This window comes from Elaeis guineensis, chromosome 3 (genome assembly GCF_000442705.2).
Source record: "Elaeis guineensis isolate ETL-2024a chromosome 3, EG11, whole genome shotgun sequence".
NCBI classification, from domain to species: Eukaryota; Viridiplantae; Streptophyta; class Magnoliopsida; order Arecales; family Arecaceae; genus Elaeis; species Elaeis guineensis.
Window position 1 is genome coordinate 108,688,350 of NC_025995.2, and position 143,158 is coordinate 108,831,507.

The window sequence follows — 143,158 nt, forward strand, 5'->3', positions numbered from 1 at the left end:
GTACATGGCGGGGCTGTCTTGTAATATCGATCCCATGATGGCGTTGAAGTTTTCATTTGGCACCCTCAAGACAACTTTTTTCTTTTCTTTTTTCCATTATATTTGCTTGAACTAAATGGTGTAGCGTGCCGACAGTACAGGTTGTTTCTGAAGGTCACTACCTAATTTGATTGTCCAATACACATGGATTTGCACCAATATTTGAACAAGAGTAGCTTTTGAAATTGCGCAGAACAAATTAAACCTATCAACTTTTGCATCAATATACAAACATATACATGTTTGTATGTACAAATAATCTATGTAATGAAAGATAATCTATTTTAAATTAAATTTAATTTTATCTCGAGAAAAAAATAGTTCTTCTCTCTTTCTCTCTCTCTCTCTTCTATTTTTTTTCTCCGTGATGATTTTCATAAATAGATTAGTTGCTACTGCAAATTGTCTTGCTTGTCTCTATGGTTCCATCCCCTATTACCTTCCAAAGAAATTCTGCTATGAGAGTGGGCCAAAATCAAAGATAGTTAGGAGATTTAGAAGTCTACACAAATATCTCGCGACTTTGGATAAATCAGCAGCGGAGACTGCTCCAGCATCCGGTTCGGTTCAGAATTCCGTATGGATATTTAAGAATGAAGTAGTTCTACAATTTTTTTCAAAATTTTTTAGTAAACTTTGAGATTTTCTTTAGTATATATAATACATTTTGTTGAATTGACATGGTATCATATATATGACACCGAACTCAATTATTAGACCACTTCAATCCAAACCGCTATCTATTCAGAATTAGCTCGACCACAGTTTGAGAAAAGAATATCAGATTAGGCAGCCTGAAAACTGAAGTTGAGATGTCAACTCTACAATTACCAGACCAGGCCATCAAGTGATGACTCGGTTAAGAATTCAGGCTTTGCAATTGGATTTGAACGATGAAGATTTGCGGCAGCCTTGTTTGTTTCCAGTATTGGCTTAAATACGTTAGCATGTTCTGCTGAGATTTGTAAAAAATTCAAATTCTCAAGTAAAAGTTCACTCGGTGGTAATTCATATGTGAACTTATACAACTAAAATATAATAATAGTAGATAGATCGCATCCACTAGACCACTTCACTTAAGTTTCCTAAATTGAACTACGTGGCCAACCAGAGCCAAATCTGCTGATCTGCACCCTGGTGTTCACTGCTTGCGGTGGGAAGAGGTTCCTCCCCCCGAACCGAACCAAGCAAGCACAGCAGTCAACTTAGCTTTTTAAGTTAATCAAGTTTCACTTGTCCTGAGTCAAAGAGCTAACACTAAACCCGCCTGACAAACTGTTGATAAATCAATGATTTTGCGACATTGCCCAAGAGCGTTTCTTAAGAAAAATTTAGAAAAGGAGAAGAAAGGAAAGCTTTATATAAGGCCACAAGGGCTACATAACAAAGTGAGAAAGGTTTCTACACCATTAGACTGGTTAATATTGAAAGATGATCATAGCATAAGGTCTGTAGTTCATCCATTACATAAAAAGTTGAACTTGTATCTTGCATAAGCTAGTCAAGGTCATCTCACGAGCAGCGCAGTTCAGTACCATCTGAGAGGTGAAGGGTACAGCCCTTGGGAGCAAGGCAGCAGTTGCACTTCGAAGGCAGCTTCTTGTTGCCAGAAGATGTGCAGGTCATATAGTCAACAGCAAGGCAATATTGAGGGCAGAGCACAGCTCCAATGCTGATTTGCAACTCCCCAAACAAGACTTGTGCCTTTTAGCATCAAATACCAACAATGAAAAGAAATAAACTGTTATAATTTCATGGCTCAGAGGCGGTTCACGTACATTAGAATATAAGTAGCCTATATATGGGAGGAGGGTTCAGTACCAGTGAGTAGGAGAAGCACGACCACAGAGAGTCTAGTGAAGGCCATCTCTTCCGAACTTGTTTGTGGGACTTGAGAGATGGAGGTTTAACTTGTATCTATATAGCCAGCCTTCACAAATCCCCAGACTTTCTAACACAAGTGAATCCAAGCCGTCATGTTCCAATGTGAAACATTTGACAATTCATATCTCAAGTTGGTAATGATAAAGATGAAGTATAGCATCATGTGCAAGAAGAAACTTTGCATCAAAGAAATAGACTTTGATCATTTGACTGCATTATTATTTTATAGAAAATTACTATATCATCATAGATTGTCTTTGAAAACCAAGGCTCAAACTTTTCTTTGTTCTTTGACTGAAGCACTTCTAGTGGACTATGGTGGAGGATTTCCATGGTCTGAAGATTGAATCAGTAGCCTGGCCCTTCATACAGATAAGGATATTTGACTTTGGAAGCAACAGTTTGACTACCATTGTTCTTAGGAAAAAAAAAAAGAGCCCAAAAACCATCCACTTCAGAGTTTTATTGGAAGAATTACATAGATCTGTGTGTGTGTGTGTGTGTGTGTGTGTGTGTGTAAAAGATGGGATAAGTATCAAACATTTCATAGATATATCTCTTGCCAAAAGCTTTCTATATCTAAAACATCACATTTGCAAAAGTAAAAAAATGCTTTGTGAAACATGCAACTCTAAGTTGTTCTAAGTCAGAAAACTCATTGAATCAAGTATGTACATAGAACAGTTCATAGTTCTCTACAAATTTCAGAGAAATAGTAGATTTCGCTTTCAGACTGTGACATGTTCTCCTTGACAGTAATCTCCTAAAATGTCTCTCTTTTCTTTAGATTCCATAAATAAACCACAAACCATTGATTAAACCCCCTGTCACAGGAATGACTTAAGATTCTTTTTTATTTTTTTGACCTTTTATTTTGTTTGCGTGTGTAAAATAACACAACAAGTTTATCTTCAATGATGTAGACAAATATAAGGACGGAACAACTGTAAGCATGTCCATAGCTATGAAACAAGAAACTTTTTATTTAAAATCTTCAGTACTTTTGGTAATGGAACAATATGGAGCAAAATCAAGTGCGATCATTTCATACCTGTCAATCAATCATATTGACAACACAGCCACAATTTGTATCAAAGCAAAATCACCATGGTATTTGCATGTCATGTACTCAAGATATGCAGTGGCACATGACAGAAGAGCACACATTGGATCCACTGCCTTGGATCAAACAATGCTCGGCCTCATGTCAATTTGAGAAGACAAATAAAAATCAACAGTCAGTCCAAATAGCCATCTGAGATAAACGAGATTATCTAGATGAACAAGTCTACCTCGAATTCAGGAAAAGGTGAAAAAAGAAAGTCAGAAAACAGAGAAGGAAATATGAGTACCAAAAAGTAGAACTTGTGGGGAAGACTTGATGCAAGACATGCTTGCTGGCTTAAAATTTGAGACCTTGAAGTGGTCCTGAAACTTGTCACATATTTCTTTATTTTGTTTTCGGCAATTTTATGATGCAGAAGCTTGCACTTCAACTTCTAGTCAAATGACCATTATGAGCAATGACTTAAGAAATCTTGTAAACACTTTTCTTCTTGTGAAAGAAAACAATCCACAGGATGTAATGGTTCATAATCAAATCATGATGCTTCAAGATCTCTAATTGCTCGTCTTTGCCTCTTGATGAAGTTTGGTTTATAATATTAGAAAGAGGAGAATTTTAGAGCGAGGTGCTCATATAAATAAATCAATTGTGTAGACAATCTATACATTCAGCTATTTAACTCAATCCTACTCCATCCAGGTTCCTTGATCAATCCTCTCCTGTTAATTGAATTTCTAAGCCCTATAACCTCCTTCCATTTCCCTAAAGAAGCATAAACATTAGACATTAATACATAATTGCCAGTGTTCTGAGGCTTCAGTCTAATCAATTGTTCCGATACCAACTCTCCAAACTGATTATCATGATGAGTTCTGCAGGCACTAAGTAAGGGAGACAACATCTGATTCCTTGCTTGAATAGGCATATTATTAATAAATCTTAAAGCAGAACCGAAATGACCTGCTCTAGCAAGAAGATCCACTATGCACAAATAATGCTCTATGCTAGGATCGACACCATAATCCTTCTGCATGTTAATGAAACATTGCAATCCTTCCTCTACTAACCCAGAATGGGTACATGCCAATAAGACTTCAGTAAAAAGAATGGCATCTGGCTTAACAGTCTCTTCCCTTTGCATCTCCTCAAAGAGGGCAAGAGCTTCTTTGCCTTTCCCATGGCAAGCATAACCTTTTATCATGGTGCTCCACATAGTTATATCCTTTGCAGAAACCCCATCGAAAATATCTTTTGCTCTTTCTATATTCCCACACTTGCAATACATGTATATCAATGCAGTCTGAACTCGCAAATCTGATTGAAGCTCATTCTCCATTACATACTCTCCAATCTTTTCCCCAAAATTAAGTGATCCAGAATCAGCACAAGCAGAAAGTACTGTGAGAATGGTAACTTTGTTTGGTTTAACATTTGAACTTAACAACTCCTCAGATAGAACCAATGCTTCACTTGAAAGCCCACCTTGAACATACCCACTGATCATGGAAGTCCACAAAATGACATCCTTATCCAGCATAGAATCAAAAACTTCTCGAGCTGATGTTAATTCTCCACATTTTGAATATAAGGTAAGTAATAAAGGGGCAATGTCTACTTTCTGATCAAATCCACTACTAATCAATACAGAATGGATTGCACAGGCTATCGACGATTTCCCTGTAAGGATGCCAGCATAGATAAGATTAATGAATGCAGCAGAGTCTGGATTGATATTTGCACCACGCATTTGGTTAAAGAGATCAAACACGTTCATACTATCTCCAACCCTCAAAAAGCCACCGGCCATTGCGGTCCAAGTGATTATGGATTTTTCCTCCATAGAATCAAACAACGAACATGCATCATCAACATGGCCAAACCAGGCATACATGCTCAAAATTGAATTAGAAAACCGTAAATCTGAATGGAACCCAACTTTAATCCCATAACAGTGGACAGAAAGACCATGCATTAAGGCTGCAACAGAGCCTGCACAACCTGATACAAGGCTTACACAAGTACTAGAGGTGGGCCTGAGACCAAGCGCACGCAGCTCGTTCAAGAGTTTAAACGACTTGTTAATTTGGAAGTCTTGACTGTAGGCAGAGATCATGGAATTCCAGGCAACCAGGCCTCTGCTGGGCATTTCATCAAACAATTGGCGTGCGTCCGATAGATTATAGCATTTCGAGTACATATCCATTAGCGAGGTTTGCACGAAGGGGTTCCCCTGAAAGCCCATCAAGAGAGCATGGCCGTGGAGCTTCCTGCCGTCTCTTACGGATCGCAGCTTCGCGCAGGCTTTTGCGACGAAAGGGAAGGTGAAGCCATCGCCATGAACGCCGGATCTCAGCATGGAGGAGTAGAGATGAAGAGTTTCCAGGTATGATCCATTTCGCGTGGAGGCCCAAATCATTCGGTTCCAGGTTTGTAAAGGAAGGGGTTTGGTAAGGTACTGGAGATGGGATTGCATCACTCTTAGGTTCTTCAAAGCTTTTCTCGCGTTTTACTCTGTCTTGGCGGGAAAAGCTCGAGTAGAGCATTTTAGGGTATTTTCCCATGTTGCTAAAAACCCTCTCATATAAAAACTAATAACAGTACAAATCTGGTCAGAAAAGGCTCCGGACTCAGGACAACCGTCCAACCATAAATACATATAATATATTAATCCACGAAGAGTAATGCAAGGAGTGCCAATTTCATACGCCAACGTAGTTTGTTGGGCTCAGAAAACGAGATTGAGAGGGGGCGACCCGGCACAATTATCTTCTTTGGACGTGATCGCGGGGGAGCATCTCCCCTCCGCCGTATGGACTGGCCTATGGTCATCCAGCACCACCGCAAATCAGAGAAACAAAAATCTCTTCCCAACAACATTCAATTCGAAGAGCAATTTTTAGATGAGACTTCTCCTCCTCCTCCAATTGTATGGACTGATCTATGATCATCTCTGTACCATTATAGAATAAAAAATTAAAAAAAATTTTCAGACTCCATGTTCGAATTGTCAGAATTAGCTCTCTCACAGTCACATGCATTCTAACATTTAATTGAAACCGTAATACCTGCTACGACTCGAATCCGAACCATTTGGTTGGAAGCAAACTGTCCATTTTATTGAGTTAAGTTGCCACTGCGTGCAATAACGTACATCAATGTAGTTAATGAGATTTATGAAAATTAGTGCAAAATATAGGGTGCATGAAGATAAATTCAGATCCTCCGTTACGGTTAAAAGTGTTACTTTATCCGATATTATGCATGATTTGGTCTGTAAATAGGATAGCACATTTTTTACCAAAAAAAAAAAAAAAAAAAAAGGATAGCAGCATAGCGCATCGCAACGAGAAGATCATGAAAAATTTATTATTTTATGGATCATGAAAAAGAAAAAATTATGGATCATCTGTTATAATTCATTCTTAATTCACCGGGAGACGTAGAAATTGGTGATTAGCTGGGCATAAGAAAGATTCGGCCAACATCATCAATTCACCGTATATAACACCAATTTCACATTCTTGATGAACTAAGTGGTCATTATCACTGAGCAGTACTCACATGAAAATAACAGGCAAGGGCTTATGCATAAACCTTTTTTTTTTTTTTGAGAAAATGAAAAAAATAAGATACTTTCATCAAAGATTAGTGTATTAATTAAAAGAGTAATAATAAGTGGTGTGGATGGAGATACACACACTAGGATGTAGTCTCATCAGATGGTGGGGTGAACCAATGTCCCATTACATAAACCAACTTGGTGTGCGCTAAGCCACTCGACATCCCGCAGCGGCAAAGAAACCATACTGTTTCAAATATCAGTTTGTTATGCCAACTTTACATCAGTTTGATACTTCTTATGATCTAATTGATGCCTTGAAGTGTTTTATGTAATTAGAGTATCCTTTTATGCTAGTGCTTAGGATTGAATGTCCAGCGTTGCAAATGAATTAGACAATTCATAGATTGGCTGGACTTGGATTCGAGAAGAAACCTTGAGCTTGAAAATTTTTGAAAATAAGTTCACATGGAGGCTTCTCTATGTATTGGGCTCATTTAAGTTTCAATCAATATTGAAAGTTTATGGTGAAGCTTTTCTTAAGCTTGGAGCAACCCAAAGCTCTAATCGGCTCGTCTTGTGTGCAGCCCAAGTAGAAGTAATTGCAAAAACGAGTGTGAACAGCGATCTCCAGGTGAAATAACAGTATAGTTTATAATCCTTAAGCATTGTATTGTAATATATAAAAACTTCTATCATTGAGTTATTCTTTTCGAGAGAAAGAGAGAGAGAGAGAGAGAGAGAGAGAGAGAGAGGGAGACCCGCCATTATGCACGAATTATGCAGATTTCAATACTTGGGATACACCATCTGAAGGCCTCTTCTACTCAATATTTTCAGAATCGGATAGAACCGGCCAGATCGACCGGTCGGATTGGAGACCATTTTTAATCCTGATCCGGAGCTTAGACATGATCAATAGATTATCAACCCGTAAAAAATCATGAAGACCCGATGAACCAATCGATCCGTGATGAACCAGCTGGATTATAGATCGGATAGTGCGGCTACTAGGATAAAGGTATTCTGTCTGTATCTGATTTTGGCAGCGAGGCCGATGGACATGGTGCTGGTGCTGCAGCCCATGCCAGGGAGGCCAAAGGTCTTGATGGAGAGGGACAGTCGGAAGTGGAGGACGATGAGGGAGGAGAGAGGGGGGAGGAGGCGAATATGCTGCAGGCGACGATGAGGACGATGATGCTGGAGGGGTGGACGGCGGTCTTGACGAAGAGGGAGGCCACAGCAGAGAACATGCCCTGCTTAGCCTCGAGGATGGCATGGTGGAACTTGGCATCGTAGTCGGTCTAAAAGAAGAAGGGAAAGGAGGAGGTCTCATCACTGAGGCCAAACTTGCGGTAGATGGCGCACATGAAGATGGCTGCACCGATGGTCATGGGATTTTTTTAGAGACTCTAGATGTGTCGATGAACACAGTTCATTATATTTATTAAATATATAATGGCGAATAGAATTCATCCGCTAAAGAAAATGATAGGAAACATCTAGAGTATGTTTAATATTTTTATATTTTTAAAGAATAAAATATATTTATTATATCATAATGATGTTATGCTGATGTCATGGGTCAATTGATCGGGCTAATTGGTTGATCCGATTGCCCCCTGATTTTTTTTTCATTTCGGTCCGATATCCGGTCCAGTTCTGAAAGTATTGCTTCTACTTGGAAAAAGGGTGACTGCTATACTAATGCCCAATTCAAAATGGGATCTCGTGCTGTGAATAATTTAATGCAATATTGCAAAGCCTTTCGGCATTGTTGCCTGGTCCCTGCCGTTGTTAGCTAGAACGAACAATCAAAGTGCATTGCTTGTGCCGTGATTCCATTTTCACAACAAGAACTAAAGAAGCTTCCACCTTGATCCATAAGAAATATTCTATTTTAATAGAAGAGACGAAACCTGGCTGAACTTCCAATTCCTTTTCTACTAGATTGGGATTGCCATCCACCAGAGCTGTTTCTGCGTGGCTAATCTTTCTCAGACCAATTAAACAAATTGGCAAAATAATTCCAGCGCAGTATTTCTTGACTACATAGAATAAGTTTGCTGTGCGAGCCAAATAGGTGGCGATATCAGTAGGGACATTTGCGGGCCATCGGCCAATGAGGGAACAATGGGCGAGGATGATAGGCCAAAGGTAAGATAAGATGGTATTTCGTCAACATAACTCTACAAGATGTCATTCATGCAAATGCCCAAGCGAAGCCCAGGCATAAAGTAAAGGCTAAACAAATTTCAAATCTAGACTCGAGCCGACAAGAAGAAGGCCATAAAGATCATGCATCCCACAGTCTACTTCCCGTGATTGCAAATTTAGGACTTTCAATAAACAAAACATGAACTAATCTTATACACAACATAAAACGAAAGCTTAAGAGAATTTGAAATTTGAAAATAATTGTAAATAATTTAGAGAATACATCGATCATGATTCAGAATAAAGAAGCAACGAACTGAATAGCTTCTAGAGTACCACTCACATCCCCAACACTAGTCTGGTCAGCTGCACACATGTAAACATTTATTTTTATAAATTGCAGCTTTTTTCCTTACACAACAGAACATTTTGCGCGTTGCTGAACTTTACACTATGGAGGTACAAACTCAAGGAGCATGTAGCTAATGTCTTGAAGCCAACCAGCAAGAATTATATACATTTAAACGTAGACGTCAGGCAACATCATCTCAACCTCTTAATAAAAAAATATCATCTCAGTCTCGGTCATGATGAGAAGACATGGTATGCATTCAACGCAGAGGCCAGGCGCCCTCATCCCAATCTCGGTGATAATAAGGAGGCATCTTAGTCTGGATGGTCGAGTGTCGTCGAGTCCAAGTCGCCTAAAGTCTCTTTGAGCCTGTCCAACGCGGCCTTCGCGGCACGATTTTGAGCAATTTCCTTTTTCTGGCCGTTACCACTCCCCACCAATTTGCCATCAACCAAGACGTCAATCTTTGGGTTTTCAGGCCACACGCCCTTCAAGAACGTGACATCCATCTTTAGCTTTTGACAGAGTTCATACAGCTCGCTCATTGGGTGTTTTCCCAAAGTCTCTGGATTGATCAGTGGCGCAGCTAGCCTCCTAAATATCTGTTCAAGTCATACATTCTTTCTGTGTTGGTACATAGAGAGAAACAAGAGAACGAGGAAGGGAGACAAGAGAGAGACCTCACAAACAGTTTCCAAAGAGCTGTTGGTGTCTAAAAATACGGCTCCAAGGAGGGATTCAACAATGTCCGCCAGGACTTTGGGTGGGTCGACAAGGCCGTTGGAATGGATTGGATATTCCATCATGGCTTGCATAAAATCTTGGATCTAGAAGAGTGGAGAACCAAAGAAAGACTTAGTGATACATGCCGCATTCCGGAACCTACCAGAAAAGCATGGCAGCCGCAATAGCTACAGTCTTTCTGAAAAATATGATATTCTATGGTAGAATGAATAACGTATGTTAGCAAGCCATCAGATCAATAGGGGCCTTCAGAAAGCACGCACAAACCATATTCGGTATCCTTTTTGCTGCAAATTGCAGCGATGTACATCTTCCATTCCATAAAGATTGGTAACATTTCCTCATCAAAGTTCAGAACCCTTCTACTCTAATTTCGTACAATAAGAAAGATAATGGACTCATGAAAATTAAGCCTCTAGAAAAAAGTGCTCTTTTTTTTGGAGTCTCTGCCATCCTAAGCACCTCCAAAAAAAGAAATCGATTTATTATGAAAGAACTCTCCCAAAGAGGAAAAAAAAAATATAGAAGAATTTTAATAAGATACATCTTTTCTGTATGGAAAATCTAGAATCTAAAAAATCATCAAAATCATATAAACAAAATAAATAACAGAACTTTTGGAGAATCGAACCTCGGCGATAAAGAATATCCCAATTCTCAAGCGCCTCTCTCTTTTGTAAGAGGTCTCAGATCTGGGAAAGTGGTGTATCTTTCGCGCGAAAGAATGCTTAATCTTCCTTCGCGCGAAACTACCGTCGGATCACCCACCGAACAGCTCGCAAAGCGCTCCGCAGTCCATCTCAAAGCGAGCAGCTGATGATCTAACGGTGGTTTCGCGCGAAGGAAGGTTTATCGTTCTTCAGCGCGAAAAGTGTCCCTTCATATCCGTCCATTCTTAAAAAAAGCATGCGTCGGTATGAAATAAAGAAACTAGCCTGAAGCCTCAACTAAGCTCAAACTCAATGAAACCCGACCCAATTTATAAAGCTGGTCATCAGTTTGTCCCGACTCGCCTCAATCGCGATATTATACTCTATAACATATTTCCATGTGCATTATGAGTTCCAAATCGTAATTTTATAACTTTGATCGATGTAAATGGATTGACCAGGAGTATGCAAGAAGCCCGCACGTTAACGTAACGGGTAAATTGGTTGGCCCAACTGCGGTGAATCTCACCGATTCCCCCAGCCACATATTACCCACATAAAATACGGGTCAGGCCTAGGACTTTCTCGTCCCAATCCGGTGAATCCACCTGGTCCCGCGTCAGTACCAGCTGACGGGACCACGTCGGGCCGGGTCATAGAACCCAATCCAATGGGGTTTCCGTGATCCAAGTTCCCATCCCGAGGAATATCAGCAGAGAGCAATTCTCGGTATAGCAGTAGACAAGTGCTCCAAGAAACTAATTAAAAAAAAAAAAAAAATCACCGAAAAGTGGAGAGTTTTGGCGGAGACGGAATCGCTCCTCTCAATTGCCCAGAACCGCCATCCCATTCCCATTCCCCAGATTCAGCTACCGATTTGCTCCAACGGAAGCCCACCGTTTTTATGGTCGTGATCAAAATCTAGGGGCCAAAAAAAGGAACCATCGAGGCCTTCACAAAATTTAATTCAAAAAATAAACAAGTAAATTGATGATTAAAGATATTTACTTGGGCCTCGAGCTGGGGGGCCTTGTGGCGGAGATAGCGGTGGAGGCCATGCTCCACGGCGACGCGGGCGAGCTTTTCGGTGTCGACGTTGGCGGCGCGGAGACGCGTGAGGGGGCCGGGGGAGAGATCTGGGTATGAGGAGAACACCTCCCTCGCCACGATGCAGGTGAGCACAGCGTCCCCCATAAACTCCAGCCTCTCATACGACTTCGCCGGTTTGTACGGCAAGTAGAACGAGCCGTGAGTCAGAGCCTCCTCCACCAGATCTTTGTTACCAAATCTATAACCCAGTATCTCCTCCACCATACGAACCTCCTCCTCTCCCATCTTCGGTGCTGTACCTATGACGTTGAATTCCTCTCGCTTCTCTCGCTTCCCCATCGCCTCCTCGTCTCCTGCTCCCATCCGCTCGCTTTCTTTGAGGGAAAAACGAGAAGCCGGGAAGAACCTGGGGTTGGATTTAGGGGCAATACGAGGGCGGGGAAGACAAAATAGAGGGAGGAAGGTCAAGAAGAGAGGAAATTTTTATCGAGGACAAATGGGGAAACTTCTATTTTACAATTAGGGAGTCAAAACCAACGGGAGCATGGAACTGCCTTCCCTTCGTTTCCTCCGAACGCTTTCTACGGTGGTCTGGCCGCTGCGGCACGGAAGAAAGCAAGCCTGGTCCGACGGCTAAAACCTAGTTTGGGGCCGCCTTGTATTCGTGAAGCCACCATCTTAGCCATCTGCCTACAGATTAGCCATCTCCCTCGAAAGGTGTTTTCTGACTTTCTCGTTGTTGCTTGATGCGTTGTTTATTGGGTGGGGCCCAGGGGACGATTTGGTGGAAAGATTGGGTGGCACGAAACGTTACGGACTGGACGGTTGAGCTCATTAAAATGAGGGCCACGTAAAGGCTGGACCAAGTCGGAAGGTGGGTGCGAGTGGCGTTGCGATGCAACTGCTCCATATAGTGATTACGATACAAGGAGATTGTGCCTCGGTCACGCCGACTTCATGCAGAACCGGTGAAGGCAGAGCGCCTGAGTTACGCACACGAGTCACGACCCCCACCCCCGCTACCTTTTGAGAAAGAGAAGTGCTCATTGCACTGCGATGTTTTCAGAAAATATACAGCAAATTAGAGACTGCTCCTCTTTGAGGAAATACTTTGGAACAGATCTGGGCATGTGGTTCACTACGGCATGAATCAAGTTGTATCGTTTGGGTTTACTTTTGTTAGTTTTTTGCCTTCACTAGAAACAATACATATCTAAGTCTTGCGCATCCTAATCTCTGGGTAATTCCTTTGCCTTCACTGGGAATGATGCATTTCCAAGTCTTGCTCGCGTTAATGCAAGCACAAGACTATCATGACCCCATCTCTCTCCCTCTATATGTAGAAACTGAGAGACAAAGATATCTTTAATGAACTTAGTAAACTTTTTGGTGGACATATCTCCTAGACCTTGCATACGGTCATGTAAATACATCGATTACCGCAACAAATATGCAAATGCAACATTTGGAGGGCGTCACGCCTCCTTCTGTCTTTTTATTTAAAGCGCTGTCTCTCATTATTGACTACTGCAAATGTTGCACACACTAATAGAGCGTACTAATTACCTTGGGGCCCTATTTAGCAACAATTCGGCTTTTCAATTTTTATTTTGAAAAAAAAGCACAAAAATCAGGTACGGCGTCGTTAACCTAGTTTCCATATTCGTTCTTTTGAAATTATTTTTTCAATTTCTATGAAGCGTGGAAACTTTAAAAGCTCTGGTGATCACTTAAAAAAAAAAAAAAAAAAAAAATAATTAAAAAAAACTATGCGTGATCACCATCATATCCTTGGTTGCCACCGCCTCGCGCTGCGCTTGGCGCTTCTCTACCGTCTGCTGATCATCACCGGCATCACTGCTAGTAAGTGTCGTCAATTAACCATCGCCGTCACTATTGCCAAATGCAATTCAATTGATTACATCGTCGCCGCCAAATACAATCTAAGTAACCAAGAAATTTTATATTTCGATTTTAATGAAAAAAATTAAAAACTGAAAATTGGAGATCATGCCAAATGCAATCTGAGTTGATAAAGTTGTTCACCTCTATCGAATTACAACCTGACTTCCCCTATCCTGGTTCTAGAAAAGAAAAAGTTGCATATCTTCGCCAAATATTAAGAAGCCCTAATTCGAAAACAACTGTATTTGTGAACTTTGCCAGGAAGGATACCAATTTAGAACTTTTCAGACCATGATGAGCATATCGAAATCATCCATATATTGAAGAGAAGTTAAATCCTTATAATGATCATTAACCTATACCAATAGAAAAGATATTTAATGAAAAGAACGATGTTTCAGATCTGTCATTCACCAATTTGGTCACGCAGGCCATTGCCAGATATATCCAGATGTATCGTTAATTGCATGTTTATATGCATGCGTCAACAGAGGGAAGTGGATCGATGGTAAAAAAAAAAAAAGGAAAAATATGAGACTATATTTGGTTAGGACTGAACAGAAGTTTCTAAACCGATTTATTACACCTTATTTGCTCAAACATTCACTTCAATGCTTGTGTTAACCATTTCGAGTAGATAAAATAAACACTTTTAAAAAGACGCCAATTGGTACAAAGTAAATACTTTACCTTTTCTTCTCGTAATTCATTTACGCCATTTGACCTGGAAACATAATTTACTCCCGAGAAAAGATTGAATGGTTTACCACTGCTGATTCTGCTCCAACTTATATTATGTAATCAAGCCAATTAGGATTTATTTTTTATTCTTGAAACAAATATATCCTATGAGAGATAAATATTAAATGGAAAATATCTATAAAAACTTTCCTTGAGAATAAATCTATAAAAACCAACATTTATAGGCTTAGAATGGATGCTGATTCGATTCTAAGCAGACCAATATAAGCACGTGAACCACTGCATCATCCATTTAAACGAATGAATAGCCTTATTATATCACCTTTTTTTTTTTTTTTCCTTTAGCAATTGTCAACAATTAAATCGAATGCGATGCTCCATTCTTGTGACTCTTGTGGCTAAACAGTACCAACAAGACATCTATTACTTTGCATTTTGGAAGACAAAATGATCTTTGTGGCTACCCTTGATGAGAATCACCAAAACTCTCTAGACAAGACACACTACTTGATACGATGGAAACTGCTACCCAATAAATTCTTAACCTCGTAATCAGATACATCTTCTGAGAGGAATCGGGACGCTTTACAAAATTTATGCTCATACGGTAGAATAAAAACATCCTAGTAAAAGTTTTCTATAAGCTTCAAATCAAATTCGGTGGAACTCTGTATCCATATCCATATTCTGATTAACGCAAAAATAAAGAAGCAAGAGCCAACAAAAACAGCAAATAGTAATAATGATGCCACTACCACCAACAGCAACAGGCAACATCAGTAATCCATAGTTCATGTGTATCTGAGAAATAATTCAAATAACACAAGAACCATACATAAAATTTGTGAAAGTGTATATATATATATATATATATATATATATATATATATATATATATATATATATATATATATATATGTATGGATGTATGTATACATATATATGCATGTATACATACATCTATGCATGTATGTATACATATATACATATACATACATACATACATACATATACATACATATATATATATATATATATATATATATATATGCATGTGTGTGTGTGTATATATATATGTATGTATGTATGTATGTATGTATGTATCTGTATGTATGTATGTATATGTATGTATGTATGTATCTGTATGTATGTATGTATATGTGTGTGTGTGTGTGTGTGTGTATAAAAACTAGGAGTAACTCGGCAGTCCAAGCAGAAATCGGAGAAATTTTGCCCAGACAAATTTCATGAACAATTCCGGAATGTTTCAAGAATCTGGGAATATCGTCATCATAATACCCAGCAAAGTGGCTAAAGGCCATTGCAACATTAACAGAGCTATACTTTTAAGGACACATTTGATGCTAACTGAAGATCATCACAACTGAAACACAAAGTAACCACAGTTGAACAATAAATAGCAAGACATAAAGCATATATCCACCAACTTGTCGAAGCTTGATACACGAACATCATTACTGCTAGCAATCAAGGAGATCTTGTTTTTGTAGGAAGTATCCCTATCTGCCCTTCACATGATCCTCAGCAGCTTCCACTGGCAAGGAATTCCAAGATATCTCCCTTCATCTCTTCGAACCGCTCCTCGGATAGAGACACCATTTCCAAGAAACTATATAAATTCCCTTCTGATGCTTCCTCATAGTCCTGTCTCCGCTTCAATGCAAAATGTCCACTGAGCTCCCATATTGCTGGATTCACTTGCTTTTCAAGGATCTCTTGGCTAACTTCACCTTTGGCCTTTTTCTCAGCATACCACTGCTCATTCATTTTGGACATCAAAAAATATATACATTTGACTTGATTTGTATTTAAGAAAATATGTGCATAGTGTAAGCATTGAAGGGATTTGCACCTAACTGGAATTACCTGTGGTAAGAGAAAAATCTTCTTGCCAGAATCAGATATAAGGGCATTGTAGGGGCAGTTGTTATCTTGAAGGAAAATGCAGGCACTGGAGACAACAGTTGATAGATCCTGCAAGCTACTCCCACCTTCTAAAACAAGACCTCTTACAGGATAATGTAACAGTTGAGAAATCTTCACCCCACTCCCTAAAGTTGCAATCCTCTGAAAGGGAGCCTTTTCCACAGGGAATGGTTCTGTCAAGTAGTAAGCCTGCCACCATGAGGTGAGCAAGAAAACAAGAAATTTCAACTGAGCTTATATCATCCAATGAAGAAACTACGAAAAGCTGTAAAGGGGTTGCAACCTGGAAGTGGAGGTGATTAATGGTGGCAAAGGCACCAAGACTGTTATAACCCACTCTGAAATAGGAATTTTTGGCTTCCCTTGCCATGTGCATGGCAAGCAAGAAGCTCTCTCGATCAATCCGCTGCGGCATGCAGTCTAGCACATGAGGGATCAAAAGCACATGGCCATATGCTATAGGGCTAACCTGCAACAAAACAGAAGAGTCCAACAATTTCTTGTATCATCAAAGAAGATAAACAGAAGTGGTTCCAAAAGATATATGGCCACATTGATGGCAATCACATTTGGGGAGGCTGATGGCATAACAGGAGCATGTTGGACATACTGGACCACATCATTCTCACTTTCTTCAAATCTAAAGAGCACCTCCTCTTGCCCTATTTTTGTAAAGTTGAACTTTCTTCCATCAAAGGGTTGGAGGACCTTGTCGAGTCCGAACTCAGTTGGCCGTTTCTTGAGGTCACGACCTTCAACCAGTACTACCATAAACCCATATTCTCCTGGAAGTATCTATACATAAACACATTCAAAGAATAATTATGTAAAGAAGCCCACCCATATACATGCAGTGTCAATGGATGGGAACGCAGGTGAGAACTAGAATACTAAAAGATGGTGCAGACCTTAGTTTCACAGGCAGTGATATCATGGTGGAACAGTCCTCTAAGCCTGCGGTCCTCCCACTGTAATAAAAAACGACTTTAAGCTCACATGGACTAAGCAAATGGAGAAATCCAATCATAAATAAAGCTTCTAACTACCTCCTTGAGAAGCCTATCAAGGAATAATGACTGAGGCTCTTTCTTATCTGAGGGAGAAGTATACTCCTGGGCAGCCTTGCTGAAACAATAGAGAGGAAGCTCCCCCCCTATCCATTGAATTTTCCGGCACATTTTGAGGGTGACCAAATACACCAGATAAATTAACAGAAGACCTATCTTGTAATAAATGATGACAGCATATAATAATAAGCCAATATATAATAATTCCTAAGGTTTCTGGCCTTTAAATTATTAATTCTTGATTTACATAACAAGCTTCTTGCGGCTTTTTAACGAATACATATTGCGCATTTCTCTTTTCTCAAACTGCTGGGGATTATGCACTGAGACTGTCAACACCCACATTAGTTTCTTACCAAAATCCATTCATGGATTGTGTTTTGTTTTTTTTTTTTTTTGCTTCTTTTCATTTTTTGCCAACCAATTCTTCACAACATGATCTGATACATGAGTTCTTTTGTGAGGTTGGTTCTCGGTGTCGTCTACGTGTCTTTGGGAAAACTGTCTGGGTACAGATTCAGAGCAACTAGATGGATCATGTTAGAAATGCCATGGATCAAAAAAAAAGAAAAAAAAGGAAAAAAGAAAAAGAAAGAAACAAAAGAAGCAGGATTTATGGCATCATTGATTAAATCATAAAAGTTTTTTTAATGGAATAACAAATTATGACATTTGTGCCAACTTTCTTACAAGAAATAAGGTTTATTTAGGTTGTCACACTAATCACAGATGTGCTTGGAGCCGTGGGTTAAAAGACTGAAACGAGCTTTTGATGGTAGGAGTACCTCGAAGAAGACGGCACTTGGAGAGGCAATCGCGGACGAACTCCTCCCCTCCGCGCTCCCCGTTGTTACCATCTTGGCCCTCTTGGTTGCCAGACATCACCGTCGGAAATTCTTGATGCTTCGTTCCTAGCTCTCTTGGTACCGCTCGGCCTATCTGACCCCTTCCGCAATCCCGATCCATCGTTTTATTTGCATTTGGGAGTCTCCTATCAGTCCTGCCATTACCCGAAAATAAGAGCCGGCACATGCAGCCGGCTTGCAAACAGTTTGCGACCGTTCATACAAAGATGGTATGGTTTGGTTGTTTGTTCGTAGCCTTGGACTGTATTAATATAGGTTCGATGTTGGTGATTTCACCGTCCGATCTTTGATTGATCTGATTTAAGATGCGTTCGAAAACTTAATCAATACCAGACGTGTTAAAAGTGGCTTCATACCAAAATTTTGTTTGTGCTGATTGTGGTGATATGATCTTTTGACTGATTCACAGTAAATTGCTGCTCAAACTGCAAGTTTATTGATTTTCAAATATTTAAGCCTGTTGACGCTTGAAGTCAAGTGCCGCATTTTTATCGTTTCTTTAACTGGACTAGGGATGGATTTGAGGTCGTCCCGAAGCTTTGTAATAATGAAGGGTGCATCCTTCTGTTTTGTTTTAGTATAACTTTTAGTACATCTGTCTATCTTTTGCTTCTTTGATCATTCATCAATCCATCGAGGTTATTTATTCTGACATTCGAGACTTTAGTCTTGTAATAGTTAGTTTCCAGCTTGCGTCATGTCGCTATCTACATTTTGCCATTTTGGAGCCAATATGAATTATGGATAGCATACAATTTAACTATACTTCGAAGTAAAATTTATATACCTAAAAGTTGATAAGACTGTCTTTGAATATATCTTTCAAGTGCCGAGCATCATGTCTTGCTTCCTAGCACAACCCATAATTATGAACTCTCATGTCAGAAGATCTAATAAAAAAAGTATGGATGTAACATAGGGAGAAAGGACATAAGCAGGCATGGAGAATTTGGGTTCTATGATAGAGCTTATAAATAATAGAACCACACTTACTTTTCATTCTAAATAATGCTAGATTTTAATAAATGAATGAATGAGATTTAATGGAGGGTTTGGAGCATGTTTTCTTCTATTTTTGGAATAATATATGCACCCATAACCCTCTTTCTCTTAGAACATTGTCAAGAGAGTCGCATAGGATCCTGTTTTGGAAAAGAGATGGACGTGTTAACATGTCCTTGATGCGGAGATGGTTGCTTGAATTGTAGCAATGATGATTAGAGCATTGTTATAATTTCTTGTAATAATGGAGGCTAGTCGGAACAAAAGCTATAGGGCCAGGCACTATAGAATATGATATGGGACGGGCTTTCTATTTTGCTTTTTTTTTTTAATATTAATTTTTAAAAATATATAAAAATCAAAAATCCTTTCTATCAATGGAGTTATTAGTCTCGTAATTTAAAATAATATGATATTATTTTTTTAATAATATATTTTTATTGATATATACTATATGATTAAATGATATACACTAAATAAATTAATTATCAAACAAATTAATATATATCTCCAAATAAATCAATATACAATTTTTGAAATATGGAGTTTAGTAATACATGATATACGATCAAATAATACATATTAATAAATTAGTCATCTAGCAATCTAATATACATCTCCAACTAAATTAATATATAATTTTTAAAATATTATATTATCAGTACACACTACATAGTATTGTGATACACACTCATCAATTTTTTGATATATACTATAAATTTTTTTGATATATGTTGGATATAAAATACCTCCCAGCCGAAGTTCGTGATAGGGGCGACCCTCCGGGGATTTTACTGACGTCAGACCTCCGACGACATCTCGCCGAACCTCTCTGGCGGCCGAGCCTCCGCAACATTCCCAAATTCTGTCGACGGATGAACCCCCACCAACGTCGACCGGACTCACCATGACAGGCGGATTCCACCCAAGTTCGGCGGTGGTCGACCACCTGCTGGAAGACTTCGTCCGGACTCCTACGGGAGCCGGACTTCATCCCCGACTTCAACTGCTGGAAGGCTTCGTCCGGACTCCTACGGGAGCCGGGCTCCGTCTCCGACCTCAACTGCTGGTAAACTTCGTCCGGACTCCTAAGGGAGCCAGACTTCGCCCGGACTCCTACGGGAGCCAGATCTCGTCTCCGACTCCGGCCGCAGGAAGACTTCGTCCGGACTCCTACGGGAGTCGGACTTCGTCCCCGACCTCAACTGCTGGAAGACTTCGCCCGGACTCCTACAGGAGCCGGGCTCCGTCCCCGACCTCAATTGCTGGTAAACTTCGTCCGGACTCCTAAAGGAGCCGGACTTCGCCCCTGACTTTAATTGCAGGTAGACTTCACCCGGACTCCTACGAGAGCTAGATCTCGTCTCCGACTCCGACCGCAGGAAGACTTCGTCCGGATTCCTACGGGAGCCGGACTTCATCCCCGACCTCAACTGCTGGAAGACTTCGCCCGGACTCCTACGGGAGCCGGGCTCCGTCCCCGACCTCAATTGCTGGTAAACTTCATCCGGACTCCTAAGGGAGCCGGACTTCATCCCTGACTTTAATTGCAGGTAGACTTCGCCCGGACTCCCACGGGAGCCAGATCTCGTCTCCGACTCCGGCTGCAGGAAGACTTCGTCCGGACTCCTACGGAAGCCAGACTTCGTCTCCGACCTCAACTGCCGGAAGGCTTCGCCCGGACTCCTACGGGAGCCGGGCTTCGTCCCCGACCTCAATTGTTGGTAAACTTCGTCCGGACTCCTAAGGGAGCCGGACTTCGCCCCTGACTTTAATTGCAGGTAGACTTCACCCGGACTCCTACGGGAGCCAGATCTCGTCTCCGACTCCGGCCGCAGGAAGACTTCGTCCGGATTCCTACGGGAGCCGGACTTCATCTCTGACCTCAATTGCTAGAAGGCTTCGTCCGGACTCCTACGGGAGCCGGGCTCCATCCCCGACCTCAACTGCTGGTAAACTTCGTCCGGACTCCTAAGGGAGCCGGACTTTGCCCCTGACTTTAATTGCAGGTAGACTTTGCCCGGACTCCTACGGGAGCCAGATCTCGTCTCTGACTCCGGCTGCGGGAAGACTCCGTCCGAACTACCACGGAAGCCAGACCTCGTCCCCGACTTCGACTGAAGGAAGACTTCGTCCGGACTCCTACGGGAGCCGGACTCCAAGCTCCTCTCAGACGGGTAGCTAGCCACCTCTCTCCGTCAGACACTCCAGTCGAACTTCGACCGACAGGCTTGGACCTCCTGGCAGGCCGTAGTAACGGCTACGACTCTGCCCCACTTCCTGCAATAAATTCCACGCGGCTCCATCACTCCCTGGCAGGCCGCAGTAATGGCCACGACTCTGCTCCACTTCTTGCGACAGATTCTGCGCGGCTCCATCACTCCCTGGCAAACCACAATAATGGCCACGATTCTATTCCACTTCCTACGACGGATACCACGCAGTTCCTCCACCCTCTGGCAAGTCGCGACAACGGACGTCGCTCCACTCCCCGCAACAGACTCCACGTGGCATGTCTTGGTGACGGCCACGATCCCACTCCACTACTCTTCGCAACAAACTCCTCCTGACCCTGGGCAGCCCACTGCCAGACGGTTGTGGACATCGCTATCAGTCTGTTGTCCCCTCCGCCTGTAAAAGGGGGACCCAGATACGTTATTCTCTAAGCTCTAATTTTCTATCCCAAAACTCTGCTAAAATTTTCGTTCGAGCACTCCATTCTTGTTGAGACAGAGAACTGACTTGAGCGTCGGAGAGTCTTGCCGGAGCAATCCCACCTCCGGTTTAGACTTCTTTTGCAGATCCCGACGGCGACCGCGGCTCCCTCGACTCCAGCTTCTCCGTCGCAGGCGGATTTTTGCACCAACAATATATATTTGGTAGTGATGCAATATATACCTCTAGATAAATCAATACTTAACCTTTAGAACATGAATTCATCAATATATAATATAGGACTAGATGATACATAATGAATTAGTTATCTAGCAACTTAGTAGATATCTCTAAATAAATTGATATATAGTTTCAGAATATTATGTTCACTAGTACGCATTATATCATATAGTAATATATATTCATTGACTTTTTGATACATACTGTAAGTTTTTTTGATACAAACTTAGCAATGAGCTAATATACATCTTCAAATAAATTAATACATATTTTTTAGGATATGCTTTTTATTTGGAGATAGGGATTGGATGACTATTGGGTGTGTCTTAAAAAAGCCTGCAGTATGTATCAGAAATATGATGAGGATATATTATCAAACTATATAGTATGTACTAATGAATATAATATTTCTAAATTATGCATCAATTTGCTTGAAGGTATGTATTCGATCACTAGATAACTAATTTGTTAAATATATATCATTTGATTGTATATTATATGTCAGTGAACTCTATATTCTGAAAAATGTATGTTGATTTATTTATCATTGTGTATTGATTTGTTGATGATTAATTTATTTAGTATATATCGTATGGTCTTACAGTACGAATTTGTCACGCCCCGAACCGAACATCCGGGTCGGATACGTGATGGCCGCACACTCCTTAGAGCAAGCCCTAAAGAATATGCAAGGCCAAAAATTTAACACTTCACCATCTTTAACAATCACAAGAAAAATTAAAAAAAATCTAATCCAAAGATAATAATATGAATTATTAAAGATTTCATCATAACATGAATATCATACTCTGACAAAATAAATTTTTTTCTTTAATTTAACTATATCAAAATACTTTTGATCCACTTAGAAAAGTAAGTTTTTGACTTGAAATTCAATACAACTTGAAAGATCAAGGAATCATATTCAGAATATGATATTTTGAGTAACCAAAAATTTCATCAAGATGTGTATCTCATATTCTCATAATAAAATTTAAGTATATATATATATATATATTTTTTTTTTCATCTAAGATTGAGTTTCATATATGACCTTTTATAGGTTTAGTGCTCAAAAATATTTCTCTCTCATATGATGAAATTTCTTCTTAGACCATATCCTAACTTCCTTCTGATAAATTTAAAATTTGTAATGCTCAGATAATTAACATCAAAATCAGAAAAGTTATCATGATCTTCAATCATATAAGTTTTCCATTCCAAAATCCTCTAGTATACTTAACATAACTTATCAATAATTCCCACTTTATTCCAAGGTCAACTCTTTTCATACTTAGGTCAACCTTACTAATTGAAATCTAAGATATAACTCATCAATTCTATTATAGATATCATATGCCACTTATACATAAATTTCATCTTAACATCTATTGATTCGAAATCTAAATATTGAATTTTCTCTTTTATATCTATCATGTTCCTCATGATCATAAACTAAGTTCAGATATCACTAGAATTACAATTCTGAATAATTATAACCTTAAACTCAAATACCACTTAAATCATATTTCCTAGTGATCATAACCTAAACTCTAATATCATACTATCATACCTTTAATGATCAAAATCTTAAACTCCGATATTATCAATCATACTCTAGTGATTATAATCCCAAAGTTTTGATATCACTTATATGACAATCCCTAGTGACCTTAAACTTGGGCTCTAGTACTATTCTGTCATATCCTAATCACTTGTATCATTGTCTCCAAATGAACATAACCTAAGGTCTAAGCTCAGATGCCACTCTGTCACATCCTACTGATCTTACATAAAATTTTAATATCTCTTCATAATCTCTAGTGATCTTAAACCTAAGCTTTGATATTATTCTATCACATCCTAATTATTTATATCATAATCTCCAATGATCATAACCTAAGCTCTATTATTACTCTGTAATATTTAAATCACTTATATTATAATCCTTAATGATCATAACCTGAGCTCTGATACCATTCTGTCACGCCCCGAACCCAACATCCGGGTCGGATACGTGATGGCCGCACACTCCTTAGAGCAAGCCCTAAAAAATATGCAAGGCCAAAAATTTAACACTTCACCATCTTCAACAATCACAAAAAAAATTTAAAAAAAATCTAATCCAAAGATAATAATATGAATTATTAAAGATTTCATCATAACCTGTATATCATACTCTGATAAAATAAATTTTCTTCTTTAATTTAACTATATCAAAATACTTTTTCTCTCCCCTCTCTCTACCTTCTCTCTCTAGTTTCTCTCTCTATTTTCTCTCTCTAGATCTTTCTCTCTTTTTATGGATTTTATCTCTCTAGAATCTTTCTACTCTCTCTCTGATTACATCACCGACCCTAAGATAAATTTGAAATAAAAATATGATGATTTGAGATTGCTTCGAAATTCGTGCGGTAGATCTGATCCCAGTCCGATTCTATTTGAAATTTGTAACACTTGATTCATATTGAGTCACCCTGATAGGACCTTTGATGATCTCGATCATGATTGCCTCATCGAAAGAATACGAAGATTCTCTCTCCACTTTCTCTCTCTACTTTCTCTCTCTAGAATTTCCTCTCTCTAAAAGTCTTATGGATCAGTGGAGGATCTAGATACTTAGATAAATCCTAATTTTGATTAATCCTAAGAGAGGTCCTCGATCTGTGTTATTAGGATCGATTATCGATAATTTTCTCCATATATGATCTTTATATTTGATCAGGGTTATGAAGAGATGATTATCTGCAAATGATATCGAGTGGAATATTTTGTTAAAGAATTCATAAATTAAAGAAGAACATTGATTTTTGTGCTTGGATCAGTCACCGGTAAAGATAAGAATCCCTATACATGATCATCATTATATATGTTATTTTACCGTTGGTTTTATCTCATTGATTTTGCATCGTTGGATTTGAGATCGATGAATTTGTTATATCTGAGACATTGTTATTTATTTATGTGATTTTGAGCATGAGTATGCTATATCAATACAAATGTATCAGCGATTGATGGCATGATTATGTGTATGACATATTTATTACACTGCAAAAGATGAATGATTAATAAAGTTAAATATCATAATTTTATGAAAATGAAAAAAAAGAGAAATATGGTTTGGACTGACCTTGTCATGTGGAATAGCCTGCCAGGAGCTTATGCTTGGGACAGCCCCCACAGGCTTATATGTGGAAGAATATGATCCGAGAAAGATCATGAAGAATCTGATCCGAAAAAGATCATGAATGATTTGATCCGAGAAAGATCATGACCACTTTGATCCGAGAAAGATCATGAATATTTCGATCCGAGGAAGATCACAGAAATCGATCCGAATAAAAGATCGTCGCATGATCCTGGTAGTCCAAAGCCAAAGCCAAAGCTAAAGCTAAAGCGAAAAAGAAAGGAATTAAAGATGATGTGATAATAGAAGAAAATAGAAAGATAAGACATGAAACAATCGTTGAATAAAATTGTTTCACTTATTTAACATATGATTATGCATCTCTTTTGATAAAATAGATAATCTATAAATATTTGCAGTATTTTGGACAGTGAACATCGACTTTTATGTGTTATTATTTATTTTTATTTTCAGATTATATTATTATATTGGTGTGATATGGAAATTCTTACTGGGCTGTAAAGCTCACACCTCTTCATTTTCTTTTTCTTCTCAGAGTTACAAGATGTCCATGGTTGGCTATGGTATGGATTTGTGAGTGAGCGGATGCATAGATAGAGTACCGTTGATACCTGATCAGAGGATTGAAGGAATGTTAATTGTAATTATGCAAGATTTTATGAATTATTATTGAAATTAATTGTTATGGATGTTAAGGTTGTAGTGATTTAATTTGGCCTTGCATATTCTTTAGGGCTTGCTCTAAGGAGTGTGCGGCCATCACGTATCCGACCCGGGTGTTGGGTTCGGGGCGTGACAGAATTAGTAAAAAGTATATATTGAAGATGAGAAAGAAAGAGAATGTTATTTTTTTTTGAATCACAAGAATAATAATAATATTGTCAGTTAAAATTTTTTTTAATTTTTAAACTTATTTTTTAAGATTGGTATTAAAAAAAAATATGATAAATTATGAAGCCCGCACGATATGATATTTTATAATGCCCGTACTATATGATTTTTATTTGCTTACATGCTGGAAGTGTCCAACTCAAAAAAAAAAAAAAAGAATACCAAATAATAATTATACTAATTAATGCAGTGTATCGGATCCAATTTCTGCCACCAGAGGCCTTCATTCTAACTCTCCTTTTGATCTTCATTTTACATGCATCCTAATTGTAAAAGCATGGAAAGAAAATATTGTGATCACCTTCAGGTAGTAAGCGGAAATTGGATGTAATACCATCAACAACTTATGATATATGCCAATCTTTCATTTCTTTGATTTTTTACCAAAATAAAGCATTCTTTTAAAGCAACCCTCATTATCATCGGAAAGAACAAATCTGACTCTTTGAATTTGGCTCCAAGTATTACCCTCACATTATTCTTAATGGTTCCTCTCACACTCCTCTCATTAGGCTTGATAAACTTCAGTTACCTTGATACATTATAATGGGGAGGTGTTATCTAAGGTTTTTGGTCCTATATGTATATTCAATATATGATTAATATGGGACTAAATATTTCTTTTGTCTTCACAACTTCACTCTCCATTAATCATGTTATCATAATTATTTCACATGATCTAAGAGTTCCAACTTAAATTTAATAACCTTAGAGAATTTACTATTTTATTATATTTACAATATTTAATATTGATGTATCCACTGCATTACATAACCAAAATGGGATATAGTAGGGTTGTTATACCTTTTTGCTCTATATAGTAGTTTTTATCTTAAAACCCCACTAGGAGTAGCAGATTAAAGAATTGCCTTCTTATTTTAATGTTTAATAAAATTTTCACATACAATTTTAAGTTCAAATTATATAGTGGGGGTTGTGTGCTGGTATTTGTGGACCCTGCCAGTGGGGGTTGTGCGCTGGTATTTCTGGACCCTGCCAGTGGGGGTTGTGCGCTAGTATTCTGTGGACCCCGTCAATGGGGGTTAAACGTTGGTCATAGTCAAGGTTGTTGAGTTACGAGTGTTTTTGAATCGAATCGGATTTATGAATATATTATATGTGAATATTTGGAAATATTGGATCTGCATTAAATCAGCATGAAATATATTTTTATGTTTATTTGCAGCATTATTTTTGAAAATTTTATAATATCTGAAATATCTGGTAGAGATACTTGTTACTTACTGGGCTGTCTAGCTCATTACATTTCTTTCTATTTTTCAGATTCAGATAATTAATTTCGAGCGTGGGAAGAAATATTGGGACAGAGCTTTTAGAGGCGAGATTTAGCATTGTTAACTTCATTGAACCTAGATCTATTGTCTTTATTGTTTTAGTAAAAATTTTATTGGATGTAAGATATTTGATTTAATTACTTGAATTAAAGTTGAATAATAATTATTTGAATTTATTCCGCTGCGATGCATTGATATCGTGATGAGATGCCTTGCATGCTTATGGAGAGAGTTCTTCATGAATGTGCGGCGGTTGCCGCGATCCTCGATTCACAATCTCGGATCGGGGGCGTGACAGGTAAGCTTGTTGTTGTCTTGGTACACGGATTTTGGGGAGGGGCCTGCACAGTTGTGGCTTTTGATCGGCCTGGTTGGAGATTAACATCTCGCCCACGCAGGAAGGGTTGGGAAGGCAAGCAATTGCCAAACCCGTACATGCTACAGTGCCAGGTGATTTTTCTACACTTCATATCCAATCTACACATTGCCCTTCTTTTCAACATAGACCACTACCAGATATTATTTTAAGTATTGATTTGGTTTCTTCGTTATGTTGTATTTAATTTAATTTAATTGGTTGCTCCAACCATTGTTTACAGGTTGGGATATCAGAAAAACAATGTCATCGCTAAGAAAGTTTGTGGGACATACAAGAGGTCATACAATCCTATCCTTCTCATTTTTGTAGACCCTGCTTTTGTAATTTGATCTATTTATAATTATTTCAACTGGGATCTGGTGCTAAATGAAATGATAAAAATGCTGCCCTTGCATTGTCTCTTTTCTTCTTTGGTTTGAAACCATATCCTTGATTCTGCAAAAATCTTTCTGCTGTACATTCTTAATGATGATATTATTTTTTTTCAATTTTTTTAATTTTGTACCTAATCTATATTAAGTGTCGTAAAGTATACATTTGAAATTGAAGACAATGGTTGATTGTCAATTTGCAAGATTGCAAAAGCATTTGATTTTATGTCAGAAATATTTGTTAAAAAAATATGGAGATTATCATTATGAAAATAGGATGGTAAAATAAGGGGGCATTTGGTTCGTAACCAGAACCAAAATGGGAATGGGAATAGTTTGGAATCGGAATCAGAATGATTAAATCTTCCGAAGTGTTTGGTTCGTAACTGGAATCGGAATCGAAATCAGAATTGGAATGAAAAATTGAATCCATAGAGGAGAGTAGTGATTGAATTCTATATAGATTGACTAATTCCCATTCCAATCTGGAATCGAAATCGGAATGGGACTCCTCCCAACCAAACGGTTGGAATGGGAGTCACCCATTCCGATTCCGATTCTAGACCCCCATTCCCCCCAACCAAACACCCCCTAAATTGATTTTATGAGATGTGGTGATGAAATAAATTAATTTTAGTTGGAATGCTATAAGAAGGACGTCTCATCTTTGATCCAAAAAATTACTGTAACTAATAAGAATATTTTGTCACTATAACTTACACGGTCGGTTCTATGTCTTATCTTTCTGCCGAAGATGAAAATATCCTGATGAAAGTTACAACAGATGACTTAGGAAACATAATTTTTTTTATGTCTCAAAATTGACATGAATTTAAAATATATATAAAATAAATAGAATAGAATAGTTAAATAAAATAAAATATTTTTTAAATATTATATTTTTTTAAATATTTTTAAATATTTTTATTTAGAATATTTGATATCATCAATGATATATTTTATATTATATTAAAATTTTAATTTATAAAAATATTATTTAAAAAAAATAAATATATATTATGTATTGCACGGATTCTGAGCTAATTATTAATTAAAATTAAACTCCATATGTAAACCGTCAAACTTTAGCTCAAGTCCATCAAATCACCGGTCCACTGAGAAAGATTGCATCGGTTTGATTCCAATCCAATAGCATTCTTACGTGGCATGATCCAAATATACCTCACAACTTTTATGACGAGTATACATGTAAGACTGCAAATGGGTCGAATTAATCCATGATCCGATCTTATCTATTTGGATCTGACCTAATCCATTTTAATAGACCCATGGTGCCGAGTCGGATTCTAAAATTAGACATGTTCAATTTTTCAGGTTGGATCTGAGTTTACTGAATTCGGATTCAATCCGACCCATTTGTGCATGCTATCAAGATGAAGGTCATCAATCTATTTATTGGTTATGTTTATTTTCTTAGATTATAGAATAAATACTATATCAAAAGTGAAAAAAATATTTTAGTTGTCAAAAAAAGATAGAAATATTGTAAAAAGCTGAATATGATTTTCGAGTTGGTTTCTTTATTTATTTTTTTCTTATGGATTATAGCTATATTTTTATTAGTTTTTGATAGCAATATATCAAAATCATTATAACATTTGATGGCATCCATTCATCCGTAGAATTTTGTGTTAAATTTTTTTTAAATAATATTTGAGTTTTGATAGTTAAAAATTATGAATTATTTATAAATTAATAATTAAAATAAAATAATATTTATTTTTTTAATTATAATTTTTATATAAATTTATTATGTGAACCGGATTTGATTTAGATTTGAATCCGAATTGGATCCGAATTTTTTAGATTGGGATCGAGTTATACATAAATTCGATCTTATCTAAATAATTTAATGAGATAAAATTTTTAATCATAGATTCGATCTAATTTGATTAAATTTTTTATTAAATTAAATTTAAATATAATATTTAAAATTTAAATAAAAAATTAGATTGGATGGCCACTGATGATCCGATCCAACCCGAAGCACCACTGCATGCAAGGACTCAGGCAAGCTATCTTTGTCGGTTGCGTGTTGTTCAAGCGGCCAACTAATGGAGGGAAAGTACTCTCTCTTAAAGCACCAGGGCGGCCAATCCGTCGTATACCTCTCGTGGTGGTTCCAGCAACGGAAATGGGTGACGAGACGGAAGTGGCGGACTTATATCGCTCGCCGGCGGCATCGATGCCACCGCAGCGTGGGGCTCCTCCGATGGCTTCTCGGCTTCAGTCCCCCACGCTTCAGCCCAATTTCTTTCTCGGATCCAACGACGACCAGCTCGAGCGCGCTCAGTCCCGTGCCGCACGCGCCGCCGCCATCCGCCGGAAATCCTCCGCCCTCCACCCACCTCCGCCATCCTCCTCCTCCGACCGCCCCCGCTTCTTCAGCAGGGAGCAGATCATGGAACTCTACCACAACTGCCTCCGGCTCGCCAGCGAGAACGTGGGTCTTGCCTGGCCACAAGCCCTCGAACTTCTTTTCCTTTCTTGATTCGTCGCCGTTGTTCAAACCCTAGTTTTTCTCTCGATTCTTTGCAGAAGATAAACCAGAAGAACACATGGGAGCTAGGCCTCATAGATCATCTCAGTGAGATCATCCGAGTCGAGGCCCAAGATGATAACGAGACAAATTTTCTAAAGGTTTCCTTATCTTTTCCTATCTTTCTTTTTTTTATGTTCCAGTGATTGCTTAAAACTGATCATAATCCTTCCAATCTTCTGATGAAGGCTAGCTGCACTTTGGAGGCTGGGGTGAAGATATACTCGCTGAGGGTTGATTCAGTGCATTCCGAGGCTTATAAGGTGCTCGGAGGGATCAATCGGGCCAGTCAAGAAGATGACAACGGTCGGTGGGTTTTTTCTTCTGTGGTGGATTTCCAGAAGCAAAGATGACCTTTTGTTTATATTCTTGATATGGGTTTCTTTCTGAGGCGTTTCTTTAGTAGTTCTATTCATGTCTTGTCAAGCTTCTAAATACTGATAGTATTTCTTTAGTAGTTTGATTGAATCACCATCAACTTTCAAGTTAAATTTAATATTGGTGCTTCACATGGATTTTATCAAGCTTCCTGACATGAAAGGTAATTAAAAATCAGTTCCCCGGTGTGAATGGTAAGTCATTAAGATCGACATTCTTAAGTTTCGCATCGATGGTTATAAGCTACGGTGAGATTTGATGCTACTACTGCTCAACTAGAATCTTGATAAACCACAACATATCTACTGCATTTTGGTTTATCCTCTGCGCTGTGGCAACTGAGGCCCCAATGCTTCTCCATTTTACTAGAGGAATTAGAAAAGTTTGGTGTTTTGAAGTTTAATCTGATTTAGGGCAACATATTTAGATGTGTCCCAAGACCTTTTGTTTTGTGAGGAAGTAAATTAAAGAGATTGAGGATTCAGAGTTTACTCAGATATGGATGGTAGTTTTAGATGTATCCCTTTCAGTGATCATACAGGGGCTCATATAAAATGCAAATCGGGTTCTTATTAATTGCATTATGCTGTGCCTTGGGGTGGCTTCCTTTCCTGGCCTACTTGAAGTTATTGAATATGACACTCAGGGAATCGTATAGATAAAAATCCTGAATGAAGGCGGACTGCAAATAATAAAGATTTCAGTGGTACACGTTCTACTTAATGCAGTTCCACATTTTGTACCTTTCATTTGATTTGTGGAAAGCTAGCTGGTTACCCATACCCAAGCTATCACCAATTAGGAAATTGAGTACTCGAACTAATGCAGAATAATGGGGGAGGAGAGTCGAACTATTCCCTCTCCTTTTTCTTTGCACAATTTGTTTAAAAGCATGGCTAGATTCAGATGCCTACATTGTGAAGTGCTTCCTGAGTGAGTCCATATTCACTTCTTTTCATGCCTGAAAGAATGGAAGAAAGAAGCTGCTTTTTTTTCTTCACACACACACACACACAAAAAAAAAAAAAAAATCCAGTTTCCATCGGGCATTTCCACAGCTCAAGATTCAACCAGGTTATTCATCTAGCCCCATGGCTACAAATTTATCTAGCCACATAATAATGGGTAAGATTGTTTATGCCGAGAAAGCTCTCAATACTTTGTCAGATCACCATAGACTATTAGAGATAGAATAAAAATACAGCAGCCGGGGTCCCTGAATTCAGTCCGAAGGATGACACTGTACCTGAGACACCACCTGTCTCTGGTTCGACAGGTATGATTTGGTTATTCTTCCTTCACTTTCAAAGGTTCCTGGTTGAAAAGTACCCAAGTGAAACATCTTGGTAATTGCTCAATTGCTTCCTTGTTACCATACTTTGGCTTGCTTATGTACTTTTCATTACCATCCTGCCTTTCTACCTTGCTCTTAGGATTCTTTCATGGGTATTATTGGAGTTTTTTTTTTTTTTTTTGTTTTGGGGGGGGGGGGGGTGGGGTGGGGGAGCATTCCAGCAACTATCGTTGACATTTTATGTGATAATTATTACATTCCAAACAAGGTTTGAGAAACTCAGTTTTTCAGTATTTCAATAGTCTCAGACTTATTTTTCAAGTTTCTGTGAAAATAATAACAAAATCTAAAAAATAAAATGAAGGAGAATTATATAAAATAAAAAGATCGGCCAATAATTCAAATCAGACATATGATTTTGAGTATATTGTTTTAGTGCTTTCATGCTGAGATAACATTGTTATGGGTTGACTGGATTTTCTCTTCCTTTCTTTTCTTCTTGTTATGGAGTGATGCAGGAAAACCTGACTTGAACCTTTTGCAAAGACTTTAAGATCTGCCTTTTATTTCAGATATGTTTTTTGGAGTCTCTTGTTGAAAATTCGAACAAGAAGTAAACAAAGTGATGTTTTGGAGGTTGTTCAGCAAAATGATTATAAAATCGAGGACAACAATGCCCGAGACGGCCTCCTCTCATTTCCAGATTTCAAAGAGCCAGGTCTTCAAAATGGATTGGTCATGGAACCATGATTTTAGGGGAGGCTGCCTGTGAGTATGCAACAAAATTTTAGAACACGAAGGGATTGTGCATCGGTTGTCATGAGATTATGCGGGGGGCTACTTTTATCAGAAATGAAGGGGTCTCAAAAATGTGGGAAAATAGTAAACAGGAAGTAGTAAATTTTATTTTTTAGTCAATTCGTCAGTACCATGATATTGATTAACTGTAGAATTATTATCTAAACACTTGCATTGGGAAAACTTTATAGTTTAAGTTTGTTTTGGAAAATTAATTTTATATAATATTCCATGGGATTTTGATGTATCTTTTATGTCAAAGTTATCTCTGCATCTACCATGTTGGCCATCGAATAGGCTGCATTTTCTTTTTGATCCTTAAAGACTTGATAATATTATTTTTGCATGACTCTGGAACTGTGTTTATAGGAATGTAATTCTTTCAGCTTAAGTTATGCTGTCTACCATTGAATTTTTGATGTTAGTATCTTGCTTAACAAGGTGCATGTTGTGTTATATCATGACAGACAATTTTACTGGGTGCGACGTTATCAGGACTGAAAAAGAGGGGCATATTTCTAAGGACTTAGATAAGAAGGTCAGTCAATATTATATATTTTTTGATTCTTGTATATCCATGTTGTATCTTTGTCTAACAGTATTTTAGTTTTTGCAGGTGTCACCTTTATCAACATTGGAATCTTCATATGACGCTCTTAATATAAAGAAGTTTGATGGTAATATCACATGCCATGCCAACTTTTCCCGAAATTCATTTATCAGCTTTTTATAATAAATTCTTCATTATGCCACATGTATATTCCAGTGGCATTTATTGTGGATCCTCTATATCATCAAACATCTGCTCAGTTTGATGAAGGTGGGGCCAAAGGTCTTCTACTGAACAACCTTGGAGTGTATGGTGGTTGTTGTATACATTTTGATTCATCTGAAGCACCGGAAATGAGTATAACATTTGCAGCACAGACTGAAAATTGTGAACTGGTTGACCTTTCATTTGCTAAAGGTATATACAACACCCTTAGAATTTGATTATGGTATTATAATGCAAACTTTTATTGCCAAATTTGCTGTTGATTTTTTTCTGTATTCATGTTATTTGTCCAGACTTTATTGCACAAATGATGATCCACATGCCTGCAAAACATGACATCTCACCAACTCTGAGAGATATTGTGAATCAGTTTGATCAGCATAATGGCAGGCCATCAGATGTATGTTCTGTAGGACAAAGGGTAGTATTGGAAGATGTAGTGGACAATTTCCATATAGATTTGGAAAGCAATGCATTTGAGAATAATGGTCCATGGAGCTTTGAGAATGATGATCATACAAGTGTTATTGATGACACCTGCATCAGTACAGATCGGAATTTTATTAGTCATCAAGAGGTATAACTTATGCATCATATATTGAAATTGCAGCCCTATGATCAATGACATGTATGATTATGGCAGGATGATAGTGATCATACATTCCAGGAATGCGATATTGATGAAAAACTTGGGAATCTAGCTGATTTTGTGCCTCTAGGCTTGGGATCTTCAAAACATAATGCCTGGGCAGGTCCTGATCATTGGAAGTATCAGAAAACCAAAGGTAAATTTATATGTTGATCATTCATTCTCGCTGGTTTTGATACTATACGCATAGTTTGGTTATATGATGTTGAAATTATTTTAGGTCTGGAACAGAAGGTTTCAGCTAATAATTTGGAACTGGCAACAAAGAGGACGAAAAACTGCAAGCAGTGTGATTCGGATATTAATTTTGCAAATTCTGTGGAGGATGAGATGCCAGATATCTTTCACCCTCCCAAAAATCCAAGGTTGATTTCTCTGCCAGTGAGTAGGGTTGCCTGCAAAATCATGCTTCCAGAAGACTGCCACTACAAACCTGACAATCTTGTTAGATTATTTATTTGTCCCAATCTTTTGGTAAGACTCATTAGTTCACAATCTTGTAATTATTTATTACTGATACTTCATTAGGGCAATTATGACGCTGAGATGTTTTCTTTTTCTTTTTAGTGTCTTGGAAAGAAAAAGAGAAAACCCTTTGGTAAGATATGGTTTTCTTTTTAATATCCTTTTTTGCATCTCTTCCCTCTGGTTTTGATTGTAGAGTTGTAGAGACTCTGAATGCAAGAAGTTTCCACAAAGGGAGTTTATCTTGGTTTACTGTAGGACCCTAGGTATTTATCATGCAAGTCATGTTGGTTGGTATACAATGTTTTAGTGTCATCAGTTTCTTCCCCTGCTATTAAATTTTTAACCACGTACTATCATTCTCATTGATTTACATGTGGTTGGAAATGTTTATCAACTAATGTACAAGAATAGCTTAATATGCAGCAGTGAATTCTGCAGTAACTTTGTTTCTTTTCTATCTCATTCTTTTTTCTGCTAATTGTTACTTGCATATTATTCATTAAAAAAAAAGGGAATGAATTTTGAAGCAAATGGTTGTAAATTATAACTAGACAAAGGTTGATGGAGATGTAGCATTGCCATCATCTCTTGGTTTTCATATCAGGGATGCAATACAGTGACAATGGTGTACAATGTAAACATGGATGATTATAAGTTTAGGAATAGGTGTCCAAACTTTGCGAACTGCACATAGCAATAACCAAGTGCACTCACAGGCCAAAATCCTGTAAACATCATGCTTGAATAAGACACGGAACTGGTGTATGTGCCTCCAGTAAAATGCTATGTTTAATGAATTTACCCTTAGGAGAACCTTAGTGGCACACAGAGATGATGGGGCAAAAGTTGCATAAGTGCAAGAGCTCTTGGTGGAAGCAACCTCTAAGATGAGGTGATGATGATACTCAACTAACCATAAGTTTGCACCAGCAAATAAAACCATGGAAGCAAAAGCTGTCATGGGTATGCTAGGGTCCTAGGAGATCTCATGTTGACTGCTGGACATAGCTTGCCTTGAAGAAAAGCATTCTTCTGAGTCCTCTAATGCAGATGCCAATGAGTACAACTTATTGCCGGCCAAATGCTGTAACTAAAACTAATCTTGATTTTAACGGATTAAGTACGAAACATTGAGTGTTTGGAATTCACTATATCATGGCAAAATAATACTGAACCAGATGGTGACAGAGGACATTTAGTCAAGTTGGACATCATGTAAGAGTGGATTTAGATAAGTGACAATGCTATACTCTAAAGAATTGACAGAACTATTGCTATGTCCATCAACCTTCTCAAAACAATATGGAGTCCGCTTTGGGAGTACTAGATGTATCTTAGTATTAATCATATGCTCCTAGATTGCAACGTAATGGTACTAACAGCTGACACTGAGTCTGAAGTAGTCAGATAGGTCTCGACTTTTGCCTTCTTGAATGCCTTGCAAAAGTGGAATAGCATTGTCATTTGTGGGCCAAGGTTGGCTTGGGAATACCATCTATTTCTTAAATAGCATGTCTCCATATCCTTTATGGGATAGCCTAGTTATTGATTGCTGAAAAATGCCTGGTTAATGCATACTAAAGAGAGGTTAATTCTCTAGTTGACTTGTTAGCAAATGGTCGTTACCTAGGAATTTTTCATAATTTTGAGGCTAGATTGAGTTGTAATAGATTGGCACTGCCTGTTCTTTGCTGCTGCTACTGCCATGCCAAGTTTTCAGTGAAACTGATCTGAAAGAATATTCATAAAGTGTGATCAAGAATATTAGCTCCAATATCAAATTTTATGTAGCATAATTGAAAATGTGCAAGGTTTATATGGCTTTCTGCTATAACTTATTGTCGACTGATAGTCCATTGTCACTGTATTGGTTTACTTTTTTGGTGGGTATGTTTGTCCTTGTTTGCAACAAATATTTTGTGGACTATATGTATCAGAATTCATAAGTTGCTGAGATTTTTATTTATTTATTTATTTATTCATTTCAAGACCATTTTGTTGTTTTACTTCATAAATATATGTTGTAATTTAAGGACTATTTCTTTTACACTTTCAGCGGAATTAATTACGGATCATCCTTTCTCATGTTCACCTCATATTCATGAGTATAATATATTTATTGTCACAATCTGCTCATTTTCAGATGTTTCTAGACAAGAAGACCACTCTTTCAATCCAATACCATCTTGGGACTGTGAAAGTATGACAAATGACCGGTCCAATGACAACAGGCATGCCTATAGTGATGAAGATGATCCTGATACTCTTGTTTGCCAACCTCGTCAGGTTTGTTTGCTTACTTGCATGTTTGTTGATGAAATTTTAGCTACTTCCATCTTCTATCGGAGATGGCATATTTTGCATCAAACAAATGAAATGGTGAATATCATTGCTAACCTTGAAAAGGTAATTCATGGGAAAAAAATTCCTAGACATGAATGGGAAACATTCATCTTTATAACTTGCACAATGCACATGAATTTTCTTAATTTCTTATTTGATGAGTTGCTTGGGACTAAAATACACTCACATGTTTTTAAATTTGGTTTTGTTGGTTTGTTTGTTGCATGTGAAACAACCATTGTTCTGTGTACATATTAAATTGTTGGTCTGGTTTACTAAAATGTTGAGTTTAAATAGAAAAAAAGGAATTTACATATGTGAAAAGATGACTTATCGGGAAAAATATAAATGAGTACTGGACATGCCACTTTTGGACCCTACTGTTCTGCTCTCCATAATTTGGTAGATAGTTGCCACTGCGGTTGATATTTAGATCTCTGCTCTTGATTTGACTGATAAGTAAATCCCATGATTGCCAAATGCCTTTCTTGATGCCCTTTGAAATATTGATACCATGTAGGTTCTATGTTATCGGATTAGGGCATGTACTCTCCAACCATCCTTCGTTTGATATAACCTAAAAGGGCAGAGTAAAAAAATAGAAACAAACCCAAGGGATTAAATAGATAACTAGTAAACTTTTGTAAGATAAAACATGATGCTTATTTAAAAGCATACTATGGATGAGCATGCATTTATAGAAAAAAGATTCAAGGCCCTAAAAGTGAAGAAAGAAATGAGAACAGAGGACACTTGATGAAACAAAGCTATGGTCAACTGATGCTACCATGTATACCTTTGCTCCATTAGGAACTTGAAATAAGTCTTAGAGTTTGGCTTTTCATCAGAACATGCTAGCCTTAGGTCAGAATACTGAGCCTTTGTCTCTCTTTTTTTTTTCTTTTTTTTGTGTGTGGGGGGGGAGGTGTATGGTGGGCAGGGCTTGCTATTTTGTAGGTGCTGGCAGGTTGTCAGACTGCTCACTCCAGATGTGGGACTTAGAAATATGGTACAATATGTAAAGGTAGTATCTTTGATTTATCAGAAAGCTTAGAGAGGTCCGGGAACCCTGTGTAAACCAATCTAAATCTCTTTGGAGCATTCCTTATTTTATAATTGCTTCCAAAATACCCCTGCTTCCTATCTTAATTAGGGATTCTATGTTGTTTTCAGGAAATCAGCAAGTAAGTTCTTATGCAAACTTGAAACTAAGATTTGTAAAGCTTGAACTCCTGACATCTGAAAGCATATACTGGTGATTGATAAGAAATGAAAAGGATTAATTGATGTATTGGAATGATGGAGAAAATAAAAGAGAATTGGAGTGCAAAATATAGTATAGTTTTATGGTGTAAGCCTAAGTAATATAGTTTCAGTGGAAATGCAAATGAAACCAAGGTCTTAATAAAATTGATGGCTGAGTGGTACCAATATGTGATTGGTCTTGTTATCTTGAATTTTTTTATACAATAAAATGAACTGATAGATGTATAATATTTTGTGTTCATCTTACTGAATGAAATCTGTAGGGATATGCTGGAGTGGGCTTTTGAGGTGTTTATGTGACTGAGACATGCCTTGGAAACTGACATGAAAAATTCATAAAATGATGGGTATCCATGTAATATAGGTTCCTTGAAATTTTGTTGCTATGAAAAAAAATAGGAGGAAAAAATAATGATACTTGAATAGGAGAGAAGAAAGGACGATAATAATGTGGAAATTGTATTCTGAAAGAAAATTTTAAACTAAAAGAAAAGGCTGAACTTCAAACCTTTAAATCTTCTGGTCCAAATCAAACCAATCAAAGTACTTGGTTGGCTTTTTAATGAAGTCTTTGATTTTAGGTCTTTAAGGAACTCCAAAATCTAAGCGATTGGTCTAGAGCCAATCCATAATCTGTAATAATTGACGCCCCCAAATAAGCAAAATGAAAATGGACTCAAAACTGATTGTTCGTGTAAATCCTGCATCAGTGGAGGAACCATGATCTGCAGTCAATATGACAACTTTAGAGCGAGGGCCATATCTTTCTCATGCAAACTCTCTTTTCTTGGATAGAAGGGCCCGTATACAATGAGCTACACTACCCCCAAACAACCCCAATCCCCCAGGCCCTAGTGAAGACAGGATTTGATCCCAGGTTAGTTCGTCCAATTGCCTAGAACTTTTACCAACTTGATAGGCTGGTGCTTTGTGAAGCGATCTTTTCTTGAAGCTTCTCAGTAAGAACATTGCAACTCCCTCACCTGGACTGCAATTTCAACAACTTTTCATCTCCTGGAAATTTTATCAGACATATTTTCCAATAGTACACAGTTATTCTTAAAATTTTTGAAACAATCTTTATAACTGTAGTCAGCTCCTACATTTTTCCTTTCCCTTCTCTGCACTTTGGTAATTCTCTAAGCCAATTTGCATCTTGAATGTGGCCAACAAAGAGTGCCCAAGCAAATGAGAATGGTAAGATGATTGCATGGTAATTTTAGAAAGGACAACATAAAGCATCATTATAATATACAAGCTGTAGGAGTTGTACTACTTATAGACAATGTGACTTATAATTTTCAGAGATAGTATGCAAACATGCAATGAAGATTTTAGAAAGACCTAGAACGGACAGGAGCAAAAGGTGGACAGGACCTATGTGAACCTCAGAGTAGCCATTCATAGGGATTACTATTTACTAGCAATGAGCAATAGATAAACTAACTCTGTTTAACTAGAACAAGGTGGATGGCTATGGATGGATATTGGCATTATTTTTCATCCCTAAGCTTAATAGATCTAACCATCATTTGAGTTCATGCATTTTCTAAAATTGTAAACATATGTATGATGTAACATAATGAGCAAAAGAATATTTATTTTGTATCAATTGTTATTTTCAATATAAGTTATATTATCATGTGACATATGTGCACCTTTGCTAAGATTTTTAAAAATGCCTTTTTGCTGTTTGTCATGGCTCTACTTGATTTTCATTTCTAAGGTCTTTTTTTTAATGGAATCATCCAACATCTTGATTATGAGCAAATTATACTCATCAAACTTGTGACTTGTTTAATTAGATAGTAGCCTACTTAAGCTAACAATATAGTGAAAATAACAAATACAGCATAGGAGTTGTTTCGATATATCATGTGTGATAATGTATTTGGCTCTTTAATTATTCATATATTTTACAATTTTCTTGTTCTACTAGAATATTAGAACACAAAATTTACCATGCTGAGTGTAAAATTAAAGCAATTATGAAGCCTTGTGTTATGCTTATTCATGCAATACTGTTATCTTCTGCCTTATATATTGAACCATGAGGCCATCAGCTTTAGTGCTTGAAATTCTTAAGTAGCAATACAATGAGACATGATCATTTTGTTGGTCTGCAATATGAAGCTAATAGTAATCAGTAAAAGTATCATATTTGTTTTGACTTTTTTTTTTTTTTTTTAAATCTCTCTTTGAATAAATATTAGGTAAATAAAGTTGACATTCAATATGACAAGGTTGCAAAACAAGTTGATGTACATTTACTAAAGGAAGAAGTATGGAATCAGATACAAGACTCAATGGAGAAGTCTGAAACAGTGAGCCCATTATATATATATTTTTTTCCAATTACATGGTCATGCCAATTTCTTTATTATATATTTTTCCATCCATTTGAATGAGTGGAAAATGTGTTCTGTAGTTTAATTCAAATTGTATATAACATTACTGTCTAATACATCTCGTTCTTCTAGTGATTACATAACACTCCATAAGGGACTTAGCAATAATACCTGAATTACAGATTATTTTCTCATGCAAACAAACTTTGGAACTACAGAAATAAGATTATTACATAATCTTTATTTTCTTCAATTCCTTTTGAGAAAATATATGAACAAAGATGAAGATATAATGCAGTCATTTAGTTAAACTCAACAGTCATTTGCAGAAACATTTACTTGAAACAAGAACTGAACAGTAATATGGCAAGAGGTAAAGCATGGTTTAAGCTTCTCATTTTCTTAATGGATGTTTATGTACACAACTAATGAGGAAGATGGTGGAGATTGAAACCTCTGCCCAATTTGTATTGGGAGAACCAAGAAAAAGGGAGTGTTGCAAGCTCAATATTTTGCCTCTCTTGGCTAACTATTGCCCAGCATAGGATTAGCATGAAAACTAGGTTTTGTTGTAGGTATGTGATTAGGTTACTCGACCTTGGTGTATGTGTGTATATTCCATGCACATGGTCAGCCAAACAGAAGCCTTTACAGTGCTAGTTAGGGCCACAAACTGGATCCATTTCATTATTATTTTAGAACTAACTTTGAATTCAATTTGAGCACCTTCACTGGAATTCAAATTTTAGAGGTTGCACAATTTGCAGCTCCATACCATGATAGTTTCATACAAGTTTAGTCACTCTTGCTCATACGCCTTTGGTGCTCCACATTAAAGTACATGCCAGGGGTAGGTGTACATGATCTTGTGCGATTAACCAGCAAGCCATGTATAATGGGTTTGGTTTGCTATGAGTGGACTTCTACCTATATATTAACGGTACCACTGCAGAACTTAGTGTCGATAATCTTTAAGGTTCATGTATACTGGACAGGGAACATGAATTTGAGTTCACTATACTGAATCTTCCATCACCCTCGAAGGCATACATGAGACATGTGCATATATTGAGATGACAACTGGAAGAGGTTTATCATAGTCACCATATACAAACACATTTTGCCATCCTTGCTCCAGGCAAGATTAATTTCTTGCTAATAAAAATTGATCAATGAGGTAGCATTCTGGTTCTTAGTGATCCTTTATTCCGATAATGATTGTGCCAGATAAGGTTTGAAAGTTATTCTGTGATGTAATGAAATTGAATCATGAAGCTTAAAATAGTAAATCATTTCAGCCAGATTAAATTATAAGTTCAGATCAGATATCATATGATCTTTGTAATAATGTTGTATTAGAACCATTTCATCTTTTCAATCTCTAAAGCAGTATTTGCAGTAAGAAGCCCTACTGTGATTGAAATGTGCCAAATAAACCTAGTATGCTTGTAATGTTACTATTAATTGGCTGGTGGAAGTTAATGCATTTCTTTTGATTACATGAACCCTAGATTGATTCTTTCTGTAACAAAAGCAAATGGCTAAGATACGTCCAATAAACCATTCCAAATCATGTCCTTGATTTGGAAGACACCCATTATATTCTCTGGAAAACACAGCCTGTAGCATTCAATTCTATTTGGTACATCAGTCTAATAAGCCATTCCCTATAATGTCCTTGACCTTGAATTCATTTACTATGAGTAGATAAACTAAAATTCTTTCATTGTCATCATTTTACTTTTAACGAGTACTGTTATTGAATATTTATCTTCATCTACAGGAATGCGAGGCTGCAGTTTCCTTTAGACAGATCTTGCAGCAGTTTCCGCATGACAGTCCAGCAGCTTCCCCTAAGAAAATCTCCCCACATCTGGTTTTCATCTGTCTCTTGCATCTAGCTAATGAGCACTGCTTAGACATCCAAGATCGCCCTAGTCTGGATGAGCTTGACATAAAAATTCCCCTCTCTGCGCTTGGCTAATTAATATTTATATTGGCATGCGTCATCATATTCTGGAGCAGCTCAGAAGTCATAACGCCAGGCCACTACCTTGTTGCTTGTGGAGCTCTCAAATCCCATGTGTTTGTACAAAAAGGTTTTTGCTTTCTGTAAAGAAATGGTATTACTAACTTGTGATCTTGTTTGTTTTCTTGCTCAATGCAACGACAATATTACTGGTTACTGAAATTGTATTGTCTACTGGCATACAGGGTATCAACCAAAAAGTGATAATTTTAATGAAGTCCATATTCTTCATGATGTTACTTCTCGTACCTTGTTTTGATCATCAAGTTTGGAGATGGACTCTTCACATGATATCACCATCTCTCGTGGACTCTAATGGGCAGTGAGGTGATCACAGAACTAGTTGCTAGCTTCAATCAATGGTTTAAAACAACATGGCAAAATAGCTTCAAACGTGCTGATTAAAACAAAAGCTGAGATTTGAGTCAACTTAAAACCTGTTTTACATAACTGCACTTTTCATTTCAACTGTGAGGGAACTATGGGCAAGGTCCAGCTCGACGTATTTTTTCACATGAATTCATTTCCTAACGTCAGCAATGATAATGGAATGGAAAATGAGAACGAGTCGACCCTGTTTTGTGCATCGACATCCCACAATGTTTTGTAAGAAAAATATGGCCCAGCCTGTTTTTTTTATTGAGCATGGACAAGTTGCATCACAGATTAGACTGTTCACTGCGCTTGTCTAGTACTAGGATTAGTATGCGGACGAAATACAAACTTGGATATTTAGATCACTCCATACAACCTTTCCAATTTTTCTACCAAAAAAAAAAAAAATATCAACAACCACAGCCACAACAACACGCAGCTTAGCGCAACACGGACGCGCTTTATATGGTTGCGGTGGGGTGGGTGACCTCACCGCTTACGACACTTCCAGATGGTGGTACAAGCAAGCAAGGAAAAGAAATATGTGGTCCAAGATATCTGGTTTGGGCTTGCTATTTTATTCTGTTTTTATTTTTCTTTTTCCACTGTGCCAATTTATTTATTTATTTTTGGTAACAGTGCCAATTTATTTATTTGCCATGAAAGGGCAACGGGAAGAAGTTCCCGACGCGCCGTCCGTTGGTGCACCTTTGAGGAAGGCAGCGAGAAAGTCGCCACGCTCGTAAAAGAACTCCACCTTCTCAACCTTCATCTCTTCATCAACCTATTCAAGGATTCATAATTGGGGTGAGTATATTAATGAACCACAGAGCACTCGATTGGAACGTGATCAATGTTGAAAGGACTATATAGGGAATAGAGAGAAGGATTTGTACGTGGAAAATGGCCATTCCCAAGAATTCTACCCTCTCCCCAGTTGGGGCATGCCCTTTGAAGGGTCCCTCCATGTAACCCCAGTGCCGGAACTCGTACGCGATCGTCGGGGGGCCACTGTAGACTTGGAGTACTTCCAAGGCGAACCCACGAGGAAATGCCGTTGTGAAGGCCTGCTGCGATGTCTCCGCGGTCTCTTGTGCTGGGTCGTAGATCCGGAGATCTTCAGGCAAGCTGGTTTGCAAGAAGGCATTGTAGCTTCCTCCTATTTGGCGGATGTCTTGCAGTGTTATTGGTTTTCTTCCTGCAGCATTGCATCACATGAGCTTGCATACACCACTCATTGCCGATCTTATTTTTGTTAATGTTTGGTGGAAAATATCCGGCTCACAAGGCATATGGCGGGGACCCATTAACAAACAGGTTTCATGTGAGTGAATTCCAAGAGGGGTCTAATTTAAAATAGTGGAGTTTGTGGCTCCTTGTGTAGGTCTAATAATTTTCGTGATACAATATCATTAGGATTATGTCTTTCGCAGTCACAATGTTTCTGGTAATTTCACTTACGTTATTGGGATCCAGCATGATACATATTTTAGACAACAAATGATATAGAAAATGTAAAATCATTAGCCCATCTATGTTAAATGTAATTAATAAAATAAAATATATCTTTTTCCCCTTCCTTTTCTCTCTAAGAGGAAAAATGCTATAGTTGGTGCATGTGGCCGATTTTTATGGGCTGCACGATTCGAACCTCATCCAATCTAGAAGGATAGATTTAAATTTAAATTAAGATTGGGAGGTTTGGCGTGATATCGAAATCTGTCAATTAGAAAAAATTATTGATTGAAACCAGTACGTGTATCTTGCACCACCCAATAACAAACTAATATATCATCTTAAAAAATATTTTTTTCTAAAAAAATTATTTTTATTATTTATAATAAAAATAATTATTTTTTAAAATAATATATTAATTTATTATTAAATGGTATAAGATATATGTGATAAATTTATTTCAATCAATAATTTTTCGCCAACTAGGTTGCAGTAGATCAGATGCCAGTTAAATAAATGCATGCAACCTTTTGCGTGTGTATATGTGCGGCTATGGTTTTAGCAGCTTAGCGAATAGGATTACCATTTACGATGAAAAGAAACTTTTCGGGGTTGACGCTTTTGTAGTCTTGAGGCCGTATCTTGTGGACCAACTCCATTTCCCATGTCTTCACCAGCCGCTGCACTTTTTCTTCGATGGATCCCACCGGCCATTCCTAACCACAGGAGGTCAGAGAGAACCTTTACAGGAGACCGGAGTTTCAAACAGATACAAGAGGAACGGAGAGAATAGTGGAAGAGGAGGAGGTAATCCAGTTACCTGAGTTCGACCTTCTTCAAAGAGCTTGTTCACAACGTCATAGTTGGGAGGAGCACCAAACCTCCATTGGGTGTTCTTCTCACCTTCTCCATAGATAAAAGAGCGATACTTGTCTCCTTCAACAGCGGAAGAGGCCATAGTTTTGCAAAGAAATGGAAAGAGCAGTAGCTAATGCAGCAACAATTCAGAGGTGGCGGCCTCTTATAATGACAATCCGAGGTTGGATGGTATTCGCGTCCAATTGACAAGTTCCCATTACGTTTTTGAATGGTAATCTCCACGTGGGACTTTAAGAAAAGTAAGAGTTACGTGGTTGCCCAGGAGTCGTTTGTAAATTTGGGACAATCTATCGGCCTAGCGCACAAGCCACGGTTAGCCAAGATCTTAATTAATGGTGATGGGTTATCTCATCTATACTTCAGTTTTTTAAGCTAGAAGATGCTACGAGTCGTCTCACCGGTGTGCACAGATCGGATCGGATCGGATCGGTTTAGAGCTAAATTTAAAATCAAATTAATTTAATAATCCTCAAAAATTAAAGTCAAAATAGGACGCTGAACCGTCTACAAAAATCGTTTGCAACCAATACAAAAAATATGGTTCAATTCAGTTCCATTTATCCGATTGATATTCTATTTTATATGTAAAAAAATAATAATAAAAGATTAAAAAAATCAAAATTTATATGTATAGATATATATGGGTCAGGTCAAGTTGGCTTGGATTGTATCGGTTGAAATATATATATATATATACACACGCGCACATGGGTTTGATCAGTTTGAATTGGTTCCTTGAAAACTTAAGCGGAAACTGAATTAAATTTTTTCGATTTAAAACTTCGTGGGCTTGGTTGAGTCAGTTTGAATTTATTTCTTGAAGACTCAAATAGAATCTAAATTAAGTTTTTTTGATTTAAATTCTTTTCAAACCAAAATCAAGTTGAGTTAAAAAAAAACCAATATGAATTGAACCGGAAAGAACAGTTCGGACTGGATTTGTGGTTGCGCTTTTTTTTTTTTTCGGTGCAACCCTAGTGATCACATTCATCGACCTATTGCATCAGCCAACACACAGGAGCTGTTGCGGCCAATCCCCCCATCGTCCGATCGTCGGGATCGCACATCTGCAAGAAAAGTCCTCACTGACCGGAGATGCCTCCGGCGGGGATCCTCTGACGGTCAAGTCAAAGAGGAGACTAGGCAACAGTGAAACTCAACGAGAAGGAGAGAGCTAGAGAGCTCAAGAGCTTAGAGGCACTTCAGAGAGTTTACCCATGCTTGAGAAAGCTTGAGATAGCTTGCTCAAAACTGTTGCCTTACCCTATTTTATAATAGAATGCGGTATGGTCCCGTCATTAATGGTACAGACAACTGAAGAGTTGTCAAATCGTCGGGGGCTGTCAAATCGGCGTGGGTTGTCAGGTTATTAACCCATGTCCTTAGCAGGACAACGCCCCATGGCAGTCGTACGGTATGTCCTTGGCAGGAGAACAGCCCGTAGCGGTTGTACGATATTTGGACGGACTGACCTACTGTATGTCGGTATTCGACTGTCGGGTCGTCGGGTGGTGACTCGGAGACACCGTCGGCTGATTTGGTGCCTTGTGAAAGTCGGACGTCGGCTGCCACCCCCGACAGTGAGTTGGTGATATGGGTTCGGCCGCTCGGCCAGTCGGACATCGGCTACCACCCCCGACAGTGAGTCGGTGATATGAATTCGATCGCTCGACCAGTCAGAAACAGTATCGGTCTGTTCGGTCGGCATACCTTCGGTCAGATATGGTTGGCAGCCATTATCGACAGTTATTGTCGGAGTCGTTGGTGGAGTCATCCATCGGTCCGGTCGGTAGAGTCGGACGTCGGTTGGACCAGTCCGAGGGTAAGTCGACGTACAGGGGTCAGTCGGTATATCCCAATAGTTGCCCCCCCACTCCTGAGTCGGATGTCGTGTTGGCCCACGTGAACACGTGGGCGACGGCTTCGGATGAAAGGAGTAATTTTCCATCATGTTTTGCTCCGACTCTGACGACCGTATCAACGAACGATCCGATGTCAGACGTTCCATTGAGAACGCAAACCGCCGTCTCCTTGGGAATGCGAACCGTCGCCTCTTTGGGAATGCGAACCACCATCTCCTTGGGAATACGAACCGCTATCTCCTTGGGAACATGAACCGCCGTCGGCTAATGAATTTCGAGATGCAATTTTTCACCACGTATCAGGAGGCTATTGGGCTGGAACCATTCATACGGATGGAGGCGACGTGGGTCGATCTGAAGGCAGGTGCGTCGAACCGTCGGACCGAGGAAGGGCCCAAGTGCTGCCACGTGTCGATATCTGGAAAACCCTCATTCGGCATGCTTTCATCTCGTCTGTCGAAGAGCCTTATATATATGCGGCCACTTACATTCAAAACTTTACTTTTTGCTGCAAATCTGTTTCTGGCGCTGAGATCCTGTCGAGTTGTCCCCCAATTTCAGATAGTTGTTTCCGTCCTCTTCCTTTGAAAGTTCTTCTCGAAATTTTTTTCATTCTTGTCTCCTTGCATCCTTTCTCCTTTGGTATTTTTCTTTTTGTTCTTCTTTTTGGGGCTAGCGTCATGGCTAGAACCTCTCCTCGAGGAAGTCCATCGGAGAACCCGACCGACGATTCTCGGTCGACCTCGGAGGTGGAGGCTTCTTCACTTTCGGGACCGAATGTCGAACGGCTCAGGGAGTAGTACGGTATCCCGGAGCAGTTCGAACTCTTCACCCCTGGGGCTGAGGGTCGGGTTAACAACCTGCCTCCAGGTCAGGTGACCTTTTATGTCGAGGACCTTCGGACAGGTCTTTGCTTCTCGATTTCGGAGTTCGTCCGGAATGTCTTAAATTATTACGGACTTTGCTCGGTGCAACTGGTGCCGAACTCAGTCCGGTTGATAATCAGTTTTACTTTGTTGTGTCGGCTTTTGCCGACCTTTCTCCGCATCTCTCTCTTCCGAGCGTTCTTTGTCCTCCGACCCCACCCGAAAGCCAGAGGGTGGTGGTTCTTCAATCTCCGGAAGGGTCTTTCATTCATCACCGATCTTCCATCGTTGATCCACGGATGGAAGAATCAATTTTTCTTTGCTTCTTCTCCGCTACCTTGGAGGTTCCCTTCTCGCTGGGGTGACCCTCGGACTCAGTCGAACGAAAACAGTCGGGTGGAGGCTGGAGACCGAGAGGACTTTCACTGACTGAAGGATGTGTCGGTGCCGAAGTAGAGGGAGCTCGTCACCCAGCAAGCTCTGTACGACGCCGGTCTGAGTTCGGTTCCTCGCTTAGATACTATTCGGTCTGTCAGTTGTCTTTTGATTTTTTCATCTATCTTCGGACTTATGCTGATCCTTTATTAAAATTGCAGACATGCCGCCGAGAGTGAGACTGACAGATGCCGACATTCGGCAACATGCGGTGAGGAAGAGACCGACGCCTGGGGTCGGACCTTCACGGCCCCCCAAGAGGCCTCAGATATCATCCCCGACCGACATTGCGACGGTGGCAGCGTAGCCCCACACCGAACGTTCGTCGGACTTTGAGCTGGTCATCATCTTGTCGGTGCCGACGGTGCCACCCGAGGCACCATCCGAGGAAGGGGCGGCTGAGGGGGCAGCCGAAGGAGTGTCGGCTCCCCTGCCCACGAAAGAGGTTCGGGCCGAGGCACGTGAGCCCGAACGACCTGCGGTGGCTCCCGTCGCACCCTCGGGAGGGACCCAGTCGAGTTCAAGTTTTTCGTCCCTCTCTGATCATCGGGCTTGGGCGACAGGTCGGGGGAAGGCTCCGACGGCGCTGGCGGATGACTCGAGGTCGGCAGGCCGCATCGCATCGTCTGACGTTCGGGTCTCTGAGGGAGCGTCGGCTCTGGCCAACCACGACTTGGCCAGGAGGTTGTGTCAGGCAACCATTCTCCTGGCCGACCGGGAGCTCTTGAAGGGTCGATCTGTGTCCGACATACTTTCTTCCTTTTACCGGACCATGATCCAGGTGAGCTCTTCTTCTTCTTCTTTCCTCTTCATTGTTATTTTTATCATTTCATTTTTCTGACGATCGGCCTTCTACTTGCAGCTGATCTGCAACATGTCCGAGCTGAAGGCCGGATACTGGAGGTTCGGTGACGTCCGAACGGCCTGGAAGAATAGGGTCGAAACCGTCGAAGCTGAGAAGGTGACGCTGGTGGACTAGCTGAAGTTGTCGATCGACCGTGAGGCTAGGCTCAAAAAAGAGATCTCCCGACTCACCAACGGCCTAGCCGCCTCGGAGGCCGAACTTCAGTCGGCTCGCGAGCAGGTTCAGCGCAAGACCGGCTCCGTCCATCGGCTGCGGCGTGAGTGAGACGGCTTCGTCAGGGAGCTCGAGGTCGAGTGCGAACAGCTTCGGGTTAGCCTGGAGAACCTGGCTAAAGCCGAGGAGAACTTGTTCTCCGCCCAAGCCGACGTTGACATAGCGAAGGCGGAGGCGAAGTTGGCCAAAGAGGCGCTGAGCCGGGCGGTGTAGGACTTCTGTGGCTCGGACGAGTACCGAGAGGAGCTTCTCGAGAATGACTTCGCTTCCTATCAGGTGGGGTACGAGGACGCCCGAGATGCGATTCATATTCTGCACCCGGAGCTCGACCTGAGCAGCATCGTCCCTCTGGGGTCGGAGGACCAGGCCGCAGAGAAGGAGGCCGACCCAATGCCGGAGGATCCAATGGCTGCGGAGGAGGCTGACCCTGGGCCGGTGGGACGAGCGACCGAAGGTGAGGCGGCTCCAACCTCCGATCCCACCCCGACCCGAGCGGGCACACCAGTTGCTCCCAAACTTTCTCCGATGCAAGAAGTCGACTTCGATAAATAGTCGGAGTGTCTGCTCCGTCACTTTTGTATTCTTTTGTTTTTGTTTCGTCTTTGATATTTGTAATCGGGCTTCGGTCCAATTTTGTAAGTCACTTCAACTAAATAAAATCAAAGACTTTTCAAATTTTTCCCCACGTGCGGTTCAAAGTGTTTGATTTACCGAGCCATCCCCGAGAGTATAGGTCATAGCTCCGATATACCTCGTTAGGACGTTCGGTAGGATCCAGCATAGCCGATCAAAGTAGTCAGTGGCGTGTGCCGTGCTAAGGGTAGTGCAAGCCCCGATCATAGGTCGACGTCCTGACTGTCGTATCGGTTGCATAGGATCTGATGGTCGAGAGTCATCCCGACTGTAGGTCGAGCATGTACGTCGGGTCAGATGTCGGCCAACCTCCGAACGTAGCATGTCGACACGATCATTTCGTAGAGTCCGATAGTCGAGTAGCGTCCGACGTATCCGATAGTCCAGTAGCATCCGACGTATCCGATAGTCGAATAGCGTCCGATGTATCCGGATAGGATAACGATGACAAGTTGAATATCCATTGTCCGGCCCCTGGTTCGGGCGTAGCACGTCAGCACGATCATTTCGTAGAGACTGATAGTTGAGTGGCGTCCGACGTATTCGGATAGGATAACAATGATAAGTCGAATATCCATTGTCCGGCCCTTGATCGGGCGTAGCACGTGGGGACATATGATAAATGGTGGCAAGCCAAATATCCTTCGACCGGTCGTGACTAAGTCGGTATGTCGCGAGTGCAACCGCGGTCGTCTTGGCATTTTGCCCTTCTTAGTCGAAGCTAAGTCGGCAAGTTAGCTAGCCGCATTGGTCGATGCCCTTTGCCTTCAGAGGCGGAGGTCGTCGTAGATATTCCGTCCCTTCGATCTTTGTCATAGAATCTGATAGTCGAGTAGTGTTCGACGTATTCGGATAGGATAACGATGACAAATCGAATATCCGTTGTCCGGTCCTTGGTCGGGCGTGCACGTCGGGATGTATGATAAACGGTGGCAAGCTAAATATCCTTCAATCGATCATGATCGAATCGGTATGTCGTGAGTGCGACCGCAGTCGTCTTGGCATTTTGCCCTTCTTAGTCGAAGCTAAGTTGGCAAGTTAGCCAGCCACGTTGGTCGAAGCCCTTTGCCTTCAGAGGTGGAGGCCGTCGGTTCAGCGATCGATGATCGAGCTATAGGTTTAGCGTAGATTCGACGTAGATTCAACGTAGATTCAGCGTAGATTGGGCGTAGATTCGACGATCAAGCCATCGGTTTGGCGATCGACAATCGAGCCGTAGATTCGGCGATCGAGCCGTCGGTTCGATGATCGATGATCGAGACGTAGATTCGACGATCGACGATCGAGTCGTAGATTCGACGATCGGAGATTGAGCCGTAGATTCGGCGATCGGACCGCATTGGTCGAGGCCCTTTGCCTTCAGAGGCTGAGGCCGTCGTAGATATTTCGCTCCTTCGATCTCCATCAAGATCTGCGCACGAGGAGCGGAGAGAGGGGTGCAGGAGTCATACCTGCGATACGTCGGTCTCGGACTCCATCGTCGGGGCGAGACCCATCTATCGATGGGGCCTGCTGGGTTCAGCAGGAGCCCGATTTTTCTTCCGCTTCTCCTTCTGGCCCGTGCCCTCGATCAGACATTGATCGGAAGCTCCTTCGTCCGTGCGCATGTATTTATACGTGCGCTCCAGTAATTCGGCATACGTTCGGGGGAGGGTCTTGTCCAAGGAATATGTAAATCGGGATCCCTTTAGCCTCCTCTTTATGGTCAAGATAGCCATGTCTTCATTGAGGTTTCGGACCTCAAGTGTGTCCGTGTTGAATCGGGCCACAAAGTGTCGGAGCGTCTCATTTTCTCCCTGCTTGAGGGAGAAAAGACTGTCCGAGGTTCGTGACGATTTTCGACTAGTGCTAAAATGGGCTACGAAAGAATGCTTGAGCTGTTCGAAGGAGTGGATACATCCTGAGCGGAGGCTAGAGTACCAGGCCCTGGCAGCTTTACGAAGCGTGGCGGGGAAGCCGATGCAAAGGAGGGCATCGGTTGCCCCTTGAATTGTCATGAGAGCCTTGTAGCTCTCCAGATGGTCAACTGGGTCGGTGGGGCCGTCGTAAGGCTCCACATGAGGCATCTTGAACCGACTAGGGATTGGTTCGTTGAGGATAAATCGGAAGAAATGTTGGGTGGTCCGAAAGTCGACGTCGTTCGAAGACTTTTGACCATCCGCCTGGAGCTGGGCAAGCCGACGGTCAATTTTTTCGAACCTGCATTCGTAGTCGTCCAACCGTCGGTGTTGAGAAACCTCAGGGGTCGAACCTCTCGACGAATTTGAGAGTGAGGCGGACGGTGTCCGCGGTCGCTTCTCCTTTCTCGCTCGCTCTAGCTGGGAAGGAGAGGGACGCCGAGATCGATGGATGTCGCGCCGTGGCCGCCTCTCCCTTTCTCGGTGGGAGTGCTGAGATGGCTGCTTTTGAGGAGGAGACGGAAGTTGACGCGGGCGTCGGCGGCTGCTTCTGGACAGCATAGGATGCACCGCCGGTTGTTCCATCGACGGTTGCGGCAACTGAGCCGGCTGTTGCTGGAGGTTTTTGACTGCGTCCGTCAGAACGGTCATTTGCCGCACGATCGCCGCGATCTGCACCTCCGTGGTCACCACTGGGTGCGGAGAGCTGGGTTTCGCTTTGGAGGGCAAAGGAGGGGCCTTTTTCCGACGAAAAGAGTGCCTCGTCGATCCAGTAGCTCTCGATCGCTGAGCCCTGGTTTTCATCATCTCGAGAGATTTTTCAAACTCTATGGAGCTCGCTGTCTTACCTCTGTCGACCCCTACCTGGTGCGCCAAATCTGTTGCGGCCAATCCCTCCGTCATCCGATCGCCGGGGTCGCGCACCTGCAAGAAAAGTCCTCACTGACCGGAGATGCCTCCGGTGGAGACCCTCCGAAGGTCAAGTCAGAGAGGAGACTAGACAACAGTGGAACTCAGCGAGAGGGAGAGAGCTCAAGAGCTTAGAGGCACTTCAGGGAGCTTACCCATGCTTGAGAAAGCTTGAGATAGCTTGCTCAAAACTATTGCCTTACCCCATTTTATAGTAGAATGCGATATGGTCCCGTCATTAATGGTACAGACAACTGAGAAGTTGTCAAATCGCCAGGGGCTGTCAAATCGACGTGGGTTGTCAGGTCATGAACCTATGTTCTTAGCAGGACAACGTCCTACGGCGGTCGTACGGCATGTCCTTGACAGGAGAACAGCCCATAGCGGTTGTACGGCATTTGGACGGGCTGGCCAACCGTATGTCGGTATTCGGTTTTCGGATCATCGGGTGGTGACTCGGAGACACCGTCGGCTAATTTGATGCCTTGTGGAAGTCGGACATCGGCTGCCACCCCTGACAGTGAGTCGGTGATACGGGTTCGGCCGCTCGGCCAGTCGGACATCGGCTGCCATCCCCGACAGTGAGTCGGTGATATGAGTTTGGCCGCTCGGCCAGTCGGGAATAGTATGGATCTGTTCGGCTGGCATACCTTCGGTCGGATATGGTCGGCAGCCATTATCGTTAGTCATTGTCGGAGTTGTTGGTGGAGTCGTCCGTCAGAGTCATCCGTCGGTCCGGTCAGTAGAGTAAGACGTCGGTCAGATCGATCCGAAGATAAATTGATGTATAGAGATCAGTCGGTATATCCCAATAAAAATATAAAATTCATTGTTGGGGGCTGAAAACCTGGATCGAGGCTCCATATATTGGACCTCCTTCAACTCGCGCGGATTTTCCGAAATCCGAACTAATGATGATCCTGGGAAATGATACATGGTTTGTAGGCTTTATGCTCTTATTGCTCCTCCGGGTTAAGAATGGTCCCCCCCTAACGGTACGCGTTACTGACGCTTGGATGATAGTGATGTCATGGGGGCCTAGGAACGTTGGATAACGTGCTAGCGTGCAGTATTGCTTGCGAATTAAATTTTTTCTTCTCATTTAACTTGTGGCTTGGGGCCTGCTATACAACTTTGGGTCTCTCTTGTCTCATTTAACATGTGGTATATATCTCCCACACAATGTTGAAGTTTACAGCAATTCAATGTATGCTGCATTTCTTTTTCCTAATACGCTAGATTTATCACCAAAGAAAAAGGGGCCCAACAAAGTCTACCAAAGTTTTGACATCGGTGGGACGAAACCAACCTCTCAACTACTATTTGAAGGATTCTCTAAAAAATAAAAAAACTCCTACTTTTAGAAGAAGTCAATAAATTGATGATGATTATTATTATTATTGCTACTATCATTACCATCATCATCATCAATTTATTATTATTATTATTATTATTATTATTATTATTATTATTATTATTAATTATTTTAAGATGTATAATGGCTTACATAATCCATCCTCCAAAAAGTGCGTGCTTGAAGATTTGGAGCACACCCTCTCCCCCAACCAAAAAAACAAAAGAAGAAAAAAAGAAGGCATGACTTAGAAGAGGATCTTTCAGGCATCCTCCAATTGAGATATTGTTGCCTAAAGATGGCTACCCAAAAGAGATGGTGAATTAGATATTTAAAAATTTAAATGATAATTATGCAGAATAAACTACTAAGTGCTTAATGAGACATATTAAAAGATATACAATGAATGAAGATAGTAAAGAAATAAGCATGCAATCACAAATACTATAATTTTATAGTGATTAGGTGCCAAACTCAATACCTACGTTCACTTTCCAAATAAATTACTTGAGAATTCAACTATAATCACTAAGCTTGATAACAGTTCGATTGTTTTCTATAGGTTCACAATCCAATTCAGTTGGTTTTGATCTTGGCTCACCAACTACAACCGTACAATAATTATTTTTTTGGACTAACAATCAACTCCGATTAATTTTAATCTTGGCTCACCAATCAAACTACTATAAGCATCCAATTCAAAGCTTAGATCAACCCAACTTTCTCACCCCAAGAAACTTGAAACAATACAAATGAAAGTAAGTTTAAGGAAAGAAAGAAAAATTCATTGAAACCTCATAAGAAGAAATCTTGAGTTGCTTAATGGTTGTTTGATTTCTTCTCCTTGAATATTTGAGAGAGGTTGGTGGAGATCTTCAATGCTTGTAGTCTGACTCTCTCTCTTTGAAGATGGTGAAAGGATAAAAGAATCTCTGAAAATTACTCCTTCCTTTTACTATTTATGCTCACAAACTAGAATGCACTGAATATCACTTGAATGCTAGCTCTTCAATGGATGTCCTCCAAGGTATCTTCAACGCTCCAAAATGATTTCTTATATAATTCTGAGGTTTTCCACCACTTTAAGTTATTTGAAAAGATTGTATTTAATGCTCTAGCCATTGAAAGAGAGAAACTAGTCATTGAAAATGATTGGAGGTAAAAAGCTGTAGTTCTGAAAAACTAGCTGTTATAGTTACTGGATCAATTCAACCTTCTCTGAGTCGGCTCAGTTCTTCATTGGGTCGGCTTAGTTGATCACTTGGTCGACTCAGCAGACTTGATTCAAAATTTTACATTTCTATCACTGTCTGTCTTCTGAGACTAGATCGACTGACTGATCCTCTGGATTGACTAACTCTCTGTCTAGGTCGACTCAATTTGAAATTGAGTCAGCTAAGTGAACATTGCCTAAAAATTCAGCTTTCTATCTTTTGTCCATACTAAGACTGGGTCGGCTCAAATTTTTACTTGATCGATTCAGTTGGCGTGCCAAGTATGCCAAGAGTTCTTAGACAGTCTTTCTTCTCTAATTTAATTTTTAGGCTAGACTTGCCTTCTTAACTTGATTTAATCCTCATTAAAATTTTTTTGCAAGGTGTGACTGGTCAAGAGATTCTTTACTAAGTTTTTGAGTGGTGGTTCTTCATTTAATTGACAGAAAATATTTAAAAATTATGAGTATTTAGAATTTGAAACTAGACATCCCCATAAATAACATTAGTAACTTAATAATTTATACTCAAATGCTTTTGTTAACATCAAAATCAATCCAAAGATTAACAGATATGATTATGACTTGATTTAGATTATTGAATAGATTTATAGCACTACTCAATTGCTAGATTCATGCCAATGATCCATCATAAAATTCAAAGATTTTTCTCACTAATTTGATGGAGTTCACATGTGGATTAGTGGTTTGAACTTGATTAATTTTCAAGAATTTCCTTTACAAAAATTTTAGTGGCATATAAATTTGCCTATAGTTATAAACATAAGCTAATATCTAGGTATGTGCACATTAGGCATAAAGGGAAATAAACCAATGAATATGTGAGTTTTTCTTCCAAAAGAGGAAGAAAGAAAGAGATGACATATTTTGTCAAAAAAATAAAAAAAAAAAGATAAGACAAGAGGGGAAGTTATTAGTATCAGGTTGTACGTACAGATAGAGATTTGGATAAGCATCATGATGGAGAGTGATTAGGAGGGATTGAAATAACAAATATTTAAATAAGATTTTTTTTCCCAATCTTCCTTGTGTCTTTCTAATTCATAATTCAAAGTTTCATTATTAGTTTGAATTATTAAAAATACAAGGGGAGGACAAAAGTTTGCACCCATCCCTTAAAAAAAAAAATCCAATCAGGAAAATAAAAAATTTTCTTGCTCAATTTGGACCTTCTAAAGACAAAGATAGATGAAGAGAAAAATTTTCAAAAATAGAGATTAAATCTATTATTTTATTTTATTTTTTAATTAATTAAAAATGAAATATATATCCTCTAATTATAATAACGAGGTCCGCACTAATATAAATTGGGTCGGATTCCTCTTCTAATTCTAAAAGAACTCTTTTACCTAAAATAATTATCTAGTACAAATAATATGAAAAAAATTAAAATTTTTTGGGAGGTAGATTTCGACTTCTGTATCAACTTTACCTGTTGTCGCTTTATCGAATTCTTCTTAGATTAGAAGTTATGTTTGATTAAAAATTTATTCAAAAAAAAATTGAGTTGATCGGTCTGTTTCAGAGCCCATACGAAAGAATTTCATCATGATCACTAGAGATGTTGCCCCGTGGGACAATATCACATCATATATTTTAAAAAATTATTTAATTTTGAAAAAAAAATTAAAATCAGATATCGTATAATCAAGTTTTGATCTCAAAAATTTAACTTATGAAATGACTTTCCGATGCAGCTGATTTTGCTTTTGAATCATATTCAATCGTACTCTTAATGGTCAAAATGGTACCATTTGAGTTTGATGATTCTTTTGGATTAAAAAATAAGACACATCAAAACTGCAAGCAGCGAAATCAACTGTTTCTATGCTTTGGGCACAACCCCTTTTAATATTTATTATTTTATCCAAATATTGAAAATCCAAGTTAATTTAAAAAATAATATTTCATCCTATGCTAACATTTTATTCTATACAAAGCGAATCAAAACTATGATGATTTTTTTAAAATAAGATTAACATGATTATTTTATAATTAATTATTATTTGTGAGCAGGTAATAATGGTATTATTATGGCTGTTACTCCATACCTATTGGTAGACACCATTTCTTTTTGGCCAACAGCAATAAGGAGTTCCTTTATTCCCATACTAGCAGCCTCCAATGACTCGCCAGTAATGGCATTGTTTATAAATAAAAGACAACGCGAATCAACGACGAACCTGAAACAAGCGAGCCCAGATCCTCTTCTGCCCCATGCGTGGCCCGAGATGGGATGCATCATTTTACTTCCAGTCCACGACGGCAATGGAATTCTTACAATTTCCCAATATTTTAGGCATCTTATTCTCTTCTATGCAGCCAAGCCAGCCTATGCCTAGTATGTTTTAGATTTCAAAATACCAATCAAGTCTGCCTTAACCTTTCGCTTAAACAAATAATAAATTTTGAGATGATTGGAACTAAGTAAATTGAATATACCATCTTTCATGAGTTATGCTAGGAGGCCTTTTTCGATCACAACATTATATTGATGTGAATTGTTTTATTGGATACTATAATCTTGAGAATCTTTGATTTCCTTGCCGCATTCAGATTATCAAGTTTGAAGATTGACTGTTCGTATGATATTATCTTCTTTGGTTGACTTTGGTGGATGGCAAAGTTAAGAGGATATTTGGTATAGGATGATCCATCCTGTATCAAGAATGATTTGGATGAAAATGATAAGATCACTATATTTGATTACACTATAGTGATTTTATTTGGTAGTGATATAAATTACTCCTATTTCTCAAATCACTATCCAACTGGATGGTGGTAAACTCATCCTTGAGGATGCATATCTAAGATCACCCCAACATGATGATCTTAGAAGAAAATTTTAAGATAATTTTGTCCTTTGATCCAGTGGTTCAATATCGACCAAATCCATGTGTTTTACATGTGAGAGACTTTCGAAAAGTGCCATCGAGGAAAGATCCATCCATGAAAGAGAATCCACTAGGAAGTGCTATTTGTGAGGGATTTGGATTTCCATCTCATCATTTCCTTCCTCTCCCTCTTTTGCTTAATTATTTTTTATTTGAATAAGCCAATATAAAGAATCAATATATTTACTTATATTCTTAATTTATGGAAACAAAAAATACATAAAAAAGTCTCTTGGCATATATTAGCTATATTTTTGATAGTACATGACCATTGATTTTAGATTTTCATAGCATACTAAATATGTTACTGTGGATATCTAGAGATCTTTAATTATTCGATTATGATGTACCAAATATAATGATCTTAAGTTACTAGGGATCATATTATCCTAGAAAAAGAGTCATCACTTATTTTAGATTATCATGGTGATCCCATTTGAGCCGGCAAATACCTCCAAAAGAGAATTGGTTGTAGTCGATTGTTTTAAACCATGAGGTTGAACATGTTATTTGAATTTTGCGAATAAATTTAAAATTGAGATCAAGTCAAAAAGCTTAAAAATAAATCTCTTTTCCTAGGAGGAAGAGAAGGGCATTCAAATAGAGAATTTTGGAGATGCATCACCCAAGAATTAAAGCTCAAACCTTTGGTTGCTAAACTAATAGAGCGACCCTCGATCGGTTCACAACTTACCAACCCGCTTTACATCCCTTTTTCTTAATCTTTTTTGTAACAGGCTGGCATTATTAACATAAGCTGAAAATGGGCAAACAAATTCCATTACGTCCACCAAATTTGTGTAGCACTCACTCTTCCGGATACACCGCATAATGTGACTAAAAATCATATATATTCAAATATTTTCATATAAATATCTTTATAAATAGTTCAACAGCAACGACTAAAAGATAAAGTACCACAGCAACATCGATCGTACGATCAAGGACAAAATATAGAGGATGCTCTCTACGGTAAGGCGACGGCTCCACTGAGAACTACCACATCACGATACAGGCAAGAGGTGTGTGGTAATAGACTTGGGCTGGCGAATTATTTGAATGAACCACCTTATTGAAGAAAAAAAAAAAAAAAAAAGGACTTGGGCTGGCTATTTAATTTATTCTGCCTTTGTTGTCTTCACTGTAGCTTTCTCTCTCTTAATTTGCTGCGAAAGGGCAGCGCGAGGTAGTTGCTGATGCGTCGTCCGTTGGTGCACCTTTGAGGAAGCCAGCAAGAAAGTCACCACGCTCGTAAAAGAACTCCACCTTCTTAACCCTCATCTCTACATCAACCTATTGAAGGATTAAGAATCAGATCTTAATTTTCTTTTTTGAAGAGAAGATGGAATGATATGGTGACTGTATCGATGTGCCATCGGAATTAATGTCATTAAAGAGGAAGGAATTAAGGAAGAGAGGGAAGGATGCGTACGTGAAAAATGGCCATTCCTTGGAATTCTACTTTCTCCCCAGTTGGGGCGTGCCCCTTGAAAGGACCCTCCATGTAACCCCAGTGCCGGAACCTGAACACAATCGTGGGAGGGCCGCTGTAGACTTGGAGTATTTCAAGAGCGAATCCACGAGGAAATGTTGTAGTGAAGGCCTTGTGAGATGACTCTATTGTTTCTTGTGCCGGATCGTAGATCCGGAGATCTTCAGGCAAGCTGGTTTGCAAGAAGGCATTGTAGCTTCCTCCCATTTCACGAATACCTTGATGTGTTATTCCTTCTCTTCCTGAAGCATTACATTACAAAAGCCTGAATTAATATGTCTCCGTAATTGATGATGATGAAGCCTTGAAACTTAGAGGTTGAGTAGCTATAGATCCACAAGGACTTCGGCATTAAGAAATTCCTACAGATCGTAACCATGGAAGATTTTTATATATATGTGCTCCAAGTTCTGCACTTCAACTGATGCTTGAGGTAGGTTTGTTTCAAATTAAAAGAGGATATCATAGATTTATCAGCTTCCAGTTAGACGAATGTGTGCAATGCTTTCTGGCTAAAAATAGCTGTATGGAAGCTCTATATGTTTGGTATTGGGCTTAGCAGACACGATTAATTACCATTTAAACTGAAACGAAAATTCTCGTGGTCGATGATTTTGTGGTCTTCTGACCGTATCTTGTGCATCAACTCCATTTCCATTGTCTTCACCAATCGCTGCACTTTTTCTTCAAGGGATCCGACTGGCCATTCCTACAAAAGAAAGTAGAGAAGAAAACTTTCCATGAGATCGGAGTGCGTACAAAGGGCATGTGCCGGATGGAGTCATGGAAGAAAAGGAGGCGCTGCTAGCTGTTACCTGAGTTCGACCTTCTTCAAAGAGCTTGTCCACAAGATCAAAGTTGGGAGGAGCACCAAACCTCCATTGGGTGTTCCTCTCACCTTCGCCATAGATGAAGGAGCGATACTTGTTTCCCTCAAAATCAGAAGAGGCCATAATCCTTAATTTAGAGGATGAGCTCAGACAGGAGTTAGTGCAGCATCGTTTGGTGGATGGAGGTGGCTTCTTATAATAACAATCCTCATTTGTAAATATTTCTCTTCTTAACAATATAACATGGGGGGAAGCTTCTGGGTACCTCCTTTCCAGTTAATAAAATATAATGACAATCCGAAGGTGGGTTGGTAGTTGCGTACAATGGATATGTTATTTTTCAGTTTTGAAATAAAATCCAAAGTCACAGTCATTCACAATATGTAAGAATTGTTTATATTCATGTTACATTGACTCATTAAGAAAAGTAAGGTGACCTTGCTAGAGAATCATTAGCAAATTGAAAATGCATTGGTCTGGCGCATGGAAATTATTAAGTGGATCCATTACATCCTGGGTTTATGTGGACTTGATCCACCTAATAATTAGGTTTGGCTCATGGATTTTTTTTTTTTTTTTTTTGATAAAGTGGCTCGTACAGTCCCCGGGGGGCATTTAACACATCTTCCCATTGATTGCCCTCCATCTTTCATATTAAGACATGTCAATCATGTTTTGAATGGTTGGTTGGCTAGGGGTATTTTGGGGGGCAAAAAAGGACAAAATTTAGCCCTCAATTTTGTCCATCCTTTGCCATCCAAGTTTGTTCTACTAGAGCTGAAAATAGATCGGATACGGATCAGATACTTTTATATCTCTATCCATATTTATTTTAGTTAACATATATATATATATACTGACATTAGTTGGATACAAAAATTCATATCCATATTTATTTTAAATAGATATGGATATAAATTGAATATCGGAAGTATTAATACAAATAAGAATATATGTCAGATCATTTAACTTTATGACTATAAAATCAAAAATATTACTAAGTGGATGATAAATAAAATTAATACATGAGTGCTATATAAAATTGAATATGATTATAAATAAAATCAGATATTTAGATATAGATTATATACTTGTCTCTATATATTCATATATGTTTTGCTTTTATGGACATAAATATAGATATGGATAGTAGTTAGATACTTAAAATTTTATCCATATCTGAATAGATTGGGAAACGAAAATGGATTTACATATATATTATATGATCCATTTTCAACCTTGTCTATTTGTTATTGTGGTTTTATAATAACAACTATTATATAACTCGTGTAATATTGTATGGAAGCCATGATCATACGAGGAAAGAAAGGAAGGGAAAAAGGAAAAAAGAGGCAAGCAAATTGGCTTGGAACTTGCATAACAAATTCATCTTGTAAATATTTTCTATGCATATACAAATACAAGAATTTATTTATCATTTAAAGAAAATGCCAAACAAAACTCTTCATAACTGTTCTCTCAATGTAGCATATGGGGCTAATACTAGTTCATCCTATAAATTGGTTTGTATCTCCTACTAAGTACATAAAATGCTCTTTATTTTGCTGCATTCTATAGTAATAATTAGTTTGTGATATACATTTTATATAATGGCCTAGGTTCCACCTACAGCTCAGATGCTAGTGATGTTAAGTTTGGAGAGATTGATTGGGTCTTTTATCTCATGTTTAATGGAATGGAGCAAGGCCTTGAGGTGAGGAGCTGAAGATGGAAGTTTAGGTGGGTTTTTAGTTCGCTAACTAGCATATGATAGAGGTGGCACCATGGTTGCTGCAAATTGAAGTTGTTGGGATTTTTGGATAGTTCTCGTGCTAGGTTTTCATCATTTTTTGTATTTTCAATCCATACAGTTAGTCTTATTTTTGATTTTATTATTTTTAATTACTGATTGATTTTTTTCATGTATGCAAATTAATGTATCCTTTGGCCCATCCCTCAACTCCGGTTGGCTTGATATACCTACTACCTATTTTTTCTTAATAGTTGAACTAGAAACGCTGCTGCATATATTCTTAATAAAAGAGAAGTGCTTGCCAGGTTACAAAATCTGTGGAAACTGATATTTCAACTAATGATGGTGGTCATCCTCTCTTCACATAAGAAATAAAATAAAATTGGGGACGCAAAGATTGAAGTAATTTTAGCATAGATTTGTTTTCTTTAGAGTTTAGAATGGGGATCGCAATAGGTCAAATCATGCAGGTTAGAATTAAAAATAAGTAAGGATTAACCCAAAACCACTTCACCTAGTTAATAGGCTGGAATTTCGAACAAACTGATTGAATTATCTACGGGACATATAATATAACTCAACACATATAACACATTTTGAGGGTGCCTAGTTTAGAGGTTGGTAACAAGGATGTAGGTTCAAGTCCTTCCATTACCTAGATTATAGCCCAGATTTTTTATCTTACTTCTGAAAAAATACATGTAATATGTTTAGGGGCTATTTGGTTATGCATGACATTCTGGAAAAGATGATTATAAAATTAATTTCTTGTAAATAATTTTTTTGAAAAACACAAGAGGATATTGTTTCATAAACCTAATGTATACGACTATCTTAAACATGGCATAGATGGCTTGTCAGTACAACAAAACCATCTCATTGAGCTAATAATTTTGTTCTAGCCTTCTCCTCTATAGAATGTAAGTTATGCATATATCCATATCAACATGTATACGATGATCATAAGTGACCAACAATTTAACAAGGCAAAGGTGCAACACATTTGCATGAATTGAGCTTTTATGCTACCCTCCTTAATTTTCCAATGACTCAACAAAATTGGGTCAACTCATACATAGCCTCTCCAAAATATGAGTTATCTTAGGTGCTTTAAATTATTCTTTTAAATTTCTAAATTGAAATTGAGGAATGGATTAAACCAATTTAAATATTTTATGAGAGAATAGGAGATCGCCCAAAAGCTCTATAATTACCAAAATTACTGAAAATACATTAACCAAGAATCAAATTTTGAACCTTTGATTGCCAAGTAAACAAGTATAACCAATGGAACAAGCCTCAATTTGTAATCAAACTTAGTTGAAGTACACACGGCCCAACGTCCCAAATAACCCAAGTCTTTCCCAATCACAACCAGCCAACTTCGTGTCCCTGCAAAGATCATAAACCAAGCTCAAAGCATCTTATATCATAGTTTGACAGAACATGCACTGAAGAACGCAAGCAGGAACAAAGATCATCACCAGTTTAACTCAGCAAGGTAGTATATCATCAAGTGCCGGGGTTGAACTCCAAGTAGCCTATAAATAGGCCATAGTATTTGAAGGTATTGGGCCTTATGGTTTTCATGTAGCCCATTGTTGGGGAATACCCACCGACCGACTTACGGTTGAAGGGGCCGACTGGCCGACCGACCGACTGGCCGACTCCGACGGCCGACCGACCGACTGGCCGACCCCGACGGACGACTCCGACTGGCCGACCCCGACGGACGACTCCGACGGCCGACCGACCGACTGGCCGACCCCGACGGACGACTCCGACTGGTCGAACCCGACGGACGACTCCGACTGGCCGACCGACCGACTGGCCGACTCCGACGGCCGACCGACCGACTGGCCGACCCCGACGGACGACTCCGACTGGCCGAACCCGACGGACGACTCCGACTGGCCGACCCCGACGGACGACTCCGACTGGCCGACCTCGACGGACGACTCCGACTGGCCGACCCCGACGGGCCGACCGACCGACCGACCGACTCCGGCCGACCGACCGACTGGCCGACCGACCGAGAAGTCTGATGGCCGACTCACTCGCCGACCAACGGAGGGGCCCGACGCCACTCAGCTGGCCACCGACCTAGGGTCGGTCGACTCCTCTAATCGCCGTACAGCCGCCAGACCTTGTCAGCTCTGACACGGACACGCGGCGCGGTTACCTAGGGGCATTGTCCCGCCGAGGGCATTGTCAACCCTGATGATTGGACAGCCACACGGCGACATGACATTTTCACGGTGACCCTGACAGTCCACAGTGAGTTGACAGTTCCTCACTTGTCCGCGTCATTAATGACGGCGCCATACCGTGCTCCACTATATAAACCGGGGAAGGCAACAGTGCAAGGGATCGATCCGCCCGTCTCTCCCACATACGCAGGCTCGCTCCTCTCTCCCCCTCTCTCTCTCTCAGAGCTCTCTGTCTGCATTTCACTGTTGCCCAGTCACCTCTCTGACTTGACCGTCGGAGGGTCCCTGCCGGAGCCGCCTCCGGTCAGTGCGGACTTCCTTTTGCAGGTGCACGCTCCCCGGCGATCGGACGATGAGGCGATTGGCCGCAACAGATTGGCGCGCCAGGTAGGGGACAGCATGACAAAGACAAGAGCTCAACGATCGAGAATCACTGGGTCGGCGAGGCGCTCTTCCCACCGGGAAGAGGCCTCCCCGCCACCACCGGCGGCGGAGCCTAGCTCTCCGCGCCCTGCAGTGACCACGGAGGCCCAGATTGCGGCTATCGTACGGCAGATGACCGTACTGACCGACGCAGTCAAGAGCCTCCAGCAGCAACCGGCGGCCCGACCTATGTCTTCCAGGAGCAGCCGCCGACGACCGCGCCGATCCTTGTCGCCTCCATGCAAGCGCCCCCAACAGCACTCCCATGGAGAAGAGGAGAGACGACCATGGCGCGACGACCGACGGTCCCAGCGGCCCTCCCCTTCCCCGTTGGAACGGGCGAGGAAGGAGAAACGGCCGCGCACACCATCGGCCTCCCTCTCAGAATCTTCCGGAGACTCCACTCCTGGGGTCTCCCAGCATCGACGAGCGGACGACTACGAGCGACGGTTTGAGGAAATCGACCGCCGACTCGCCCAGTTGCAGATGGACGGCCAGATGTCTTCGAACGACGTCGACTTCCAGACCGCCCAACCTCTCTCCCGACTGGTCCTCGACGAGCCGATTCCCAGTCGGTTCAAGATGCCGCACGTGGAGCCATACGACGGCTCCACCGACCCAGTCGACCACCTCGAGAGCTACAAAGCTCTCATGACGATTCAAGGGGCAACCGACGCTCTTTTCTGCATCGGCTTCCCCGCCACGCTCCGCAAGGCTGCCAGGGCTTGGTACTCCGGTCTTCGATCGGGCAGTATCCATTCCTTCGCGCAGCTCGAGCACTCGTTCGTGGCCCATTTCAGCACGAGCCGAAAGCCGCCGCGAACGTCGGACAGCCTTTTCTCCCTCAAGCAGGGAGAAAACGAGACGCTCCGACACTTCATGGCGCGATTCAACGCGGCCACGCTCGAGGTCTGGGACCTCAATGAAGACATGGCGGTTTCAGCCATGAAGCGGGGCCTGAGGTCGTCCCGATTCACTTATTCTCTGGACAAGACCCTCCCCCGAACATATGCCGAGCTACTGGAGCGCGCATACAGGTATATGCGCGCGGATGAAGGAGCGTCCGACCGACGCTTGGCCGAGCCCAGAGGCTCGAAGGAGAAGCGGAGGAAAGGTCGGGGACCCGCCGAACCAAGCAGGCTCCCGACCGATAGTCGGGTCTCGCCACCCCGACGAATCCAAAAGTCACCCTGACGATGGAGTCCGAGACCGACGCATCGCAGGTATGACTCCTACGCCCCTCTCCCTGCTCCTCGTGCGCAGATCCTGATAGAGATCGAAGGAGCGGAGAATCTACGACGGCCTCGGCCTCTGAAGGCAAAAGGCTCCGACCAACACGGCCGATCGTCGATCGCCGAATCAACGGCTCGATCACCGATCGCCGAACCGACGGCCTCGGCCTTTGAAGGCAAAAGGCTTCGACCAACACGGCCGATCGTCGATCGCCGAATCAACGGCTCGATCACCGATCGTCGAACCGACGGCCTCGGCCTTTGAAGGCAAAAGGCTTCGACCAACACGGTCGATCGTCGATCGCCGAATCAACGGCTCGATCACCGATCGTCGAACCGACGGCCTCGGCCTCTGAAGGCAAAGGGCTTCGACTAATGCGGCTGGCTAACTTGCTGACTTAGCTTCGACTAAGAAGGGTAAAACGCCAAGACGACCGCAGTCGCATTCGCGACATACCGATCTGGTCACGACCGATCGAAGGATATTCGGCTTGCCACCGTTTATCATACATCCCGACGCATACGTCCGACCAAGGGCTGGACAATGGATTTTCGACTTGCCATCGTTATCCTATCCGAATACGTCGGATGCTACTCGACAACAGATTCTGCGGAATGATCGTGTCAACGAGCAACGTTCGAGGTTGGCCGACCTCTGACCCGACGTGCATGCTCGACCTACAGTCGGGACGACCGATATTGGATCGTTCGTTGATGTGATCGCCAGAGTCGGGGCAAGAAAAGATGGAAAACCACTCCTTTCGTCCGAAGCCGTCGCCCACGTGTTCACGCGAGCCAACACGACATCGGGCTCAGGAGTGGAGGGGGGTAACTGTTGGGGAATACCCACCGACCGACTTACGGTCGAAGGGGCCGACTGGCCGACCGACCGACTGGCCGACTCCGACAGCCGACCGACCGACTGGCCGACCCCGACGGACGACTCCGACTGGCCGACCCCGACGGACTACTCCGACTGGCCGACCCCGACGGACGACTCCGACGGCCGACCGACCGACTGGCCGACCCCGACGGACGACTCCGACTGGCCGAACCCGACGGACGACTCCGACTGGCCGACCGACCGACTGGCTGACTCCGACGGCCGACCGACCGACTGACCGACCCCGACGGATGACTCCGACTGGCCGAACCCGACGGACGACTCCGACTGGCCGACCCCGACGGACGACTCCGACTGGCCGACCCCGACGGACGACTCCGACTGGCCGACCCCGACGGGCCGACCGACCGACCGGCCGACTCCGGCCGACCGACCGACTGGCCGACCGACCGAGAAGTCTGATGGCCGACTCACTCGCCGACCAACGGAGGGGCCCGACGCCACTCAGCTGGCCACCGACCTAGGGTCGGTCGACTCCTCTAATCGCCGTACAGCCGCCAGACCTTATCAGCTCTGACACGGACACGCGGCGCGGTTACCTAGGGGCATTGTCCCGTCGAGGGCATTGTCAACCCTGATGATTGGACAGCCATACGGCGACATGATATTTTCACGGCGACCCTGACAGTCCACAGTGAGTTGACAGTTCCTCACTTGTCCGCGCCATTAATGACGGCGCCATACCGTACTCCACTATATAAATCGGGGAAGGCAACAGTGCAAGGGATCGATCCGCCCGTCTCTCCCACATACGCAGGCTCGCTCCTCTCTCCCCCTCTCTCTCTCTCTCAGAGCTCTCTGTCTGCATTTCACTGTTGCCCAGTCACCTCTCTGACTTGACCGTCGGAGGGTCTCCGCCGGAGCCGCCTCCGGTCAGTGCGGACTTCCTTTTGCAGGTGCACGCTCCCCGGCGATCGGACGACGAGGCGATTGGCCGCAACACCCATAATGCTGCAAGGTGTGGCGTTTGCGTTGAAGTGGTCCATGGAGAGGATCGTGCCTCTGCCGCCACGTCGGGCGCGTCTATCCGGAGTTTCCAAGGGCCATCTCTTGCTCGTAGTTGGTGGATTGGCAAGAAAATCTGAACAAAGAAGCAGCTTAATTACGGGCCGGAGATCGTTGAGACCAATCAAAATGGGTGTTTTTCTGGGGATTTTATCTCTAATAATAAAAAATGGACAGAAAGGAAGATTTTGAATCTATTTCTCATAGAAAAAAAAAGAAAAGTGGTTAAGGAAGCAACCATCTTCCAACAAGATTTGCTATGGCGCTTGCACGTCAGCCTTGTCTCTCTACTTTCTCAATACGATGAGATTAGAGTGAAAGAAAATAAGGTCAAGCCCGCCACAAAATCATCCTCACACCCGGCCCGGCCTGCAAACAAAAAAACAGAAAAAGAGAGCTGATAAGTACAAATCATGTAGTAGTTTGCCAACTTCTAGTTCTCAGCGTACAATAATAATTATCTACATCATTATCATTATCATGATGAATTTTTTAATTTTGGATAAAAAAATTTCGATGCTTGAAGTCTACTATGAGATTGAGACCACCGATTTCTCACAAGGAGTGGTTCTCAATGTTGCTTGCTGAAATAGTATTTTTTTTTTTTATAAAAAAAAATAGAAGAGGGCCAAAATGGCCACTAGATACATCGTCCTGTTGCCGGCCGAGAACTGTCCCAGCAAATCTGGTGGAGTGGATAGTCAACCCGTATTTTGTGGATTCTACCATCTTGTTATGTGAAATAATTAGGTATGCCTAAATCACTCATTGCCCATAGTAGAGAGCCCCACTAATTAACCAATAGTGGGCAACATGATTCACGACCCACCTCCACATGCCGTTTACGCCAATCAAATAATCCAACGCTGCTACATTAATGGTTGATGATTGGTTTGGACACACTTGCAAGGACAACCATTAGCGAAAGGGATTTAATTTTGTGGTTTGACCTTTACTCAATTATTAAAAGCTATGATTATATTATTACTGTAAAAATTATGTATCTATCTATCTAAATGTGTAAATTAGTTTGATAATGATTAATTTATTTGATGTGTATTATCTATGTGATGGCCCGACCCATGTAACAATCCCAGCCCAGAATTAGCCAAAGCCCAAATGAAAAAAAAAAAAAGGAAAACAGAGGAGAAGAACTCCCGAAGGGAGTCTTCTTCCTCCTCTCGCCGGCTCCCAATCGGAGTCAGAAAGAGCCCCCTCCGGCTCTATTTAAGGAGGAGAACCATCCTCTCTCTCTCTCATCGAGAAATTCCAGGACAAAACGGCAGAGATCGTCGGAAAATCCTCACGGAGATCCGTCCCTGTGCTCGTCCAATTGCTCGCCGGAAAAACCTCGCTGGCGTCGGAGGTAAGCCTCCTCCCCTTCCTCTCTTCTCCCTTTTCCTCTCCGTGCCGGTGTGCACGCTCGCCGGCGATCAAAGTCGTCGGATTTTGTTGCGGAAGAAACCTTTATTTTTGTCATTTTTCTTTGATTTTCGACACCGGTGGTCACCGCCGACCACCGATTTGGCCCTCCTCTTGTCATTGGGTTGCCCCCCTCCTGCCGACGGCCGCCCCATGCTGGTTGCACCACCGACCGGCCAGCCAACAGGGGATTGTGAGATCCCCTGTTTCGGCCCAAAGGAACCCACGGGAAGAAGGAAAAGAAAAAGAAAAAGAAAAGAAGAAGAAGGAAAGGAAAAGAAAAGAAAAAGAAAAGAAAAAAAAGAAAAAAAAAGAAAAAAATAATATAATAATAATATAATAATAATAAATAGGATTTTCTCTCCTCTCTCTTTCGTGAAGAAAAAAGAAAGAAAGAAAGAAAGAAAAGAAGAAATAAAAATTAAATAAATAAATAAATAATGATATAAATAATAAAATATGAGAAAAAGAGTTTCTCTCTCTTTCCTCTCTCCCTTCAGCCTGAACTAGTATTTTCTCTCTCTAAAATTGAACTTTCTCTCTCTACTTTCTCTCTCTAAAATCCTCCCTCTAGATTATTTCTCTCTCCTAAGATTTTCTAGAATTTTGAGAAGAATGATGATGAATTTAAATGATCCTAGTGATGGATTTTTGATCTGTGATCATTGGACGGTACACTGATATCCACTTTGATCAAATTAGGTATTTTTAAGATTCTATTTTTCATGATTTTATTAAATTATCCACATGATAATTTTAGCATGATTTGATCTGATCAATCGGATTTGTTGAATCATATTATCTGAAAAATTCAAGATGAGTTTTTTCTCTCTAAAATTTTCTCTCTCTAGAATTTTCTCTCTCTTGATTGATTCCCTCTCTAAAAAGGTTAGTGAATGAAGAAATTTCTTTTAATAGTCCTGATCTGATTCTAATGAAGAACCCTGATCCATAATTGTCGGACAGTGTACTAGTACTTACCTTGATCAGATCCGATATTTATCAATTTAATTATCCATGATCCTGATTTAATCATGATTTGATCATGTTGATTTCACCACTCGAGATATTGGACCAATCATAATGTTGGATTGTGTCATCTGATTAATTCGAATTGTACCTCATGAATTCTCTCTCCTCTAATTGTCTCTCTCTACTTGATTTTATGAAATCGATGAAGAAATCTCAGTCCTATTACTTCTTATCCGATTTGATCTGATAGTCAAACTTTGGATCGTTTAGGTCCTAATTAGATTTTTGATTAGATGAAATTAGATGATCGGACCCAATCCAAACCGTTGAAATATAGTATTTGTATTCTTTCTAATTATTGAAATTGATTCTGTATAGGATTGTGGATGTTTGATCATGGGATATCGCGATATGATCTATGAACAAAATTTTTGGAAGAAAATTTATAGAATTATGTGGATTTATTGGAATACGTTCGAGGTAAGTAATGTTTCACTTTTTCTAGATTTATCGATAAATTATAATGTATTTTTCTGACATGATTTGTGAAACAATGCATGAATTAGATGAATAGTATTTTGTTATGAAAATATCTTATTTGAAATGTTATGATGAAGCATGATTGAATATATTGATTTCATGATGCATTATATTGATTGATTTCGATACTACATGATTATATATTTTATTATCGAAATTAGAATATGAAATATGATTTATGAAGAATTATGATATAAGAAACATTATGAATTGACAACCTGACTATATAAAGGACCCTGCCAATGGGGACATATACGTTGGCAATTGATTTGTCCTGAGGGTTTACGTCGCCAGAGAGACCAGCGACAAACCGCCAGAGAGACCAGCAGTTCCGAAGGACTTTGCTGCCAGATGATTCGTAGCTCACCGCAAGAAGATACGCGGTGTTATGACCCTGCCACAGAGAAAATATGGTCATAGCTCATGGTTGACGAAAAGAATTTAAAAATAAAAAAAAATTAAATTTTTGAAAAAGAAATAAATTTGGCATGAATTATGTTGCATAATTGAAATTGATTTTGAATTGATGAACTCTATATGCTTATTTTCTATAAATGATTATTTACTTAAATGCCTGATGAAATCTGTTGAGAAGTGATCATTGCTTACTGGGCTGTCTAGCTCATTACCTCCTATTTTACTATTTTTATAGATGTTGAGGAATTAAGATGATACAAGATATGAATGGAAGAGTGATCAGAAGCAGAATTCCTATACTTTTATTTTAGGTTGAAAGTCTTATTGAATTTGATGTAAGGCCTATGAATCATTGTTGAATTTATTGAGATATTAAAGAAGAAATTTAGGTCGTTATGTTTTAGATTTAAATTATTGACTAATTATTCCGCTGTTGTTTTAAGATAACATGATAAGATGCCTTGTATACTTATGGGAAGAATTTTCTATGAGTATGCGGCGGTTGCCATGACCCTTGATTCATAATCTCGGATCGGAGGCGTAACAATATAATTGTGCAGTATGTATTGATAAAAAATATTTTTTGAAAATAAAAAAAATACAATGCATGATTTTTTTTTTATTATTTTTTTAATTATATAATTAATGATTCTGTTGGTAGGAGATGTCTTTGATTTTTAGATTCTTATTTTAAGTCGAGTAATAAAGGAAACATAGCAAGATAGGAAGCTCGCGCCATATTTCTTTCTGTGATGCCCGCCCAATATGATTTTTGTTCAGGGATAGCGGAGAAATCACCAGATTTTTTTGTTAGTTTCGTTCCGAGAACAAGTTTTTATCCTTCAGCTAAATCCATAATGTTTGGTGATGACAGGAAGTAAATGTGGTTGGCACTCGGAAACAAACAAGTAGCTTTGACTCTGTCTTTTCTAAATACGTCGCAATATCCAGCTTCACCAAGGACGGGTGGGCCGGGGGAGGAGCTCCAACGCTTGCAACAGCGTCTCCCTGAACCTCGCCAGGTCCAGCGTCAAGTTCTGGCCATTGGTATATATCGGCCGGCTTACATCGTAACCTTGCCGGTTTATCGACCATGGATCGAGGAGCACCGGATGATCCTTGGGATATTTATCATACAACGTGCTCTCCTCCACTGCTGTGTGGTACTCAACGTAGTGCAGCCCCATCCTCCTGGCCGGACGAGCGTAGTACGCCGCTGCCGCCCAGTCCAGCCCCCACGGCACCACCTGCACCACCACCGCTCCTGCCGGCAGGAACACCATGTTGGTCAGGCCCGCCCCGTGCACCCCCATCAGCACCCCGCACCGGTTCACCACCCCGGCGAACTCCCCCACGCTCGTCATCCTCGCCGGCGCCGCCACCTCCACCTCGAACCCCACCTCCCTCGCCAGCGCCACCAACCCGTCTTCGTTCAGCAGCGCCCGCGACGTCCGCCGCGAGATGAGCACCAGCACCGGCCTCTCCGCCCCCGCCGCACGATCTTCCTTTAGGCCGAGGGCGGTGTGGAGGAAGCGCCGGAAGTCGAGGGTGGAGACGCCGCCGGGGGCGTCGGAGGAGTTGCAGAGGAGGTTGCCGTGGTACTTGAGGCCCACCACGGCGGCCGGGAAGCAGTGGACTTTCGGCTCGACGGGGTTCGAGGGAGAGGATGCGACGGCGATGTCGGCGGCGGAGGAGAGGTGGAAGAGGACGCGGCGGTACTTCTGGGTCCACCAAGGTTCGAAGTCGGCGACGAGGAGTTGGGCTCGGGAATGGAGGTGGCCGGCGGTGAGAAAGAGGGGGATGAGGACGTCGTTGATGTCGTGGAAGAAGTTGCCGGCGAAGCCGCCGATGGAGAAGAGGATCGCAGGGAATGGGTGGGTGAGGTCGCAAGGCGGGGGATTGGAGTGGGCGGCGACGAGGTGGACGGGGGTCGTGCGCTGCATAGCGAAGGAGTCGGTCTTCCGCGGGTAGGGACGGAGGACAGAGTTGAAGCCGGGGGGAAGTTGCTGGCCGGCGGTGAGGTAGACGGTGGCGGGAGAGGAGGAGGTGGCGGTGGATATCCTGACGGCGTCTGTAGTGACGCATAGGTCGGACTCGGGATCCGATATGCAGGATATGCCATTCTGGCTCAACTCTCTTCGTGCTTTTCCTGCGTCAACATTATTAAACTTTAGTTGTCTTGGCCAAGGGGTGACGTGAGACCTTTTTTTTTTTTTTTTCCTTTTCAAAAATGGAAAAGGGGCGAAATGAAATTAAGCATCTGATAACCCGAGGACACAGCCGAAATGATTGTGTTTGCGCCTTAATTTGTGGAGGCTTGACACTGATGACAAACAAAAACTGTGACATGCAGCAACAACCTGAATCATTGTGGAAGGTGGCTAACTTTATTAATGTTTCTTTATTGATGTTATTAATTACTTTATTTATGTTTCAAATGTCTGACTATGTCAGATTAATGACCACCAATACTTGGTTAATTTTCCTGTGATGGATATGATAAAGTAATATATGGCATGCAGAACAGGTTATCTAGCTCAATGGCTCGCAAGATTTTGTGATCGCCAGATTAGGCATTAGTTGCAAGGCTGCTTCTGGTGAGTGGCCTAAGTGACTCACTTGTCCATGATTTTTAATCTATAGATTTCTCATGCATTCCGACAAAATATTTATTCTCAATACTACTTTGCGTAAATAGTTAGATAACTACAAGTATTGATCTATCAATTTTTTTTGACGGGATCCTTATTGCTATAGGCATCTTTATAAAAGGTAAAAATCCCGAGAAGTACTGATGGGTTGGCAGAAATGTCAAGTTTATTACATTCATGAATACTTTAACCATCATAAAACTATCATTTTGACAGAGGTTTTTCTATGTATTATATTGGCAAAATCCTAAGCATCCTCTTGAAGGAGCTGATTAGCCTAAATGAATTATCTTGTTCAGTGATCTAATATATACGACGAAGCATTGCGCGACTCTCGTCTGACAAGCATACCTATGCCAAGAACATGATTGAAAAAGGAAAATATAAGGATGAATACATCATTTGTAGATATTACAAAATTTTATATAGTTTGTTAGACATGTCAACATAGATATGGACACACTTGACATGACTCTTTTATTGCTCATCTCGCTTGTAGGCCAACATTTTAGCACAGAAAATAGAATCTGGGCATTTCTTGCTAGCCAAATGATCTTCTATATATATATATATATAAGATCATTTAGTGGAGAATTTTGTGTAGAATAATACTACTCAAATAAATAAGAAAAGGATTAGTATTTGTTGTAGATCTGTATTTCGATCTCGACTGATATGATCTCGATCAGGACTGAGGTATGGGAGATGGTATCTATCAGATTATAATCTATAAAGCTCGTCTAGTATGACTTATCGAATGGGTAGCAGTTTCTATTCTTCAACCTAATCCTGTTTTATCTTGTCCCCAGACAATCTACGAAAACTTATCTACCACCGGTCTATCTTAGCTATTAAGAGGACTAGCATTTGCTCCACGCTCTTTTATTTTGATCAGACGACCTACTACAGATTGGCTTGGACGACCTATTGAAGATCGGCTGTAGCCAAGCTAAGTTCTTCATCAGGTACGATTCTTTTTCAATTTGAAAAAATCCAGATAGAGTAGAACTCCTTCACGATCGAGTCTCCCATAAAGAAAAATATTCTCTCCGAATCAATCTGTACGACAAATCTGAAAATCATTAGAACTCTGAAACGGATACGACTCAAAATCCTCCCCTATAAATTAAGACTCCGGGATCTTTCAAAAGTATGCAATCAACCGACTCCTCCTTCTTTCTTCTCTTTGTTTTCCGTCTTCTGATTTAAACGTCGGAGAATTTTCACCAAAAAATACCACCTCCAATGAGAATTTATTTTGCAGATATTCGTACGAAGCTCCAATGATAATTTTATTTTGATCACATCCATCTAGATAGAGAGATTGGCAGCAACAGTATTCATGAAAGAAATTATGAATCTCCAACTAGAATTCTTTGAACCTAATAGTATTGTGTCGTATGCGATAGTAATGATAAATCTTTAGGGTGAAGTCTCGCGCCAGGATAAAAAGTGCGCCAAGCATGCTGTCTGGAATTATTCAAAACGATAGAGAGTACAATTTCTCCCGATAAATTACCAACGTTCAAGTCAAATGTAGGTGACCACACTTCACCTACTTGCATCTATGGAGTGAAAAGCGATACATCCACCTTGTGACAAAATGAGCTAGGCGCTTGGCGCACGTACGTCATTTCCAAGCTGGAGTAGGCAACACGTGCCCAGAAGGTTCCATGCAGGTTCTCACACGTGAGACTTGTCCAGGAGCGCCTATACCACCTTCCGCCCAGAAGAAATCGCACGTAACCACCAGAGAGTACTGATGAAGCATCACGAGGCCTACCGCGTGGGTCGAATACTGGTCCCAAATACTACAAGCCGCCACCGCCTCTTTTTTGAACGGATTCTATTCCGAATTCTTTTCTACGTCAAGTCGGGTACTCACACTACAACAGAGATAGTTAGCCGCTCCAACCTGTAGCTCGTACGTTGTGTACCAAAGGTGCATTACTTGACATGACGGCCTTTGAAGATTGAGATTAGTTTAAACGGTTAGTGAGGTTATTCTAATTAAGGTTTGAATGCTACAATGTTGCTATCTATCTACATAAAATGCAGTTAAGTGACACGTTAATTTTGATGGATGTGTCAGCGATCAGCGCTAACACGTACGTGCATGCTAAGTTGGCAACATCAAACGCAAAAAATGTAACGTCTGATGGTGCTATCCGGGCCTCATATATATAACCAATTATTCCAAGCTCACATGTACATTGATTTCAACAATAGGCTGTTTTCATTTGGATCAAGATCATCTTGCCCTCTATCTCAAGGACTTTCTGCTTGTTTCTCAAAATTATGTGGGTCCGTTTGTCGTGTTGGCTGGCATTGGGTGGGTCTATATACGTGATTACGTGAACAGGTTGGTGTTTGCTGGTTACGCTTTATATATGGACCGACTTGTTGAGCTAGTCGTTGTGATGGTAGAATTTTTTCTAGACTGCATACGGACTCCATCTCTGTGGATATGTAGTGAGAGCCATAGGCTAAAGGGAACGATACAAAATATTTGCCAAAAGGTCTTTAAATGTTTGGAGGAATTATTAGGACGTGGATTACTTTTTGGTAGCGCGCGCTACTATGACTAAGCGATCATGCTTGTTTGGCCAAGTTTTCAACTGCAAATGATTTCGTCCTCGAATGGTTGCCCCACTTTGCAGCACGCGACCTTCCCAAGTTATAAAAATGTTTGCTAATTAAACTTAGTTTATTTAGCATGGGGAGCTATTATATTGTTCGGAAGCCATCAATGCCCGCAGTTTTATAGGAGTCGAGGATTAGTCTTGATCATAGTATGAATGTGGAATGATGAAGGCCGTCAATCATGAACTTGGTTTTAGAAGCAAAGATTTGGATTTCAAGTACATGTTCACGCTCCAGCGGTGGAATTAATGGCAGTTGCAAAACATTTTTTTTTTTTTGAAAATTTAATTTTTAACAAAATGAGGTAATTTTGGAATACCTCTTCATCTTCTTTTGCCCTCCTTCACCTGATACCAAGACTCGAACCCTCAATCAGTATCGAAGTACAGAAGCCTTGGAAATCAAATCACGTTGAACGTCAAAGGCAGCCTATCCACTTAAAGAATATATGGATTCTTCATTGAGAGGGAATATACGAATATTACCACATGTCAGTTGATGATGTGACATGAATGGACAAATTAATAAAGGCTTTTCAGCATTCATGAAAAGCCGAAATAGTTGCTCTCTTGCCTCCTAAAAGCTTGCTTGCTTGTAGAAGTTGGTTTATCTTGATCCATTGAGAGTCGGGTGAGATCTTCCTCACCTTTTTCCTATGGTCTACAAACGGCATTCGTGTGGAAGGATCATGGCATCGTTCTATACCGGCTTTTTTTTTTTTTTTTTCCTCCCTCGAGAGATCAGTCCTATATAGTGTTTTTTTTTTTTTTTTTCTTTTCCCATGTAAGACTAGTCCTATAGCGTTAAAGCAATCAGTCGACATATAGCGTATCTTAGTTGATCATAGGAAGAGAAAAGTATTTTGGAGGAAAACCTCGTACTAGTCTCCGCAGAAGAAGCCGTGTGAACTCCACATCCTCCGCATTTGCGCTGTCGCTTCTTCCGATCGATATGTGATTGTTGGACCTATAGGATAACTGCAACTTCCCTTCAAAAACCAAAAAAAGACAGGAAAAAAAAAAAAATACAAATCAGAAATAGAAAGTCATAGCAGCACAATCAACTTCTCATTCAACAAAACATTCAGAGAGATTCTTAACGCAGCCTATTGATCCGAAGCCATCATGCAAACTAATGACAACTTGCACCTATAGTTCTGAATCACAGCTAACACTAGAAAGAAAGAACTTGATGAAAAATGTTGGAGAGGATTACAGAGATGACGATGAGAGATATTGGAACTCAGGATTGCGGCACAGAGCAGAGGCAGTAGCAGGAACCCCAACACCAGCCTTCTAGATCCTTTGGTCATCTTCTACTAAAGAAAGACATACCACTTGTTGCCCACTCTTGTTAAATACGCGTGCGGGCTGGGTACAAGCAGAACCCGCAAGCGATCTCTTACAGGGAGGTCTTATTCCATCCAACATAAACCCCTCGCTTCAAGGTCGATCGTTCCTCCGCCCCATTAATATCCAATCTCCTTGCCATCCTTCTCCATTTGGACGTCTATATATGGACAACGGCACCTAAAGACGATCGGTGGGGCTCGCTATTTGGTGCATAAAATTGACCCACTAACGTTGCCACTTATTTTACGTGTGCTGCCCTTTTGGCCTCAAGTATTATTATTATTATTATTATCGTAACCACTTTTCCATCCACCGGGACCACCTCAGCGACGACCCACCTCTCTTGCAAAACCTTCCTGGTGACGCCGACGCTACTGAATTTATTCCGGGACTAGGCTGGGTTCCAGGCTTGCGGAATGTACTCTAATGTCCCAAGGAAGTTTGGGCTGGGGCTAAACAATATAGTGGACGATTTGCCTAGCTATCACGTCTAAAGACACAGGGATGTTAGGCCGATCTTATTTTGAATTAACTTGGATTTGGAAAGGTACCAAAACATGTCGGTAGGTTGGGGTTAATTTAGACCTGCACGATCCACTCTTTATGTAGGTCTAACTATTTATGGGCTAAGGCCTCGAGGAAGTTCGGGCTGGGGATAAAAAAGGTAAGGGACTACCTGTGCCGACCACCACCTTCTAGTTAAAAGATGCAAATATGGTGAGCCGATCTTATCAATTTTCCCTATTTCCGGAAAAGTGGATCAAGAAAAGGTAGCGTGGAAGATATTGTCTGCCATAAAACGACCACCGACGGTGTGTACCCTCCTTTCCGAAATTTTTTACGGTTGACGTTGGATGGTTTGAGAAGGCCTGGCGTCGTGGTTTTCCGTGATTTGTCACATTGTCACAGAAACACCAAGGCAAGGCACTTCCTACCACCATGATTGCAAGTCACTTAGAGCCAATCAGCTCCTTTGCGATGGCAATACGCAGTGGCTAATTGCTCAATTCTTAAGGAGGGACTTGTTGTTCCGTGCTCGTGCAACGCGCAAGCTCTGCTAGCACATATGATTGGCTAAATCAGGCCATATATTTTAGGACCATGTATCCTAAGACATGATTTAAAACTAGATGGCCCTAAAAGGATGCAGAGCTCCAGGGTTGAAGGCGAATCAGGTGGTATCTCGATCTATCTTGACCAGAACCTGACCTGAATTAGACTGGCCTTTTCCTGTTAGGGTCTAACTTAAAGAGACTTAAGTTCCATTTTCATCATGTATATCACTTTCAGTTAGCAGAGAGAGAGTGTGTGTGTGTGGGATGGTTCCGCAATCCAAGGTCCTGGATGGGATAAATTGTGGATAAATCTAACCTCTAGCATTTTTTGCACAAATGGCTTCTTCAAGGCTTGAACCCGTGCTACAGTGTTTGCCAGCCCAAGACTTCTACCATTGCACCAAACAATAGCCTTTAGAAAGAATAGGAAGGGCTGTCATAAATTCTAAAACTGACAGTTGATTATTGATGTCTTGACGTATTTCATCTGCATGGATTTGGTTTCTCTCGATTGATATATGATCTGTCAAATTTACGTTTGACATCAGATACATTAGAAAGGCTACAATCTTTATCTGTAGCACACTTAAAAGCAAAAATAGGAAAGCTGGCCGTACTTTCTTTCATCAACTGTATGGATACTACTAAAACACCCCAATCTACTTACTATTTTCCACTCCCATATTACATTTAAAAATGCTTTGCACTAACAGTAGAAGAAGCCTTTAATCAGACATCACTGCTTCTTTTCACATGCAATGCATGCGTTGCAAGTACCAAATGTTAGTTTACTCTAAAATTGAATACTGTCATGGCTTACTAAGTAACATTTTTCTTTTCTATAATAACTATCTATTTACTCTTTTTGTATGGCTTTAGCTTTAGTAATTAATGGTCCATCCATTAAATTTACTTTTAATGGCTGATTCTCAAATTATTATCAATCCTCCGACGATAATATATATTATGCTCAAGAGTCCATTGCTACTGTCACTTCCATGTTGTTTGGGCTTCATATTTATGACGCTTTGACTTTGTGCTGCCCTTTAAATGCCAACTGTCGTATAAACTATGTATTACTTTTTAGAGAAATTCTTTGTACATTACCATAAGTATAAAAAATTCAATATGAGGCACATTATTTTAGTTGATTGATCTATATAGTCATCATTTTTCAATATATATTTAATATCTATAATTTTATTTTTTTATTTAAAATTTTGAATGATAAAAATATTTCTACTCTTTAAAAGAAATTAATGACATCTTATATCCATACTATGACATCCTGCATATAGAAAGTCATAATTTGATGCAGGATGCCATAATATACCACAAGATATCATAATTTTTTTCAAAGAATAGGAGCATTTTCGTCATTCAATTTTTAAATAAAAAAATAAAATACGTATTAAAAAAAGATTGGACAAAAATACATCTTCTATATTATGACATCTTACGTGCAAGAAGTCATAATTTAATGCAGGATGTCATAATATGCCATAGGATGTCATAATTTTTTTAAAAAAGAAAAAGTATTTTCGTCATTCAAAATTTTAAACAAAAAAATGAAACTGCAGACACTAAATGCGCATTGAAAAGTGGTTAGATAAAAATATCTCCCATACCATGATATCCTAGAGCTAAGTTATGACTTTCTGTACACATAAAATCATAATTTGACCAAAAGATATTATAATACGCCATAAGATATTATAATTTTTTTTAAAAAAGAGAGATATTTTCGTCATTTAAAATTTTAAATGAAAAAATAAAACTATAAATATTAAATGCATGTTGGAAAGTATTGACTATATGGACCAATCAGACAAGACGATGCACTCTATATCGGATTTTCTACACCGCCTGCGGTGCACAAAGAATTTTCTTTACTTTTTATATATATGTCTTTGTATATGTACATACATACATGTCTGTGTGTGTGTATTATGTTCTAGGATTGTAGTTATCATCTCATCTCATGGTGCACCTTGAGTTTAAATGGTTCCTCTTGTGATCAAGAGCTCAGGGATCATCATATGGGATATTGTCCATTCTAATTCATAGACTTCACGATTTTGCCCTTTAAAAGACGTCTCATGTGAGAAGAATGATCTCTTCCTATATAAGTTAAATTTTCTCTTGACTTACAACCAATGTGAGACTAATAATACTCCCCTTTCTATACCACAATATTGCCTTCCAAATCAAGAAAAAATTTGTATATAAATGAAAAATACCTCTATCTTTATTTTTACTATAGACTAGTGTACAGACGGAAGGAGCCCCACAATCACAAAGATGGTCTCCTACCTGACGCACCCCTCTTGCGACAAAAAGCTCATTACTTAGCACGTGACATATTATTTGCTCTGATTTATGAGCATTACGATTTTGCTTTTCAAAAGACATCTCACGTGAAAATGATGACCTCTTCCTATATAAATTATAATTCCTCTTGGCTTACAACTAATATGAAACTAATTTGACTTATAACTAATATGAAACTAATGATGCCTTCTTTTCTCCACCACAATAGTTTCAATTAATATTTAAGTGACATCTTAAATATAATGATTGACTTTGTGGATAAAAAATCTTGAAAGCAATAGCATTTTTATTTAGAGCAAGGAAACTTAATGTTTTCTGTATAAAATTTGCTATGAGAATAATTCCAAGTGGTCCAACTAGGTCTCGCTCGCTTGTAGTCCATCATGATGAGGCATGCCAAGGGTGAAGTACAACCTTATCATGACTCTCTCATAAGTTGTTCTCCTTTCAAACATATGCTTGAATGGCGAGCTTTGTGTCTTTTAAGACTCAAATTTGTCTACTAGATTTTATGTCACTGCACAATTTGAACACAAACATCACAGCAGCTTCTTAACACCCCACAGAAATTCCCATGAGTACCTCAAATATGTAAATCAAACTTTTGAGTTTGAAAGTGGCAGCACCATTCGCATACTCAAAATTCACGTCAGTTTGTATACCTGCCAATATGTGGTAGTTAGCCAAACTGTAATCACATTGGGATGAAGATATTTCAAAAGTTAAAATTTCTTCTACATGTCTTTTTTTTTTTTTTATTGATGTAAATGAGTTAGGAAAAGCCTAACTCAAGATATATATATATAGAGAGAGAGAGAGAGAGAGATTACATTGTATTTGTGTCGTGTGAAATTGTGCGACTCCAAAAAGAATGAACATCACAACAGAACAACAGGAAGTGATCATGTGCTACGCAGGCAAACTTCAACCAGACTTCAGATATACGAAGCTATCTGTTTTCCAGTTATGAGGGTGTTTGTTGATTAGTTATGGTGCCAGAGCGCAATGTGCCTCAGAAATTTAAGATTGATTGCCTCACCGGTATATAACCTGATTATCCTCTGTCTTCTGAGTTTGTTCAGACTAGATCAGGAACAGTCTAAGCGATTCGTTGAGCTAAGGGGTTCTGGAGGAAAGCATGAAAATGAAAACATCGTTTGTTTCTCTCTTTCCATAAACTCCAAATCCCTGCTGAAAGCAACATATCCAAACCCCTGATTGAATTCTGCCTGTGGCTCTTTTGCCTCCAAACACTCCAAAGTTCCAATTGGGAGAATGGCAGGTCTTCTGGGTAGTAATCTTTTAGGAGTGAACAACATATCGTTGTAGCGAATGGACATTGTAAAAATAGATAATCAACTGTCTCACAAGAAGCATTGCACAAAGAGCATCGATCTGATCCTTTCCATCCTCTCTTGCAAAGGTTGTTTTTGGTCAGGATTTTGTCCTGATATGCGAGATATGAGAAGAATTTAACTCTCTCCAATATACTGATTTTCCAGATCACTGTACAATAATACTGTCACAGCCCTCATCAAGAAGGAATCTACAGCAAAACCTGATCGGAAAATTTTGTGCTGTAAACCACCTCCCTTCAATTGAATCCTGCTGTCGAGAAAGGTGGATGGTTGACAGATCCCGTCTGAGTTTCTGATGTTCTGAAAGTGCCACTGATATTGCGTAAAGAGGCGAACTGTGATAATCCACAAGAGCATTGATAGCTCCCGCAACCACCATATCTTTATTATGAAAGCAGGCGTAAATCCTTGGATATTTATCCTTGAGAGAGTGCTCTTGAAGCCATATATCATCCCCAAACATAGCACATAAACCATTTTGGATTTTAAACTTCACAAAGGAACGGAATAGTGATTTAACCTGCTGAACATCCTTCCAAAAGCAAGAGAGTTTCTTTCGATTTACTGTTTTCATTGTCACCTCCCTGTTCTTGTAGTATCTCTCCTTGATCAATATATTCCATGGCTTAGAAGGTTCTATAAGTAGTTTCCACCACCACTTACAGATCAGAAGCTTGTTAAGAGATTTTATGTCAGTGACTCCCATACCATTATACTCTTCTACATGTCTTTTTATGATTGAAAACATTTCATTGATATGTTACAACCTACCTCAGCACTTCTACGAGGCAATGCCACCTCCAAGGAGTTCCAATAACATCACTCCTGCAGAAATATTTAAAAAATAGAGAAGAAACAATCAACATTATGTTCTTAAACATAATGATATATCAACATGAAATACAATGTAATATCACAATCTGGAAAGTTACAAATAGAAGCACACCCCTTGGTATTGGTTCTTCAAAGATGCTGATCACTCTTTAGCTCGCCATGCCCACCATAGTTGATTTCATCAGTGTTAAATATTGTCTACGCCAAATTCTATTTCTATAGCCCTCCAGATTTCCCTTTGTGCTTAACTCTTGATTCAAGAATCCTCAGCCATTGGTCTCAGATTCCCGGTCAAATGATGGACCCAAGTTTGTTCTTCTTTGGCCGAAGGTTTATGTCAACGACCAGCACGTATTTCCTCTAGCTCTATGAGAAGCCTAGCCAGTCAATTGGTGAACTACTTTCAGAAGCCTACTGGAGCTGAGCTACTTTAAATATAACCTAACCAAAACCAACCTATTTGGATTTTTTTAAAAAAAAAAAAAACTTCTTGGTCTGTAATGCTCTACATGTTCTGAAAAAATCATGCATGAGAACACAAGAAAAGATATCTGATGAAAAACACAACTAGAAGGATGAATGATATATCTGATGTTGCCCAGCTTCTTCAACCCCAATACAATTTGCTTCATATGCGATACCTGGATGAAAGTTGAAGATAACTAGGAGTGATCCTCTAATGCAGGATATAACATGCACAGAAACTATGTAATTTAGATTCATTTAGTATCTTCAATACAAAAAATTGTCAAACTAGTTGTGCATGGGAGTGGAATTCAAAACAATAACATGTTAAGCTTCCTGTCCAACAATTTAGTTTTATAAAATTGTTTTTGTAGTTTCTCAGATTTCTTTACTGCAGATATACTCGCACTGTTAAAAAAGGTAAATGTCATAGCACTTCACATTATATTAGGGCTGAAAGTGGTTTGGATAAAAACCAACCATATCCAGGTCCATGACCAGATCAGATCAGATTCAGATAGAAAAATCCTATCTGATCAGATTTGAATATGGATTCCGATACAAAATAGGATTCTTTTTGCCTGATACAGGTATCGATTTTAAGTATGCTTCAGATATGCACTCAAATATCTGAATGGTAGGTGTTCTTCAGATTTGGATACCAGATACTAAGGACTTTTGCATTGTGTTATGTGCTAGCATGCTCTAGCATACACACGTGAAATTAACAATGATTGTCATATATAGCCCACATATAAATCCATATGTCCACCATTAACATGCAAGCTAGCCCATAATCACAGAGCAAGAGTTCTCTAAATGATGTGGTTTGCTAAATTTAATGATGACATATTAAATTAACTATAAAACCTCTTCAAGTTTCAAGCTCTCATACTTGATTTTTTTCTTTTTCACTTCTCAAAACAACACTGAAGGCATCCTCCAATTAACTTTGCATCATCAACTCCTTCATGTCGTACTTTTATTGGTCCTGCCATCAAGGCACTGTTAAAATTTATGCTGCCCGCTAGCCACAATATCTCATTTCTCATGTAATCACATCTCATAAAACCTGTCAGTGATGAATTGAGATCTCAAAGACAAGAATCATGAGCACCTAATTCCAGTCAACAATCAATGCTTAGAAAATGTCTTTTGATGGTTATGTATGATAGTAAAACAGTTAGAAAAGGTGAGAACCATACCATACTAAAGTCATTCGCATGGTGAACATTTGACAGACCTCTTGAAAGTATTCAGTCATTTTCGTCCAGCCTCATCATGTCCTGCAAAAGAAGACACAAATTATGAGCTTAATTAGGGGTGCTAACTAATCTCAGTTCATCCATGAAAATCTAAATTATAAATAAAAATAATTGTATATAAACATAAACTCACATGGGTTATCTTATATATTAAGGATTATCTGGATGGTATAAACCATGTTTCTTTTACTTTTAGCCTTGCTCTTTGATCCAACCTTCATGTTTCTTTGCTTATTTTCTGTTCAATTTGCCTCCATGACCCACTCTATTCTGATCTATTCAACAACAGAGAGCTTTTATTGCTTGTATAGCCTTTAAGCGCCAGAGGTGCTTGATGATCATCTAACACTCAGAGACTTGATCCATATGAATCTTCTGTGATGGTTGCTATTAAAGAATACAACATGAATCTTTCGCACTCTGTGCTATTTCATGATCAACAATAAAGCTTGGACAAAGGTTTGCCAATAGCATGCAAACAAAGGCAACAAAATTATGATGGATACAACAAATATTGGATAGATAACAGACAATATAGACCTAGGTGAAGAAGTACAGACAACAACCATATTAGTTGATAGGGGTAGTATGGTAGCCTTAGTATGTATACATATTTCAGCATATATATGTTATTAATATTTTTGTGCTGCATTCTTAATTTTTTAAAATCAGTATGGTTTATATAGAGTCTGTGTATCGTACATGGCATAATGAGAATGGTAATCCTTTTCAGACTCAAATCTGGATGAGATACTGGGTCAATAAAGGGATGAATCTGTTCTGGTATGCCTCTTGGAAAGAAGATAGTCCTGTAGCCAACTTCATGAATCCTCATATTGAGATAAATTGACAGAATTTGACAGGTAGCTCTAAAATGTCATATTGCTGAACAGAAATGGACAGTTGTATTTGCATCCCTGACAATGGAGCTAGTATCAACCATTAAGTACTGATCAACTCCCCCAACTATAATGTTCTGATAGGATGTTTAGACAAAAATTTACGTGAAATACGTATTACATACTGACATTCAACTCATCACATTCAGTGGTACAAAATAAGCAAACTGACACTAAGCAAAATTATTGTGCCGAAAAAAGAAGTTACGGCATCCAGAAGTACTAATGTGAGATTACTGGTGCAAAAGCAACTCTAAGAAAGGTGTTTCAGATTGCTTTGGACAGTATGAAATATGACAGCAAGACCCTTAAACCATGGAACATCTATTATTTCAGCTTGCCTATGGAAGCTATTTGGATATTTGGAATTCTCTAAAAGGAAATTTTGGCACAAATGTATACAACTTAATGTAGCTTTTCAGGTGTTTAAATAAGAAGTTTCAGCAAGCAAGCACAATTTTTCAGCTCTGAAGATGTTCAGCAATCTGAAGGTAATGTCCAGCAAAATTTTAAGTGTCAGATTACTAACCAGCTGATGTCTGCTGCATCATCAGCAACTAAGACACTTCACAGTCGATGGACTATGGAAGTGGTCAGCAGAGTTGCCTGCCATATTTCTAAAGCTGCTATGATTTGCATCTTGAATCAGGAAACTCGATACATGTACAGGAAGGTGAAGATAACAAAGGAAAAGACAAGTTTCAAAGGCAAAGAAGAGGGACACCCTATCTACTCTGCCATTTGTACGGTACTTAATCAGGGTATGCCATGGGCAGAAGTTGATCGATTTTTGTAACCTTGGGACATTAGACCTCAAATCATAATTCATGCCCAGAGAAGCGGCTTTTACTGAATTATGAGCCACTCTTTCAGGCTATGGTCCCAGTCATTAGTATCAATGTGTAGTGAGTTTCAAAGCTGACTTCATGGCTTGCAGTTGTACCATCTTCTCCCATTTCATGGGAAGGAGAGGACTAATCATGCTGGATAAGTTTGCTGTTCTTTGCAAGATGGAAAGTGCCAACTAAATAGGAGAAAAACAAAGGATGAATTGCATTGCTAACAAAGAGATAAGGAATTATTACCAAATGAGCTTTTGGAAGCACTCCCAAACATTATGGAAGGCCATAGCACCACAGGGTCAAACAGTATCTGAAAAGCTTTGTAACTACATAAAAGCAACTGCCTTTTTGAAAAAGTTAAGTTCATCATCAATCAAGACTCCTTAAAAGCTTGATTGGAACCAAAAATCTAAACGAACAAAAAATCCCACATGCAATGTTGCACTTTAACAATATGATAGGAATTACTGTCATATTATATCTTTTGAAGCATAAGTTTGCTAACTTTCCGTAACATAAATGGCAAAGAACTGAAGTAACAACCAACATAATAAATGAAGCAAGCATTTCTAATTGAAACAAATAAACTATTCCTAACAGGAACTTGGTAAAACAAACAGAACATTCCAAAAAACTTAACTAGAATATGCCCCTTTTTTAATACCAATACAGATCATAACTCTTCTTCCTCACTATACTATATGTTATGTTATAAAACACTGGAATATAATAGACAACAAGATGAAAATCGATACTTATCAAAGTTAAGAAGAACACTATGCACTCCTTTTTCGATTTGGAAAAGTAGATAAACAGTTGTTATTTGGATAGGAAATTCAACTTTCAAGTAGAAGAAAAGCAAAAATTAGAAGGTTCATTAGCACAACAACAACAACAAAAACAAATACAACAACAACAATAAAATCATATATAGACGTCCAAATTCACTGCCCAGAAAACTGAGATATGCATGCCCGCTAGTCATACGTGTAATTAATTCGATCATCTGAAACATGATAAAGAGATTGAGACAATCCATGAATGTATTTCCACCTACTTAATTTGGATTCTAACAAGGTTCATTCCTAAGGTGATTGCTTCGCAAGAGACAGAAAATAGATTCCACTTTAACTCATAGCACAGAAAATGAGGGAAACAAAAGTTGTCTTTTTAGAATAGCATCTTGCAACCACATCTTTAGATAGAGCATACACAAGTTTCAGCCAAAAATTATGGTGATACTAATTCTTCATGAAATGAAAAGTACGAGTTGAAGAATCTTATTGGACAAAAGAATATAATATCAGAGCTTTAGATGCCCAAGTCTAGGACTTACATTGATGATGGTGGTTGAGGTGATGTTTCTCCTGCTCTATGATCTGTTTCTAGTTAACAGCATCATCATCTTCTTCAGTTTCTTACTCCATGACAAAAGTTTAGGCCTTCAGGACTTGCTCAGAAATTTCAGACAAACTCATCTGTAAATACATGCATTATGGAAAGGTAAGAACATAGATAAATATAGCCGCATTTCCTTTTGCTCTTTTTATTTTTCCTTTTTTCATTATTTTTCAGAGGACATAGAAGATTCCATGTTACCTAGTGATAGGCCTCTCTTACTTGGCTGTTTTCTTCTTGACACATTACTACTTCTTCCATGACCTTTGCTTGTCTTGGATCCTAAGCATATCTGCTTCATCTTGAATCCTCGACTAGATTTTGTGCTGCCACAAAACAGCAATTGTCTGCCCTTGTATGTCGCATCTTAGAGAACACAGTTCAACCAATTTGGCCTCTCATCTAGATATTACATTGACATTGGAGGTATTTATGGATCAAGCCCAAACAAGACTGCTGAGTGACAACCAAAAGTTCAGTCAATTAAGGCTCAAGGTAAAGTCCACAAGAGATTCCCAAAACCATGAACATCTCATGAGCTCTCTGTTACACTTCGATATGAATTTAAAATATTTCGATTGGTGGTTGTCTTTAAAGTTATGCCTAGTAGCTGTAGGGATGAATATTTGGAAAACATTATGAAGAATAGAGCTCCCCATCTATGCAAAAACAGAAGTTCCCTCTTACGGAGTTATTATTCTTGTTCTCTTTCTTGGTGATTCCATAAGGGTGTGAGTTTTCAACTTTTTAACCAGTGTGCACTTGTGTTACCTCCTCTTCTCTCCATCTTCCAGCATCACTCGCCCACTTTTTGTTTCAAATTGTGGCTTGAATGAGACTCCTCAACCATCATGCATTGGATCATTAAAGGACCATCCCACACCATTGAAGCTCATGCCCTTCTGGTTGACATTTGGAATCTCAAAGCTTTCTCTCCACTCCTGGATGTCAGTTATGTCTTAAGGGAAGAGAACCAGCATGCTGACTGGATCGCAAGATCCAGCTAGTCTCATAAATATCTCTCTCCTATTCTTCCACATTTCTTGCCGCTTCTTGTAACCTTAGATAGTATTGGTATTGTTTTTAGCCGTTCTTAAGGACTCTGGCTTCCCGCATTGCCTCCAAAAAAAAAGGTCAAGTACCTCCTGTGTACCGTAAATGATGTAAATACACTTAGATGGAAAATGCACATGATGATTAACAGCGAGTGAATATGTGGTCCTTCCACTTGCTCAACTCACGTATAGCCAAATTCATGATCTTGTTAATAATACACCTTCATATTTAGCTTCTCTTTGAGCAACAATTATGTACTTGCAGATTTCCCATGGTTTTAATGTATGAAATCATTAAAGTAGTCATTCGCATATACTGGACTTTTTCATCCACCAACTGCGAGATATTCATATTAATCTGTATAATTCTGAGCTAGCTGAAACAAGGTCTGACATTAAATTTAAAGCATGCAATTTGTAATCCAACCAAACCATATAAAAAGATCTAATGATTTTTAAATTAATATGATATCTCGAAATACAATCAATTTGGTGTTCTCAATTAGTTATACTATGTAATCATGATAAAGACTTTATATGCATGTATGCAAATGTTCCAGTGAAGCAGTTGCAACCTAAAAAGACCTAATATGTAATTTAAATCAATTTAAATAGTTCAGTAAATTTGAGTTTTTAATATGACATAAAACCATCAAAAGCAAGTTATATTTTGACAGTACAAGATTCTACCGAAAGAAAGAAATATAGCAATCAGCTACCGGAATTTCGTGAAACCAAAACATATGGAATTTTTTTTTCAGAAAAAATGTATTGCTACCCTGGGATTTCATTATCTTGTATTCAGGTATAGTCTCAACTTCAACAGGAATATGTTGTAAAAGTATTAAACTCCAAATGAACAACTAACCTATCTATCTCTCTAACCAGGTCAAGAATTTGAAAGTTCGCCCAGACAGGGAAATAAAGAAACGAAAAAGAAGCAAATCAGAAGAACCTGGAGCCCTCTCCATGTAATCCCACCCAATGCTCCCAGTGCCGATGCATCCCTAATATCACGTACTTGTTCGATCCAACCAAGAAGAAGCCGCATTACACCACACCTCCAAATCTTTAATAAATTTTAATAAAAGACGGTAAAAAAAGACAACCACGATTTCTTGCAGAATAAAATCACTAACCAAGATTCATCATAAGCCCACCCAGCAGATGCCCTCATCAAAACTATAAAACGGGAAAACAACTCGAATTTCCGGTCCTTGCAGCCCTTATCCCTGAACGCAACAGCAAGAAAAGTTTAAACCTTGTAAAACAAACCAGAAATAAAATAAATAAAAAGAACAGGTTCTTGGTGGTATATATTGCAAGGAGAGTACCGTTGACGGAGGAACTGAGCGAAGGCCCGGTCGGAGATGCCTGTCTCGGAGAGGAACCCAGCGGGGTGGACGTGGGGCTCCAATTTCTTGGTTGGGAAGCGGCGCGGTGGATTCTTCTTCTTCTGCTGCTGCTGCTGCTTCTTCAGGGGACCGCAACTTCCACTGCCAAGTTGATGGAGCGCCGGCGCTGCTACTCCCCGGTTCTTGAGAGGAGATCGTGCCCAATGAAGAGCGAGAGGCCGTCTCTATGAGGGAGGAGGAGTTGGGTCGATGGGTGAGAGAAGAGGGAACGGTGGCAAGTGGGAGGGAAGTGGTTCAAATTAGGAAAAGAAGAAATAAAGAGGGAAGGGGAGGATGAAGAACGGCTCTCATGGTCACGCCTGGGGGGTTGCTACGCCGGTCGCCCCTCTCACCCCATTTTTCTTTACCAAAAAAAAAAAAAAAACCAAAACAAAACAAAAAAAACAAAAAAGAGGGGCGCGGGGGCGGGGGCGGGAAGAAGAAGAAGGAAAGGACGGCTCTCTCCCCGGCGCACAGCCGATTCTTGAGTTTTTGGGTGGGTTTTGCCAATGAACACAATCAGCCTGCCGCCTTCGCGGATATTTAAAGGGGCGAATGCGGGACGGCTTATGGGTGCAGCTCAAGCCGACTGACCCGGACCAGGCCGTTTCTTTCCTTACCAAACGTCTAATTGAGTATATAGCACTAGTGATGAAGCAAGAACTGAGTCTATGATTGGAATAATGAGATAAAGAAGCGCGGACATGCTTTAGAAGTGTAAGTACTTAATAATGAGTATAATAACAAATACACACCCATTGACAGATATAGCAAAAGTACTACTCTCCTGATGACTGCGGGTTTGCTCTTTCTCTAAAGGATCAGCCCACGTCCACTCCGTCTCTTTTCTTATCCCTCATACGGTACCCCATCTGGCCTATCCAGATCATATATGACCAAGCAACACCATCCTGCAATCATCTGCTACTCTTCCTATGGGATCAATATGGGCAGATCTTTGCTTATGCAGATTGTTTGTTGTTGTATGCATTTATGATGGAAGATCAATAGGTTGCATCTGTGCTTGCAATCTAACCATTTTCTATGTTGATTAGTGTCCACTTGACATTCCAACAATTCTACATTATTGCCTATGAGTGAAGAAATTTTGTTAACTGAGGTACCACGAAACGGGGAACCCCGTCTTTAAATTTCTTTCAAATTGCAAGGCGCAAAGGAAAACAGATCCACGCATGCATTGTACACAAGCATGGGTGCTGAGTTATACCTTTCACATGAAAGAATGATTAATTTTTTTTCTATGGCATGAATTATTGGATCATACTTTATACATCTTTCAAAGTATAATATCTATCTCATGATTTGTGCTGATTGAAGGAAAAAAGAGATTGGAGGACTTTAAAATTTGCATAAGGTGCAATACAATGGTTGACACGGTGAAAAAAGATCAACCATTTCACGTGAAGGATACAATCTGAACCCACTGGGCAACCATGGAACTTTATGGTTAACATAGTTTTTTTTTTTTTTGCTTTGTGTACAAAAGATATATATATATATATATATATATATATATATATATATATATATATATATATATATATATATATATATATATATATATTACTACTTATTATTGTGTTTGTTTACTTTCTTGCTAAAAGTGACGATATGGCTGGTTATTGAAATTGTATTTGTTCTCACCTCCCTTTTTTTTTTTTTGAGAAAAATAAGGAAGTAAGATGCTTCCACCTCAATTTAAAATTACGTGATGTAATAGAATAATATAAAAGAAGGAGCACTTATGGACGAACAAAAATCATATGGGGCAGTCTTTATAATATGTTATATTTCTCTTAATACTAATCTTAAAGAACAAGTCTAAAAATCAAAATTTTTTTTCTAGTAACGGAGTTATTAGTCTCCTGATTAAAACATTCCCTTTTTTCTCGTTTTCAGCATATAACGATATATACTATATTATCATATGATACATATTAAATATATAACCAGATGATATAGACTGTAAGCTTTTTTGATACATACTCATCAGCGATTTAATACACACTTATAGCTAAATTGATATATAATTTATCAAACTTAGTTTCACTAGTATAGAGTATATGACTAGCTGATACATACCTAGTAAAATATTCATTCAACATTCCAATACACACCTCTAGATAAAATGATGCATAATTTTTAAAATATAGCATTTATTAGTACACAGTATGTAAGCAAATGATATACACTAGACGGCATATTGATACATATTGAAAATTTTTTTGATACACATCCAGCAACAATCCAATACACATTTACAGATAAATTGATACATAGTTTATCAAATTTAGTATTCACTAGTACATAGTATATAATTAATTGATATATATTTAGTAAAATATTCATTCGACGTTCTAGTACACACCTCTAGGTAAAATGATATACAATTTTCGTAAACTTTTAGATGTAGAGATCTTAGAAAAAAAAAATTTGGGAGAGGAGAAAGGACCTTAAGGTATATATTGGATTGTTGCTGGGTGTATATCAAAAAAACTTACAGTATGTATCAATAGTCATTTAGTATGTATTATTTACTTATATGCTATATGTTAATGAATGCTATATTTTGAAAACTATGTATCGCTCTATCTAGATGTGTGTATTGGGATGTTGGATAAATATTTTGCTAGATATGTATCAACTAGTCATATACTATGTGCTGATAAATACTAAGTTCAGTAAACTATGTATCAATTTAGTTGTAGGTGTATATTGAGTCGTTGCTGAGTGTGTATCAAAAAAATTTACAGTATGTATTATCTTATTATATATTTAGTATGTATCATATGATCATATAACATGTATTACTATGTACTAAAAATAAGAAAAAAAAAGAATGCTTTAATTACGAGACTAATAACTCCATTAATAGAAAAGTCTTTGACTTTTATACTTATTCTTTAAGATTAGTATTAAGAGACACATGGCATATCATGAAGCCCGCCCCATATGATATTTTATAGTGCCCACCCCATATGATTTTTGTTCCTTATGGATGCGCTCCCATCAATTTTCAATGGAAAGCTAATGGCTCACGACAAAATACTAGCCCCCAGTTTACATAATACTTGTTTAAAGACCCCAACAAGTATTACATGAACCTAAGAACAATGTTTTGCTTATTGCTGTTATGTTTGTAATATTTTCAGTAATGCCCAAGTCTGCACGTGTTGAAACCTTCTTGTAGCACTAAGAAACAGCCTCATGTCCATGCTCTATGTAAAGCCGAGAAGTGAGTTTGCCTTAATAAAATCTTCCCTGCCAATGATAGAGGCCCAGCTATGAAATAGAGAAGCTGCCTGCTTAGCCATTTCTTTAGCTGGTTGAGCTTTAAATTTAAACACTATGTTATTTCTTTCTTTCCAAAGAATCCAGCACCCAATAGCAACTAGACAATCCAATGCGTGGGTCATCTTGATGTTGGGATTCTTTGTTCTTTAGTCCTGGTAGTGGGTTGAAAGTGGTGAAACATTGAAGTTACCAAGAAGCTGGCTCCATAAAATTCTGGCATAGATGGTGTTAGGTATAAAATACCCTCAGCCCGGGCTCGTCTCCGACTCCGACTGCAGACAAACTCCGTCTGGACTCCTACGGGAGCCAGACTCCGCCCACAACTCCGACTGCAAGGAAGGCTCCGCCCGAACTCCTACGGGAGCCGGGCTCTGTCGCCAACTCCGACCGCTGGTAAGCTCCGTCCGGACTCCTACGGGAGCCGGACTTCGCCCCGACTTTGATTGTAGGTGGACTCCGCCCGGACTCCTACGAAAGCCGGGCCTCGTCCCCGACTCTGGCTGCAGACAAGCTCCGCCCGGACTCTTACGGGAGCCGAACTCCGCCCACAACTCTGACTGCAAGGAAGGCTCCGCCCGGACTCCTACGGGAGTCGGGCTCTGTCGCCAACTCCGACCGCTGGTAAGCTCCGTCCGGACTCCTACGAGAGCCGGACTTCGCCCCGACTTTGATTGCAGGTAAACTCCACCCGGACTCCTACGGGAGCCGGGCCTCGTCCCCGACTCTGGCTGCAGACAAACTCCGCTCGGACTCCTACGGGAGCCGGACTCCGCCCACAACTCCGACTGCAAGGAAGGCTCCGCTCGGACTCCTACGGGAGCCGGGCTCTGTCGCCAACTCTGACCGCTGGTAAGCTTCGTCCGGACTCCTACGGGAGCCGGACTTCGCCCCGACTTTAATTGCAGGTGGACTCCGCTCGGACTCCTACGAGAGTCGGGCCTCGTCCCCGACTCCGGCTGCAGACAAGCTCCGCCCGGGCTCCTACGGGAGCCGGACTCCGCCCACAACTCCGACTGCAAGGAAGGCTCCGCCCGGACTCCTACGGGAGCCGGACTCTGTCGCCAACTCCGACCGCTGGTAAGCTCCGTCCGGACTCCTACGGGAGCCGAACTTCGCCCCGACTTTGATTGCAGGTAAACTCTGCCCGGACTCCTACGGGAGCCGGGCCTCGTCCCCGACTCCGGCTGCAGACAAACTCCACCCGGACTCCTACGGGAGTCGGACTCTGCCCACAACTCTGACTGTAAGGAAGGCTCCGCCCGGACTCCTACGGGAGCCGGGCTCTGTCGTCAACTTCGACCGCTGGTAAGCTCCGTCCGGACTCCTACGGGAGCCAGACTTTGCCCCAACTTTGATTGCAGGTAAACTCCGCCCGGACTCCTACGGGAGCCGGGCCTCGTCCCCGACTCCGGCTGCAGACAAACTCCGCCCGGACTCCTACGGGAGCCGGACTCCGCCCACAACTCCGACTGCAAGGAAGGCTCCGCCCGGACTCCTATGGGAGCCGGGCTCTGTCGCCAACTCCGACTGCTGGTAAGCTCCGTCCGGACTCCTACAGGAGCCGGACTTTGCCCCGACTTTGATTGCAGGTGAACTCCGCCCGGACTCCTACGAGAGCCAGGCCTCATCCTCGACTCCGGCTGCAGACAAACTCCGTCCGGACTCCTACGGGAGCCAGACTCCGCCCACAACTCCGACTGCAAGGAAGGCTCCACCCGGACTCCTACGGGAGCCGGGCTCTGTCACCAACTCCGACCGCTGGTAAGCTCCGTCTGGACTCCTACGGGAGCCGGACTTCGCCCCGACTTTGATTGCAGGTGAACTCCGCCCGGACTCCTACGGGAGCCGGGCCTCATCCCCGACCTCGGCTAAAGGAAGACTTCGTCCGGTCTCTTACTTGGGTCGGACCGCAGGCTCCTCTCAAGTGGATAACTAACCACCAGACACTCCAGCCGAACTTCAACCGATGGGTCCGCACTCCCTGGTGCGACACAGCAACAGCCACGATCCTGCTCCACTTCCTGCGATAGATTTCGCGCGGCTCCATTATTCCCCGGTAGATCGCTATGACGGCCACGATCCTGCTCCACTTCCTGCGATGGATTCCACGCGGCTCTATTATTCTCCGACAGACCGCTATGACGGCCACGATCCTGCTCCACTTCCTGCGACGGATTCCGTGCGGCTCCATTATTCCCCGGCAGACCGCTATGACGGCCACGATCCTGCTCCACTTCCTGCGACGGATTTTGCGTGGCTCCATTATTCCCGGGCAGACCGCTATGATGCCCACGATCCTGCTCCACCTCCTGCAACGGATACTGCACGATTCTTCCATCCTCTGGCAAGTCGCGACAATGGACGTCGCTCCACCCCCTGCGGCAGACTCCACGTGGAGCGCTACAGTGAGGGCCATAGATCCACTCCACTATTCCTCGCAACAAATTCTTCCTGACGGTGGGTGGCCCACTACCAGACGGTTATGGACGTCGCTATCAGTCTGTTGTGCCCCCCCGCCTATAAAAGGGGGATCCCAGATACGTTACTCTATAAGCTCTCGTTTTACCTAGAAACTGTGCTAAAATTTTCGTTCGAGCACTCCATTCTTGTTGAGGCAGAGAACTGACTTGAGCGTCGGAGGGTCTTGCCGGAGCAACCCCACCTCCGGTTTAGACTTCTTTTGCAGGTCCCGACGACGATCGCGACTCCCTCGACTCCAGCTTCTCCGGCGCAAGCAGATTTTTGCACCAACAGGATTGGCGCTAGAGGAAGGGTTTGAACCTTCGCGGTACCCTTGTTCTTAAAGGAGTGCTCAACGGGGCCGCCTCCGGCCATCTTCTCCGACACCCGCTCCTCCTTCCTTCACTTGGTCTTTGCTCGATGCCTCCCCGCAAGGCGTCCACGCGACGATCCACGGCCTCCACGGCCAGATCTCAGGCTCCGGCCTCACCTCCTGTTTTCCAACCTCCTCCTCCTCCTCCTGCGATGGCGGTCGGTGCAGAGTAGTTTGACCTGCTAGCGCAGCAGGTCAGAGGCCTCACTGAAGCTGTGCAGGCCATGCAGCAGCAGCAGCCACAGGCATCGGCGCGCCTAGAAATGATGTCTCCGGAGCACCAGAATCCGACGGTGGGGCGGGCCACTTGGACCAGCCGTCCCGTCTTTCCTGGGAAGATGAATCTGAGGGTGGAAAGCCCTCAATCGGATCACGATTCTACCCTTGAAAGATCCCTGCCCCCATTCTGCCAGAGGACCCTCGAGACCCGGAGTCGAGAGGACTTCTTGGACTGGAGACTCCAAGAGATGAACCGGCGGATCGAAGAACTCCGCCACGCTCCCCCCGCTTATGGTGAGGATATTTGCACTGACCCTCCATTTTCTCAAATGATCATGCAGGAATCGATCCCGCCAAACTTCAAGCTCCCCCAGTTCGAAAGCTACGACGGGACTTCGGACCCGGTCGATCACCTGGAAGCCTTCCGGACGATGATGCTGCTTCATGGCGCTCCCGACGCCATTCTGTGTCGAGCCTTCCCATCCACCTTGAAGGGAGCGACGAGAAACTGGTACTCAGCGCTGAAGCCGGATACCATCTTTTTCTTCGATCAGATGAGCCACCAATTCGTGGCCCATTTTGTCAGTAGCCGGCGCTCCCAGAAGCGTTCGGAGTCCCTCATCAATATCAAGCAGAGGGAGGGAGAGTCCATTCGGGCCTACATCAACCGCTTCAACGTCGCGGTGCTGGAGGTTCGGAATTTGGACCAATCAGTTGTAATGGCCGCTCTGAAGGGCGGCCTTCAGAAGAATGACCTTTTGTTCTCTCTGGAGAAGAAGTACCCCAGAGATTTTGCTGATTTGTTGGCTCGGGCTGAAGGGTACGTCCGAGTGGAAGAGGCCTTCAAAATGAAGGATGAGGAGACCACGAGAGAGCGGCAGGCGGGAGACTCGAGTAAGCCCGCAGTCGAAAAAAGGTCGAGGGAAGCTCGGCCGCGTTCTCGATCCCCTCCTGGGCACAAGCGTGCCCATACTCCGCCCCGGGTACGCAGACAGAGAAGTCCGGACCACGGGGTTCGGTGGGGTTCTCCATCGGGAAGATTCCGCAACTACGCCCCCCTCAATGCCTCGAAGGCCCAGGTATTGATGGAGGTTAGGGAACAACTCCCTAGCCCAGAGAGGATGCGCACACACCCCGGGAAGCTCAACCCCAACAAGTTCTGTCTCTACCACCGCGACCACGGCCACGACACGGAGGAATGCATCCAGCTCCGAGATGAGATCGAGGAGCTCATCCGGCGAGGTCGACTCGACAGATTTATTCGACGCCGGCCTGAGGGCAGAGAAGATCGGCCAAGGGCCCTGCCGCAGTCTGAACCGCCAAGGAGGGAGGAGCAGCCCGGAGATCGGCCTCCAATTGGGACCATCGACTCCATCGCCGGAGGGCCTCAAGGAGGGGGCAGACCTTCCGCGACCATGGAGCTCGAAAAACCTGTAAATGTATCGCTTACGACTCTGCCCCGAATCTAAATTCCTTTCGACTTTGCATGCTCCTCCCATTTGAAATGGATTTGTCACGACTGGGGATAACCCCTTCAAACAATTAAAATAAGGTTATGTTAGGAACAGGAGGAGAATCTCATCCTAACATAACTAAAATGAAAATCCGATTATCTTGAGATCGGATGGGGGGAGAGGCCTTACAACGTCCTGACGTGCCCCCACAGCCATGTCAGGAACAGGAGGAGAACCTCGTCCTGACATGAGCAAAGTCAAAGGCCCGGTTCTTTTAAACCGGATGGGGGGAGAGGCCTTACAACGTCCTGGTGTGCCCCCACAGCCATGTCAGAAACAGGAGGAGAACCTCGTCCTGACATGAGCAAAGTCAAAGGCCCGATTCTTTTAGACCGGATGGGGGGAGAGGCCTTACAACGCCCTGGTGCGCCTCCACAGCCATGTCAGGAACAGGAGGAGAACCTCGTCCTGGCATGAGCAAAGTCAAAGGCCCGGTTCTTTTAGACCGGATGGGGGAGAGGCCTTACAATGCCCTAATGTGCCCCCACAGCCATGTCAGGAACAGGAGGAGAACCTCGTCCTGACATGAGCAAAGTCGAAGGCCCGGTTCTTTTAGATCGGATGGGGGAGAGACCCTTGCGATGACCCTTATGTGCCCCCGCGGCCCCGTTGGGAACGGGAGAAGAACCTCATCCTGACGGTGATGAAACTCGGCCACCTGACAAGATCGGATGAAGGAAAAAGGCCCCTCAGCAGCACCTTCACACTCCTACGCAACCCCGCAAAAAGCGAGGGGAGGGCCCTCACTCTGAAAAGAGGAGAGAAATTAAAGAGGAAGAGCGACGAGCTACGTCGGAAACAGATGAAGAACAAACCACACCAAAGACCTAAGGAACCTCGTCTCAACAAAGACGGAGAGTTCCTACTAAACATCCCCGGCCTCTAAGAAGGCTCTCGACACAGGTCAAGAAGACGGCGATGTCTCCGAAGTAATGCGGAGTTCAGACCACCAAGCTCGGACCTGCGGTCATGAACAACAGGGAAAGCAAACCAGCGCATCGACGACTGGGCACCTCTCAATGACGTCAATGTCAGACAAGTCGAACGACAAGAGAAGTTCGACGGACGATAATTTAATACAACGTGCGGACGAGGTAATACAAAATCTCCTTTTCATTCTCTTTGCGAAATATACACTACAAAGTCCGGAAGGCCAAAGAAAGAAAAGCAAAACAACAAAAGCGGGACGAAACAACAAAAGGAAAAATGTATACATGAAAAGACAGAAGGACAAAAAGAACCCTAGGGAAGCTCTGCTCCTTCCGACCTAGAATTATTCGCTCCACCCCTCATCCAGGACTGCCTTAGATTCTCAATCTCTTCTTCTAACTCTCTCCTTTTCAGCAGCGCGTCTTGGAGCGCCCGATGAAGTCGCTGGCTCTCGATCTCCGTCTCTCGATGCCTCTTCCTCAGGACCTCAGATTCTGCCTCCGCGTCCGTGACGGCCCGCTGCTCGTATGCCAGTTGGATCTTCAGTTATTGCAGCTCAGCCATCCTTTCCCCGAGGGCGACAGAAATTCCTTCAACGATTCCTCTTAGGGACTGGAGCTCATCAGAATCTCGAGCGGAAGTAAGCTGAGCCCTGTCAGCCAGCTGCCTCTGAAGACGGGCAACTTCGTCGGTCGCCACCCTGAGTTTTCCTTTATATTCATCCACCTGCCTGCGCCAACCGGCCCGATGCACGTCGTAGCTCATCTCGGCGTCCTGAAGCTGCTGCTGAAGGACGGAGACCTTCTTCGACCACTCCCGGTCGCCATCGGCCCGGGCCAAGAGCCGGGATGAACTTCCTTCCAGCTGGCCGATCTTCTCTTTCGCAGCAGACAGTTTCATCCTGAGAGCGCTGACCTTGGTAGCTTGAGCCCAAATTCGATCGCTGGCGCTCTTCTTGCATTCCTCAAGCTCCTTCATGAAGTCCGCCTTCCTCCGGCTATACTCCATGATCCCCTTCATGTGGAGATTCCGAAAGTGGGTGGCCTCTGTGGTGGCTTCAGAATGGCCCTCTCTCAATCTGCGAAGCTCGCCTTCCATCTTCTTTGACCTCTTTGTCAACTGAAGAACCTCCTTCTTCAGTCGCTGGATCGTCGACTTCAGCGGGATCCCCAGGGGCAGGGGAAGTGCTTCGGCAGGGCACTGCCATTGGGAGACAAAAGTATCAAGACACGTCTCATCACAAAAAAAAAGGCAGAAAGAAGAGAAGGAGGAAGAAGCCACCCACGACAAGAAATTCAACTTTATTGATTGGATGATTTTTGAAGACAAAGAGGTAAAAAAAAATTGTGGAAAAATAAAACTACAAGGTCGGAGGTCTCAGACCTCAGGGGCAGGAGTTGGAGAGCTCGGCATTCCGGGAGGGGGGCTGCTGCAGCGGTGATGGCAGGAGAGAGACCGACCTCATCTTCGGACTCCTCACCCAGGAAGTTAAGGTCGAGCTCCAAAAATTTTTTGGCCACCCTCTCCTGGCAGAGCTCGAACCCTTAATGAATGCCTCCTGGCCGAACTGGACGTTCAAGTCCCTCATCTCCGCAGAAGCCTTGAACTCCTCTACCGCGAGGACCCTGGCCTCCGAGACCAGGATTGGAGTCTGCTCAGCCAAATTGGTGACCTCGGCCTCCGCCTTTCTCACCGTCTCCTCCAAGGTCTGCCTCTCCTCCTTCCGGGTTTGTTTGTCTCTTTCCAGGGCCTCTTGGAGGGCGACTACTTTGGCCGTCTTTTTTTTGAGGCGAACAACCTCGGCCCGGCAGTGCTCCTCCACCTGGACGGCGTCCCTCCTCGCCCGATTCGTTGCCTCGATATTGGCGAGGAGCTGGTGCCCAATCTGCAAGGGCGGCTAGGGGATCAGAACAAGGGTCGAATAGCCGGATAAACAGAGATTTGTTTACCTCGAGGAAGGATCCTAGGGAGTCCCAGACCCGCTGCTCAGGATCGGCGCGGTCGATCCTCTCGACAACTTCCGACAGGATGCAGCCGTCGATCAACCGCCTGATCAAGTCCCTGTCATTGAAGGGATTCTTCGGCCTCTCTTCGAAACCGAGGGACTCGTCAGCGGCGGTTCGGTGGCTACTCACCCTGCGGGCCACCGACTTCTTTCTCTTCCCCCTCTCGACAACGGGCGTCTCTGTGGAGCGGACCCCCGAAACGGGGGCCCCAGTCGGCGGACTCCTCGAGGAGGCCCGGGGGGCCGTTGGCTCGGCGTCCGAGGGAATGTCAATCGCTGGAGCCGCCTGGACGGGTGCGGCCAAGCTCGACTCCTCCGCCCTGGCTCTCTTCGCCGATTCGGAGGTCGCGACACCCTTTCTTTTGTGGGCCCTGAGGCCCCTGGCAAGCATCCGTGCTGCTTCGGCGTCCATTCCTTAAAAAAAAATAAATCAAATCAATCAATCAAGAGTCAGAGATCGACAATGGGGTGAAAAAGGAAGGAGTAAAAAAGAAAAAAAGAAAAAAAAGAGAGGAGAAAAAGAGAGAGGAGGAAGAAGAGAGAAGAAAGAGAAAGAAAAAGAAGAAGGACAGAAGAAAAGAAGAGAAAGGAAAAGATGAAGTACTCGCAGGATCCTGGGGGCTCAGACCGACGTTGAATAAAAATTACTCCCTCAGAAGGTTGGGAAGGGAAGGAGCGGAATAGGCAAGAAGCTTTCGGGCAGCCTGGAGGTCGTCCTCCCCCAGACTGGGGGCCCGGCGAACAGAATCTCTTAGAGAGCCCCAAGGGGGCAGGCCCAGCCTCAAGGTCGGGCAGTGGACGAAGAGGTATTTCCCCTTCCAGTTGCGGATCAAAGAGGGGGCACCTTTCAGCAACCCCTTCTTGTAGAACTGAGGGGAGAAATACCACCAGTTCTTCGCCGAAGGATGGCGCTTGAAGGTATAAAAATACCTAAACAGAGAGAGGGATGGCTGGACCTCGACTACGTGGCAAAGGGAGAGAAACTCTATCAAAAACCTAAAAGAATTCGGAGCAACTGAAGCCAAAGAGATATCTAAAAAGCGGAAGAGGGCGACAACAAAGGACGGAAGCGGAAGCCGAAGCCCGACACGAAATGCCTCCTGATACAGGCAAAAGCGACCAGATGGAGGAGTGCTGGCCCGGGCGGAGGGGCCGGGAAGCTCCAGGTCATACTCCGAAGGAACTCCGTACTGAACCCTTATTAGCAGGAGTTCATCCGAAGTCAAAGAACAGGGAATGGCGCCCGGCGTGAAAACCGGGTGAGGCTCCGCCCCAGGTACGGGTTCATCTACAGAATGGGGGACCTGGGGGGTGGAGGCGGAAGAACTCCCGGAGCCGCTGGAAGCGGAAGAGCCAGAAGATATTTCAAATGGCTTCGAATGAAGACTCTAAAGATCCCGAAGGAGACAGACGGGGCAAAGGATAAGAGATCACAGTAGACTAACTCGGAGGAATACGATAGAAGAAAATGGCAAAGAAAAGGCTCCTAGATGGCGAAAAGAGAGGCGGAGGTTCCGGGACTAACCTAAATCGTTCTGAGAGATGCAGAGGGGCGAGGACAGGGACGACTCGAAGGGCGTCTATGGCCCAAGAAGACGCCAAGAGAAACAGGGCACTCGAAGAAAGGGCGGATACCGCTAGAATTCTGAAGCGAAATAAGGGCCCCAAAGGCGGAAGGACAAGTTTAAATAGACCCTGGGATCCGGTGCCATAATGATCGCGAATCCCCCCGGGCTGGCCCGCGCTCGACACGTGTCCCACTCACCACGGTAGGCGGCTGAAAGCGGCTGACGGTTGGCAGGGCCATTATTGCACCGTACCTGGGTCAGTGTACCAGCGGAAATTTTGAAGAGTCCTTTCGTATCGCCCTGATTCGAAAAGATCCCAGCACGCGCACATTTAATGCCAAAATATCTGGAGGCGGTCATTCACAGGGTTCGAGGGGATAACTTCGGCTGTAACAACCTCACTGTACTTCCTTCATTCGAAACTCAAACTCGAAAGTAGAGGGACTGGTGTTGGATATAAAATACCCTCAGCCGAAGTTCTCAACAGGATTGACCCTCCCAGGCTCGTCCCCGACTCCGGCTGCAGACAAACTCCGCCCGGACTCCTACGGGAGCCGGACTCCGCCCACAACTCTGACTGCAAGGAAGGCTCCGCCCGGACTCCTACGGGAGCCGGGCTCTGTCGCCAACTTCGACCGCTGGTAAGCTCCGTCCGGACTCCTACGGGAGCCGGACTTCGCCCCGACTTTGATTGCAGGTGGACTCCGCCCGGACTCCTACGAGAGCCGAGCCTCGTCCCCGACTCCGGCTGCAGACAAGCTCCGCCCGGACTCCTACGGGAGCCGGACTCCGCCCACAACTCCGACTGCAAGGAAGGCTCCGCCCGGACTCCTACGGGAGCCAGGCTCTTTTGCCAACTCCGACCGCTGGTAAGCTCCGTCCGGACTCCTACGGGAGCCGGACTTCGCCCCGACTTTGATTGCAGGTAAACTCCGCCCGGACTCCTACGGGAGCCAGGCCTCGTCCCCGACTCCGACTGCAGATAAAATCTGCCCGGACTCCTACGGGAGCCGGACTCCGCCCACAACTCCGACTGCAAGGAAGGCTCCGCCCGGACTCCTACGGGAGCCGGGCTCTGTCGCCAACTCCGACCGCTGGTAAGCTTCGTCCGGACTCCTACGGGAGCCGGGCTTCGCCCCGACTTTAATTGCAGGTGGACTCCGCCCGGACTCCTATGAGAGCCGGGCCTCGTCCCCGACTCCGGCTGCAGACAAGCTCCGCCCGGGCTCTTACGGGAGCCGGACTCTGCCCACAACTCCGACTGCAAGGAAGGCTCTACCCGGACTCCTACGGGAGCCGGGCTCTGTCGCCAACTCCGACCGCTGGTAAGCTCCGTCCGGACACCTACGGGAGCCGGACTTCGCCCCGACTTTGATTGCAGGTAAACTCCGCCCGGACTCCTACGGGAGTCGGGCCTCATCCCCGACTCCGGCTGCAGACAAACTCCGTCCGGACTCCTACGGGAGCCGAACTCCGCCCACAACTCCGACTGCAAGGAAGGCTCCGCCCAGACTCCTACAGGAGCCGGGCTCTGTCGCCAACTCCGACCGCTGGTAAGCTCCGTCCGGACTCCTACGGGAGCTGGACTTCACCCCGACTTTGATTGCAGGTAAACTTCGCCCGGACTCCTACGGAAGCCGGGCCTCATCCCCGACTCCGACTGCAGACAAACTCCGCCCGGACTCCTACGGGAGCCGGACTCCGCCCACAACTCCGACTGCAAGGAAGGCTCCGCCCGGACTCCTACGGGAGCCGGGCTCTGTCGCCAACTCCGATCGCTGGTAAGCTCCATCCGAACTCCTACGGGAGCCGGACTTCGCCCCGACTTTGATTGTAGGTGAACTCCGTCCGGTCTCCTACGAGAGCCGGGCCTCATCCCCGACTCCGGCTGCAGACAAACTCCGCCCGGACTCCTATGGGAGCCGGACTCTGCCCACAACTCCGACTGCAAGGAAGGCTCCGCCCGGACTCCTACGGGAGCCGGGCTCTGTCACCAACTCCGACCGTTGATAAGCTCCGTCCGGACTCCTACGGGAGCCGGACTTCGCCCCGACTTTGATTGCAGGTGAACTCCGCTCGGACTCCTACGGGATCCGGGCCTCGTCCCTGACCTCGGCTAAAGGAAGACTTCATCCGGACTCTTACTTGGGTCGGACCGCAGGCTCCTCTCAAGTGGATAACTAACCACCAGACACTCCAGCCGAACTTCAACCGACGGGTCCGCACTCCCTGGTGCGACACAGCAACAGCCACGATCCTACTCCACTTCCTGCGATGGATTCTGTGTGGCTCCATTATTCTCCGACAGATCGCTATGACGGCCACGATCCTGCTCCACTTCCTGTGATGGATTCCGCGCGGCTCCATTATTCCCCGGCAGACCGCTATGATGGCCACGATCCTGCTCCACTTCCTGCGACGGATTTCGCGTGGCTCCATTATTTTCGGGCAGAACGCTATGATGCCCACGATCCTGCTCCACCTCCTGCAACGGATACTGTGTGATTCTTCCATTCTCTGACAAGTCGCGACAACGGACGCCGCTCCACCCCCTACGACAGACTCCACATGGAGCGCTACAGTGAGGGCCACGGGTCCACTCCACTATTCCTCGCAATAAATTTCTCCTGACGGTGGGCGGCCCGCTACCAGACGGTTATGGACGTCGCTATCAGTCTGTTGTGCCCCCCCGCCTATAAAAGGGGGATCCCAGATACGTTACTCTATAAGCTCTCGTTTTACCTAGAAACTCTGCTAAAATTTTCATTCGAGCACTCCATTCTTGTTGAGGCAGAGAACTGACTTGAGCGTCGGAGGGTCTTGCCAGAGCAACCCCACCTCCGGTTTAGACTTCTTTTGCAGGTCCCGACGACGACCGCGACTCCCTCGACTCCAGCTTCTCCGGTGCAAGCAGATTTTTGCACCAACAGATGCATTCTAGTATAAGGTGGTCAGTTGTCTCGCCATGGTCGTAAAGCATCAATCAATGACCTTCACATCTTTTTTGATCAACATCTCAATAGTAAGAATTCGGTTATTGAAACATAACCAGCTGAAAATCTTTACCTTCTCTGGGATAGATAGTTTTCAAACTATCATTCAAAAATGGGAGACAACCCCTTCATGAACAAGAAAATGATAGCATTTTCCAACAGAGAATAAGGAAGAGGAGCTCTAAATCTATGTCCAACTATCTTCACTGTTGGTTAGTTTCACCTTGTGAAGCATAGAAGATAAAACTTGGAACTCAATATGAGCCACAAAGCTCATTGCAGACAAAAAGTTTTCATCCCATTTCTTTGAGACATGAATGATGCCATACTAGCATGCTAATCATTGGCTAAGAGAAATAAGTTAGAAAAGTGCACTTGTAAGAAAATTTTGTCCACTCAGATATCCCACCAGAAAGAAGTTTGCTTGCCATTGCCAACTATAGGGGAGGAGCCTTGCTGAAACAAAGCAAATACCTTTAGAACACTTTTTCAAAATGGTGAAGCGATATTCTTCAAATAAGCCAAAGGTTCTGATAGAGGTTTTTGAGAATAGTATATCATTTGAATTAAGCTTCGCCATGACTTTTACTATTCTGAGAAATATTTCTCCCACCACTTAAGAAGAAGAGATTGGTTTAGAATGCTCAGATTAGATAATCCCAACCCCCCACCTAACTTTTTGGGGTGACAAACCTAGTTCCAATTGACAAGATATTTCACTTTGCTATATTTGGTTTGGTCTCCCCAAAAAAAATCTTTGCATATTTTGTTGATCTTCTGGATAACTGTTACTGAAATTTGGAGTACAAACATCCAAAAGATTGAAACTATTTGGAGTATTGCATTCACTAACATCAATTACCATCCTACAGTTGAGAGGGTCATCTTCTTCCACCCACCAACCTTTTTTGACAACCTTTCAAGTAGAAAATTTCATTCTCTTAATTTGGTTGAGAACCGAATGATGAAGAAAAATACCCACTACAAGAAATTTGATTATTAGCAATGGCTAAATACCATCGCTAATAGTCAATTTGCCGTCGCTAATACTATTAGCGACGACGTCTCGTTGCCAATTAATAGTCAAAACAATCCTATTCGCTAATTATCACTATTAGCAATGAATTTTTTAGCTATCATTAATAACAACTATTACCGACGGTATTTATGACAGTTAAATTTTATCGCTATTTATTTTTTATTTTTAAATTAAATTTTATTTAAAAAAAATTAGTGGCTGCTATTTTGTCGCTAATATCGTCGATAATAATAATTTTTTTTTAAAAAAATTATAATAATATTTTTTAAAATCTGTTTTAATTAGTCACAATCAATTATGGTTCCTAACACTTGTTATAATTAAAATTCAAAAATAATATGACAATCACAAATAAAAAATTAATTATATTATATTAAAAATATAAATTATATAATTTTACAAGTAGTATCCAAAAAATATAATACATCAAAACAAAAAAAAAGGTCTGATTCTCCTCATCCTCTTGCTCTTCTCCAGTAGTTGGTAGATGAGGCCAGATGTTCCAGTATCCTGAAATGAAAAAAAATAAAATATTATTAATAAATTTTAATGGAGGCATATCCTCCATCGATCTTTCGATATACTTCTGTGATTTTTGAATAGATTGTTTCTACATATTTTATTCGATAATTTGGAGCTATAGACACTTTCGGTCCATCAATAGGATGGTTAGATTGAATTTTTAAACTCTGGATCTTCTTCTCCGATTCAAGCCTAAATATGTGAAGCTTCTAAATATGAAAACTTAAAACAAATAAAAAGATTTACTAATAAATTTTTTTGATATGATGGTTGAGACAATGAACTCACTAGTCGTGCAGCTGCGGATCCCGAACAATCTCTACGATCATATCATAGATGACATCCCAAAAGCTCTAAGGTCGCTGGCTTAGAAACCTCTGCACGACTTCCTCCCTGTGCGCATCGCTTTAAGTCTAGAACATCAAGGCTTGTGAGGACGTCGAAGAGTGTCGAGTTGCTGGAGGATCGAAGCTGTGGCTGAATCCTATGACCCGACTTTTACTCACTCCTTTGGTGACCCTGAGCCATCCCTCAAGGTCAAGGAGGGGTTGAATGGACGGGTCATCACTGTGTTATGCAATGATATACTCCTCATAATCCACCTACATAGTTTAGAAATATATTAGTTCTAATATACATTTCAGATCCTGTAATAACTTAATAAATACAGTTTGAAATTCTTACCGTGATCTATCACGATCTAGAATTTAAGTAATTATCAGTCCTCCTAGATTGACGTGTGGCCTCCTACAATCGCAACTGGCCTGATGGATGATCCAGCTGCCATATCTATAATAAATAAATAATAAAATTAAATTAATTAAAGCATACATATAAGAATTTTTATGATTCTAATAAAGAATTTTGGTGTAGATTTCTTACCAGTTTGTTGGCCACAACATGTGTACCGATGGAGCCGCCTATATATTTGATCAGATTCTGCTAGACGATCTGGCTCTATCAAACTTTCTATCGTCTATTGAAGTACTCTTCACTGCTCCACTGATCGTAGAGGAGCTCCCATACTTCCGTTCGCATCCAATGATCTCTATAGGACCTCCAATCCAATGGTGACTAAGAATTGAAATACTCGATGGTAGACTACCTGAGGCTATAGAGGCCATCTCGAAGCCTCCATGTGGCCACCTTATCGAAGGTCTGACGGCCATCCTTCTTATCTTGGGATGTCTCGAATCGATAGTACTCCTGCAAGACAGAATCAAAATATATATTAATAAGTAGAATACAAATGTACTATGAATTTAAAAATTAAATATTTTTGACTTATTCGAAATATCTCTCAAGCTGCATTACGAGATCCAAATGACTTGCTAAAGAACTCATTCACCGACCTTAGCATCAAGCATCGGATGATGCTGGTAACCACACAAGATACTTCAAACTCTCCAAACGTGCTGCAAAATTGATTTTGAAAAATAAATATTAATTCTAGAATGACTAAATTCTAAACATATTAATTGAAATTATAGTACTTACGAGCAGCTCTGAACATGGATGAGCTGTCTATCCTTTGACCAAGTCAGAGGTGTCACGAGTTGGACAGATCCTCAACCCTAGTGCTGTGTCTGGGAGTTGGTCGCTACTGCATGTGATTGTGGGGTCACTGATGACTTTCTATCGTCCGAATCTAAATATAAAATATCTAATATAAAGAATGTTATTAATTAGCAAAGGATAAAATAACATAAATGAGAATATCTAAAGTGTTAGAGTTTACTGTCTGATATGAGAGGTAGAGAACCATGCAAGCTGGCTGCATGATCGCTCTCTCCTCAAGAGCTCTGTTCTCGGCTAGTATGATTTCGATCTCTGAAAGATATGATGCATATTTATGAAAATAAAAATAAATAGATTCATCAAATTAATTATACAATTATGAATGGCAATGCAAGATTTAAAATGATGTAAGATAAATAATTGAAATGATTCAAGGATTATATACTTAGCACTATTCATCGATCTCTTTAGATGCCTGGGACTCTTCAGATTCTTCTTTCGATTCTTCCACTTCTTTCTCTTCTTTCAGTTCTTCTTCTTCCTCTTCTTCTCCTTCTTGGCTAGGATTATCCTTTAAAATAAAATCAGTTAGGTCTATCTCCTTATGTTGGCCATCATATACGAGAATATCTAGAGCATCTAACTCTACATCTATTGAAAACTGATGAAATCCTTATTAAGGTATAAGATGCTTTCGACTTTAGAAATTTTTTAGATGACACCTCAACCAGCTCTAATAGGAGATGCTTGCATATGTTCTTCATATCTGCTCGAGCCTTGAGATTATCCTGTCTTGTCATTGACATCTATGACAGTATATAAAATATTATCGAATATATTCTTCTCAAAATCCATGATGTCAAAATTATGATGGATCAAATTGGTAGATCAGTATGATAATTCTCAGAAGATGCTTCGCTTCACCCAGTTATGAGTTTTATCGAACCCCTGAGGCTTCTACTTGTCAAATAGCATGCCAAATTGGACTTCGTCTAGTTGGGATACTCTCTAAAAACTTCCATACCACTGAGGCGTGGGGGTACATGGTCATTTTCTATCTTATTCCTCCTGAAACTATCTCGCTGCTTTCGAAAAGGATGATGCTCGAAGAGGAATTGACGCTGACAATCGAACCAGTAGGGCTTACGACCATGCTCAAGCTGAAATAATTTAGTATTCTCCATGTAATAGGGACATGCAAGCTTTCCATGAGTGCTCCATCCTGACAGCATCCCATAAACAGAAAAATCGCTAATGATCCACATCAATGCAGTATTTATTATAAAATTTTATTTCTTCGATGCATCAAAAATACGTATGCCATCGAACCATAAGAGTTTCAACTCATCAATAAGAGGTCTTAGATATACATCAATGCTTCTACCAGGATGTTGTGGTCGAGAAATGACTAATATAAGAAAGATGTTATGTTCTTTCATGCACATCCCAGACGGAAGATTGTATGGAGTAATAAAAATAGATCAATATGAATAAGGAGCCGTTGTATGACTGAACAGTATAAAGCCATCCATAGATAGATTCAATCGGACATTTCATGATTCTTGAGCAAATAAAAGGTGGAAAGTATTAAATTATTTTCATGCCTCACTGTCTGATGGATGACTCATCATATCGAAGTGCTTGCGAATCCCTTCTTTGTGCCATCTCATCTACCCAGCAGTATTCTTGGACAAGTAGAGCCTTTGAAATCTCGGAGTGAGGGAAAGGTATCGAAGAACTTTGTATGATATGCCCTTCTGATTCGTATTCTCTTGTCTCAGTTTAAATCGGCTTTCACTGCATACGTCATATAAACTCTTCAGTTAGTTCTCTTTATAGAAAAGTATGCAATTATCATGGTATACATCTATCTTCTCATATCCCATGCTTAATCCTTTCATCATTTTTTTTGAAGTATAGAAGCTCCCAATAAGCTTCTCATCCTTACGTAGCATTTTTTTTATTATTGCTATCATTCTATGATAACAATTAATCATCATATTAAACTCGATCTTCAAGTTCAACAACTCTGACACAGCTGATAATACAGTGTGTATTTCACATTTCGATCATAGTAGTTCATCAGCATCTTTTAGCATACGATAGAAATTATCACTGTCAGCTTCTGAATCATCCTCCATATTTCAGTTAAATTCAGGATCAGTTGCATCCATAACTATGTTTACCATTCCATCTATGTTCCTGTCCTACTCGCTTCTAATCCTTGCAACTTTCTCCTATGTCTCTCCATGCACGTACTAATACTTGTAATTGGACATAAATCCACTCTTATATAAATGGATAGTAATTATATTCCTATCAAATATTTCTCTATTACTATATCTATTACAAGGACAACGAGTCTGTCCTTGATGTAAGAGTGCTATATTTTCAAAAGTAGAATCGTAGAAATACTCTACACTCTCTCTATATTTAGCAAAAATCATCCTGTTGACTACTCGAAGATCCATCCAACTACGATCCATGGCACATTATCTAAGAATTCTGCATATACATAAATATAAGGCAACTGCTAATTAATCATTTTATCATTCAAAATGGCTTACATAGTAAATGCATCCTATCATCAACTAATAGGTATAGAAGGTCCTATCCCATTCAGAAAATACATTAATTCTATAGGTCAATTATATTATTCAAATGATACGCAACAAAGGTCGAAAAAAATTTTGACAGTATTTTTTCTTAGTTCTCCCCACACGGCTGAAGATGTGTAGAAAAAACTAAAAGAAAATACTGTCTGAAATTTTTTTTGAAACCTCAGCATACTGTTTGATTACTGTAATAACCTATAGAATTACTTGCATTTTTCAAACTGTCAATACTGGATAATCAATTAACTAATGTACATAATTTTTTCATCCATACAAAAGTATATAAACATACGGATATAATAGAATATGTACATTAATCAAAAGATAGATTTATGATTTCATACAATATAATTTTTTTTAAATTAACACCTAATTAATTACTTAAATTAACATCCAATTATGGGATGTTGTAGAATATAAACTCAGCCCTTACGTGAGAACTGGCTGCCCTGGACACCAGTTAGGATCCGAGGCCCGAGCATGCAAGGTACATCTTGGCCCCATGTTTGTAATACTGCCTGGCACTTTCCATCAGCCTGAGTGCACAGGACGTGCGAGGACTGGATGCCTTGAACGTCAGCTAGGACCCGAGGCCCAAGTATGCAGGGCACGCCTTGGCTGCGTATTTGTAATGTTGACCGGCACTTTCCCTCAGCCTGAGTGCATAGAGCGCATGGGGGCAGCATGTCTTGGACACCAACTGGGACCCAAGATCCGAGCGCATAGGGCACACTCCGACCTCATGTTTGCGATGCTATCCGGCATCTTTCCTCGGTTCGAGCACTTTACATGGTGAGACCCAAGTCCCATACTTCTAATTAATTAATTAAACATCTAACTAATTAATTAAATAAATATTTAATTAATTAATTTTTTAATATCAAATTATACTTAATTAACATAATTTAAATAAAAATTAATTTTTAGCGACGGCATTAGCCGTCGCTAATACTCACAACAGAAGGCGGGCTACAACGTAGGGACTGAGGGGCAAGGGGATGGCTCGGGGTGGGACATCAGCTCGAAGACGTGGCCGTGGAGATGAGGGCGCAAGGATGGGGCTGTGGGAAGACTGTGCTGTTGAGGTCGCTTGGTCGGGCCGATGGGGCAGGAGCCAGTGAGGTTAGGGTTGTGGGAAGGCGGTGCTGGTCAGGACTGCATGGTCAGGCCAATGGGGTAGGAGCTGGTGAGGTCGGGGCCGTGGAAAGGTAGTGCTAGTTGAGGTCGCATGGCTGGGTCTACAGGGCAGGAGCCGGCGAGGTTGGGGTTGTGGGCTGGGGGCGGCGGGGTAGGGGCCATAGGGTCAGACCGACGGGGCGGATGGGGCCGTAGGAAGGCGACACAGGTCGAGGCCGCGGGAAGGCAGTGTGGGTTGGGGCCGTATGGTCAGGCCGATGTGGCAGGGGTTGGCGAGATCGGGGCCGCGGGTTGGGGGCAGTGGGGTCGGGCCGGCCATATCAGAGTCAGCAGGGTCGGGGCGACTGTGGGCATGGCTGAAGTACGGACTTAGGGCCGTGGGATGCCGAAGCATAAAAAGGAGGGAACCATTGGCAAGGAGGCATCGGAGAGGGGAGGAACTGTCAGGAAGGAGGCGCCCACGAGGGGGGGAATCACCTGGAAGGAGGAGGCATCGGCGAGGAGGAAATGAGGTGCGGGAGAAAAATTTTTTTTTTTCTCTCATAGGCTAGGGGTTGTATTTTAGATGAACTATTAGGGACGACGAAGCTGGCCATCACTAATTTCATTGGTAAAGGTATTAGCGACGGAAACCTTCGGTCGCTAAAAATTAATCTCGTCGCTAATATTTTTATCAGAAAAAAATATTTTTTCATAATTTTTTAAATATTTTTTTTAAAAAATTATTAGCGATGGTAAATGACACCGTTGCTAATGCCGTTGGTAAAGTATTAAAAACAATAAACATCCATCGCTAAAAATTAACCACCGTCGCTAATACTTTTTTATCATAATTTAAATATTTTTTTTAAAAAAATATTAGTGACGACAAATCTTTTCATCGCTGATAGCCATCGGTAATTAATTAATTTAATTATAATTATAATCAAATTTTTTTAAAAAAATTTAAATTCTTTTCCGTCGCTAATGCTATTAGCGACGGCTAATTTTTTAGATCATTTTTTGATGGTTAAAGATTATTATTAGTGACGTCTTGATTTTTTGTCGCTAATACTTCAAATTCTTATAGTGACCTAAATATTGGATTGAAAAATGAGCAACCTTGAAGCCAATACTGCTGCTAAATCTTCAGTTCGTTCGTCGCTAATATTCAATCCTATTAGCTATGACTTGTGAAAATTAATCTTCAAACCAGTGAGCAACTTATATGCATATAAGATATACTTCAGCACATTAAGATGGCTATTTTTGGCATTGTAGAAAATTAGAGTATTATCCACGAATTGAAGACATTAAAGGTGAAGGGTGATTTGAAAGGGTCCTATACCAGAGACGAGCCTCTTATTTCTAGCCATCCTCAAAATCTGATTTAGTGTGTCTGCTACAAGAATAAAAAATATGGGCGACAAGGGGTTGCCTTGCTTTAGGACTCTCTTGTTACAAAACCATCTGCCAGATAAGTTGTTGATAATAATGGATGATCTTGTTGTGCACAAGAGAGGTAAAATCCATTCAATCTATTTTTGGTTGAAGCCTCTTTTTTCAAAAAGGTTAAAAAGAAAATGCTATATATGATATGCCATCAAAAATTTTCTCAAAATTGATTTTGCATAAAATGCTATGAAATTTGCTCCTTTTGAATGATTTCAGATGCCATTATGAAACTCTCGATGGTCATCCTGTCGACTCTAACGAATGCCAATTGAGAATCTGATACTAAAAGATCAATAACTTGCTTTAGTCGGATGGATAATACCTTGAAGATGATCTTGATAAGACCATACCATTTTCAAGGCTAATAAGATGATTGTCCCTGACAGTTGTAGTTTCTACTTTCTTCGGTATCAAGGCAATGCAAATATAATTCAATCTCGCTAAATCAACTGAAGGGTTACAAAAGTCTTTAAAAACTTTGAGAAGCTCAGGTCCAATGACATTCCAGTACTTTTGATAGAATGAAATTGCAAAGCTTTCTGCCCCAGGGATTTATCCTTTGCTAAGCTAAATACCACACCTTTTATCTGTTCTCGCACCTTGCTATTCTCATGATATCATCACATAAGTGATCGCCAGCTGCAATCAATGGTTTAAAACAACGTGGAAAAACAGGTTCGAACGTGCTGATTAAAATAAAAGTCGAGATTTGAGTAAACTCAAAACCAGTTTTACATAATTTTAGTTTTCTTTTTACATTTGAGGGAACTGTATATGGCAAGGGCTCCAGCTTGACGTAGTTTTTTTTTACATGACTTCACTCCTAACATCAGCAATGATAATGGAATGCAAAAGGAGAATGAGTCGGTCCAGTTTTGCGTGTTGACATTCAACAATCTTTTTTAAGGAATAAATACTTCGTTGCCCAGCCAGTTTTTTTTAAGTATGGACAGATTCCATCGTAGATTAATTAGACTGTTCACTGAGCTTGTTTGGTACCACTACCATTTAGTCTCTCTAAGTAGTGCATGTTGACTAAGTACAAATTTAGATATTTAGATCACTCTCAAGTCTCATATGACGTTTTCAGTAAAAATATCAACATCAACGACAACCACATCCGACGATTGGCTATGAAGATTTGATGATGATGACTGCCTACAGATTCTGTGAGTTTTTGTATATCTTAATTTTTTAAATTGCTCTCACACTAAATTGATGTGGCCATCCATTTTGTACTTAAAAAAAAAAAAAACAACAACCACTACCACACGTAGCTGACCAGGATAGTATATACGTATAAGACGGGTTATGGTTGGGTGGATGACCTCACCGCTTAGAACACTTCCAGACCGTGGTACAAGCAAGCAGGGAAACAGAGATGCATGGTCGAAGCTATCTAGCTTGGGCTTGCTATTTTATTCTTTTTCTGTCGCTATGCCAATTTATTTATTTGCCATGAAAGGGAAGCGGGAAGAAGTTGCCGACGCGCCGTCCGTGGGTGCACCTTTGAGGAAGGAGGCGAGAAAGTCGCCACGCTCGTAAAAGAACTCCACCTTCTCAACCCTCATCTCTTCATCAACCTATCGAAGGGATTAATTAATTAGTAACTGGGGTGAGTATATGAATGAACTACAGAGCACTCGATTTTGGAAAGGGATTGATGTTAATATAGATGAAAGAACTATGGAATAGGGGGAAGGATTTGTACGTGGAAAATGGCCATTCCCAAGAATTCTACCCTCGCCCCAGTTGGGGCGTGCCCTTCGAAGGGGCCCTCCATGTAACCCCAGTGCCGGAACTTGTACGCGATCGTCGGGGGCCCACTGTAGACTTGGAGTACTTCCAAGGCGAACCCACGAGGAAATGCCGTTGTGAAGGCCTGCTGAGATGACTCTGCGGTCTCTTGTGCTGGGTTGTAGATCCGGAGATCTTCAGGCAAGCTGGTTTCCAAGAAGGCATTGTAGCCTCCTCCCATTTGGCGGATGTCTTGCAGTGTTATTGGTTTTCTTCCTGCAGCATTGCGTCACATGAGCTTGCTCAGCTCACAAGGCATATGGCTGGGACCCATTAACAAACAGGTTCCATGTGAATTCCAAGAGGGGCCTAATTTAACATAGCGGAGTTTGTGGCTTATTGTGTAGGTCTAATAATTTTCGTGATGCAATATCATTAGGATCATGTCTTTCGCAGTCACACTGTTACCGGTAAATTCACTGACGTTATTGGGATCCAACATGATGCATATTTTAGACAACAAATGATACAGAAAATGTAAAATTATTAACCCATCTATGTTACATATAAGTAATTGTTGCGGCCAATCGCCTCGTCGTCCGATCGCCGGGAAGCGTGCACCTGCAAAATGAAGTCCGCACTGACCGGAGGCGGCTTCGGTGGGGACCCTCCGACGGTCAAGTCAGAGAGGTGACTGGGCAACAGTGAAATGTAGACAGAGAGCTCTGAGAGAGAGAGAGAGAGGGAGAGAGGAGCGAGCCTGTGTTTTCAGGAGAGACGGAGCGGATCGATCCCCTTGCACTGTTGCATTCTCCGGTTTATATAGTGGAGCACGGTATGGAACCGTCATTAATGGCGCAGACAAGTGAGGAATTGTCAACTCACTGTAGATTGTCAGGTCACCGTGAAAGTGTCATGTCGTCGTGGGGCTGTCAAATCACCAGGATTGACAATGCCCTCGGTGGGACAATGCCCCTAGATGGCAGTGCCGCATGTCGCTGTCAGGGCTGACAGGCTCTGGCGGCTGTACGGCGATCGGAGGAGTCGGCCGACCCTAGGTCGGTGGCCAGCAGAGTGGCGTCGGGTTCCTCTGTCGGTCGGCGAGTTTCACGTGAGTCGGCCATCAGACCTCTGGGTTCAGTCGGTCGGGATGGATACGCCCGACATATCCCCAGTCGGCGATGGACCGTTGAATGGCCGGCAGTGGCGTCAGTCGGTCGCCCCGACCGTCAATCGGTCGGTTGGGGCAGAAGTCAGTCGGGCCGCCAGTCGGTCGGTCGGGCCGCCAGTCGGTCGGGCCGCCAGTCGGTCGGTCCTTCCGGTCGTCAGTCGGTCGGTCGGTGGGTATCCCCCAACAGTTGCCCCCCTCCACTCCCGAGTCGGATGGTGAGCTGGCCGACGCCTTTATTCGGGCAGCAATCCTGGACGACTGGGAGTGGATTTGTCGTACGCATAGATCCGACCGTACCGCCGGCTGATCCGACGTCAGACGCCTCATAAATGCCAAGCGATCCGGACGTCTAGTTGGTGTCAGAAGTCACGTCGGCGTCAGGTGTCAGACGTCGCGTCTTGTCGTCGTCAGATGTTGCGTCGGTGTCAGAAGATCGGGCGCCGGATGATACGGCGTCAGACGGCCGGATATTCGACGCCGATCGCGGAAGTGTGGGCCGCTGTCAGGCGTCCCATCGGAAACGCGAATCGACGCGGGCGCATAAATGCGGAACCGCGCGCCGCGCGCCGCGTGTCGAGGTGGTTGGCCGGCGCCCCCTCCGGCATTTAATGTGGGCGGTGCGGCCATCCCGGGATGGGGCGCGCCGAATACTCTGCCAACCGGCGAGCGCCACGCGTCGGGCATCTGAGGGCCTTCGGTCGGCGCGGAAGCATCTCGGCCGTCGGTCGGCCCTATATATATAGGACCTCCCGGACCCATGACCCACACTTGCCATTTTGCTGGGGAAACTCTGTCCAGGCGATTTCTCGGTCGTCGCGGGCAGAGCTTTCTTGTTTCCGGAGGGATCCATCTGGTTCGTGGTCCCATCTTCTTCTTCTTCCTCTTCTTCTCTTTCTTCTTCATTCGGTTCCGGTACAATGACCAGGAATCCGACTCAGGGAGCTCGGTCGGGGAACCCGACCGACGACTCCCGATCGGCTCCAGAAGATGAGGCCTCCTCGCTTTCGGGGCCGAATGTCGATCGGCTTCGGGAGCAATATCGCATCCCGGAGCAGTTTCGGCTCTCCGCTCCAGGGGCCGGCGGTCGGGTCAACAGCCCTCCACCTGGTGATCTGGCGCTATATGTTGAAGACCTTCGCGCGGGTCTTCGACTTCCAATTTCGGAGTTTGTCTGGAATTTATTAGATTATTACGGACTTTGTCCGGCGCAACTGGCGTCGAACTCTGTCCGTTTAATCATTTCCTTCGCGCTGTTGTGTCAGCTCTTGCCGACCAACCCCCGCGTTTCACTCTTCCGGGCATTCTTTGTGCTCCGACCCCACCCTAAAGCCCGAGGGTGGTGGCTCTTCAACCCCCGGAAGGGTCTTGCCTTCATCACCGGTCTTCCATCATCCATTCATGGGTGGAAGAACCAATTCTTTTTTGTTTCCTCCTCATCTCCCTGGGGCTTTCCTTCCCGCTGGGGCGTGCCCCGGACCGAAGCCAACTACAACAGCCGGGTGGAGGCGGACGACCGGGAGGACTTCCACCGACTGAAAGACATGTCGGTCCCGAAGCAGAGGGAGCTTGTTACCGAACAAGCTCTCTATGATGCTGGCTTGAGTCTGGTCCCCCGAATAGGTATCGCCCGATCCCCCGGTCTTTCTTTTCATTCGGCTCTTGGTCCGGTCTTTAACATTTTTGTCGGTATTGCAGGGACACCTCCAAGGATGCGGCCGACAGATGCCGAGATTCGGCGGTTCGCCATAAGGAAGAGGCCAGCATCGGGGGCCGGCCCTTCGTGCCCTCCGAAGAAACCTGCTCTAGCTCCGCCGACCGTCGAGGTGTCGGCGACCGACCAGTCGGAGCCCGTAATAGCCCTCACGGCTCCGATGGTTCACGCGGAGGAGAGACCGGCCGAGGAGGCGGCCGAGGGAACATCGGCGGCTTCACCGGTGCGGGTGGAGCCGGATGACGTTCGAGAAACCGAACATCGTCCGGCGGCGTCCGTTGGCGCAACGGGGGGCGCCGGATCGAACTCCAGCGTCCCCTCGCTACCGGTCCCGTCGGTCGGGGCAGCTGATCGGGGGAAAGCCCCGATGGAGCCCATGGAGGAGGATAGATCGGGGAGCCGCTCAGTGCCTCCCAGCGCACATTACCCCGAGGGTGCATCAGCGTTGGCCGACCACAACCTTGCGAGGAGGTTGTGTCAGGGGGTCCTCCTCACAGCCGACGTAGAGTCGCTGCGATCTCGGCAGGTGACCGAGATGCTGTCGCGGTTCTATCCGACCATGGTTGAGGTAAGCTTCGCATTACTTCTTCTTTCCCTTAGAAATTTTTTTGTTATGCGATTCTAACGAAGCCTTTTCAATCGGCAGTTGATCTTCACGATGTCCGAACTGGAGGCCGGGTACTGAAGGTTCGGCAACGTTCGGGCAGCTTACAAGGAGAGGTCGGCGGCGGTCGAAGCGGAGAGGGCGATGTTGGCCGACCAACTTCAGCAATCGGCCGACCGGGAGGCCAAGTTAGTTGACGAGGTCTCCCGGCTTGGGTCCGAACTTCGGTCGGCCAAGAAGGAGGCCAGGCATAAGGGTCGGGCCGTGCGTCGTCTTCGACGCAAACGGGACGGCGCCACCGTCGAACTCCAAGGGGAACGCGAGCAACTTCGGGTCAGCCTGGAGAAGCTCGCCGAAGCCGAAGAGGAGCTATCCATCGCCCAGATCGACGCCGAAATGGCGAAGGTTGAGGCGGAGTCGGCGAGGGAGTCGCTCGCCCGTGCGGAGGACGAGGCAAGGTCGGCGAAAGAGTTGGCCGATTGGGCGGTGGAGGACTTCCGGGCCTCCGACCAATACCGGGAGGAGATGCTCGAATCGGGCTTCGCCTCATACCGGGTCGGGTTCGAGGACGGTCGGGATGCCGTCCATGCCTTGTACCCGGAGCTGGACGTCAGCCGCGTCGTCCCGCCGCTAGCCGAGGAGGAAGGAGCCGAAGGGGAAGGAACCGAGGAGATGGCCGACCGGCCGTCGGGAGGCGTCGTCGTGGCAGAGGAAGCCATCCCGGAACAGGCGCCGACCGATATCCCCTCGCCGATCGAAGCCCCTCCTTCAGCCGCCGACCTAGCGCCGCTTATGGCCGATACGCCGATCATCCCCGATCCTCCGTCGGTCGAAGAGATCGACTAGGACAGATGATCGGGCCCTGCCGATTATCTCTGTTTTTGTTTTTCTGGAGCATTTGTAATCGGGCTTCGGTCTTTTCTTGTAAACTTTCTTTTCAGTAATGAATGAAACTTTCTTACTTTCTCCTTTTGTTTGCAATGTTGAATGTGTCTGCAATGTCGAACGTGAGTTGCTAACTTAGGTAAGTCACTAACTCACGTAAGTCGGTAGGACTTCAGCAACTTGTGCAGCCCCGAAAGTAGAGTGCGTTCCGACTTTAAGTCGGCTTCCGATAGTCGAAGTCGTCAGTCGGGTGCATCTGTTGAGTCGGGAGCCGACCGAACCTGGTAAAGATTCGGTAGTCGGGCTTCCATAGATGCATTTAGTCGGTCGTCGTCCGGCGCAGTGTCGGGGGAATGACAACAAGTCGGATCCCCAAGCTCTTGCGTCGGGTATTCGCTCTTTATCTTTCGACATACGGTGGCAAGCCGAATGTCGTCCAGCCGTCCGTAGGTCGGTCGGCAAGTCGTGGATGCGACTAAGGTCGCGTCGTGCGATAGACGGTGGTAAGCCGAATATCCCTCGACCGGCCGTAGCCTGGTCGGAAGTCGCGACGACAGTCGCGTGGGCTTTTAGCCTCTCTTTGGTCGGGGCCCGATCGGCCTGTCGGCCGATGGTTCGGCCCGAAAATTCGACCGTAGAGGGAGTATGAACTCCCATCGCAACAGATGCATCGGCCTTTGTCAAGGGCGGATGTGTTGCCGAAAGTCGAAGGAGTGCAACCCCCGTTGATATGGATACATCGGTCCTGGTAAGGGTCCGATTTATCATTGATTGTCGAAGGAGTGCCAACTCCCGTTCATAAAGGCCCGTCGGCCCTTGTGAGGGTCCGACGCATCGTCGAAGGAGTGTCAACTCCCGTCATTGTAGATGCATCGGTCCTTGTAACAGTCCGTTGCGTTACCGACGATGAAGTCGTCGGTTTTAGGTGGATGTTGGGCCCACGTCGATACGTTGGGGTGTTGGCGAGCGCCGATCATTAGTCGAAGAGTCAAGACTCCGAGATTTCAAACTAGATTTGTATTCCGGCTACTGAATTACAAAATTCACTGGTAATACAGCTTCAAGTTGTCGGCGTTCCAAGTTCGGAGAATGGGCTTCCCCTCAAGGGTCTCCAGCCGATAGGCCCTCGGCCCGTAGGTGTCTACAACCTTGTAGGGTCCTTCCCAGTTGGGAGCCAGCTTCCCTTGGTCCAAGGGCTTCGACACTTCTGCCTTCCTCAAGATCAGGTCGCCAGGCCTGAAAAGCTTCGGTCTGACCTTGGCGTTGTAATACCGGGCGACCCTCTGTCGGTATGAAGCCATTCAGATTTGAGCCTCATCTCGTAGTTCGGGGAAAAGGTCTAGGTCGGCCCTCCGACTCTCGAAGTTGTCCGGCTCTTGGTACCGCTCGACCCTTGAAGATGGTAGGCCAATCTCGAGCGGGATCATCGCCTCTGTCCCGTAGGCCAGGCTGAACGGCGACTCCCCAGTCGGGACACGGGGGGTCGTTCGGTAAGCCCACAGAACGGAGCCCAGCTCGTCGACCCAGAGACCTTTGGCTTCATTCAGTCGGGTCTTGAGTCCGTGGAGCAAGGTCCGGTTGGTCACCTCAACCTCACTGTTGGACTGTGGGTGCCCGACTGAAGTCAGTCGGTGCCTGATGTGGAACCTGGCGCAGAAGTCTCTGAAGTCTTGGTTGTCGAATTGCCGTCCGTTGTCGGTGATGATGGTGTGCGGCAATCCGAACCTGAAGACGATGGATTTTTGGATAAAATCCTCCATCTTCCGCTCGGTGATCTGCGCCAAAGGCTCGGCCTCGACCCACTTCGTGAAGTAGTCGATGGCGACAACGATGAACTTCCTATGGCCCGACGCTGGGGGGAATGGACCGAGAATGTCGACTCCCCACTGGGCGAAGGGCCACGGGGCGACAATAGGAGCAATTTGGCTGGCCGGTTGGTGTTGAACATTGGCATACTTTTGGCATGGCTCGCACCTCCGGACCAACTCTGCCGCATCCTTCTTCATGGTTGGCCAGTAGTAGCCTTGTCGCAAGACCTTGAAGGCTAGGGACTTGCCCCCCAAGTGGTTCCCGTAAATTCCTTCGTGAACCTCTCGGAGAGCGTAGTCGGCGTCGGTCGGTCCCAAACACCTAAGCAGGGGAAGGGAGAACGACCTTTTGTAGAGTCGGCCGTCCATGATGACATATTGCGAGGCCGACCATCAGAGTCGCTTGGCCTCCGTGGGATCTTCAGGACTGATCCCGTCGGTCAGGTACCGGACGATCGGGTCCATCCAACTTGGTTCGGACGTTAACTGTTGCACTTCTTCGATCGGATCGATGCTCGACTGCTGGAGGTTCTCCACGAACGTCCGACCCAAAGAGTCGTAGGTCGACGTTGCCAATCTGGAGAGTGCGTCGGCACGGGTGTTCTCCGACCTAGGGATGTGAAAAATTTTGAAATACTCGAGGCACGCCACGAGGTCCTTCACTTTCTGAAGGTACTTGATCATGGTCGGATCTCGCGCCTCGAATTCGCCCTTGACCTGCCCCACGATCAGCTGAGAGTCGGAGAATGCCCGAAGGCTGTCGATGCCCAGCTCCTTCGCCATCCTCAAGCCAGCGAGGAGTGCCTCGTATTCGGCTTGATTGTTGGAGGCTTTGAAGTCGAACCGGAGGGCGTATTCGGTGACCACCCCATCCGAATTCGTGAGCAGGAGCCCGGCCCCGCTTCCCTGAGCGTTTGAGGCTCCGTCGAAGTGGAGTACCCAGGTGGAGATCGGGTCTGGCTCAGAGACCGCTTCTCGTCCTGGGTCTTCAGCTCCCGACCCTTGGTCGGTTGTCGGGCACTCGGCGATGAAGTCGGCCAAGACTTGAGCCTTCAGGGCAGGCCTCGGTCGATACTGAATGTCGAACTCGCTAAGCTTCATCGCCCACTTGGCCAGTCGTCCGGACGTGTCCGGTCGGTGCAAAATTGCCCTCAGGGGCTGGTTGGAGAGCACCACTATGGCATGGGCCTGGAAGTATGGTCGAAGCCGTTGCGCGGAGACGGTCAGGGCAAAAATCATCTTTTCCGTCTTCGAATATCGGGCTTCGACGCCGTGGAGCACTTTGCTGGTGTAGTAGATGGGCTGATGAGTTCGGCACTCATTTTTTCGAACGAGCACCGAACTGATCGCCTCGAAAGATGTGGCCAAGTAGAGATACAAGGTCTCTCCGACCTGTGGCTTTACGAGCAGCGGCGGAGAAGCCAAGTACTTTTTCAGGTCTTCGAAGGCCTGTTCGCACTCATCCGACCAAGAGAAACCGTTCGCTTGACGCAGAATCTTGAAGAATGGGAGGCACCTTTCAGCTGATCGAAAAATGAATCGGCTAAGAGCGATGATTCTTTCGTTCAGCTGTTGGACCTCCTTCTTGGTGTTCGGATGACGCATGTCGAGGATTGCCTTTATTTTCTCAGGGTTGGCCTCGATTCCTCTCTGAGAAACGAGGAATCCGAGGAACTTCCCTGAGGTCACCCCGAAAGCACATTTGGTCGGGTTGAGCTTCATTCGGTGTCGTCGAAGGGTGCGAAAGGTCTCCTCGAGATCTTGAACGTGGTCCGAGATCTGCGTGCTTTTCACCAGCATGTCGTCCACGTATACTTCCATGTTGCGCCCGATCTGGTCTTTGAAGACCTTATTGACGAGTCGCTGGTAGGTGGCGCCGGCGTTCTTCAATCCGAAGGGCATCACCCGATAACAGTAGAGGCCCTTGGGAGTCACGAACGCGGTGTGCTCCTCGTCTTCGGGCGCCATCCGGATCTGGTTGTATCCGGCGAAGGCGTCCATGAAGCTGAGCAGTCGAAATCCGGACGTCGCATCCACCAGCTGGTCGATCTTCGGAAGTGGAAAGCTATCCTTCGGGCAGGCTCGGTTCAGGTCGGTATAGTCGATGCAGATCCTCCACTTCCCGTTGGCTTTCTTGACCATGACAACATTGGCGAGCCAATCGGGATACGTGGACTCTCGGATGAAGCCTGCTTCGAGTAGCTTGTCCACTTCTTCGTCGATGGCCCTCTGCCTCTCTGGGGCGAAGGACCTTTTCTTCTGCCTCACCGGCCCCATCGTCGGGTCGATGTTGAGTCGGTGGGTTATTGTTTCTGGGGGGATGCCCGACATATCTGCTGCCGACCAAGCAAATATGTCGGCATTGACCGTCAGCAGCTCCGTCAGTCGGCGTCGTTCGGTGTCGGGCAATTGAGACCCGACCCAAACTTTCCTGTCGGGATTCTCTCCTATCGGGATCGCCTCGAGCTGCTCGGCCGGCGAACCTCGTTCTTCCTCCTCCCGTTGGTCCAGCTTGTCGATTGTCAGAGATCCCCTCGACTCGTCGCTTTGAGCGGAGATTTGGAAGCATCGTCGGGCGAGCTGTTGATCTCCGTGCATCTCTCCGATTCCATTTTTGGTCGGAAACCGAACAAGGAGATGGTACGTCGAGACGATCGCCTTGAGGGCATTCAATCCGGGTCGTCCAAGTATGGCGTTGTAGGCCGAAGGAACTTGGACGACCGCGAAAGTGAGGGAGACCGTGCTTTGCCGTGGTTCGGTGCCGACCATCACGGACAGGGTGATTTCTCCTTCTGTCGTGACGGCGTCTCCGGTAAAGCCGATCAAGGGCATAGAGACCCTCTTGAGTCGGTCAGTTGACAGTTGCATTCGGGAGAGGGTCGAGTAAAATAAAACATTTGTCGAACTTTCATTATCAACAAAAATTCGTTTTACATCATAATTGGCTATTGTCGCCGACACAACAACAGCGTCGTCGTGGAAAGTTTGGATGCCCCGAACGTCATCTTCCGTGAAGGTGATTACGTCGTCCGGGCGCGGCTTTTTCGTCGGCTCCCCTCCCGCAGATGTCCCCGGGCCCAGCCACTTGGAGATCATGTTGATGACCCCGACCGTCGGCTGGTTGGTCGTCGGCTCTTCAGTCGGCTGGGGGCATCGATCGGCAACTGGTTGGGTCGGCGGACCCTTCCGGAATTTGCCGAGGTACCCCCGTCGGATGAGAGCTTCAATCTCATCCTTCAACTGGATGCACTGCTCGGTGTCGTGGCCGTGGCTTCGATGGAACCGACAGTACTTCTGACGGTCGAGGCCTTTTACCTTCAGAGGCGGAGGCCGTCGCAGGTATTCCTCCCCCTTGATCTCCATCAGGATCTGCGCACGGGGAGTGGAGAGAGGAGTGTAGGAGTCGTACCTGGGGCATACCGGTCTCGGAGTCTGTTGCCGGGGTGGCTTTTGGGTTCGTCGGGGTGGTGAGACCCGACTATCGGTCGGGGGCCTGCTTGGTTCGGTGGGCTCCCGACCTTTTCTCCGCTTCTCTTTCGGGCCTCTGGGCTCGGCCAAGCGTCGATCGGACGCTCCTTCGTCCGCGCGCATATACTTGTATGCGCGCTCCAGTAGCTCGGCATAAGTTCGGGGGAGGGTCTTGTCCAGAGAATAAGTGAATCGGGACGCTCTCAAACCCCGCTTCATGGCTGAGACAGCCATGTCTTCGTTGAGGTCCCGGACCTCGAGCGTGGCCGCGTTGAATCGCGCCACGAAGTGTCGGAGCATCTCGTTTTCCCCCTGTTTGAGGGAGAAAAGGCTGTCCGACGTTCGCGGCGGGTTTCGGCTGGTGCTGAAATGGGCCACGAACGAGTGCTCGAGCTGTCCGAAGGAATGGATACTACCCGATCGGAGATCGGAGTACCACGCCCTGGCAGCCTTGCGGAGTGTGACGGGGAAGCCGATGCAAAAAAGAGCGTCGGTTGCCCCCTGGATCGTCATGAGAACTTTATAGCTCTCGAGGTGATCGACTGGGTCGGTGGAGCCGTCGTATGGCTCCACGTGCGGCATTTTGAACTGACTGGAAATCGGCTCGTCGAGGACCAGTCGGGAGAGAGGTTGGGCGGTCTGGAAGTCGATGTCGTTCGAAGACTTCTGGCCGTCCATCTGCAACTGGGCGAGTCGGCGGTCGATTTCCTCAAACCGTCGCTCGTAGTCGTCCGCTCGTCGATGCTGGGAGACCCCAGGAGTGGAGTCTCCGGAAGATTCTGAAAGGGAGGCCGACGGTGTGCGCGGCCGCTTCTCCTTCCTTGCCCGTTCCAACAGGAAAGGGGAGGGCCGCTGGGACCGTCGGTCGTGGCGCCATGGTCGTCCCTCCTCTCCGTGGGAGCACTGTTGGGGGCGCTCGCATGGAGGCGACAGGGATCGACGCGGTCGTCGGCGGCTGCTCCTAGAAGGCATAGGTCGGGCCGCCGGTTGCTGCTGGAGGCTTTTGACTGCGTCGGTCAGTACGGTCATTTGCCGCACGATGGCCGCAATCTGGGCCTCCGTGGTCACTGCGGGGCGCGGAGAACTGGGCTCTGCCGCCGGTGGTGGCGGGGAGGCCTCTTCCCGACGGGAAGAGCGCCTTGCCGACCCAGTGATTCTCGATCGTTGAGCTCTTGTCTTTGTCATGCTGTCCCCTACCTGGCGCGCCAATCTGTTGCGGCCAATCGCCTCGTCGTCCGATCGCCGGGAAGCGTGCACCTGCAAAATGAAGTCCGCACTGACCGGAGGCGGCTCCGGCGGGGACCCTCCGACGGTCAAGTCAGAGAGGTGACTGGGCAACAGTGAAATGTAGACAGAGAGCTCTGAGAGAGAGAGAGAGAGAGAGGGAGAGAGGAGCGAGCCTGTGTTTTCAGGAGAGACGGAGCGGATCGATCCCCTTGCACTGTTGCATTCCCCGGTTTATATAGTGGAGCACGGTATGGCGCCGTCATTAATGGCGCAGACAAGTGAGGAATTGTCAACTCACTGTAGATTGTCAGAGTCACCGTGAAAGTGTCATGTCGCCGTGGGGCTGTCAAATCATCAGGATTGACAATGCCCTCGGTGGGACAATGCCCCTAGATGGCAGTGCCGCATGTCGCTGTCAGGGCTGACAGGCTCTGGCGGCTGTACGGCGATCGGAGGAGTCGGCCGACCCTAGGTCGGTGGCCAGCAGAGTGGCGTCGGGTTCCTCTGTCGGTCGGCGAGTTTCACGTGAGTCGGCCATCAGACCTCTGGGTTCAGTCGGTCGGGATGGATACGCCCGACATATCCCCAGTCGGCGATGGACCGTTGAATGGCCGGCAGTGGCGTCAGTCGGTCGTCCCGACCGTCAATCGGTCGGTTGGGGCAGAAGTCAGTCGGGCCGCCAGTCGGTCGGTCGGACCGTCAGTCAGTCGGTCGGGCCGCCAGTCGGTCGGGCCGCCAGTCGGTCGGTCCTTCTGACCGTCAGTCGGTCGGTCGGTGGGTATCCTCCAACAGTAATAAAATGAAATATGCCTTTTTTCCCCCTCCCTTTCTTTCTTGATAACCTCCTATCTCTCGCAGGAAAAATCCTATAGTTGGTGTTATCTGGCCGATTTTTATGGGCTGCACGATTCGGACCTCATCCAATACGGGAGGACGGATTTAAATTTAAATTGGGTTTGGGAGGTTTGGCGTGATATCGAAATCTGCCAACTAGGTTGCAGTAGATCAGATGCCAGTTAAATAAATCCATGCAACTTCGCGCGTGCGTGTATGTGGAACTATGGCTTTAGCGGCTTAGCATGTGGGATTACCATTTACGCTGAAAAGAAACTTTTCGGGGTTGACGGTTTTGTAGTCTTCAGGCCGTATCTTGTGGTGCAACTCCATTTCCCATGTCTTCACCAGCCGCTGCACTTTTTCTTCAATTGATCCCACCGGCCATTCCTAACCACACGAGGTTAGAGAGAAACTTTATAGGAGACCGGACTTCAAACAGATGCAAGAGGAACGGGATAGAATAGTGGAAGAGGAGGAGGTATTCCAGTTACCTGAGTTCGACCTTCTTCAAAGAGCTTGTTCACAACACCATAGTTGGGGGGAGCACCAAACATCCATTGGGTGTTCTTCTCACCTTCTCCATAGATAAAAGAGCGATACTTATCTCCCTCATCAGCGGAAGAAGCCATAGTTAATTTCCAAAGAAATGAAAAGAGCAATAGCTAATGCAGCAATAATTCAAAGGAGGTGACCACTTATAATGACAATCCGACCGAGGTTGGATGTGGTATTCGCGTTCAATTGGCCAGTTCACATTACGTGTTTGAAAGGTAATCTTCACACTACCCCGATGGAACGGGACTTTGCCCTCCAACCAAGTGATCTGGATTTGAGTCCCGATGGATGCCATAGCTTCGATTCAATGCTGGGATAATTATAAATGCAGACTGATATCATGGGTGACGTACGCATTCGTTGTGTTAGAAATTTGAGAAAGTCCATTAGCCTAGTGCACAAGCTGCTGTTATCCAAGATCTAAATTAATGGTGACGGGTTGTCCCATCTATAGTCGTTTATAAATTTGGGACAGTCTATTGGCCTTGCGCACAAGCTGCTCTTGTCCAAGATCATAATTAATGGTGATGGGTTATCCCATCTATATATTAGTCTTTTAAGCTAGAAGATGCTATGGATGATCTCTAGAGGTATGCGTGAATTGAAAGTTTTTTAAAATCGAAATTGTTGGTACAAAAATCCGTCTGCACCGGAGGAGCTGGAGTCGGAGGAGTCGCGGTCGCCGTCGGGACCTGCAAAAGAAGTCTAAACCGGAGGTGGGGTTGCTCCGGCAAGATCCTCCGACACTCAAGTCAGTTCTCTGCCTCAACAAGAATGGAGTGCTCGAATGAAAATTTTAACAGAGTTTTTGGGATAGAAATTAGGGCTTAGAGAATAACGTATCTGGGGTCCCCCTTTTATAGGCGGAGGGGGCAACAGACTGATAGCGATGTCTGTAACCGTCTGGCAGTGGGCTGCCCAGGGTCAGGAGGAGTTTGTTGCGAAGAGTAGTGGAGTGGAATCGTGGCCATTACCGGGACATGCCACGTGGAGTCTGTTGCGGGGAGTGGAGCGGCGTCCGTTGCCGCGACTCGTCAGAGGGTGGAGGAACCGCGTGGTATCCGTCGCAGGAAGTGGAGCAGAATCGTGGCCACTATTGTGGCCTGCCAGGGAGTGATGGAGCCGCACAGAATCCGTCACAGGAAGTAGAGCAGAGTCGTGGCCGTTACTGCGGCCTGCCAGGGAGTGATGGAGCCGCGCGGAATCTGTTGCAGGAAGTGGAGCAGAGTCGTGGCCGTTACTGCGGCCTGCCAGGGGGTCCAGGTCTCCGTAGAAGCTCGGACGGAGATCATTTGTCGAGGAATCTCGGCCAAGGCCGCTCGTGATAGAAATTTGAAGTAGATCATTTGCAGCGGAAACTCGGAGTGGGTCGCTTGCAGTAAGGGCTTGGAGTCTGGCTCCCGTAGGAGTCCAGACGAAGTCTTCCTGCAGCCGAAGTCAGGGACGAAGTCCGGCTTATGTAGGAGTCCGGGCAAAGTCCTCTTGCGGTTGAAGTCGGGGATGAAGTCCAGCTCCCGTAGGAGTCCGGATGGAGTCTACCTGCGATCAAAGTCGGAGGCGAAGTCCGGCTCTCGTAGGAGTTCGGACGGAGTCTACCTACAATCAGAGTCGGGGGCGAAGTCCGGCTCCCGTAGGAGTCCGGACGAAGTCTTCTGCGGTTGAAGTCGGGGACGAAGTTCGGCTCCCGTAGGAGTCCGGGCGGAGTCTTCTTGCAATCAAAGTCGGGGGCAAAGTCCGGCTCCCATAGGAGTTCGGATGAAGTCTTCTGCGGTTGAAGTCGGGGACGAAATTCGGCTCCCGTAGGAGTCCGGGCGGAGTCTTCTTGCAATCAAAGTCGGGGGCGAAGTCTGGCTCCCGTAGGAGTCCGGACGGAGTCTACCTGCAATCAGAGTCGGGGGCGAAGTCCGGCTCCCATAGGAGTCCAAACGAAGTCTTCTACGGTTGAAGTCGGGGATGAAGTCCGGCTCCCGTAGGAGTCCGGACAAAGTCTACCTGCAATCAAAGTCGGGGTGAAGTTCGGCTCCCGTAGGAGTCCGGATGAAGTCTTCTGCGGTTGAAGTCGGGGACGAAGTCCGGCTTCCGTAAGAGTCCGGGCGAAGTCTACCTGCAATCAAAGTTGGGGGCGAAGTCCGGCTCCCGTAGGAGTCTGGATGAAGTCTTCTGCGGTTGAAGTCGGGGACGAAGTCCGGCTCTCGTAGGAGTCCGGATAAAATCTACCTGCAATCAAAGTCGGGGGCGAAGTCTGGCTCCCGTAGGAGTCCGGATGAAGTCTTCTGCGGTTGAAGTCGGGGACGAAGTCCGGCTCCCGTAGGAGTCCGGACGGATTCTACCTGCAATCAAAGTCGGGGGCGAAGTCCGGCTCCCGTAGGAGTCCGGACGAGGTCTTTAAGGTGGTCGATCACCGTGGAAACTTGGGTGGAGTCCGTCCGTTGCGAAGGATCCGGTCGACGTTGGTGAGGGTTTATCCATCGGCAGAACTTGAGAATGTTGCGGAGGCCCGACCGTCAGAGAGGTTCGACGAAATGTCGTCAGAGGTCAGACGTCAGTATAATCCCTGGAGGGTCGTTCCTATCACGAACTTCGGCTGGGAGATATTTTATACCCAACAGAAATCAAAATAGAACTCGAATAGTTTACAAAAAAAAGTTTGAAATCAATTCAAAAAAAATATAGTTCAGTACAGCTCCATTTATGCGATTGATATTCTATTTTATATATAAAATAAAATAATAATAACAATAATAAAAGATTAAAAAATTAAAATTTATACGTTTAGATATATATGGGTCAGGTCAAGCTCGGTTGAATTGGATTGATTGCAATATATATATTTGCATATATATATACAGTAGCTTGATCAGCTTGAATTGTATTTTTGAAAACTTAAATGAAAGTTGAATTAAATTTTTTCGATTTAAAACTTTGGTTCCCTTGAGTCAGTTTGAATTTGACTCAAAAAGAATCTGGATTAAGTTTTTTTGATGTAGAATCTTTTCAAACCGAAATCAAATTGAATTTAAAAAAAAATTGATATGAATTGAACTGGAAAGATCAATTCAGATTAGATTTGTGGTTGGCCTTTTTCTTTTTCTTTTTCTTTTTTTTTTTTTTTTTTTTTTTTTTTTTTTTTTTTTTTTTTTTGCACCCTTGTCGCCTTGTCGGTCACATTCATCGACCTATCGCATCAACCAACACACAGGAGCCTAGGATTCATTGATGGGGGCCGAAAACCTGGGTTGAGGCTCCATAAATCGCACCCCTTCAACTCGCTCGGATTTTCGGAAATCCAAACTAAATTCAATGGTGATCCAAGGAAATGATAAATAGTTTGTAGGCTTTAATTGCATATGCCAAACATGCATCTGCTCCTACTGCTCCTTGGGGTTAAGAATGGGCTCTCCCTACTAAAGCGTTATTGACGCAAGAATGATAGTGATGTCAGGGGGGGCCAAGAACGGTGGGTAACGTGCTAGCATGCAGTACATCGCTTGCAAATTAAAAATTTACTTCTCAATTAGTCTGATTTGAAATGTGGCCTGGGCCTGCCATAGAGTTCTGGGTGGATGTGTGGTTTATGATCCCCCATACAATGTTGAAGCTTACCCATGAGATCACATATTTTACTATCAAATTACCCGGTCACCACAATTCAATGTATCCTAAGTTTCTTTTTCCTAATGGACCAGATTTATCATCAAAAGAGGAAAGGGGCCCAACAAATTCTACTATAGTTTTGACAAAGGCAGGATGAAAATAACCTTTCAACAACTATTCGAAGGATTCTCTTGAAAATAAAGGAAAAAAAAAAAAAAAAAAACTACTCCCAGAAGAAGTTAATTAATTGATGATGATGATCGTGATGATGGTTATTATTTTTTCGTTAATAATCCAATTCCTGCATATATCTGCAAAAATCTTTATATAAGTATTTGTATAAAGAGTTTAACAACAATCACTAAAAAGATAAATACCACAACAGCATCGCACAAACTAGGACAACATACAGGGAACACTTTGTACAGTAAGGTGAGCCCACCACATTGGGTGTTCTTCTCACATTTGCCATAGATGAAGGAGCGATACACAAAATCAGAAGAGGCCAGAATCCTTAATTTAGAGGACAATCTCAGGGAGAGGTAGTGCACCATTATTTGGTAGATAGAGGAGGCTTCTTATAATAAGTTGGGTTCATTCGCCATAGATGAAGGAGCGATACACAAAATCAGAAGAGGCCAGAATCCTTAATTTAGAGGACAATCTCAGGGAGAGTTAGTGCACCATTATTTGGTAGATAGAGGAGGCTTCTTATAATAAGTTGGGTTCGTAGTTGCGTGCAATGGATAAGTTATTTTACATTTTTGAAATAAATTTCAAATTCAATTATCCATAATATGTAAGGATTGTTTATATTCCTGTTACATAAACTAATTAAGAAAAGTATTGAGTGATGTTGCTAGAGAATCATTAGTGAATTTAAAATGAGTTGGCCTGGCTTAGGAGAAATTATTAGATGGATTAGGTTTATCGTGGATCAAAAATGAAATAAATCCATCTAATAATTTAGGTGGTTTCATTTCACCCTCCCTCCGTGGGCATATGGTCCATTTAGTAATTAGGTCTTGCTCTAGGAGTTCAGTTGGGGCATTTGACAGATATTCCCATCAATTGCCCTTCATCTCCCATGTTAAGACGTACGTGTCAATCATGCTTTGATTGGTTGGCTGGCCGAGGGTATTTTGGGGAGCGAAAAAGGGCAAAAATTTTGTTCCTATATTATTATTATTATTATTATTATTTTTCCTTTACTTGCCGTGCAAGTTTGTTCATATCCCAGCAGATCATCCCTTGGCTGGCGTCGTGGCAGTTCTACAGTGACAACTACCATGTAACCCTCGCATTGCACGGAAGCCACGATCATGCAAGGACTGAAAGAAAGGGAAGGGAGAAAAGAGGCAAAAATAATTGGCTTAGAACTCGTTTAATGAATTCAGCTGGTAAATATTGGCTGTGCATATATAAATACAAAAATTTATTTACTATTCAAAGAAAAAAAATTTCAAACAAAACTCTTCATAATTGTTCCATCTATGTAGCACAATAGAGCTAATGCTAATTCATCTTGTTAGAAATATCTGGTCAAGACATCACCATCACAAGATCTTTTTGATACCACTTGTATTGCACTCGATCACGTATAGATACTGCAAGAGAAGAGAAAGAAATATAAGATAAGAAAAAAACAATCAAGTACATAGATCAGCCTAAGGCTTATCTTCACGGAATATGTAAAGCTTCACTATGAGAAGAACAAATACAAAAGGAGATCCTCACACTCTTAACTCTTATACATAATCTGTCTCAACTAAAAGTTACCTTTACAAAGCTCTCATTAGAACCTAAGAGGCCCTTTGCATCTCACAACTCTCTACTGTTATCGAACCACAGGGTTCTCCACCGACTGCTGCTACCACGGATACCATAGCCTCTCTCCACCATAGGTCTTTTTCAAAGCTTCAAATTGAGTCCAGATCGGAGACTGGACTCCAATTAAAACTCAAGAAACTTCCCAAGCCATCAAATTAAGTCCCTGATCACTCTGATCATGCCTGCACACACCGCAGGCCATCGAATCATGCATCGATCCACGGAGAAGCCCATAGACTGCGAGAAACCTCGTCGGTCCATCGTGGACCATGAGAAATCACTGAAAAACCATCTGCCAGTCCATGCTTCTCCCATGGACTGCGGTCCATGGTGGACCGTGGTACACCATGTGGTCTGGGCCGCACTTGCGTATGGACTGTGCGCGTGTGCTCGCATGCTGGGTCGCGAGCTCGCCTGGGCTGCGCCTGCGCCTGCGCCTACTGTGAAGGTCCGCATGCGCCTGCACTGGGCAGTGTGCCTGTTCTGCCAGTCGAGCTTGGCCTACTCCGCTACCGGCCTGTGCCATCCGTGGGCCCCCTTCGACAGTCTGTGGGCCATACCAGCCTTCGTGCTGGTCTTCTATCGCGTGTATCTCCTCCGTCTGTGCTTTATTTAGGTTGTTTTTGAGCTCGTTGGACTCCATTCGCCATTTTGAATCTTTTTCTAGATTTATTATAGATCGAATTTCAAGATATTTTTCTCAACACATCTTGTGCACAGATTTCTATCTTCTGCAAAGTAGTACTTGGTTTACGATGCATGTTTCATATAATGGCTTAGGTTCCACCTACAGCTCAGGTGCCAGTGATGTTAGGTTTGGAGAGACTGATTAGGCCTTTTATCTCATGTTTAATGGAATGGAGCAAAGCTTTGACGTGTGGAGAGTAAAGATCAAAGTTTGGATGGGGTTTTAGGTCGCTAGCTAGCTTGTGATAGAGACGACGTCGTGGCTACTTTAGTTTGGAGTTGATGGGATTTTTGTGCAGTTCTCGTATTAGGTTTTGGCCATTTCTTGTGTTTTCAATCCATATGGTCAGCCTTGTTTTTGATTTTATTATTTTAAACTGCTGGTTGATTTTTTCCACATATGCAAATGAACATATCCTCTGGCCTATCCTCCGCCTCCGGTTGGTTCGATATACCTACTACATATTTTCTTTCGTAGTTGAACTAGAAGAGCTACAACAGATATTCTTTTAATAAAAGAGAAATGCTTGATAAGTTACCAAATCTGTGGAAATTGAGATTTTAACTAATGGTGGTGGTTATCCTTTCTTTTCATAAGAAGATAAAATAAAATTGGGGATGCCAGTACTGAAGTAATTTGAGCATGGATTTGTTTTCTTTAGAGTTTAGAATGAATTGGCAATAGGTTGAGTCATATAGGTTAGAATCAAAAATAAGTAAGAATTAACATAAAACCACTTCACTTAGTTAATAGATTAGAATTTTGAACACAAAGTGACTGAATTATCTACCGAACATATAATAAGACTCAACACATGTAACATATTTTGAGGGTGCCTTGTTTGGAGGTTGGTAACAAAGATGTAGGTTCAAATCCTTCCTTTACCTAGATTATAGCCCAGGAAAAAACACATGTAATATGTTTAGAGGCTATTCGGTTATCCATGATATTCTGAAATAGATGATCATAAAATTTAATTTCTTGCAAATAAATTTTTTGAAAAACACAAGAAGATAATACTTTAGAAACCAAATATATACGAGTATCCTAAACATGGCATAGATAGTTTATCAATACAACAAAACCATCCTATCGAGCTAATAATTCTGTTCTAGATTTCTGCTTTATAGAGCGTAAGTTGCGTATATATTCATATCAACATATATATGATGAAGTTGTGCATATATCCATATCAACATGGATATAATGATCATAAGTGACCAACAATTCAACAAGGCAAAGGTGCAACATATTTGCATGAATTGAGCTTTTATGCTAACCTAATAACTTTCCAATGTCACCACAAAATTGGGCCAACTCAAACGCGGCCTTGCCAAAATATGAGTTATCTCAGGCGCTTTAAATAATTCTTTTAAATCTTTAAATTGAAACTGAAGAATGGATTGATTGAATTTAGATATTTAAAGGGAGAAAAGTAGAGGCCCACAAGCTCTATAAATACCAAGACCTAGATTATTGAAAATACATTATCCAAGATTCAAACCTAGAATCTTTGATTGCCAATTAAGCAAGTATAACCAATCGAGCAAGCTCCAATTTGAAATCAAATTTAATTGAAGTACATATGGCCCAAGGTCTCAAATCCACGTCTTGCCCAATCACAGCCAGCCAACTTCGTGTCCGTGCAAAGATCGTAAACCAAGCTCAAAGCAGCATATATCGTATTTTGATGGGACATGGATTGAAGAACGCAAATAGGAACGAAGATCATCACCAGCTTAACACACCAGTGCATTATCATATCATTGTAGGCAGATAGGTGCTGGGGTTGAAGGCCCAGTGGCCTATAAATAGCCCATAACGTTTGAAAGTATTGGGCCTCATGGATTACATGTAGCCCATAATGTTTGAAGGTATGGCCAAGGCATTGAAGTGGCCCATGGAGAGGTTCATGCCTCTCCCTCCACGTCCGGCGTGTCTATCCGGATTCCAATGGCCATCTGTTCCTTGTTGGAGGATTGACAAAGAAAATCTGACAAAAGAGGCAGCTTAATTACTGGCCACAGATCGTTGAGGCCATTCAAAACTGGCGTTTTTCAGGGAATTTATGTTTAATAAAAACAAAATGACAGAAAGGAAGACTATGACTCTATTTCTCATAGAAAAATGGTGAAGCTTGCATACCAGCCTTGTCTATCTACTTTCACGATGCAATAAGATAAAGTACAAATCATAAAGTATTCCATAGTTTATTGGAGGTATTGGAGGAGGGCGTGAAGCAGAAAAAATTTCTGGTTGGTAGCATCAACCCAAACTGCAATGAATTGTGAGACAATTGAATTTTCTCTAAAATTAAAGCAACAATTGAAAGTCAAATGAAACATGTTGGCCTGCTATTATTATGTTTTTCTTCTCTTTTTATTTTTAGGTCTACACCTATCTTTCTTGATTTATAATTGAAGCGCTACAGTTACTCGTCATCTACCTACATTCACTTCTTTGCCATGCTCTCATCACATTAAAAAAATCACAGATTTTGACACCTCCTATTGTTTTTGCTCTGGACAATTGTGGAATCACGTCTTTCTTTTTATTCTTCTGATATTAGGTGCAATTGAAAGCATTCATGTGAAGTATTCCCTCCTCTCACATTCCACCATGTGTTCTACATTGCCAACTTCTAGTTCTCAGTGAACAATAATATATATATTTTTCTATATAATTCGTGGATTCTACATCTTGTTCCATGAAATAATTATGTACGCCTAAATCACCCATCGTCCAAAGTGGAGATCCCCACTAATTAATCAATAATGGACAACAGGATACACGACGTACCTCAACATGCCGTTCACACCAATCAAAAAATCCACCACTACTACATTAATGATTGGTTAATTTGACCCACTTGTAAGAATCACTACACATGTACATCAATCCAGTAGATAAAATTAATATTTCTAAAACCAATACAATTTAGAAAACTCATAGGTATATAATAACTGGAATATTGTCACAAATATGCATATGTATCATCATACATCATCAGGTGAAATCTTCATTCATTGTTGAATTTCATATTATATGTTTCATTTTTCACATCTTCGAAATGACAACCTTTTATTCCTTTTTGGCTTTGGACTAACCAGGATCATGCGACGATCTTTTATTCGGATCGATTTCTGTGATCTTCCTCGGATCGAACTATTTGTGATCTTTCTCGGATCGAGTGGCCGTGATCTTTCTCGGATCAAATCATTCATGATCTTTCTCGGATCAAGTTCTTCTACACATAAACTTGTGGAGGCTATCCCAGGCATAAGCTTCTGGCAAGCTATTCCACATGACAAGGCCAGTCCAAATCACATTTCTCTTTCCCTTTACTTTTCATGAAATTATAATATTTGACTTCATTAATCAATTCAAATTTTGCAGTGTATTCAAAATAAACATGTCATAACTATATAAGCATGCCATCATATGCTTTGATGAAAACATATTCATGCTCGCAACCACACAAGTAAATATCAACATTTTACATATGATAAATTCATTGATCTCAAATCCAACGATGCAAAACTAACAGTAAAATAATATATACATGTGATGATGATCATGTATAATGCTTCTTACCTCGATAAATGAGAATTCAAATTCACAACCTTATAGTCCGAAAATCAAGCCCTACTCGTGGTCCCCCTGGTCGTTGGACTGTTCTCCTATCAAACAAAAATAAATTAATTTAACCAAATAAATTTTCTATATTTATTAAGGTTATCTGACTCATACCCATGTCCTCTCTCTCTTTTCTTTATTTATTATATATATATATGTATATATATATATATAATTATATTATATATATATATTTATATGTTTTTAATTTTTATTCATTATTTTTTATTTATTTTATATATATTTGTATGTATATATGTGTGTATATATATATATATATATATATACATATTTTTATTTATTTAGAGAAGAGAGAAGAGGCTTCTTCTTCTTCTCTTCCCCATGTTCGAAAACAGGGATCCCGAGCCATTCTTCGAGTGCCTCCCTTAATCCAGCCAGATGAGCCACCTCCGGCCACCCATTCCGGCAAGGACTCGACGACGGCGAGGCTGCCGTCTCAGTGGCAGCCCCCACACCCCTTTATTGCCGGCAGCGAAAAAAGGAAAAAAAAAGAAAATGTAAATAGGGGTGTCCCTGTTTAAGCCCGAACCGGCACCTCGTCGGCTTCCAAGCACCCCATGACCGGAGAGACTAAACCGAAAGGGAGGAAGAAGGAACATACCTTGTTCCGATGGCCAAAAACTGCTCCGGCGACCCCTTTTCTTCCGATCAACCACCACGGTATATCATTGAGAAAAATTTCTCAAATCCCTCGATTTACTTCGAAATTTTGTTGTAAATTCTTAAGAGGAGACGGGGGAATCTTTATAGTGGAGGTTTCCTATCCTAACCGGACTCTTTGAGTCCGATTTTGTCGAAAACGAGAAGGAAGAAGACTCTGGCTAGGAGTCTTCCTCCTCCTCTGTATTTTTTTTTGTTATTTTTGTTGTTGGGCCGTCTGGGCTACAGGCCCAAGTAACTGGGCTGCTACAATCTCCCCCCCTTAAAAAAAATTTCGTCCTCAAAATTTACATACCTGAGTTTTCAAAGAGTTGTGGATACTTGATCTTCATTTCTGTCTCGAGTTCCCATGTAGCCTCTCTCTCGCTATGATTGCTCCATTGGATCTTCACATAAGGAATAATTCGATGTCGTAACACCTGATCTTTCTTGTTAACAATCCGTACTGGATATTCTTCATAAGTCAGATCCTTCTGAAGATGCAAAGGTTCATAACTCACCACATGACTTGGATCTGGAATATACTTTCTCAACATTGATACATGAAACACATTATGTACGCCAGATAAAGCCGGTGGTAATGCTAACCGATATGCAACCTCTCCAATCCTGTCTAAAATTTCAAAAGGATCAATATACTTTGGACTTAACTTACCACGCACTCCAAATCTCATGATACCTTTAGTAGGAGAAACTTTCAAAAAAACATGATCGCCAACTTGAAATTCCAGTTCCCTTCTTCTATTATCAGCATAACTCTTTTGCCTGCTCTGAGCCGTACGAAGTCGTTCCTGGATCATGTGTACTTTTTTCACTGTCTGTTGTACTATTTCTGGTCCCAATAGTTTTCTTTCTCCCACCTCATCCCAACAAATGGGCGATCTACATTTTCTTCCATATAATGCCTCGAAAAGAGCCATCTGAATGCTTGCTTGGTAGCTATTATTATAAGCGAACTCAACCAATGATAAGTGATTATCCCATGCTCCACCTATGTCCATGACACAAGCCCTTAACATATCCTCTAGGATCTGTATGGTTCGTTCTGATTGTCCGTCAGTTTGAGGATGAAAAGCTGTACTAAAATTTAACTTGATTCCAAGAGCTTTATGAAGACTTTTTCAAAACTGAGAAACAAATCTACTATCTCGATCTGACACAATAGTAACTGGTACTCCATGCAATCATACTATCTGTTCTATATATAAGCTTGCCAATCTTTCTAAGGAAAGACCAATCCGAAAGGGTAAGAAATGTGCTGATTTCGTCAATCGGTCAACAATTACCCATACAGCATTATTATTTCAAAGCGTTTTAGGTAATCCAGTCACAAAATCCATAGTAATATGCTCCCATTTTCACTGAGGAATAAGAAGAGACTGCAGTAGTCCTGCTGGTCTTTGATGTTCAGCTTTTACTTGTTGACATACCAAACATTGGGCTACAAATTGTACAATATCCCTTTGCATACCAGACCACCAAAAATTTCTTTTCAAATCTTGATACATTTTTGTGCTTCCAGGATGCATGGTGTAAGTCGAACAGTGAGCCTCCTCTAGGATCTCATTCCTTAATCCTGAAATCTTGGGAACACAGCCTGTTATCGAATCTCAATGACCCATCCTCATGCATCCAAAATTTTGTCTGTATACTAGATTTCACTGCCTCTATGACCTTTTGTAACTCTGAATCCTCCTTTTGAGCTGCTTTAATCTTTTCAATCAAAGTAGGCTGTAGTACAAGATTTGCAAGCTAAACTTGAGAATCATGTGATCGTATTTCAATTCCTGATTTCTACAAATCCAGCAATATAGGCTTTTGTGAGGTAATTAGGGCAGCCAATTCACCAGAAAATTTTCTACTTAGAGCATCGGCTACAACATTCGCCTTTCCGAGATGATAATTTATTGTGACATCATAGTCCTTCAGTAGTTCTAGCCACCTTCTTTGTCTCAAATTTAACTCCTTCTGAGTAAAGATATATTTTAAGCTTTTATGATCCGTAAAAATCTCACAATGCTCTCCATATAAGTAATGCCTCCATATTTTTAAAGCAAGGACCACAGCTGCTAATTCTAAGTCATGAGTAGGATAATTCCGCTCATAAGATTTCAATTGTCTAGAAGCATAAGCTATCACCTTTCCTTTTTGCATCAAAACACAACCGAGACCTTTACAAGAAGCATCGCTGTAGATAGTGAAACTCTCTGTCCCGGATGGAATGGTTAAGATTGGACCAGTCATCAATCATCTTTTTAACTCTTGAAAGCTTTGTTCGCATTCGTCTGTCCATTCAAACTTTACTTGTTTCTGTGTTAGACGAGATAGAGGCATGGCAATACTAAAGAAACCTTCCACAAACTTTCGATAATAGCCAGCTAATCCCAAAAAGCTACGTATCTCTGATACGTTAGTAGGTCGGCTCCAGTCAACTACTGCCTTCACTTTCTTTGGGTCAACTGAGATACCCTCCTTGGAGATGATATGCTCGAGAAAAGTAACACTGTTCATCCAAAATTCATATTTTTGTAGCTTTACATACAGCTTCTTTTCCCTCAGAGTTTGTAATACAATCCTCAGATGTTCTTCATGTTCGAGTGAACTTTTCGAGTAAATTAAAATATCATCAATAAATATAACTACAAATCGATCCAAGTATGATGCAAACACTCGATTCATAAGATCCATAAAGGCTGCCGGTGTATTGGTCAGACCAAATGGCATGACTAAAAACTCATAATGCCCATATCTAGTCCGAAAAGCTGTTTTTGATATGTCTCCAGGCTGTATCTTCAACTGATGGTAGCCAGAACGAAGATCAATTTTTGAGAAGACCTGAGCCCCTTGCAACTGATCAAACAAATCATCGATTCTTGGTAAAGGATATTTGTTTCGCACTGTTACCTTGTTTAATTCTCGATAGTCTATGCAAAGCTGAAGGCTACCATCTTTCTTCTTTACAAACAGTACTGGAGCTCCCCAAGGTGACACACTAGGCCTAATGAATCCTTTGTCCAACAACTCTTGTAATTGCTTTTGTAATTCCTTTAATTCTGCTGGAGCCATTCGATAAGGGGTTTTAGAAACTGAACTCGTACCAGGAATCAAATCAATAGAAAACTCAATCTCTTGATCCGGAGGTAGTCCAGGCAGGTCATCCGAAAAAACATCAGAAAATTTCTTCACAATAGGGATGTCCTGTAGCTTGAGCTTATTATCTTGAGTGTCTAATACAGTGGCTAGAAATCCTTCACATCTTTTTCTAAGAAATTTCTGAACACGAATAGCTGAGATAAACTTCTGATGAAAGAAGGGTTTAGAACTCTTAAAACTAAACTCTGATTGATCTGGAATTTGAAACATTATTGTCTTTTGGAAGCAATTAACTGAGGCATGATAAGCTGCTAACCAATCCATCCCCAAGATTAGATCAAAGTCCTTCATCTCTAAGACTAATAAGTCTGCTTTCATCTCCCTATCCTCAATACTCAGTACACAATCTTTGCAAATTGAATTAACCAAGATCACCTCTCCACTTGGTGTGCAGACACAGAGATTATTTTCTAAAGGTGTAGGAGACATCTCATTGGTCT

At 42.7% G+C, this 143,158-nt stretch overlaps 8 protein-coding genes and 1 long non-coding RNA gene across 27 annotated transcripts; 1 reads left to right on the forward strand and 8 right to left on the reverse strand.

Moving 5' to 3' along the window:
• Positions 1 to 1,560: 1,560 nt before the first annotated feature.
• Positions 1,561 to 5,868, reverse strand: LOC105041041 (pentatricopeptide repeat-containing protein DOT4, chloroplastic-like). Of its 4 annotated transcripts, none has more exons than XM_073254321.1 (4): positions 3,276 to 5,868; positions 2,975 to 3,124; positions 1,861 to 1,986; positions 1,561 to 1,743 (listed from the first exon to the last, which is right to left on the reverse strand). In XM_073254321.1, the coding sequence occupies exon 1, from the start codon at positions 5,460 to 5,462 to the stop codon at positions 3,657 to 3,659; it is 1,806 nt and encodes a 601-aa protein (XP_073110422.1). In that variant the 5' UTR covers positions 5,463 to 5,868; the 3' UTR covers positions 1,561 to 1,743; positions 1,861 to 1,986; positions 2,975 to 3,124; positions 3,276 to 3,656. The 4 variants fall into 4 exon arrangements, with proteins under 4 accessions (XP_073110422.1, XP_073110421.1, XP_019705044.1 ...); XM_073254320.1 differs by having other exon boundaries at positions 2,975 to 3,178; XM_019849485.3 differs by having other exon boundaries at positions 2,975 to 5,868.
• A 3,059-nt stretch (positions 5,869 to 8,927) lies between these two features.
• On the reverse strand, positions 8,928 to 12,215 carry LOC105041040 (ribonuclease 3-like protein 3). Of its 2 annotated transcripts, XM_010917831.4 has the most exons (4): positions 12,040 to 12,215; positions 11,460 to 11,907; positions 9,738 to 9,884; positions 8,928 to 9,659 (listed from the first exon to the last, which is right to left on the reverse strand). In XM_010917831.4, exons 1-4 carry the CDS (start codon positions 12,045 to 12,047, stop codon positions 9,372 to 9,374), a joined length of 891 nt encoding a protein of 296 aa, XP_010916133.1. In that variant the 5' UTR covers positions 12,048 to 12,215; the 3' UTR covers positions 8,928 to 9,371. The 2 variants fall into 2 exon arrangements, with proteins under 2 accessions (XP_010916133.1, XP_010916136.1); XM_010917834.4 differs by lacking the exon at positions 9,738 to 9,884.
• A 3,214-nt stretch (positions 12,216 to 15,429) lies between these two features.
• Positions 15,430 to 18,211, reverse strand: LOC105041039 (GDP-L-galactose phosphorylase 2). 2 transcript variants are annotated; one of them, XM_019849087.2, is made up of 7 exons: positions 17,908 to 18,211; positions 17,102 to 17,274; positions 16,964 to 17,023; positions 16,623 to 16,850; positions 16,339 to 16,524; positions 15,996 to 16,244; positions 15,430 to 15,884 (listed from the first exon to the last, which is right to left on the reverse strand). In XM_019849087.2, exons 1-7 carry the CDS (start codon positions 18,152 to 18,154, stop codon positions 15,651 to 15,653), a joined length of 1,377 nt encoding a protein of 458 aa, XP_019704646.1. In that variant the 5' UTR covers positions 18,155 to 18,211; the 3' UTR covers positions 15,430 to 15,650. The 2 variants fall into 2 exon arrangements, with proteins under 2 accessions (XP_019704646.1, XP_019704645.1); XM_019849086.2 differs by having other exon boundaries at positions 16,608 to 16,850.
• A 9,323-nt stretch (positions 18,212 to 27,534) lies between these two features.
• On the forward strand, positions 27,535 to 43,111 carry LOC105041038 (condensin complex subunit 2). Of its 6 annotated transcripts, none has more exons than XM_019848975.3 (15): positions 27,535 to 27,669; positions 27,819 to 27,875; positions 29,942 to 30,433; positions 30,529 to 30,630; positions 30,718 to 30,835; positions 33,467 to 33,537; positions 33,616 to 33,676; positions 33,766 to 33,966; positions 34,068 to 34,351; positions 34,418 to 34,559; positions 34,644 to 34,897; positions 34,991 to 35,021; positions 37,035 to 37,177; positions 40,714 to 40,824; positions 42,632 to 43,111. In XM_019848975.3, the coding sequence occupies exons 3-15, from the start codon at positions 29,957 to 29,959 to the stop codon at positions 42,830 to 42,832; spliced, it is 2,196 nt and encodes a 731-aa protein (XP_019704534.1). In that variant the 5' UTR covers positions 27,535 to 27,669; positions 27,819 to 27,875; positions 29,942 to 29,956; the 3' UTR covers positions 42,833 to 43,111. The 6 variants fall into 6 exon arrangements, 4 of the variants coding, with proteins under 4 accessions (XP_019704534.1, XP_019704535.1, XP_073110424.1 ...); XM_019848976.3 differs by having other exon boundaries at positions 34,442 to 34,559; XM_073254323.1 differs by lacking the exon at positions 40,714 to 40,824.
• A 472-nt stretch (positions 43,112 to 43,583) lies between these two features.
• Positions 43,584 to 45,708, reverse strand: LOC105041036 (pathogen-related protein). The gene is made up of 4 exons (XM_010917828.4): positions 45,528 to 45,708; positions 45,291 to 45,423; positions 44,149 to 44,450; positions 43,584 to 44,036 (listed from the first exon to the last, which is right to left on the reverse strand). Exons 1-4 carry the CDS (start codon positions 45,663 to 45,665, stop codon positions 43,899 to 43,901), a joined length of 711 nt encoding a protein of 236 aa, XP_010916130.1. The 5' UTR covers positions 45,666 to 45,708; the 3' UTR covers positions 43,584 to 43,898.
• A 13,858-nt stretch (positions 45,709 to 59,566) lies between these two features.
• Positions 59,567 to 61,268, reverse strand: LOC105041035 (pathogen-related protein). Its single transcript, XM_010917827.4, has 4 exons — positions 61,057 to 61,268; positions 60,818 to 60,950; positions 60,182 to 60,483; positions 59,567 to 60,042 (listed from the first exon to the last, which is right to left on the reverse strand). The coding sequence occupies exons 1-4, from the start codon at positions 61,192 to 61,194 to the stop codon at positions 59,908 to 59,910; spliced, it is 708 nt and encodes a 235-aa protein (XP_010916129.1). The 5' UTR covers positions 61,195 to 61,268; the 3' UTR covers positions 59,567 to 59,907.
• An 11,405-nt stretch (positions 61,269 to 72,673) lies between these two features.
• LOC105041034 (alpha-1,3-arabinosyltransferase XAT3) lies at positions 72,674 to 78,719 on the reverse strand. The gene is made up of 3 exons (XM_019849102.3): positions 78,459 to 78,719; positions 78,118 to 78,231; positions 72,674 to 74,098 (listed from the first exon to the last, which is right to left on the reverse strand). Exons 1-3 carry the CDS (start codon positions 78,553 to 78,555, stop codon positions 72,903 to 72,905), a joined length of 1,407 nt encoding a protein of 468 aa, XP_019704661.1. The 5' UTR covers positions 78,556 to 78,719; the 3' UTR covers positions 72,674 to 72,902.
• A 3,555-nt stretch (positions 78,720 to 82,274) lies between these two features.
• Positions 82,275 to 91,879, reverse strand: LOC109505589 (uncharacterized). 9 transcript variants are annotated; one of them, XR_012139937.1, is made up of 10 exons: positions 91,432 to 91,879; positions 89,244 to 91,329; positions 88,981 to 89,122; positions 86,037 to 86,290; positions 85,844 to 85,924; positions 85,534 to 85,710; positions 84,286 to 84,814; positions 83,860 to 84,164; positions 82,812 to 83,720; positions 82,275 to 82,643 (listed from the first exon to the last, which is right to left on the reverse strand). It is a non-coding gene; the product is annotated as an uncharacterized lncRNA (long non-coding RNA). The 9 variants fall into 9 exon arrangements; XR_012139934.1 differs by having other exon boundaries at positions 82,276 to 82,643; positions 82,812 to 84,164; positions 89,244 to 91,117; positions 91,237 to 91,329; XR_012139932.1 differs by having other exon boundaries at positions 82,276 to 82,643; positions 82,812 to 84,164; positions 89,244 to 91,166; positions 91,237 to 91,329.
• Positions 91,880 to 116,405: 24,526 nt separating this feature from the next.
• Positions 116,406 to 129,210, reverse strand: LOC105036577 (pathogen-related protein-like). Its single transcript, XM_073253286.1, has 4 exons — positions 129,073 to 129,210; positions 128,836 to 128,968; positions 116,845 to 117,146; positions 116,406 to 116,716 (listed from the first exon to the last, which is right to left on the reverse strand). The coding sequence occupies exons 1-4, from the start codon at positions 129,208 to 129,210 to the stop codon at positions 116,579 to 116,581; spliced, it is 711 nt and encodes a 236-aa protein (XP_073109387.1). The 3' UTR covers positions 116,406 to 116,578.
• Between the last annotated feature and the right edge of the window lie 13,948 nt (positions 129,211 to 143,158).

Coding starts and splice junctions, on each gene's coding strand:
- LOC105036577 (XM_073253286.1), bottom strand. CDS start 129,210: ATGGCTTCTTCCGCTGATGAGGGAGATAAGTATCGCTCTTTTATCTAT. Junction 117,147..128,835: donor GTTTCTTTTCAGCGTAAATG/GTAATCCCACAT, acceptor GCAATGCTGCAG/GAAGAAAACCAATAACACTG. Junction 116,717..116,844: donor TGGGAATGGCCATTTTCCAC/GTACAAATCCTT, acceptor TCCCTTCGATAG/GTTGATGAAGAGATGAGGGT.
- LOC105041035 (XM_010917827.4), bottom strand. CDS start 61,194: ATGGCCTCTTCTGATTTTGAGGGAAACAAGTATCGCTCCTTCATCTAT. Junction 60,484..60,817: donor TTTTCGTTTCAGTTTAAATG/GTAATTAATCGT, acceptor GTAATGCTTCAG/GAAGAGAAGGAATAACACAT. Junction 60,043..60,181: donor AAGGAATGGCCATTTTTCAC/GTACGCATCCTT, acceptor ATCCTTCAATAG/GTTGATGTAGAGATGAGGGT.
- LOC105041041 (XM_073254321.1), bottom strand. CDS start 5,462: ATGCAATCCCATCTCCAGTACCTTACCAAACCCCTTCCTTTACAAACC.
- LOC105041038 (XM_019848975.3), top strand. CDS start 29,957: ATGATCCGATCCAACCCGAAGCACCACTGCATGCAAGGACTCAGGCAA. Junction 33,538..33,615: donor CTAAGGACTTAGATAAGAAG/GTCAGTCAATAT, acceptor TAGTTTTTGCAG/GTGTCACCTTTATCAACATT. Junction 33,967..34,067: donor TGACCTTTCATTTGCTAAAG/GTATATACAACA, acceptor TTATTTGTCCAG/ACTTTATTGCACAAATGATG.
- LOC105041036 (XM_010917828.4), bottom strand. CDS start 45,665: ATGGCCTCTTCCGCTGTTGAAGGAGACAAGTATCGCTCTTTTATCTAT. Junction 45,424..45,527: donor TTGAAGAAGGTCGAACTCAG/GTAACTGGATTA, acceptor TCCTGTGGTTAG/GAATGGCCGGTGGGATCCAT. Junction 44,451..45,290: donor GTTTCTTTTCATCGTAAATG/GTAATCCTATTC, acceptor GCAATGCTGCAG/GAAGAAAACCAATAACACTG.
- LOC105041039 (XM_019849086.2), bottom strand. CDS start 18,154: ATGTGCCGGCTCTTATTTTCGGGTAATGGCAGGACTGATAGGAGACTC. Junction 16,525..16,607: donor CAAATGTGATTGCCATCAAT/GTGGCCATATAT, acceptor GTTTTGTTGCAG/GTTAGCCCTATAGCATATGG. Junction 16,245..16,338: donor TTAATCACCTCCACTTCCAG/GTTGCAACCCCT, acceptor TCATGGTGGCAG/GCTTACTACTTGACAGAACC.
- LOC105041034 (XM_019849102.3), bottom strand. CDS start 78,555: ATGACCAAAGGATCTAGAAGGCTGGTGTTGGGGTTCCTGCTACTGCCT. Junction 78,232..78,458: donor TATCTCTCATCGTCATCTCT/GTAATCCTCTCC, acceptor TGGTTTTTGAAG/GGAAGTTGCAGTTATCCTAT. Junction 74,099..78,117: donor TCTGCGGAGACTAGTACGAG/GTTTTCCTCCAA, acceptor ATGTTGACGCAG/GAAAAGCACGAAGAGAGTTG.
- LOC105041040 (XM_010917831.4), bottom strand. Junction 9,885..11,459: donor CCCCCCAGCTCGAGGCCCAA/GTAAATATCTTT, acceptor CCACTCTTCTAG/ATCCAAGATTTTATGCAAGC. Junction 9,660..9,737: donor CTTTGGAAACTGTTTGTGAG/GTCTCTCTCTTG, acceptor TGACTTGAACAG/ATATTTAGGAGGCTAGCTGC.